This window comes from Poecilia mexicana, unplaced genomic scaffold (genome assembly GCF_051168715.1).
Source record: "Poecilia mexicana isolate PSO_F unplaced genomic scaffold, ASM5116871v1 scaffold_23, whole genome shotgun sequence".
In the NCBI taxonomy this organism is placed as follows: Eukaryota; Metazoa; Chordata; class Actinopteri; order Cyprinodontiformes; family Poeciliidae; genus Poecilia; species Poecilia mexicana.
This window is the reverse complement of record NW_028263392.1, coordinates 11,786,913-11,921,016: the sequence shown is the minus strand read 5'-3', so window position 1 is coordinate 11,921,016 and position 134,104 is coordinate 11,786,913. Positions and strand designations below refer to the sequence as shown.

Here is a 134,104-nt window from a genome sequence, read left to right as displayed (position 1 = left end):
AGCAGGAATTTAGAGCCAGAGCCAGAATTTAAAGCCAGAGCAGGAATTTAAAGCCAGAGCCAGAATTTAGAGCCAGAGCCAGAATTTAAAGCCAGAGCAGAAATTTAAAGCCAGAGCCAGAGCTTAAAAGCCAGAGCTTAAAAGCCAGAGCCAGAGCTTAAAAGCCACAGCTTAAAAGCCAGAGTCAGAGCTTAAAAGCCACAGCTTAAAAGCCAGAGTCAGAGCTTAAAAGCCAGAGCTTAAAAGCCAGAGATTAAAAGCCAGAACCAGAGCTTAAAAGCCAGAGCTTAAAAGCCAGAACCAGAGCTTAAAAGCCAGAGCTTAAAAGCCAGGGCCAGAGCTTAAAAGCCAGAGCTTAAAAGCCAGAGCCAGAGCTTAAAAGCCAGAGCCAGAGCTTAAAAGCCAGAGCCAGAGCTTAAAAGCCAGAGCTCAAAAGCCAGAGCTCAAAAGCCAGAGCTCAAAAGCCAGAGCTTAAAAGCCAGAGCTTAAAAGCCAGAGCTTAAAAGCCAGAGCCAGAGCTTAAAAGCCAGAGCCAGAGCTTAAAAGCCAGAGCCAGAGCTTAAAAGCCAGAGCTCAAAAGCCAGAGCTCAAAAGCCAGAGCTCAAAAGCCAGAGCTTAAAAGCCAGAGCTTAAAAGCCAGAGCTTAAAAGCCAGAGCTTAAAAGCCAGAACCAGAGCTTAAAAGCCAGAGCTTAAAAGCCAGAACCAGAGCTTAAAAGCCAGAGCTTAAAAGCCAGGGCCAGAGCTTAAAAGCCAGAGCTTAAAAGCCAGAGCCAGAGCTTAAAAGCCAGAGCCAGAGCTTAAAAGCCAGAGCCAGAGCTTAAAAGCCAGAGCTCAAAAGCCAGAGCTCAAAAGCCAGAGCTCAAAAGCCAGAGCTTAAAAGCCAGAGCTTAAAAGCCAGAGCTTAAAAGCCAGAGCTTAAAAGCCAGAGCCAGAGCTTAAAAGCCAGAGCCAGAGCTTAAAAGCCAGAGCCAGAGCTTAAAAGCCAGAGCTCAAAAGCCAGAGCTCAAAAGCCAGAGCTCAAAAGCCAGAGCTTAAAAGCCAGAGCTTAAAAGCCAGAGCTTAAAAGCCAGAGCTTAAAAGCCAGAGCTTAAAAGCCTGAGCCAGAATTTAGATCCAGAGCCAGAGCCAGAATTTAAAGCCAGAGCCAGAATTTAAAGCCAGAGCCAGAGCCAGAGCTTAAAAGCCAGAGCCAGAATTTAAAGCCAGAGAAGGAATTTAAAGCCAGAGCCAGAATTTAAAGCCAGAGCCAGAGCCAGAATTTAGAGCCAGAGCTTAAAAGCCAGAGCCAGAATTTAAAGCCAGAGCAGGAATTTAAAGCCAGAGCAGGAATTTAAAGCCAGAGCCAGAATTTAAAGCCAGAGCCAGAGCCAGAATTTAGAGCCAGAATTTAAAGCCAGAGCCAGAATTTAAAGCCAGAGCCAGAATTTAAAGCCAGAGCAGGAATTTAAAGCCAGAGCCAGAATTTAAAGCCAGAGCCAGAGCCAGAATTTAGAGCCAGAATTTAAAGCAAGAGCAGGAATTTAAAGCCAGAGCAGGAATTTAGAGCCAGAGCCAGAATTTAAAGCCAGAGCAGGAATTTAAAGCCAGAGCCAGAGCCAGAATTTAGATCCAGAGCCAGAATTTAAAGCCAGAGCAGAAATTTAAAGCCAGAGCCAGAGCTTAAAAGCCAGAGCTTAAAAGCCAGAGCCAGAGCTTAAAAGCCACAGCTTAAAAGCCAGAGTCAGAGCTTAAAAGCCACAGCTTAAAAGCCAGAGTCAGAGCTTAAAAGCCAGAGCTTAAAAGCCAGAGCTTAAAAGCCAGAACCAGAGCTTAAAAGCCAGAGCTTAAAAGCCAGAACCAGAGCTTAAAAGCCAGAGCTTAAAAGCCAGAGCCAGAGCTTAAAAGCCAGAGCTTAAAAGCCAGAGCTTAAAAGCCAGAGCCAGAGCTTAAAAGCCACAGCTTAAAAGCCAGAGTCAGAGCTTAAAAGCCAGAGCTTAAAAGCCAGAGCCAGAGCTTAAAAGCCAGAGCTTAAAAGCCAGAACCAGAGCTTAAAAGCCAGAGCTTAAAAGCCAGAGCCAGAGCTTAAAAGCCAGAGCCAGAGCTTAAAAGCCAGAGCTCAAAAGCCAGAGCTCAAAAGCCAGAGCTCAAAAGCCAGAGCTTAAAAGCCAGAGCTTAAAAGCCAGAGCTTAAAAGCCAGAGCTTAAAAGCCAGAGCCAGAGCTTAAAAGCCAGAGCCAGAGCTTAAAAGCCAGAGCCAGAGCTTAAAAGCCAGAGCTCAAAAGCCAGAGCTCAAAAGCCAGAGCTCAAAAGCCAGAGCTTAAAAGCCAGAGCTTAAAAGCCAGAGCTTAAAAGCCAGAGCTTAAAAGCCAGAGCTTAAAAGCCTGAGCCAGAATTTAGATCCAGAGCCAGAGCCAGAATTTAAAGCCAGAGCCAGAATTTAAAGCCAGAGCCAGAATTTAAAGCCAGAGCCAGAGCCAGAGCTTAAAAGCCAGAGCCAGAATTTAAAGCCAGAGAAGGAATTTAAAGCCAGAGCCAGAATTTAAAGCCAGAGCCAGAGCCAGAATTTAGAGCCAGAGCTTAAAAGCCAGAGCCAGAATTTAAAGCCAGAGCAGGAATTTAAAGCCAGAGCAGGAATTTAAAGCCAGAGCCAGAATTTAAAGCCAGAGCCAGAGCCAGAATTTAGAGCCAGAGCTTAAAAGCCAGAGCCAGAATTTAAAGCCAGAGCCAGAATTTAAAGCCAGAGCCAGAATTTAAAGCCAGAGCAGGAATTTAAAGCCAGAGCCAGAATTTAAAGCCAGAGCCAGAGCCAGAATTTAGAGCCAGAATTTAAAGCAAGAGCAGGAATTTAAAGCCAGAGCAGGAATTTAGAGCCAGAGCCAGAATTTAAAGCCAGAGCAGGAATTTAAAGCCAGAGCCAGAGCCAGAATTTAGATCCAGAGCCAGAATTTAAAGCCAGAGCAGAAATTTAAAGCCAGAGCCAGAGCTTAAAAGCCAGAGCTTAAAAGCCAGAGCCAGAGCTTAAAAGCCACAGCTTAAAAGCCAGAGTCAGAGCTTAAAAGCCACAGCTTAAAAGCCAGAGCTTAAAAGCCAGGGCCAGAGCTTAAAAGCCAGAGCTTAAAAGCCAGAGCCAGAGCTTAAAAGCCAGAGCCAGAGCTTAAAAGCCAGAGCTTAAAAGCCAGAGCTTAAAAGCCAGAGCTCAAAAGCCAGAGCTCAAAAGCCAGAGCTCAAAAGCCAGAGCTCAAAAGCCAGAGCTTAAAAGCCAGAGCTTAAAAGCCAGAGCTTAAAAGCCAGAGCTTAAAAGCCAGAGCTTAAAAGCCTGAGCCAGAATTTAGATCCAGAGCCAGAGCCAGAATTTAAAGCCAGAGCCAGAATTTAAAGCCAGAGCCAGAATTTAAAGCCAGAGCCAGAGCCAGAGCTTAAAAGCCAGAGCCAGAATTTAAAGCCAGAGAAGGAATTTAAAGCCAGAGCCAGAATTTAAAGCCAGAGCCAGAGCCAGAATTTAGAGCCAGAGCTTAAAAGCCAGAGCCAGAATTTAAAGCCAGAGCAGGAATTTAAAGCCAGAGCAGGAATTTAAAGCCAGAGCCAGAATTTAAAGCCAGAGCCAGAGCCAGAATTTAGAGCCAGAGCTTAAAAGCCAGAGCCAGAATTTAGAGCCAGAGCCAGAATTTAAAGCCAGAGCCAGAATTTAAAGCCAGAGCAGGAATTTAAAGCCAGAGCCAGAATTTAAAGCCAGAGCCAGAGCCAGAATTTAGAGCCAGAATTTAAAGCAAGAGCAGGAATTTAAAGCCAGAGCAGGAATTTAGAGCCAGAGCCAGAATTTAAAGCCAGAGCAGGAATTTAAAGCCAGAGCCAGAGCCAGAATTTAGAGCCAGAGCCAGAATTTAAAGCCAGAGCAGAAATTTAAAGCCAGAGCCAGAGCTTAAAAGCCAGAGCTTAAAAGCCAGAGCCAGAGCTTAAAAGCCACAGCTTAAAAGCCAGAGTCAGAGCTTAAAAGCCACAGCTTAAAAGCCAGAGTCAGAGCTTAAAAGCCAGAGCTTAAAAGCCAGAGCTTAAAAGCCAGAACCAGAGCTTAAAAGCCAGAGCTTAAAAGCCAGAACCAGAGCTTAAAAGCCAGAGCTTAAAAGCCAGAGCCAGAGCTTAAAAGCCAGAGCTTAAAAGCCAGAGCCAGAGCTTAAAAGCCAGAGCCAGAGCTTAAAAGCCACAGCTTAAAAGCCAGAGTCAGAGCTTAAAAGCCAGAGCTTAAAAGCCAGAGCCAGAGCTTAAAAGCCAGAGCTTAAAAGCCAGAACCAGAGCTTAAAAGCCAGAGCTTAAAAGCCAGAGCCAGAGCTTAAAAGCCAGAGCCAGAGCTTAAAAGCCAGAGCTCAAAAGCCAGAGCTCAAAAGCCAGAGCTCAAAAGCCAGAGCTTAAAAGCCAGAGCTTAAAAGCCAGAGCTTAAAAGCCAGAGCTTAAAAGCCAGAGCTTAAAAGCCAGAGCCAGAGCTTAAAAGCCAGAGCCAGAGCTTAAAAGCCAGAGCCAGAGCTTAAAAGCCAGAGCTCAAAAGCCAGAGCTCAAAAGCCAGAGCTCAAAAGCCAGAGCTTAAAAGCCAGAGCTTAAAAGCCAGAGCTTAAAAGCCAGAGCTTAAAAGCCTGAGCCAGAATTTAAAGCCAGAGCCAGAATTTAAAGCCAGAGCCAGAATTTAAAGCCAGAGCCAGAGCCAGAGCTTAAAAGCCAGAGCCAGAATTTAAAGCCAGAGAAGGAATTTAAAGCCAGAGCCAGAATTTAAAGCCAGAGCCAGAGCCAGAATTTAGAGCCAGAGCTTAAAAGCCAGAGCCAGAATTTAAAGCCAGAGCAGGAATTTAAAGCCAGAGCAGGAATTTAAAGCCAGAGCCAGAATTTAAAGCCAGAGCCAGAGCCAGAATTTAGAGCCAGAGCTTAAAAGCCAGAGCCAGAATTTAAAGCCAGAGCCAGAATTTAAAGCCAGAGCCAGAATTTAAAGCCAGAGCAGGAATTTAAAGCCAGAGCCAGAATTTAAAGCCAGAGCCAGAGCCAGAATTTAGAGCCAGAATTTAAAGCAAGAGCAGGAATTTAAAGCCAGAGCAGGAATTTAGAGCCAGAGCCAGAATTTAAAGCCAGAGCAGGAATTTAAAGCCAGAGCCAGAGCCAGAATTTAGATCCAGAGCCAGAATTTAAAGCCAGAGCAGAAATTTAAAGCCAGAGCCAGAGCTTAAAAGCCAGAGCTTAAAAGCCAGAGCCAGAGCTTAAAAGCCACAGCTTAAAAGCCAGAGTCAGAGCTTAAAAGCCACAGCTTAAAAGCCAGAGCTTAAAAGCCAGGGCCAGAGCTTAAAAGCCAGAGCTTAAAAGCCAGAGCCAGAGCTTAAAAGCCAGAGCCAGAGCTTAAAAGCCAGAGCTTAAAAGCCAGAGCTTAAAAGCCAGAGCTCAAAAGCCAGAGCTCAAAAGCCAGAGCTCAAAAGCCAGAGCTTAAAAGCCAGAGCTTAAAAGCCAGAGCTTAAAAGCCTGAGCCAGAATTAAGATCCAGAGCCAGAGCCAGAATTTAAAGCCAGAGCCAGAATTTAAAGCCAGAGCCAGAATTTAAAGCCAGAGCCAGAGCCAGAGCTTAAAAGCCAGAGCCAGAATTTAAAGCCAGAGCCAGAATTTAAAGCCAGAGCCAGAATTTAAAGCCTGAGCCAGAGCCAGAATTTAAAGCCAGAGCCAGAATTTAAAGCCAGAGCCAGAGCCAGAGCTTAAAAGCCAGAGCCAGAATTTAAAGCCAGAGAAGGAATTTAAAGCCAGAGCCAGAATTTAAAGCCAGAGCCAGAGCCAGAATTTAGAGCCAGAGCTTAAAAGCCAGAGCCAGAATTTAAAGCCAGAGCAGGAATTTAAAGCCAGAGCAGGAATTTAAAGCCAGAGCCAGAATTTAAAGCCAGAGCCAGAGCCAGAATTTAGAGCCAGAGCTTAAAAGCCAGAGCCAGAATTTAAAGCCAGAGCCAGAATTTAAAGCCAGAACCAGAGCCAGAATTTAAAGCCAGAGCCAGAATTTAGAGCCAGAGCCAGAATTTAAGGCCAGAGCAGGAATTTAAAGCCAGAGCCAGAATTTAAAGCCAGAGCCAGAGCCAGAATTTAGAGCCAGAGCCAAAATTTAGAGCCAGAGCCAGAATTTAGAGCCAGAGCCAGAGCTTAAAAGCCAGAGCTTAAAAGCCAGAGCCAGAGCTTAAAAGCCAGAGCTTAAAAGCCAGAGTCAGAGCTTAAAAGCAAGAGCTTAAAAGCCAGAGTCAGAGCTTAAAAGCCAGAGCTTAAAAGCCAGAGCTTAAAAGCCAGAACCAGAGCTTAAAAGCCAGAGCTTAAAAGCCAGAACCAGAGCTTAAAAGCCAGAGCTTAAAAGCCAGGGCCAGAGCTTAAAAGCCAGAGCTTAAAAGCCAGAGCTTAAAAGCCAGAGCTTAAAAGCCAGAGCTTAAAAGCCAGAGCTTAAAAGCCAGAGCTCAAAAGCCAGAGCTCAAAAGCCAGAGCTCAAAAGCCAGAGCTCAAAAGCCAGAGCTTAAAAGCCAGAGCTTAAAAGCCAGAGCTCAAAAGCCAGAGCTTAAAAGCCAGAGCTCAAAAGCCAGAGCTTAAAAGCCTGAGCCAGAATTAAGATCCAGAGCCAGAGCCAGAGCCAGAATTTAGATCCAGAGCCAGAATTTAAACCCAGAGCCAGAATTTAAAGCCAGAGCCAGAGCTTAAAAGCCAGAGCCAGAATTTAAAGCCAGAGAAGGAATTTAAAGCCAGAGCCAGAATTTAAAGCCAGAGCCAGAGCCAGAATTTAGAGCCAGAGCTTAAAAGCCAGAGTCAGAATTTAAAGCCAGAGCAGGAATTTAAAGCCAGAGCCAGAATTTAAAGCCAGAGCCAGAATTTAAAGCCAGAGCCAGAGCCAGAATTTAAAGCCAGAGCCAGAATTTAGAGCCAGAGCAGGAATTTAAAGCCAGAGCCAGAATTTAAAGCCAGAGCCAGAATTTAAAGCCAGAGCAGGAATTTAAAGCCAGAGCCAGAATTTAAAGCCAGAGCCAGAGCCAGAATTTAGATCCAGAGCCAGAGCCAGAATTCAGAGCCAGAGCCAGAATTTAAAGCCAGAACCAGAGCCAGAATTTAAAGCAAGAGCAGGAATTTAAAGCAAGAGCAGGAATTTAAAGCCAGAGCAGGAATTTAGAGCCAGAGCCAGAATTTAAAGCCAGAGCAGGAATTTAAAGCCAGAGCCAGAGCCAGAATTTAAAGCCAGAGCAGGAATTTAAAGCCAGAGCCAGAGCTTAAAAGCCAGAGCTTAAAAGCCAGAGCCAGAGCTTAAAAGCCACAGCTTAAAAGCCAGAGTCAGAGCTTAAAAGCCACAGCTTAAAAGCCAGAGTCAGAGCTTAAAAGCCAGAGCTTAAAAGCCAGAACCAGAGCTTAAAAGCCAGAGCTTAAAAGCCAGGGCCAGAGCTTAAAAGCCAGAGCTTAAAAGCCAGAGCCAGAGCTTAAAAGCCAGAGCCAGAGCTTAAAAGCCAGAGCTTAAAAGCCAGAGCTTAAAAGCCAGAGCTCAAAAGCCAGAGCTCAAAAGCCAGAGCTTAAAAGCCAGAGCTTAAAAGCCAGAGCTTAAAAGCCTGAGCCAGAATTAAGATCCAGAGCCAGAGCCAGAATTTAGATCCAGAGCCAGAGCCAGAATTTAAAGCCAGAGCCAGAATTTAAAGCCAGAGCCAGAATTTAAAGCCAGAGCCAGAGCCAGAGCTTAAAAGCCAGAGCCAGACTTTAAAGCCAGAGCAGGAATTTAAAGCCAGAGCAGGAATTTAAAGCCAGAGCCAGAATTTAAAGCCAGAGCCAGAGCCAGAATTTAGAGCCAGAGCTTAAAAGCCAGAGCCAGAATTTAAAGCCAGAGCAGGAATTTAAAGCCAGAGCAGGAATTTAAAGCCAGAGCCAGAATTTAAAGCCAGAGCCAGAGCCAGAATTTAGAGCCAGAGCTTAAAAGCCAGAGCCAGAATTTAGAGCCAGAGCTTAAAAGCCAGAGCCAGAATTTAAAGCCAGAGCCAGAGCTTAAAAGCCAGAGCCAGAATTTAAAGCCAGAGCCAGAATTTAAAGCCAGAGCCAGAGCCAGAGCTTAAAAGCCAGAGCCAGAATTTAAAGCCAGAGAAGGAATTTAAAGCCAGAGCCAGAATTTAAAGCCAGAGCCAGAATTTAGAGCCAGAGCTTAAAAGCCAGAGCCAGAATTTAAAGCCAGAGCAGGAATTTAAAGCCAGAGCCAGAATTTAAAGCCAGAGCCAGAATTTAAAGCCAGAGCCAGAATTTAAAGCCAGAGCCAGAGCCAGAATTTAAAGCCAGAGCCAGAATTTAAAGCCAGAGCAGGAATTTAGAGCCAGAGCAGAATTTAGAGCCAGAGCTTAAAAGCCAGAGCCAGAATTTAAAGCCAGAGCAGGAATTTAAAGCCAGAGCCAGAATTTAAAGCCAGAGCCAGAATTTAGAGCCAGAGCCAGAATTTAAAGCCAGAGCCAGAATTTAAAGCCAGAGCCAGAATTTAGAGCCAGAGCCAGAATTTAAAGCCAGAGCCAGAGCCAGAATTTAAAGCCAGAGCCAGAATTTAAAGCCAGAGCAGGAATTTAAAGCCAGATCCAGAGCTTAAAAGCCAGAGCTTAAAAGCCAGAGCCAGAGCTTAAAAGCCAGAGCTTAAAAGCCAGAGCCAGAGCTTAAAAGCCAGAGCTTAAAAGCCAGAGTCAGAGCTTAAAAGCCAGAGCTTAAAAGCCAGAGCTTAAAAGCCAGAGCTTAAAAGCCAGAGCTTAAAAGCCAGAGCTTAAAAGCCAGAGTCAGAGCTTAAAAGCCAGAGCTTAAAAGCCAGAGTCAGAGCTTAAAAGCCAGAGCTTAAAAGCCAGAGCTTAAAAGCCAGAGCTTAAAAGCCAGAACCAGAGCTTAAAAGCCAGAGCTTAAAAGCCAGGGCCAGAGCTTAAAAGCCATAGCTTAAAAGCCAGAGCTTAAAAGCCAGAGCCAGAGCTTAAAAGCCAGAGCTTAAAAGCCAGAGCTTAAAAGCCAGAGCTTAAAAGCCAGAGCTTCAAAGCCAGAGCTTCAAAGCTTAAAAGCCAGAGCTTAAAAGCCAGAGCTTAAAAGCCAGAGCCAGAATTTAGATCCAGAGCCAGAGCCAGAATTTAAAGCCAGAGCCAGAGCCAGAATTTAAAGCCAGAGCCAGAGCCAGAATTTAAAGCCAGAGCCAGAGCCAGAATTTAAAGCCAGAGCCAGAGCCAGAATTTAGAGCCAGAGCCAGAATTTAAAGCCAGAGCAGGAATTTAAAGCCAGAGCCAGAATTTAGAGCCAGAGCCAGAGCCAGAATTTAAAGCCAGAGCAGGAATTTAAAGCCAGAGCAGGAATTTAAAGCCAGAGCCAGAATTTAAAGCCAGAGCCAGAGCCAGAATTTAGAGCCAGAGCCAGAATTTAAAGCCAGAGCAGGAATTTAAAGCCAGAGCCAGAATTTAGAGCCGGAGCCAGAATTTAGAGCCAGAGCCAGAGCCAGAATTTAAAGCCAGAGCAGGAATTTAAAGCCAGAGCAGGAATTTAAAGCCAGAGCCAGAATTTAGAGTCGGGCCTTCATGGTTCTGAGGGTTACTTTTGAAATCAGTGATTTCTATTGTTGGCAAATGATTGAGTGTGCCTAGGCCTGTTACTCGGTACTCGGTGCTAGCGTGGCTAACACCATAGACATCAATACTATTAATACTATACTATTAATGTCTATGGCTAACACGATTACAGTTTAGTAAAAAGCCTTTCAGGTAAAATAAAATCTTTAATGTATGTCAGATACTGTACACATTGCATATTGATCTGCTCAGCTAACATAAGACTGTGTAACAGACATCAGTGATTCTTGAGAATAGGGACTAAAAAGGTCCTATGGATAAAGCACAAAATTTGAATAAAATATACACAAAATATAATTTTTTCAAATATCTGACTAAACTAACCTGGGTCATGTGAGCACAACAATGCATATTTTCCTGGTGTTTGCTGAATATTTTTTTATTTTAAACATTGTAGTTGGTGGATGATGTCTGTAAAAGCCCTTGTCCAGGAGCAGAACTCAATACATTATAATAGTTTAAAATAATTAAAGAAATACTAAAATTATATATTGTGACAATTAAGTAAAAGTAGTCATATAAATAATTATGAAAGTATCGATGAATTGAATTAAAAAATCATTTTTATATATTTTCCAACTCCATTGAAATTTGTCCCTAGTTTTTGTCAACACCGTCAGAAATGAAAAGAATGTAAAAAAAAATCAGGCATTATTGGGGGAAACCAGAACTTCTGAGGACCCCATGACGTTGTCTTTTTTCTTCCTTTGCTAAGAGGTTCTAAGCTTAAGTTATTCTTTAGTTTTTTCTTCTGTTTTATTCCTAAGTTGCTTGTCACCACCATGATGTGTCAACACCATAACAAAACTTTGATGAAATTTTGTGAAATAAAAGCTTAATTTTGGTAAACTGTAAAGATTTCATGGACCTAATGAGCTGCAATATGATCTCCTTCAGAATAACATCATATAAATTGAGGTAGTTTGGCTTTTTTCCAACTCCGTCAGACGTCAACTCCATCAGAGTTTTTCTGACTCTTTCAGTGAAATTGTCAAATCTCACTTAAATGTGAAAATAATTCATTTTAATGTATTTTACATAAATTGCATTACTTCACATGTACCAAGTTTTTCATTTTATTCACTAGTTTGTCACCACCTTCAGTTCTGTGTCAACTCCGTCAGATGGCCTTTTTGTTGTTTTTGGTTTTAAATAATATTTCTTTTGCTTCTTGAGAAGCATTTGTCTATAAAATGAGTAAAAATATCACTAATAGGGTCATTAAAAATGATTTTTTTATTTATTTTTGTCAGATGCTGATGACAACGTTCTAGGTCAGGTCGATTAAAAATGTAATTTAAAAAAAAATGTTGCAACTGGGAGCCTGTACCTTAGCATCTTTACATTTCCTAAACATCATTTGTCATATTTGCATACATAAGGTTGAGAAATAACAACAAAAAAAAATAAAACCCATTTTGTCCCTATTCTCAAGAATTACTGACAGGCTTCAGGGTGTAGAAGTTGTATCGGTACTGCCATTATGCTGTACTTGTCTAAAAGATATTCATAATGGATGTGTTAATTATTGACTTTCTTTTGGTCATTCACTAAACACAAAGAAAGCAAAGTAATAATACTGACACCAGCACACACTCCTTTGTTCTTATTGATCCTACGACGGTTGAGTTGCAAATGCGGTCGTGCACAAGCTTTGATCCAAGCAAGGCTTTCCGTTTCAGATTTGGGAAATCTGTGAATTTTAGTTCCACAAATACGATCAGGATCCCTGACATCGCCTGTACAGATAGATTCCCCACTGACAGTGGAGAACCATTCGTTTTCGAGTCATTACGCAAAAACTTTCTGCCGGTCTGCTCGTCCACTTTAGCTTGTGTTTACTACTGTAGCTTGTGTTTGTGAGACGGTCACGCACGTGGTAGCTGCGCAGTGACGTGAAATGGCCATTAGCCAATGAAACGCGGCCCCTGTGGTAAGGTCCATAGAGAAGGACCTCGCTGCAGCAAACAGAAAGGGGCGGGGACGGACCACTGACAGTCTCGTACCTTATTTGGAAATGGGACATTGCACTCCGGAAGTGAAGGGGACGCTATTTCCTATTTTATCCGCGGTCTCCCGTTTTAATTTTCTTTCATCTTTAGGAAGGAGTTTCTCTCTCGGCATGTATTTGAACTTGTCTCTTTTATCTCTCTTTTATTTACTTCAGCGCAGCTCACAGTTTTTAACAATTTCCGTTGCTTTCTGTGTACTTCTAAATCTGCTCCTTTTTCGCATCTTTTCGGGCCTGCTATTGCCTCTAGTGGCGTGGTGGTGGTGGTAGCACAACCAATATAAATACATTACTAAATCAGAATACCAAAGTCTTTATTATTTATTATTAATTCTCGCATAACTGGAACCGCAAAAGATAAAGTCCCTCACAAAACACCATACCTTTTAATTGTCTTAAGGAAATAGAGCTAATTAAATGACATAAGACCTGAAAGTGGTTGCCGTTTCACTCATTGGCCAACCTGTTGAAACTGGCAAATTTTAAATACCTTGGATCATTCCTGGACAGTCAGCTCAATTTTGCTGAAAACACTGGCTACATTTTTAAGAAACGTCACTCTATCTTTTAAGAAGACCCAGTGATCTTGGGGTCTTGCAACTCGTGCAAAACCTAAAATTAGTTAGAGGTAACATTAGCTAACATTACCTCTAGTTAAGTAATGTTAGCCTTTTAACAATGAGTTAAAATCTTAAAACTTAAAATTTTAACTTAAGTTTTAAGTCATCTCAAGTTTTAACTGTTGAGGACTTTAGCTTTTCATCTCCTCAGCTGGTTTGGTAACATGAGCTGCAGACTAACAGACAATCTTTTAAGAATACTTGGAAAAATAGAAGGTAAATAGTGGTGAAACCAATAACAACTCTGTCTAAACCAGTGGTTTAATAAAGATTGAGGTACCGACCCCCCCAGTTGAATATGCGCATTCACCGAACCCTTCTTATTCTTCGCAGCACTGATTGGCTAAACAATGTAACGTGATCCTCTGCGGCAAGTGATGACAAAGCGGGGCGCGTAATCACGACTTTTTTTAAATAAAACTTTATTGAAAGAAGATAAATACAAACAAGAAAGGCAAATACAGCAGTATTTGTATTTCAAAGGAAACACAAGGATTGCTAAGGAGAAAAATAAAAACATATAATAATGATAATAATGAAACAACTGAAATAGCAACAAGGGGATTTATATGTTAGGATTGACATAGATTGATGGGCAATTCCATTAAAAATTCAGTCACAAATTCAAATGACCCAATACATTTAAGAGATTTCAAATATAATTGGAATTCAAATTTAAAAAAAAGTTTAAACACTGGAGATGATTTCAGCATTCTTTTTTTATGAATAAAAAATTTTGCCAAACAAAATATTATGTTACAACATACTTCCATTGTTTTGTTTTTCAATAATACACCAAAGATTACCATATCTCTCGAAATAGATTCAGGAAGTGCAATTTTTGATTTGATCCACCTTTCTAAGCAGTTCCAAAATATTTTGGTGTGACTGCAGTCACAGAAGACGTGGTCAATTGTTTCAACATCACTTTCACAAAATGAGCATCTATTGTCATCGATATTAAAGCCATTTCTTAAAAGTTCTTTTGAGGGGTAAATTGCATTTAAAATTTTAAAGTGTGTTTCTTTAGCTTTTGGTTGAATGGGAAGTTTTAAATAAAGAGTTCTCAACCTTTCAATTGATTTTTTTTTTATCAAACTTGCAAAGAATGTCATTTTTATTTATTTTCCCAGGGAATAAAGTCTCATTTAAACAGTTTCTAATTGTGTGGTTATTGAATTTTGGATCCGTGAGTGATATTCCATTAATAAATAAATTGGGTAATTGTGGGGTCATCGGATAATATGTAATTATATTTTTAAACTGATTGATAAATTGTTTTGGTAAGGCATTATATAATTTTGTAAACTCAACTTTTGGGGGAAAGAAGTGCTATTTGGCACAGAATTGTTCGTAGTTTAACATGCAACCATTAACATCCGTTAAGTGTATAATAGACCAGATATTCTTTTCCATCCAGTCTTTGTAAAATAAGGATTTATTGCGATGTAGTATGAATCTGTTATTCCATATGATAGAGCCGTGTGGCGAGTAATTATGTACGTAGAGCAATTTCCGGTACAGTAACACTTGTTTATGGAACTCTGATAGTTTTATGGGCAATTTATGGATATTGAAATAAGCTAAAAGAACAAGTTTTAGACCACCTATTTTGTTAAAAATATAATCAGGGAGAAAATACCAAAAATAATTGGGAATTTTTAATCCAGGATTTTAACCAATTAATCTCAAGAGTTCCGTTAAGACATTCAAAGTCAATTACTTTCAGTCCGCCATCTTTGATTTCTTTGATCATATGACCTTTACGTAAGTAGTGTGGCCTGTTTCTCCAAATAAACTTCATGTTCATTTGGTTAATAGTTTTAGTTAAGCTATTTGGGACAGCAGAGCTGCAGGTTGAATATATTAATCTTGATAAACTTTCCATTTTTGACAAGTAAATTCGTCCTAAAATAGAAAGGTTTCGTTGGAGCCATAAGTTAAGTTTGGATTTACATTCTTTAATCTTGTTTTCAATATTTAAGGTTTATTCTTGGTTTTTGGTTATAACAGTTCCCAAGTATTTCATATAAGATAGTATAGTATGATTTTTAAAAATTTCTGTAAAAACTTGTAGTACAAATTTTATGTCTTCCCAAAAGTCTTTGTAAAAGTTTCCTGTGAGTCCATCTGGACCTGGTGCTTTGTTTAATGATAAGCAATTAACAGCCTTATCAAGTTCTTCTATCGTAATATTGTTGTCACAAGTTTTTTTGAAATTATCTTCTATTTTAGGGATAAATGTTTAAATTTTTTTTAAAAAAAAGGTAAGAGATTTTTGTTCTGAGAATTTGGAGGTATACAAGTTGTTATGGAATTTAAAAATCTCTGATATTAAGATTGTGTTATTGGTTTCAACATTACCTACTATTAAGGTCATCATGACTTTACACAAGTGTGTTTTTACCTCCGCGGCAGAGGCTCCGCCGAACCCCTGAGACCGACTCATCGAACCCCTTGGGTTCGATCGAACCCAGGTTAAGAACCACTGGTCTAAACTGTTTAGAGCATCCATCCTTTTTTTTCGTCACTTTGAGCTCATAAAGGCGTTATTGTGTTCCTCTGGTAAATATGCGACATCTATTAGAAGTCATTCACTGACAGTGCAATAATTATTCTTAGCCAAATTAAATGATAACATTTACCTGTAGCATGCAAAGTGTTTACTTGATGCACAAATTGTTGACATTATGATTCTATTAATTAGTTTTATTTTATTGTTTTAGAGTCAAAGCAACATTTCCACCTTGAAAGACTAAATAGTTTAATCATATTTTTTCCTATATATAGGACTCTACCAACAACAGAAAAATATGGATTATTGCTTGTTTAACAATCCTGGTTATTCATCTGTGAACCTAATTAATTTGTTTGCTATTGACTTTTGCTCATTAAATTTCTTATGTATATTTTGTATTTGGTATTTTTATTGTTGTTGATAATGTTGTTTTTCATGTCTTATTTCTTTTCTTCCTCTTATAAGTGATGGAGATATATAGATGTTATTTATAATGTATAAAGTTGTTCTTTATGTCACCTAATTAGCTCTACATCCTGAAGAAAAATATGGTATTTTTGAAGACAATTTATCTTTCACGTTGCCAGAAATGGCGAAATTAATCGTAAATAATAAAGATTTTGTGATATTCTCGTTTAGTGACATAATTATATTAGTTGTGTTACCCACGCCACTAGAGGCAGTAGCAGGCCCGAAAAGATGCGACAAAGAAGCAGATTTAAAAGTACACAGAAAGCTAGGAAATTTGTTAAAAGCTGTGAGCTGCGCTAAAGTAAATAAAAAAGAGACGCTGAAATACATGCTGAGAGTGAAACTCCTTCCTACAGATGAAGCTACATCACAGATTTCAAAAGAAAATTTAAACGGGAGAACGCTGATAATATAGGAAATAGCGCCCCCTTAATTTCCGGAGTGCAATGGTCCCATTTCCAAATCAGGTAAGAGACTGACGGTGGTCTGCTTGCTGCAGCGAGGTGTAAAGGTAATAAAACGAAATAACACGGAGACATGAAGCAACACGGTCATATTTTTCTAAAAGCAGCAACTTTGAACCTGAACAGCTGAACCAGATCTCTGACACCAGAGCTGCGCTACTGTCAAGCTATGAGGCTTGTTGAGCTCCGTCAGGCTTCGGAAGTAAAAAGCCCGAACCGTAACCTCCCCGTTAGTCTGTGACACTAACGACAATAAACACACATAATATACTTGAAAATAAGATAAATACATTGTCCGTTAGAATGTTTAGATACTTAAATAGCACATTTTACAAGAACAATGTCCGAGAATATTGCCTACTAGCATAAGCTAACGTTAATGTTAGCCACAAAGTTTAAGTAAAACTCACCTTCGTGTCAGTGAATGTATAACGAGGCGAACATCTTAAAACCTTTCTCCAGCTGACTTGTTGGGGCTTCGGATCGATGTACAAACCTTGGCCAAGCCCTGCAAGCATCTAGTGTAAATGATATTTGTATTGGATCGGAAACAATCGAGCCGCTTTACCCCGAACGCAGAAGCTGAGGTGCAAAGAGCCCCTTGAAGCCAGTGGCAACACTTACAGCTACACCGGAAAACAGTGGCACTGATGGCAGGTGTCAGAGGAAGTGCCAGTACGAGGTGCCGAGGTCAGCCGAAGTCAAACGAAGGCAGTGACAACACTGACCGGTATCCCCGAAAAAAGTGGCACTAATGGCAGGTGTCAGCGGAAGTGCCAGTACGAGGTGCCGAGGTCAGCCGAAGGCAGTGACAACACTGACCGCTTGCCCCGAAAACAGTGGCGCTTGTGGCGCATAATGACACCTGCCACCGGAAGTGCCATTAGTAGGTGCGTGTCACGATTTGCGCTCGGCCCTGCTGTCAGCTGCACTTTTTATTTTTAAACTGATGCTATTTTGAATAATGACAGTTTTTTTTTTCTTATAATGTAAATATTCCCGTGCTGTAGAATTTTTGTTTTTATATTTTACATCAATGTGTATTTTTTATGAGAGCAATGTGCTTAAAAACCTGGGTACAGAGTATGGCTTTTACCTTGTAATCATCTATTCCTGGTTTAGCTCTCAGTTCATCCCTAAATGTTAAACTTCTCACAGAAAGTGAGCCAAAACAAAAAAACAAAACAAGGTGCCGCCATCTGTTTCGACCAGTTGCAGAGAGGGCACAGGAAGAAAGAAGAGAAAAACAGAGCAAACAGTATGAGGGTGAGGATAAACACAGAAATGGCTGCAGTAAGGGACACTGAGAGAACACATAGCAGCTTTGGGGAATAATTTCAGAGCAAAATTAGAAGCAAAGATCATATCTTCCCATCTAAATTTGAAGCTGGTTCTATAAGAGGCAAAAACTTGAAGGTTCTGCTTCCATTCCTGCTTTTGGGGATTTAATTCAATCTGCAGTGCTGAAATAAGATCGTACAAGAAGATCTTTGGGACTGAGTGTACTGATGTCTTTCCAGCTCCTGTCAGAAACTCTGCTGCAATATTTTTATTTTCATAGAGAGACTTACTGAAAGTAAAAAAAAAATGGCAGAAATTCTTTAACTGAAGGAATATTCTTTATAATGGTAGCATTGTGTTACGTGTACTAAATAAAGTAAATAAATGTACTTTTTTGGCATTCATCGAGACCAGATTTTATCTATTCATGGGAGGTTTTAATGATCCACATCATGAGTCATTTGTTTTTACTACAGTAGAAACCAGATATTTCCAAACTGTATAAAACTGTTGCCATTTTCAAACATTAAGTCATTAAGTTGGGGTAACCAAAATAATTTCTGTTTGCTAAATGCAACAAAAATGTGTCATTAGGGGAATGAAAACTTTACCAGACCATCTTAGGATCTTCCTAGAGCGGGATTATGACTCTGGGAACATTAAAGACAAGCACAAGGTAGAACAATTAATACAGTTTAATCCAGAATAAATTACAATCATATAACCACCAGTAAACAGTATCAATATATACCAGGATCAAGATGTGTAGAAATCTGATGCATACAAAGAAAACTAACCAGAAAAGCACCAGACACCAATTTTAATATGCACTCAATTATAAATTTTTGTACATCTCAAATGTAGCTTCCAGACTCCTTCCACATCTAAAATTAAGCAGTTATTACAGGAAGTTTAACGGTGTAAAAGTTTCAGAAAGGCCTCCTGAAAGATTGTAACTTTCACTTCAAAGTGCTCTGAACAAGAAAAAAGGTTAAAATAGGCATAAAACATGGGATTCAGAGCTGACAAAGTGGTAGAAAACATTATAAAAGCACAGCATGAATCGCAACTTCCTTATAAATTATAAATCAAGTTTTTTCCCCCCCCTGTATGAAACATTTACCTTTGATCCAAGCTCAAATGAACAAACGCTTTCCAAGTACAGATAGTCTCCCTGGCTCTGACTGGATGCAAATTTAAATGTTTTTAAATCATTAAAACTTCATGCCATTTATTTTTAATGCGCGTCAAACTGCACCAAAAGTTTCACACGTGCTGGTCGACCTGAAAAGGCAGAATAAGATTATACAAAACTGTAATGCCAGTAACTCTCTTTAACATTAAGGCAGAAGTGGAAATCAAAGGCGAAACATAATTTATACTGAAGGTAAAGTTTAGATATGAAGCAAGAAATGTTTACTTATTTATGCATGTATGAAAAATTTAAAACCATTTAATGACATGCAAGAAAAGTCAGACAGATTACTTTCACACCGAGTTACCACAAAGAAAAAGTGATCAATATTTATTATTCACAGTTAAGATGCCTGGAACATACATTTTTCATCTCCATACTGATATTTTCTCAATATGTATGTATTTTTTATTTTTTTTTAAAGATTCCTTTGTTTATTCTTCCATTTTTCTGGATAGTAGTGATTTGTTATTGTGACTGCAGTTGTCCTGTCCTCATGCCACCTTCTTCAGGATGTAGAGGATACCAATGTTGTCGATGGTGACGTATGTGGAGAAGTCAGGCGACACGTGGATCTTCTTGAGGGCGCTTCCTGTCGGGTAGAATGTCTGCAGGGATACGCCTCTCGCCACGTTCCACCACTGGATGCAACACACAGAAGAGAGAATCGCCTCATTTTTAATATTCCTAAACTTTCACGGTAAAGTACATAGAAGTGATTCCATTTTTCAGTTTTTTAGATATGGAAAACATTTGAATTCAACATACTTTTCAACACAACAGGTGACTTTGAGGCATTTCTTCCTCTATTTAATGTAACCAACAACGGCGAATCTGTTCCAACACATTTAATAATTGAAGAAAACTCCACATGAGAGCTTTAGGAGGTCTGCAAAACGGACCAGGATGGATTTCTAGCAGAAACGCACATGGAAAAGCTCACATTCCCTCCCCCGGCTTCCCTCACCGATTCGGTTTAATCTGTGTTTAAAGCCGACATTTTCCAGAGCAGCTCAGTCTCACCGGGAAAAATCAAAGGCACATCAAGTCAATCATTGATGGCTTGGGATGAGGGCGTTTGCAGACGCTTGTCTTTGACAATATTTAGCAGGATAATGTCACATCAAAGCTGGGGACTGCAACCTCTTCCAGCTACATAAAAAAAAAAACATGAGTCACATCAGTGGGTTGAAGCTTTTACTGGAGCGTTCTGGTTGTAAAGCCTGTGTGATGCCGTCTGTGTGAATCTATTTAACATGGGAGGCGAGCTCCTCCATTTCCACATACGGGAAAACGGCAACAACAGAGGAGAGGAAACGAATGCGGCTCCATCCATCGTCCAATCGAGTCCGACTGTCTTCAGTCTCGCTTCACAGAGCAGCTGCGGTAGATCTATTAAATGTACCTTGATTGAATTACACACAGGGAGCTCCGTTTACTGCTGCTACGGTTGTAAATTGAAGATATCACATTAAAGAGGCTGAACACAAATACATAACACATTTTTTATGCTTCCTAGTAAAAGAAGAAGTAAAACAACAAATTTTTGTTGGTCTATTATATGGATTTCCAAATAAAATCCTATAAAGTTTGTGTTTTACTGTGACAAAATGAGAAATAAAAATCACGTTTTAGTCCATTCAACTTAATTGCTATAAAATATTGAGCTAATTTCATATAATTTAATGTCTACCCAAATGTCTGTGAGTCAACTTTTCATCATCCATCTGTCGCTGGCTTTATATATTTTTAATGTTATTATTGCAACTTTTGTAAGCTTTATTTTTAGTGAACACCCTGGACATTTTATTCTAGAAAAACAAATACAAACTTTGCTCATTAAAAAAAAAAAACATGCATCATATAGGAGATTAAAACTCCAAATGCATTTGTGAAATGCATCATATCCAACGAGAGGGAGCAAAGGAAAACTGGTGGTATTTCACAGCCACTCCATGATGTTTACCTACCATGATGAAACTGTCAGATGTTTAGTTAAACATCAAAGCTACGCTCAAGGCTTAAAGAGCGTCTTCATGACATCTAGTTAAAATAATTTCAGATTTCTGCGTGGTTCATAAATATAGATACACACACTAAGGATGCTACCTCACATCTGTTTAGACTCTCTGATGAGAAATAATTACCAAAACCAGCAACTGCAAGCATGCAGTAGCGGCGGTGCATTTCTTCAAGCCAAAGTCAGGCATATTTATGTAAATAAATAGAACCATGCACCTAAGTTATGCTTTTAAATAAAGGTTCAAATGTGTGCATTTCGCATTTTCTGTTCTCTGGGAGAAGAATTTGAAAAAACATATATAAGTCATTCTAAAGCTGTTAAAGCTTGTGACTTTCAATAGTTAAGTGTGGATGTAAAAGGCAAGGCAACCTTATTTATATAGCACCTTTCGGCCAGAGACAATTCAAAGTGCTTGTACAAAAAAGTTAAACATTAAAAATAGGCAACTTTTCCTTATGGTCTGTAGTGTTATAAAGCAGACACGTCAACTGGAACATGGTGAAAGCAAACGCCTCCAGCGAGTTTTCATTACATTCACTGCAACAACTCATTATGCAGCAGATGAAATCTGGAGTTTCTGATGACAAGAAGACAAGAATAGACGTGTGAATGGAAGGAGAGATGAAGGAAAAGCTAACATTTGAAGATACAGTAGCATCTCCATGAGAGTTAAGATAAGAGAGCTGCCAGATGTAGCTCAAACAAAGGAACAGAGCTGAGATTCTGCAGCAAAAACACGCATGCATCTTCGCAGACATACGCCACCCGGTAATAAAAAATAAAAGCAGAGAGAGAAAACAAAAATTTTTTTTTTAAATGAGCCGAGTGGCAGGAGAGTGGAAAAGAAGAGAAGACGTGTGAAAATCTGGTTATTTTCAGAGCGGGCCTGGTTTTATTACGAGAAAAAAAAAAAATCACAGTTCAGAATAATTAACACGTCGGCGCGATGATGAGACTTCAGAAGGCGACGTGCATTTTTATAAGTTTGTATTTGAAGGACTTCTTAAAGACAAAGAAAAGTTAAAACAGAAAGTTTGAAAAAAAAAATCTAGAGCGGACAATGGTTTTTAACTCGAATTCAAATATTTGCAAAGAATCCACTGCAGCCATTTTTCAAATTTAAGGAAACTGGAAGGAAGAGCGATGGAGGGCGGGCGGCGGCTAAACGCATGAAATGGACAGACACAATGGAAAGACGGAAGGTTTTATCCAAGGTTTATACAGAGAAAAAGTTTGGGGAAGGCTCTTTTTTTTTTTTTTTTTTTTAACTACTTTTTGATTTCAAACACACTTATAATAAAGAAAGCACTTCAACTCCACGTTTTGCCAACTCTGTGGGAATCCTCACACTTTCTGGAGTCTCGCAGAAACACACAGGGGCCCTTTGTGTTTGTGTGCAACATTACCCATACCCCACAACAGATGGCTGATATCAACACAGTCTCTGCGAGGCAATTGATTTATGGGACTTAGTGATGCAAGTAGATGCTAAATGACTGCGCGGTGTGAGAACACGGTGTGCATTTTCTGAAATTTATCAAGTTTTATCGTTTGCTGAGGCAGCAGGAAGTAACCAAAGTCCTGCTTGGACAGCTTTAGCTAATTCTGCTGCTCGGATGCAATCTGGTATGACGTTTTGAAATAATTTACAATGATTACAGATAATTAATCATTAATATACTGGACAGGCACTCATTTTAAATACAAAGACAGCTTTAGACTCGGCAGACAGCTTTTTAATTAATTAAAGTAACCATGGGCATGCATGGGTGAACTTTGATTAATGTTAATAGTGCTACATCTGTAATACGGTCCACTCAACAAAAAATTACAAAGAGAAGCCTGATTTAATGCAAAGTTTAGGATTAAGCAACATCAAGTGGAAAAGTTGGAAACTGCACATGTGTTACCAAATTTTATGCCATTATATCTCGGTTTTAAATGTGTGGGTAAAATTATTTAATAGTATGTTCATCTACACTTCTAGCTTACGTTATCAATTAATCAATTAATCGCATGATACATTAAAAGAACCTCAATAATTTTCATTTGCTTGATTTATCATTTTTATTTTTTCTCTCTCATTTCACTGAATGATAAAAATATTCAGTTTGGTGCTTTGATCTCAACTATCCCTTTTAAAAAAATAATTTTATTTACAGAGACTTCATAATTAATTTTGTTTCTGTTTTCTTTATTTATTCTGGATATTTCAAATGTCTTCCACTTCCAGTGTTTAAATGTTCATTAAAATTTAAAGTTGATTGATCTGTGAAAATGTGTTCTTGCATTATCATATGCCATTACCATTGTATTATTTGAAAATGGTCTCAAAGCAACAATATTATCGTTTATCGCAATAAATCAATTTCTTGTATTTTTCCAAGTCTATTTTTCCATATGCTACATGCTGGAACTTGTACTTTATATCTAGAAATGCTTATGATTTTTCCCCACGAGCTTGTTTTTCTTTTTTAGTAAATACATTTGAGTTTTTCCTGGCAAATTAAATGGTCACAGTCATAACGCAGCATTCAGGCAAGCTGAGCAACACCAGAACCGATCCGACAGGCATTCGGCGTTGGGTGCTAAGAGCTAAATAGGGCTGCTTATTCAGGCTACATGAGGGAGAGTGAGCACAGCTTATATAAAAAAACTGCCTTGTGTGTTTGCAAAGATCAGAATAATGCTTATGTGTGAGTGAAAGCATGGTTGGGTCTTTCACAGTGTTGCAGAGAGGCAATCCATCTTCCTCTTACATAAATAGCCCAACTACATATAGTCCAAGGGGAGTAGGTACAGTTTCTATGTAAAAGAAAAAAAAGAAAAATCAATTCATAACAATGGATAAAGCCTGGAGAGGAAGATTAACGTAAGAAGAGAGCATGACCAGGCGACTTTATCGAGAAAAAGTGAAAAATTCGTAAATGTTCTTTGCGACCAGGTCAAGATTCTACAGCCGAGGGACAAAGTGGGACTCTAAGCTAAATTATTCATCCAAGGTTTCATCTGCTGAAATATTAATGGCAGTCAATCCATTGAACGTTTCTCCTCGACACGTTATGGGACTTCATTCCCTTTTTATAGGGATTTCCAGCAGAGAAGGAATGCAGGAAAATGGAGAGTAAAGAATGTAAAATTTAGAAAATTCAAAGGCCAGCACATTTTTTTTATGTGAACATTAAGAATAATAAAACCTGGAGACAGAGTAAAAAAAAAATAAAAATACTGCACTTGCAAATATCTCTAAAGTAAAACTCAGATGTTTACTTCGTGGCCCTGCGTTACCAGAAAGCGCGCTCGTCTCTTAGCAACAAATAGACAACAAATAATGTTATTGTTCAAAAAACATAAGATTTCTTCTGCTCTTTTAAAATATACTACTTACTACTTAACAAGAATTGTGCAGTTGGTGAATTTTGCAGAAAAGTTCAAATGTTTTTTGTCATTGGTGGTAAATATATGATAAAACTGATATTCTAAAGTAAAAATCTGATTTTTACCAGAAAAATTTGTTACCAGAAAAAATACACTCTTCTCTTAACACCAAATTAATAATAAGTAATATAGAGCAATAGGTCCCTTCTATGCATTGCTATGGCAGGCCCCAATGATAAGGTAGGAAGGAAGAAGTTAGGATGTGAGGAAGGAAAAGAACAAAAGAATAAAGCACAAGTTAGGAAGGAAGAAGGGAGGCAAAACCACAAAGAGGAAAAGAAAAGCATTGAAACATCTTTACTAAGGGAGACCTGAATTTTGGAGAGCACTGCTCCATTTCCAACATAAAGAGCTCAGCAATAATGTGTATTAAATTGGCTGGCCTGCAGTCAAAATCCTTCAGCTATAAAACATTTTATTTATTTGAATGGAGGGAAGTAGGAGCTTGAAATAAAAAAAGAGAAACTACACAGAATGACTGAAGTTGGGTGAGTTAATTAATCCACTCATTTAAGGAAACACACACCATCTTACTGACCCTTTTCATCTGAATAATCAGCAGCTCCATCTCCACTCTCGAGTTTTATTTTGGTGCGATTTGCTCGTCCAGAGAGACCATTTCCCCCCCCCCTTAGCAGCCAGAAAGACAATTAACCCTGGCTTAATGAGCAATGCGGGAAAAACAACTGGCAGATTAATATTTCACCAGCTTGTGTTTATTCCCCAAGATGAATGAATCCAGGCCATATTCACTCTGAGCAAAAGCCCCATCAAAGTTTTTTTTTTCTTTTGCAGAAACAAACGCCAAAGCGGAGTCAGGTCTAGCAGCAAACATCTGGGTGATGAACAGAGCGCTCGCTAAACTACGTGATATCTTGTAATAATGAAAAGCAGGAAGTTGAAATAGAAGGAAATAAGATGAAACAAGGCAGATGGGGGTTGTTTGACTCTTTAGAGAGTGTGTGTGTGTGTGTGTGTGAAGGTATTTTTAGAGGCAGGTCTGCCTCTACATTGGAGCTGCACAGCGGGATGTTCGTTTCTAGAACAGCGTGATGGAAATCAAAACTCCGACTGCTGCCTAAGCCAACACCGTGGCCCGTTAATGTCCCATTTAAATATCTGTCCTGTCAGAAGACAGCAGTCATCAAAATGTGTCACTTACGAAAGGAGGGACTGAATTGAAAGCTACAGAGTGGGCAGCTTTTTAATATCAAACACAGCTTTCATTTTGGCTCCTAAACAACTCCAAAGACTCACTGTACGCCAGTGTGACAGAGAGAAAATGAACCTCAACAATAAGCTGTCGCTATAGTCCAAGAATAACACAACGAGAAGGCGAGAAAGTGAGATGACTTCCAATCAAAGGTTTGAAGCTATTAATAAAAAGTCATGCCTGATTATATATATAGATTGTTGACAAGGCGTTATATTTTTAGGCTCTTTATTGTAGCTTGTTTGTTGTAGAGGCCTGGAGAGCAGGAGCTGTATTTGTAGTAACAGGAAGTCGGCGGTGGCTTTGTGGTGGTGCTGTTGGTGTGAAACTACAGGACCAATTTAGTCAGACGACCTGCAGCCTGTTCAGCTGGGTTTGGTATTCAGCCCACCAGGCTTAATGTGAACACATTTGTCAAAGTTAAGATCCACAAACCAATCCCAAAGGGAAAGAAGGACATGTCAACTTTGAGTGAGTGCATCAATAACCACTGAATTATCTGCTAATTTTATTATCTTAGAAAACAATTTCATCTATAGGTTTTTCACTGAAAATTGTTGGATATACCGGGAGGCCAGTGGAGTCATTTCTTATACTTTTCTATTCAAATTCTGGACTAAATCATGTGACTGCTACTCTGTGTTGAACCAGTCACAAATACGATCTCAGACAAACAAACAGGGTTACGAAAGAACAACCTGCTTTGAAAAAAGGTTGTTTCCTTCAGCTTGCAAGATGGATTAGCCTTGGCAGTACACATTAAAGGAACTGCGTTTCCCTTCTCTTTCTGCTGCTACGCAACCCTTTCCTACGTTCTGACAGATTCTTCATCCATCAGCTTTCTCTCGAGGGAAGGTCAGAACAACCTTCACTCGTTTATTTCATCTCATTTCCCTGCAACCACACGTTTCTTTGAGTCCCCCTTAGAGCGATGGGCTGTAACGCTTCAATGGCCGCCGCAGAGGTCTCATAAGGACACGGTTAATGACGGCGGCTCAGGCGGAGAGCACATAAAGAGACTCGGACCTGTACCGTAGTCCGTGTTAAAAACAGAATCACAAAAGAAACCTCAAGGCACCGACAGCCGAAAAATCCAAGAAGTCTCTAAGGTGCAGCAGGGAAAAGCAGGAAGGTCACAAAAGTCGATAAACAACGGAAATGACAGAGAAAAAAGATGAAATGAAGGTGTGAAACGGTGAGATACCTTTGGAGGAAAACGGGAAGAAAAGGTTTTGAGGGGGGGAAAAAAAACAGAATGAATGTGAGAAAAAGTATAAGAAGCCAAGATAAGGCAGTATTATGGTTTTCTCTTGCTCCTCCATCACAGGGAACTCTGACATCCGAAGTCTGTCAACAGAGATGACAGGGGAGACCAGTCACCTTAAACACAGCACTGCATCTCGGTACACACCACCTGGAAATGTGTATGCGTCGTAGACGAACTCTATATGAACCCGTTTGAGCTACACCAGCCTGGAAAACCAAACCTTTGTGGGAATCCTGCAGAGTATTGGCGAAAAGTATATCTTGGGGGGGGGGGTTTCAACATTTTATGACGCTACAAACACATCTTCATGAATTTTATGTGTACAATGTAGTGCACAATCAAATGGAAAAATGATTTACTTTTTCACATAAAGATAAAAAGAATTGCACAACAGAAGCTGGTGAATACAATGTCCATTTACCTCCTCTATTGGTAAAATCCGTCACAGTTACAAAAATGTGTGTCAAGATTGTGCTTTTGTTTTTTTTCGTTGTTGTTGCAAGATGATGGTGTGAATTATTCTGGGCTTCTGGGTAAGAGTGTGTGCCTGCAATCACGACAAGCCTTTTCACACCTGCTACCTCTTGGAAAGCGACACTGTAACGGATTGTCTCGTTGTCAGTTAGGAGAGCGTGCATGTACGCGCACGTGTGTGTGTGTGTGTGTGTGTGTGTGTGTTTGTCAAGGCCGAGTGCGAGGAAGGACCCTGGAGCAGAAAGAGGCCAGAGAACAAGTTAGGAGTCCTCTCAAAGGAGCAGACCACACAGCTACATCAGCCGTCCGTTTTACAACCAGATGGACCAAAACACCCAAGATTCTTGTTACATAAAGAGCCACACTCCCGATAAGACGCATGAAAAGAGCTTAATTAAACTCTCTACTCCGGTACCTTCTCACAACGGGGAATTAGACATGCATATACTCCCACACAATGGCCCGCTGCTTTTAATTACACCAATACAAGTCAACCAAGCATACAAACAAGGGGGGAGTCATAAAGCATACAGTGAGAACAAGCAGGGCCGAAACGAGTAAAAAAGAAAAAAATCTGCTTGAGAAATGATTAAGGCAGAAACGCCGACAGCGCCGAGTTAAAAAGCAAACAAAGAGACAAACGGACAAACAAGAACTCTCGACGCCGAGGGGATCGGCGTTGCGTCAATCCGAGCGCCGGCTCGGAGAGGCGTCACCTGCCGTCACTTCTCCGGCTTCTGTCAGACCAACAACAACCGTCGCCCTGCTCAGCGGCAGCCGCTACGCACAGAGCCGCTCCGTGGAAAACGTCTGGTGAACAGAGCCGAGATCAGAGAAGATCTGAAAGCTGAAAACTCTCCGCTGAATCTGAAAAGACGAGCAGCCTCTTCGCTTTGTCGGCATTAAAACGGAAACTCTCTTCCAGGAACAACAGTCAACAAGAGACGAGGTTCAAGTGTTAACCCTGTGGAGATGCAAAAGATCTGGATTTATATGGCTTAGCAGTTTATATCTGTGTCTTTTTGATAGTATAAACAATGTTATGGTGATGCAAAGATAATTTAGTAAACCATTGGGTGAGGAATATTATCATCAATCAAGATATTGCGTTTTAATCCTCCTGGATGAAATATCCTCACAAGGCATTCAGATCTTTCTTCCAAGATTAACAGAACAATAATTAGAAAGGAAAAATTCTTCCATGAACTGGTTTTTATACACAATTAAAACGCCTCTTTGACCACTATGACATTCAAGAAATGAAGATTTGACGTCTGGGAGACACTTTTAATCTCGTTTTACAAGTGCATTAGATAGAAGAGACATTTGTTGACTCCCATAAGAGATGCGCAGGAAGACACTCCGACAATAATCATTAAGGAAGACGGACCACTAAAGATCATCTCTGTGCTCTGCCGGCTCTATTATCCGTCATCAGAGGCAGACGGTGCATGGGGGTAATTACAGTGACAGGCAGGACTTTCTCTAGAACTCATATGGCAAAATAATCCATCATCTCGTCACGTCCAGCCAAAGACACGACGGCGACGAGCCTGAATAAATTTACGGGGATGATTGAAAGTTGCGGTTGCTTCAAGCGACATTTCTGTGTGATCTCTACTTTAGTGGGAAGGGAACAAAATCCCTGGTGTTGAATAAGTGGTAAAACATAAATTTACATTAGAAGGAATTAGTGTTCTATGTAAATTACAACATTTGAATAAATACAGTTTAATTTTTCAGTATGGGGAATAAAAACAAAAGCTTTCCAAACATCAAAATGTAGTTATAGATTCTGAAATTAAATGATAACGTGTCTATTTTACACATAAGAAGGTGAAACTAATTCTCGCCATTTGTAAATAAAGTCCGTGTGGTTAGAGTTTCATGAGTCCAGCTGTTCAGTGAAAATTGGTATTAGAATAAAGTGCTAGGGACCATAAAACGCATTAATTGATGCAAGCAGCGTCCTAAAACAACTTATTACAGTTCTGCTCATTTCCAGAGTCTCTAATCTCACCAATAGCGATCAGCTCTGGGTGGTATCACGACATGATTGGCCCAAACAGCAGCAGCATCCACTGCTATCAGCTGAAACATCAACCCACACACACAAGCACATGTCAGCTCCCACACACAGCATCAGGAGTTATCTTCAAACATAAACCCTCATCGATCAGAAGTGCTCTCCCAGGGGGATTACATCACTGCTCAGCAAATAGCCAATCAGAGGCGGGCTGAGATCGGCCGCTCCGTGACCCCCATCTGCTATAAGAGTAAAGGTGCTAGTCGCATCACAAGGTGGTACTGAGGTAATGTTTGCAATCAATCTTTAGATATAGAACTGCAAAAAGATGCACTGCTTTGTTACAGTGGCCATACAAAAGAAAAGCAGCTGAACTCAGCCTCATTTTCTTATTGTTTGGTTAAAGTGCTATTTTAAGGCCTGCTAGATTGGCAGACAGCGACTGCCTTCCTCCATCTGCTCCCTTACGCCGACTCCAGCTCCAAGTGTCAGATGTTTAGTTATTTCTCTGCCTTCCTTAGCAATAATCGTCCTTGCAATAAACGCAGGCTTATCTGTGAGCTGCTGGGAGGCTTACTGACTTGGCTGTGGCGGCCAATCGAGCTGCCAGAGTGTCTGCGAGCGTCGCCTCGAACGCAAGCCGGAAGCTCGTGTTTCAAAACGATCCAGTTGGTGTCGTATCGGCCGAATGATAAATTCAACACTTCCAAAATGTAATGGTTTTTGCTAACGTTTCATCAGATTCTCTAAAATCATGTTTTTTTTACGTCGTATTTTAGAAATATTTTGAATGTCGGCAGTATTCTGCACAAATTAGTAGGAGATACTTCCAACAACATGGATTCTTTGTCTCTCCTCTCGTCCTGCAGATTCTGTAACCTTGATTTCAAAATGAATTGCAAACTGTAATTTGAACAGATGACTTTGGACCACCGAGTTCTTTTTCTTCATATCCCAGATATGTTTGATTCTGAGTGTAGCGGCTCTTGATGAACCGATTCAAGTCTTAGTTCAGTTCTGAAGATCCCCAAAGTTCTTACACGAATTTTGCTTTAAACTCTTCAAGGCTGAATTAATCCCTGTTGCTGGTACACAATTTGCTCCCGCACTTTTTCCTTTCACTCAACCTTCTATGAACAGAGTTGAATTTAGCACTTTGGCAGCCATCTTTTGTGGCTTCCCCTCCTTGTGAAAGGTGTCAATTACCAGTTTCTGGCCATCTGTCCAGTCAGCAGTCTTCCCCATGATTGTGCATCTTACTGAGGTATACTGTGTTTAACTAAAGCCCACGTGTTTGTGTTTGCGTTAGCGTACCTTGATGTAGCCTCCGGTAGAAACGAGCACAGCGTTGTTTGGGGAGAAGTGCAGATCAGTCACCCAACCTCCATGTACAGAATCAGTGGCGTCTTTACTTTCCTGGGAACAAACCTTCAGTAAAGAGCCGTCTTTAACACTCCAGATCTGTAGCAAAAAAGGAAAAAGTCCATCATACACCTGATGAAAATCCATTATCCACTACAGGAAGACAAGCAGTTCTCTCCATTATTGGCAACATGACTAAACACTTAGCAAGTGCAAAAAACATTTCAGTCAGATCCTGAGATTCTTGTTGACTTCTCATGTTTTTTAGGAGCATAAAACATCTTTATTACATACTGAAGAATCCATTTCTTCCAGTTCCAAACACGTGGATCAGAAATATACAGATATCTAGTCATTGTTTCCCCACTTTTACTGCGCCAGAGGAATCATTTTCCAATTGTTTACAATTATGTGAGCACGCGTCGCATTTAAATAGCTCATTGATCCCAAGCTGCAGGCAAACGGAGAATTGATCCTGATGGCACTTTTCCATGACTGTATTAACAGAACATTCATCAGCAGTAACTAAACCCGACCAAAGTGCAGAGAATAAAACATCAGGATGCAGGAAGTATATAAGAATCTTAATTTTTTTTTTTAGTTGCAACTTATGAGTTTTGATGCAATATTTCCCCCAGAAAACTTGCTAAGCCCGATGGTTTGATCATTCATCCAGCCGTCCGTCGTGTTTTTGAGTTAAATTGTTTTTAAAGTTATCAGGAAATTTGAAAATATCATTTGATATGTATGCGCTATTTAAAGATTAACATGCTAAGCCTGGTGGCCCGCCAGGCTTATAATACACTGGGGGAAACCCTGTGATCATTTTAAAGAAAATTGGTTGCAGTTTTACTTTTTCCCAAACCAGTGCTCACACTTGATCCTTTTCAGACGTATAATTGTTGCAGTGTAATGTATCTGCATGCATGATGCCGTGGATAAGTCCATTCTTAATTTCAAGAACTAATTCCAACAATATCAGATGTCAGTAAATTTAAGAATTACATAACAAATCGCAAAATGTTTTCTAAGGAATCTAATCCTTTGGGTGCCTATATTCTCAATGTCAAAAGAGCATTTAAATGGTCTTTTTATGCTTTGAGCTACAAACCTCAAACTGTGTTTTAAAGAATCTTGGTCCATTTCAGAAGATCAGGCTTTGAAGAGGATATAACCAAATGCACTCCCGATTTAATTAAAAGCAAATGAAGCAGCTCTTGCAGGTAAAACCAAAAGCTACAAATCAGATTCAAACTTCAGGGTCATTAGCATGTTGTGATGTGCCACCATAGTTTGTGTAGGACACACACACTCCCCCCTAGTTGGACAGGGAAAGAAGAAAAAAAGACAACAAAAAAAAAAACAGAAAAATCTTTCAGCGCAAAACAGTTGCCGCCCTTCAGCAGGATGCCACCAAGGGTAGGAAGTCATCCTGCATTGCACATCTTTGACACAAACACATCACGTATATTCTGTATTTTGGCCACAGAAATGAGTGGAGATTTCATTGAATTTCTTGCAATTGGATTGGATTGAATGAGTCACTTTAAAACAGTGAAACTTTTAAACTCTCCACCTGCCACTGCAGCATTTTCTGCTGCAGCTCTCATTTTAGACTACTTAATTTAACTGTGTGTGATTTTTATTTATTTATTTTATTTTTTTGCACATGAACTTCAGGTCCGCAGAGCCTTAGAGATCCAATTTGCTCTCTCCGTCTCCTCCCACCAGCAATCGTCTCCTCCTCCTCAGGCTCTCTCTCAACTTCCTAGTTTACGCCTCAGCCTCCTGTCTTTCATCTCAATCCCTCCTCACATGCATGCGCTGCAGTAATCATGATGTATTAGTAAGCACTTACTCCAAATGAGTGATGACATGTAATTAGAGGATGATCTCTGGGAATAAATGTTGACGGCTCTAATTACTTTTTGTATCCTGAGCAGGAAATTAGATGGTTTGAGGCGCTGTCGTTGCATTCAGTCTGCAATGTGTGATAACCCCCCCCCCGCTGCAATCCCTTTAATTTACCACAATACAAACTGCTAAAGCCAAATGGACGGCTGGATTTCAAGAGTACGCACTCGGATCTCTCCGTTGTCGTCTCCCGTAGCGAGGCGTTTGCTGTTCCAGGAGAAACGGCAGCTTCGGACGCAGTCTAGGTGACCTCTCAGGGTGAAGACACACTGCCAGGATTTGCAGCTCCACAACTAAACATGTGGTGAAAAGCAAAATGATGCAGAAAAAAAATAACTCTTTCAGATTTGACTAACACCTAAAGCATGCATTTAGTAGAACTTAAATGAGTTACAAAGTTCTACATACTAGCAACAACCTGAACCGAGATTGAAACTCTTTTCTTTTGCAAAAATGCAAAAGAAAACAAAAGAAAGAGGATTCAGGAGGTAAACTGTGTCCCATCTGCACTGCATAAACATAAACAGCAGCGTTTGCTCGTATAGTCGCAGTCGTCATCCTGATAAATCTTCCACAACTCGCTTTATGGTGCTACAGCTCCTTTGTTTCAAATCCCTTTCCCGTCACCAGTTCTTTTTCTACCTCCTTCACCATCACATTGTGTTACATAATAAATAACTCAACCTCTAATTATGCACTTCATTTGGCAGGGATAAGTGCAAGAAAAAAAAAACCTGGGAAAAAGTGGGGTAAGGATGAGAGAAGAGCACAGCAGAGCACTGTGATGCTTCTGAAAGACTTTAAAAGGCGACACTTTCTGGTTCGACCTCGGGACAGATGGAAACCAGGGACATCGGTGGTTGTGTTGTCGTTTGTTTCCGTGAGCCAGAAAAGCCCCGACTCGGGCTGGAGAGCAAGGACTCTGTGGCTGGCTGCTGACCAGCCCGGTAAACACACACACACCTTAATTACGATCGCTGCCAAATCCGTAAAAACACACGCCTGCTGTGAGAATCCAGGCTGGCGGGTAACCAAACCCAAATTCCCACGTGAAACTTGGTAGCAGCGGCTCCTGATTGGGTTATTTAACAAAAGGTGGAAGGATCGTGTTGGATTTGGTTTTGGTGCCATAATAAAAATGGTTGAAAACAAAGATTGCATAACAGATGAAGACCCTGAAGCAGCAGCTATAATCCACTGCTGGACAGTGATTCATGAGGAGAATAAGCCACTTTTGCAGAACATGTTGTGTTACTGCAACTAGCAGTTATTTTAGTAACTGATTATTCTGATGATTAATTGGATAAAGAAATTGGCACATTTTGCTGACTTTTCATTTAACCACTCAAGAGTTTTCATGCAATATTAGAAAATCATTAGAAATGCAAATAAACAACTCAATTCCTATTTTAAAATCAGAATATGAACATTTTATTCCCTACAATGCAATAACATTCCTATAGCGTATGGATTATACAAGTCCAATGTGGGCTAATCTGTTAATAGATTAGCAGATTAATAACAGGATTTTAAAAGGTACTTAATCAGGTGAGATTAAAACTACGGCAGATCTGGGTTGAATATATTTACAGAAGACATTTTTGCTTCATCTTAAATGCAAAATTTATTTATTTTTTGTAAAGTTTTGGCTTCATTATTGCTCTGGCTGTGTTTTTTCAGCACATGGCCTTTTTTGAACCTGTATATTCTAATTAACAACTAATTACTAAATGAGATGACGATTATTTCTACAATCAATTCTTCACAATAAATCTGACTGCTTCAGCCCCGTGTTGCAGTTTAACTTTCTATAATTTGAAATGTACTGGAGATGTTTGCTTTGTAAAGTGACATGACGTTGGTTTTAATTTAACTCTATACACAAATAAACAACACTGAAATACAATTTGAAGAAAAGTGGATCTCTCCCAGCTTTTTAAGTCAAAGTCAGCCCAAAGTCGGGCAGAGTGGTGTTGCTGCACGGCAACCTGGCGAACGCTGCATCCAGAGAGGGTGGTGGGCCGGCTAACCTGCGGGGCTGCTTGGCTAGCAGGAACTTGAGTCGCATTCGGACGCAGAAGGACAGACTAACCTGCGGCTAACTCACCAGGCCTGCAGCCATCTGATGCTGTAGTCTCTAAAGTCTCCCGTCTCCTTGCATGAGAATTTTTTTTTTTACCCTCGGACTTCACTTGAAGCAACACATTAATGCAAACATCCCTTGAGAAAACAGAGGGCTTTGAGAAAAGATGCGGATGTGTAATAGGTCACGCTGTCACCCCGAGGCAGAAATGGATACGTCTCATCTCGTGTGTGTGTGTTGGTGTTGAACCTTAGTGGTCTTGTCAGCGGAGGTGGTCGCAAAGAGACATCCGTCTGGCGAGACGTGACAGGACAGAATGGCTCCCTGATGAGCCTTGATGTCCTGCAGTTTCTCTCCGCTCTCAGTGTCCCACACCTGGTAGCGAGCAGAAGGAGGACGGATTATTTATGGTCGGATGTTACGCTGCTGTTAAATGTAGTGGCAACGTGCGTTCCTGCGTGTCACTTTCACCTTCACAGTTCCATCAAAGGACCAGGAGAGCAGTCTCGAGTCATTTGCCGAGTCGGAGAGCAGAGAGAAGCATCGAACTTGCTCCCTGTGACCCTGAAGTACTTTACACTCGCCTGATTTCCACTTCCACACCTACACGGAGTAAGAAGGAGAGCGTTCAGTCAGCAGCAGCTTCCTCCTGCCTCAGATCACATCTAAATGTCTGAAATCAGGACAGATTTAGTCACTTTTGTTAAGTGATTACTAAATTTTAAAAAAAAAAGGTGTTCGATTATCACAATATTTATCAAAAAACTGAACAAACACAAAGAGGTTATTATCGTGCCTGCTTTTATTTCTAGTACTTGATGTTGCTTTTTGGCATCAACTTAGTTCTTTTTAGCTCAAAGTGAGCGGTACGAACTTGAAGCTTATCAAGATATATTGTGGTTTTATTGTCAAAAGCATAAATACTGCTTTTGACAAACATTCCCATTTGTAATGTGCTTCTTTAGGAAACCAATCACATAATTAGTGTAATTAGAATCACTAAACTGCACACAGTAACTACGTTTGATCATATTTACATATTTATTGATACCCTCACTGAACATGCCGTTTTGGACTTTAGAAACCAGTCAAACCGATGGAGATAATTCTGATTTGTTACATTTCTTTTTAATACTGAACCGTTTTCACTGTTGTGACTCTTCCAAACAAAAGTTTTCTCACGTATCGAGTGCAGATAATTAATATTTATGAAGGAGACTGAAGCATTTTTCCAACTCTAGACTTAGATTAGTATCTTAGGCCCAAAAGTCGAAAGTAAATACAAAATGCGTGTGTGGAGAGAAAACTCTGGGCCTGCAGATCCACATCTATTATGGACGCCGGCAGATAAATCAGCAGAAACTGGGAGGCTGAACTGGGAAGCCGATAGAGGCAACCATCAATCACGTCCCGCTGCACGGTGTTGCTGAAGGTTAAAATCCATCACCAAACAACATCCCTTTCATTTACATTCACTTTGCGTTTGCATTTCCATTTAAATACACGCTTCCATTTCCTCACGAGCACATGTCAGGCGGCAAGAATCTGAATATTTTCTGAATAACCGGCGGACGGGCTGAGAATAGCGATGCTGCAGGCGGCAGCCGGATGAATACAAAATGAGAGCGCCGTGTTTTAAACGGAGCGCTGCAGTGGACGGCGTCCGAGGGCAAAACTGGAGGATGGCTAGGAAAAGAAAGACGGCGGGAATGAGAGAGAAACGGCGAAAGGGAAAAATAAACAACGGAGCATGAATGGTGAGGTCAACAGAGCGGAACAGCCTCATATACACACATATATACAGCGTTCATATACAAACAGAGGCAGTTGCATGTGGTCAACAGAGGAACAAGAGGAGATAAAGAGCTGAGAGGCACAGAGGAGGAGGGATGAAGAATGGAGAGGTGAAGAGGCCAACGGAGAGTTTAACAGGTTAAAAACACCAGAGACCCAAACACTGCCGATGAATGATTCAGTGCTGCAGGTACTTTAGTCAAGGTGAGGGATCGGCGTGGAGGCGGAAAAATTAATCAATATCCCGGAAGAAAAAATGGGAAGTAGGTTAGGAGAGAAGGAGAACAAATGTCCCATAAAACTGAGAGGAAATAAAAGTGAGGGACAGGAGAGGGAAGAGACAATTAGTTGGCAAAACAAAATATAAGCGCTAGAAACAGGAGGAGGAGGGAAGCATAACCTACCCTGATGGTGGTGTCCTCAGATGAGGTGATGAGAGTTTGTCCGTTCTGGCAGAACTGGCAGTGGAGCACGGTCTTGGTGTGTCCCAGCAGAGTGGCTAAAAGCTTCCCTGAGGGCAGAGCCAGCACCTACACGGAGCAAACACGGAAACATGAGCAGCTCAAAGAATCAAAGTCACCACGCAACGCGCCGCGGTTTGGATGTGTGTTTAGCAAGGAGAGAAGGAGGTTTCATGATGGACGGCACGGCTAAAAAAAAACACACCGAAATATAAGGCTTCAATATCAGTCAATGACAATAATTATTGATGATTTTTATGTTTAAAATATCTTAAATAATGCCAAACTTTCGCACTCCTTTTCTCCTTCCACTTCAAGCCGACGTTTTCATTTTCAGGCAGTTTCAACCTGTTGCTAGGTAACCAACGAGCGAGTGAGTTAGTTGATGCCATCCACATTGCTTAGCCGGCCACGAGAGCTTGAACGGAGGTTGAGGAAAAAAAAAAAAAAAAAAAAAAAACAGCATTTAGGACGGCCTGTAAGTCAAAGGTTAAATAGCTTGAAGCGCATCATATGGTCAAAAAAGCCTCTTCAGCGGCAGAATGGTTCACTTCCAGACTCTCTGGACGTTTGCTGAATGTCCTTCCAACGACCCGTTTTCAAACAGCTCCTTCCCTTTCTAACTGTGATCATAACTTCTCAGTTTCATAACTAGTAATGAATCGCTCAAAATAACAAAAATCAAGTGTAGCACGACACCTGTGAGAAAAGCTGAGCAGCGTTGCAACATCTGGGATTTTAGCGTGTTCTAGAACAGCCAGAGCTCAGATGAGAGAGTGTTGAAACGTCTGAGCAGACAGAGCCTGAGGCCATGCCTGCCACGTTCTTAGCTGAGGATTTCTGTTGAGGTGGAAGAAGGAACTCGACCTAATAAGAAAGGGTTTCACAAACTAAATGGAAAAGCATTCATTCCGGTTTTGTCAAATTGAAAGCGAAAACTCTAGTGTGTTCTCCTGGGAGTGGGAATGAAAATCTGAAAGGTGTGGCCTGCATTTGCATTCAGCTCCATTAGTGGATACTTTGTAGGACAACATCTATCCCCAATATCTAGAAACTCAATGTTATCTCATTTAAGACTCCAGGAAATGTGTTTGTGGACAGGAAGTGGACTAGGTTTAGGGTTGGACTTTGACTGGGCCATTTTAACACATTAATATAATCTGATCCAAACTGTTGCATTGTAGCTGTGACTTTATGTTCAAGGCAATAGTCTTCCTGAGAGATCCATCACTAATTAGCTGACTTATGAAGCCAACTGATTGAACCAGAATTTTATTTACTCTCCAAAATGTGCAACTTTGGATGATCAAAGAACGACCCAATGGTGAGAACAACCCCTTTGCTATTATTAGTATTCCAAAGAAGCAAACAGTCACTTCTATTCTGTCTCTGCTGTACAATACCTGCACCCTGCCTGTGCACTGAGCTACAGCCAGCAGCACCTCCCTGCAGGAGGTCAGCAGTTGACGGATCCTGCAGCCACTCGTCCTCAGCAGCCGACTAGCTGTCAGCCCTGACACCCGCCACACAACACAAACACATGGTGTATTCCTGCGTGCCGGAGGCGCACGGGCAGACTGTTCTCTGCCCCACATTTTTCACTAAAAGGCGGTCACTTTTGTGCTTTAGCGGACATCTGACAATGTCACGAGAAGAGATTGCTAATTTTCCTTTGGGTGCACTGGGGAGAAATGCATTGCAGTGATTTGTGGCTGTGGGGCTTTATCGCAGGGCGCCACCTGGTGTCAGCAGAGGAGCAGAAGCATCTCTCCTGGTAGATGTAGGCAGGTTTGAGTGATTTTCCATGTTAGACTAGCAGAAAAGAGTAAAGTATAAAATAGAAAAGTGCTTCAGTCTCATTTTATGGAAAATGTTGAGGTTGCCAATAAGGGATATTGTTTGAAGTCTTTTTTTTTTGCACATCTTTTGATGTATGTTCTTGATTCCAAATATTGCAGTGCATCTATTTTTGCAGGTCCTAATTCCTTAATGGAACTTTAAATAAAATTCACCTCTCTTTTTTTTCTGGCTGAAAAATGGTTCTCACCCCTCCAAGTTCAAGAGATCAACCCATCTGTGCTGCTGTTTTATTAATTGCTCCATTAATTATCTCCTGGGTCAGGAGACTGGAGAAAAGGCTCAGGAAGGTCCAGAGAGGAAGAGTGATTAAAATGCTTAACTTCTCCAGGATGTCTTAAATAATTAGCGCCGCTCTCTGCTGTGGGACGCTATGCTGCAGTCCCAGGAGACTCCGCTTTTATTTGCAGAGGGAGGGAGAACTGAGGGGAAGTCCAAATGGGGAAAAACAAAAAAAGGTGACGCAAAGAACCCCGGCATATCAATCTCTGCCTACATTGTTCTCTACTAAACGTGGGGCAACAAGACGACGAAGATCTGCAGGAAGCAAAAAAGAAAATAAAGGGTATAACAGAGCAGGATCAGAAGTCAGACTTTTTCAGTGCTGTGAAAAACTAAGTTCCTTCTAAACTTAACAGAAACATCTTACATCAAGCGTTTCAGCCTGTTTGAAATAATTGTTTTCATTCATCCACATTGGGGAGGTTTTTTTATGTTTATATGAATTACCAGCTCAAGATTTAGGTCAATGCTTTGACTAGGCCACTCCAAATCTGCATTTGTTTGAACCAGAGACAGGCGGAGTTGCTGATGTGCCTTCAATCATTTTCCTGCTGCTTTGCATGATTTTATAAAGTATGATAATTTAATGCAAAGTTGGCATTTTTAATGGACTTTTAGAGCAACTTTGCATTAAAAGTGTCATTTACCAAATGACACTTCATGACAACTGTCAAACATTCATAAAGACTCCTTTATATTCATGACAGATGTTATATCATGCCAGTCTTATGCACACCCCTTCAAATAAAGTGTTACCCCGTTTTTCTTTCCCCAAGTGCAGTTTTTTTTTCTTCCATTAAAAATTTTGTTTTGTCTGTCTGGGATCAAGATGTTTTTTGACAAAATGCCTGTGCGTTCCTTTTGTGTTCAGTGATTTTTAACTCCAAACCTTCCCAAATTATAAACTCTCACCCCATCTGAGCTAAGTGAGGCCTGCTGTAGATGTTGTTCTGGGGTATTTTGTGATGAGCCGTTGATGTTTTCTTGGAGTAATTTTGGTAAACCGACACTCCCAGGAAGGTTCCCCACTTCTCCATTTTTTTTTTTTACATCTATTTAGGGACAGTAGCTCTCTCTGATTCACAAAAGCTACTTAGTAACTCTTTCTATTCTGATGTCACTGACTGTTGTTGATCTTCCTTCAATTGAGTGAAGTTTTGCTTTTCCCCTCATATAAAGGCATATTGGTCTGAATAGCTTCAATCAGTTCAAATGTCAAACATAAATTATCCGTTTTACCATTTTCATTTTCTGTTTTTAGATGAAGTGCAGAGATAATAGAAAGAATGAATAGAAAGGATGAAATTCCAGTTTTTTTACCTGCACATTTCCGTTCTCTTGTCCCAGAGCCACTGCAGACGGATTCTTGCACATGCATGTGGACCGGATTCTGCAGGGCAGCTCCTCTGACTGGAACAGCACCGATCCTGTTCTGCCGTCCCGCACCTGGGATAAAAACGCAAAACAAGGGGATAAAACTGTGCCATCGTACAGTTCGGCTTCACTTTCACTGGGAAACCAGCTTTCCTAACAACCCACCTGGAGTCTGTTGCAGTTGTCTGCAGCCGACACGATGATTTCCTCACCATTAAAGAGAACGTCCGAATCCCTCTTCAGGCAGACGGCCGAGGACGTGTGGACCTTCTCGGTCTCCCATAACTGCAACACATGACAAGCAAGACTTGTGAACCCCCACTCCGCAACAATATTTGTTCACTATATTTAAATAAAGCTGAATTGATCCAACAGGTGATAAAACTTTGCAGGGTTAGAAAGGGAAATGGTGGCAACGCCTCCATCTGTCTTCATGTCCTTGGGCCGGATTCTTCACCCGCCTTTCACTGCTAACGGTGGCAGTAGTGTATGGCGGCCTCACCTCTGGACACGAGAGCTGTAGCTACTATCCAGTAGCTCAGTACTTTAAAACGCTTTGGGTTCCTATAACTGACTTTATTATTGTATCATAAAATCAGTTATTATGCAATAACTTCCAAAGGTCAGACAGTCAAGGAAGGAAATGCAAACTCATATTCGTCATCCCCATTCGGAGTCTGGCAGAGACACACAGACTTTAACATGTTTTGCTTTCCTTAGAAGAAAAGTCCAACACCACAGAGCAGCGTGGGCTGTTTGACTTGTGAGGTTTGTTTTCTTCCTACTCCACTGGTGGGTTCACCGCTGCAGCTCTTACTCAGGGTCATCCTGACCACAAGAGGCTCAAATCCACTTTCAGGTGGTTCTGACCTGTTGCACAACCTCAATCTTTTGTCAAACCATGCGGTTTGGAAGTTGCACATTTCCCAGATTACAGCTGACAGACTTGAATAAATGTCACCACATGCTGTTCACATCAATATTCAAAACGTTTTCTTCCGTTTTTCTGTTACTAGAATCTAAAATAAACCCAGTTGGTCAAACTGTCAGATACCAGCAACTGGAGGATCGTTCGACTTCTGTAACAGCATAACATCTCATCACATGGATGAAAACTCTCACCCTGATTGTCTGGTCGTCGGAGCAGGACAGCAGCTGAGAGCCGTCTCTAGAGAACTGGACCCGCTGGACCCAGCTCAGGTGGCCGCTGCAGTCCGCCCGCTTCTTCTTTTCCTCAAGATCCCACAGCTGAAAAGAAACCACACAGAAACAAATAACAGCTTCAGCCACACTTTGAAATTAAACGATTTAAACTATATTTGAAATGTAAGAGATTTACAGCGCTCTCCACACTAACTGGCACTTGTGGGAAAAATGCGTAAAAAGGTATAAATTGGGATTGCTTAGCAACAAATGCACTCACATCTTTCAGTATGAAATCATGCTTTAATTAATTTACTTTAAGGTGTTTCTACACATCTTTACAGGTGCCACTAATTATGGAGGACACTGAAAAATATTCCCCTCCTTTCAGAAGAAATTACAGGAAACTAAGTACTAGCATAGCTAGCATAGTACCTCAATGGCATAATTTGAGAATGCTAGTGCCAGCAGGTTACTGGCAGGACAGGCGTGACAGTACTGGACTGTGCTCAGACGATTCGTCTTGATTTCCAGCAACATGTCCGACGTCTGGACGTCAAACACCTAAGAAACAGGAATTTCAAAACGTATCAGCATCTTGAGTGTCCTTAGAGCTTGTTAGGTTTAAAAAGGATGTAAAAGAGATCAAAAACGGGAAAACTTTAGGCTAATTCCTACTTAAAATTAATACATGTGCAAAGGAAGAGCAGAAAAGACACAACAGAAAGTGGCTTTTCAGTAGTTAACCGACACATTTGACGCCTTTCATCGAATAATAATCAGCATGTGGTCATCCATCCCGACTCGCATTCAAAATTTCTCATTCTCCTGCATCAACGCTCACCAAGGCAGCATTTCTGGCGGCGCATATGATACGTTTGCCGTCTGCGGTCCAGGTGCTGCACTTCACAAGAACGTCCTCATCATCGCTTTCTGACAAGAAGCTCTTCACGTCGATCGTCTTCCACTCGTTGGCTGCAGACACCTGGAACAACTGTGAGAACACAAAGCTATATCAAGCATGTCATCTGTGAACGGTGGTGAAGGTAAAATGATCACAACATGAGCAACCATAAATCAGTCCAGCTTTAAAATGTGTTCATTTAAAGATATTTCTATTTGGCACAGATTTTGTTTTACTGGATTTTAAATTTCTGCAGGGTTAGCGTTTGTTGTTAACACACCTACAAACTTTTAGGTTTTAAATAAAACAACTCAACTCATGAATGTATTCATCTAAATCTGATTGAAAGTCACCTTAATGGTGCCGTCGTTGGAGGAAGTGGATAAATAAGCATCATCAGGGGAGAAACAGCAGTGGTTCACCGGCTCAAAGTGACCAAACATGGTGTTCTGGGACGATGGCTTGTTCAGATTCCAAATCTAAAGAAGCAGAAATAATACACAATGTGACAAATACTGACAAAAAAAATATAAAACAAAATGAAAAGGAATGTAGAGGAAACCAGAGCCATTCCTCACCTTGACATTTAAGAAGTTGTCGTTGGAGCATGTGGCCAGCAGGAGGCGCTGTGACATGTTGGTGAACTCGCAGTGGTTCACCTGCTCTTCATGCTCCTCTTCAAAGATCCTCAGCAGTTTGCCTTGCTGGATGTTCCACACCTGCAGGATAAAATCAAGTCTAAATAGAAAAACGAAGCATTTTCCATCCATAAGTTACACATTTAGTTGCTCTTTTATTCATTAGCTGCTGCGGTTAGCAGCTAATGCTCACCTTGACTTTCCGGTCGCTTGAGCAGGTTGCTAGAAGATGGTCGTCAGGGGAGAAGGCGCAGCAGAGAACCTCTTCATCATGAGCCTGGATCTCCATCAGCTTCTCACCTGAGGTACTTTTAAATACCTGAGAGAAGAAATATAGGAGTTTAATGCTTAAAACAAAAAAAAAATCAAAAACATCTAATTTTAAAATCAGTGCTAGCAATTAATTAAAAAAGTGATTCAATGTACAAAAAGTAAAGGGATGTGTACAAATAGATTAACACTGAAGATTTGTAATAAAAAATTTAAAATATCTACATTTTGAGTTAAAAACATTGCATCATATAAATTGAGACAAAGGGAAAAATATATAACATTAAAAGGAAATATTATGAAATAAATAAAGAATTAAAGATAAGTAATCTAAAATGACAGAAATAACTTAATATAAATACAGTTGAAAAACAGAAAGCAGCAGAGAAAATGACTGAGAAAAATACAAAGAAAAACACATATATAAATAAAAAGCTAAGTAATATAACATGACAATATTTATAAGCAGTAGGTTTTCTTTGCCTTTCTGGTTGTAATATTGCTCCACATACCTTCAGGGTTTTGCTGGCTCCACAGGAAGCGATTCTGGTTCCATCGTGGGAGAAGCAGGTGGAGTAGATGGAGCCCAGGTGAGGGTGGATCACCAAACGGGACAGATTTTCTGCGCTGCTCTTATTTCTGTAAAGACATTCACAAATACACAGGATGAAAGTCTACGATAAGTATTTTTCAAAAATGAACAATCTCCTAAAGTCGTTATGTACACGATAATTGAAGAGCTACAAAATAATTGTTGCCACTACAGCTAGACCAAGCCAAAATTAGGATTCTGCATTAAAAATAAAACTGTTTTCATACATTAACTCAAAGTAGAGCTTCCCAGCGTTGTCCGGGTTCAGCGCCTTTTCCCGAGCCTGTTTGTAGACGGCAGAGGAGTGCGGCTGAGACAGAGCGAGCTGCACGACGTCGGGGAACGGACGCTCCTCCAGGTGGTGGCCGTTCAGCGACAGAAACTCCTGGAACTGGCTGCAAACTTCACTGTTCTGGGGGGGAACAGAGCAAAACATGCAGGAAAACTCCCAACCGCCTCAAAGACGGCAGCTAAGTTCGCCGCGTTCCACTGACCTCTTTGTCCAGAATGGGTCCGTACTCCATGTAGTCGTTGATGAGGGGCGCTGGACCCATTACCTTTGCCTTCATCTTGACCCAGTCCAGCGAGAAGATGAGCGAATACAGCTCCTACCCAGAAGGACAACAGAAGAAGACAAAGGTGAGCTCGTCTAACTGAATGGACATGCTGGAACGGAGCAGAGTTTCACCTGGAACATCTCGGCTTTGGCCAAGTGGTAGGTGAGAAATCTGATCCAATAAAGACGGCCCTCGTCTCCAAAGGTGGGAGCAGCCTCGCTGTAGTGATGGTGGTACTGGTCCACCACCTTCCTGTGAAGACTCTGAAATGTGGCAGGATGTCACTGATTATAAACCTGAAATTGTTTTCCAGTTGTATCTGTTTTAGATATTATAACGGACCAGGTAACATGGTGTCTGCTCGTTTTTTGCTAGTTATTCAGAGTTGGCATGTTAAGATACAAAAGGAAGGGGCCAAACCTGTATCTGATCTCGGTTCTGCTCCTCCAGGAAGTCCAGCTGGAGGTCGTGAAGGTAGTACAGGTTCAGTCTACTGTTGTTGTCTACAAAAAGCAGGGATTTGTTGACAAACTCTTGGAGAATGTCCTCCACCTCCTCCGGCTCCAGATCCCACAAAACACACAGAATCTACAAGAAAAGAGAGAGGAGTCATGTACGGTTTTTTTTATTATTTTTGATCTAGATCAAGCAAGTAAAGGACAGTACTGGAAGATGAAGAAAATGGCACTCTTATGAATTTTTGTCAAAGTCATAAAATTCAGTCACTGTAGAAAATTACCTATCAATTTTGAGTGTTTAGCATCATAATTAATGTATTTGATGTTTGTTCTTTGTTTTCATGATGAATTGAAAAGTGTAACAGTAATATATTGCGTAGAAAAACCTTAGCGGGGATCTTGACGTCCTTCTGGAACACAGTCAGGTCTTTGTAGCGCTCCCGATGTTCGTCCGGTAGAACCTCGATGCTTGCAGCCATGGCCTGATCCAAGGCGTCGTAGTCGTAGGACGAAGACTTCCTTATGCGCTTGAACTGCTTCTGCCGCAGCTGGCGGAGGTAGTAATCCCACCGGTTGGGTTTGTCTTTGAGCAGAGCGCCGATCAGAGACACGACCAGAGGAGAGCCTGAGAGGCAGACGACGTGCGGATTAAAGCCAAAGTTTAAGAGTGAAAACAATTCGAATTTACTGAGATGTCAGAGGCCAGTTTTTAATGTCTTTGTCATAAAATGGTGTGGTTGGTGGCGAGGAGAGACGCTCAGACCCAGGTTATGGTGGTGATGATGAGTTTAATGGAGAAAATGCTCACACAGTCCACAACAGGCGGCACGGCAGAGAACTAGCACACAGCTAAATACCGGTAACTACTGAATTACAGGACTGAAAACGAGAGCCGACACTACCAGGACTATACAGTTCCACTGGCAAGAAAACCACGTAAGACAGCGATAGACAAACTTAGACAAGGACCCGACGAAGAACACAGACAACAGGTGAGACTAAATACACACGGGGTAATCAAGGGAATGAGACACAATCAACGGGGATGACAGGACAAAGACTCACAGGGGACAGGATCACATAGAAAAACTCAAAACTAAACACAGAAACACGGATCATGACACTTTTTGCTTGTTTTTCAGTTTACAGACCTTTACATTCTTTGACGATGTCGCGAGCCTCCGCAGGAAGAGCGTTTTGACTCATTTTAGTGTACAGGGCCAGGATCTCCAGCGCCTTCCTGTCGTCCAGAACACTTTCTACCTCCACCTCATACTTGGCACCTAAAACATGAAAGGACAAGAGCACATTAATCACATAATGTGGGTAGAGCTGCTCTTCGTTTTTTTTTTTTTTTTTCTGAAAATGATGTTCATTCAAGCAGACGACATACCGCTAACAGAATCAGTGAGGCTTCTGTTTCTGGTGGTCAGAAGAATTCGACAGTGAATATCAAACACTTTGAGCACCGAGCTATCCCAGATGTCATCAAGGATTAGTAGAGATCTAAAAACAGAAACAAAAAAGATAGTTAAGGATGTGAACAAAGTATTCATAACATTTATTCACATTCAATGTATTTTATTGTAATTTCAACACAACCAATACAAAGTAGTGCATACTTCTGCAGTTTGAAGGAAAAGGAGACATAATAACAAAACAGCATAAATAAGCTTCTTAAAACAATTGGCTGCACTGGATTTTATTTTGAGGTATCAGAGTAAAGAGGGGGAATTTTAATGCAAGCCACACATTTTCTGATTTTTGAGAGAGAGAAAAAAAATCAGATATTCTTTTCCACACGTCCAGAGGAACGTCCGGCTTACCTGGGATACCTGCGCAACATCAGGAAGCGCAGGCGCTCCTTTGCTTCATCCAGAGAGGTGGGCGGCCGGTGCTGCGACTGGGAGTCCAGGTTCTGCTCCAGTCGAAAACACAACGACTGGATCTTCACCAGCAGGTCTGATTTGTCCAGCTGACCGATGGACAGCCAATGAACCCCATTGGGGAAACACTCTGCGGGCAGGAGACGGGAAGAGGTGAGAAAAAGGAACAACAACCCCTTTTTAGCAAAACCTAGAGTTCATGTTTAGTTATCCACCTTCGATGAGTCTCTGGTCTCTGACCGCCTCGGCGGCGAGCACAGACTTCCCTGACCCGGCCATGCCGAACACCGTAACCCAGCCGCCGGCATCTTTCTGGAGCAAATCAAGTTTCATCCTGACCTGATTCAGCAGCTCTGGTCTGCTGACAAACACCACAGGCCTCTGTGGGACGCCACCTTCACTCAGCATAATCTGGACTGTTGAGGAAAACAGAAAAGAGTTGATATAAAGCATGACAACTTTACGACAACCTGACAACCGGGTTCAGAATGCGGAAAACGTTCGGGTGAAACTCTGCCACTCCACAATTTCTCACTTCTCACCGTACGTTTCGGAGCTGTCAAAGGAGCCTTTTCGTCCATTGAAGGAGACACCCGGTAAGTCTTGATACAGCGATTTGGCCAGATCGTGGTACGTTTCTTTCACCAGTGCGTTATAGAAAGAAATGACGGAACAATCATCTTTCCTCAGCAGCAGGTCGATCAGTGCTGCAGCTTGGTCTTTTCTGGTGGGCTGCAGAGAGAAATCACAAACACAGAAACAAATGGAGGGTTGGAGCACAAGTAGTTTGGCTGCCTTTCGACGTCGTTTGACTTGGCTCACCTTAATCCGGACCTTCTCCTCCTCATCCACTGTGATCACGCCATCGCTGATCATGTGGTCCATGAGGTCCTGCGGCCTGATGTCCTGCTCCAGCTGGTGGCGCAAACGCAGCAGACTTCTCCGGGTCCGCTCCTGCAGCGCCATCAGTGCTCAGGTCACAGACCATTCAGATGCTAAAAAACCCCCCCAGAAAAAATAAATTCATATTTATTGAAGTAGAATACTCAAAAACAGGGATGAGAAATCAGGCCAACATAAACATAGATTCTGTACTTTACTTAATTACACCGAGGAGAGTCTTTCCCACATAATTATAGTTTGTCTCAAATCAAACGTTTACCAGACCTTTGGTTAACTTAAGGATGTACAGAGTTAATTAAAGAATAATTCATTCATATGTATCTTTTGGAATTACTGGAAATATTTGTTATTTTCTCCACTTATGATTTTGTAAGAAACAGTTATCACCAAACACGGCTGTCAAGAATAAAAACCTGATTTTTGTAAATTATTTTGTATGATGATACAAAAAATGTTCACCTTTTTTGTTTACAAACACAAACTTTTTTGGACCTTTTTAAGCTGAAAAGGTTTAAGGAATGATTTAAACAACCACATGCAACTAATACTGCTGTATATAATTTGTCCTGCGAGTTGCATAATAAAAGCATATAAATAGTTCAGTTCTATTTTGGAATTAAAAACCACTTCCTCAACCAAAAAAAACAAACAAAAAAAAAAACAACTGCAGCCAACTTCTTCTCTTATGTAAATGCAATAATACATACCTTTACGCACTATATTTATTATCTGATTTGTCCGTTTCTGTCCTTTTCTACATTATGTTCACTTTAACTTGATCTCTTCCATGTATGGGTATATGTCTGAGCGCTTGGGTTTGTTCTAACCCAGTTTTGGTTGTAAGCAAGTGGTGCACCACTAACTATGTCAATTATTCTACTGCCTTTACTTTTATTTAGTTTAGTTTATTTATGCTTTAAATGCACTTTAAAACATAAATAAACTTTGGGGAAAAAATTATACTATCCAGGAAACAATTGGTGAAATTGTGCACAAGATTAGTAAGAATAACAACATTGTTTTTGTTTTTAATTTTATGGCCTACACAATAATGCAAAAGTCTGCTGATTTGCCAGCAGTTGACACCCAACTCAGAGAAGGAAGGCCAGAAAGGTCACTGATATAAGCAGAAATAGGAGTGCACAGATCACATGCATTGCAACACTCAACCGATGCAATAATTATTACAAAAGTTCCAGCAACCAGGTATTGAGTGCAAATAATGTAAAGTGCATGGATATGATTGATGCATTAAAAATATTTTTTTGTTTTTGCTTTAATTATTATAAAATGTTTTAATTCTGGGAATCTGAATTTTACTTTTGCATGAATATGCTTGAAATGTATGCTGTGTGTTGCAATTCTATAATACACTGGCTTCTATTTTTGAACTGAATTAATGAAATAAACTAATTTCTAAATGGTTTTCAAATGTACAAATAAGAAACTGTGAGCTACCAGGTTTCAATTGTGAAAATTGTCAGTAAATAATTAAAATAGAAGTTAATTAAAATAGAAATTACTGTCAGATTAATCAATAGTAAAAATAGCATAACAGTGAGACGGACATAAAATGATGTGGACAAAGTTTCAACTCATACAGGATGAGACAAATACACCGGAAGACAAAGAGGAAGGTGAAGGTAGAGTAAGATACCATCAGATGTTACTGAAATATAAAAATATATATCCGGCTTTTTTAGGAAGACTAACTTGTAGCATTTAAAACTTATTCTTAAAAGTCGTTAAATTCCAATGGTTAACGAGAAACTAAACTATCACACTGAATAATAAACAAAACCCACAGTTTAAGTATGACGCCAATGTCGCCACAGCATATCTGATACAGTTTGACCATTTAAAGGTATGTCTGGACAAGTTCACACATTCCGAGGTAAACAGAAACAAAGAAAGTAGCAGAAAACAAGTACTCACAACTATCTTCTGTGAATAAATATTAAGCTATCTGTTGAAAGATAGTCCTGAAAGTTATGTAGCGTTTTTAAGATACCTTCAAACCACAAAATCTATCTTTATTTCTCTTTCGACATGATAACACAACGCCCAATATGAGTTTCAAGCTTCCGGGAACAGACAACAATAACAACTACTCCGGTTAGAGACAACCAATCACAGGGAGATATTTATACCACGTGAGCAATGAACTAACGAATCTGTAACTGGGCAAACTGATGCTGCGTTCAAGTAATTTCTTAACTGTCGTAAATAATCTTTTAGCTCATTTTCTTAAACATGTTTCAGGTTTGTAACACGCAGATATACCTAAATATCGTTTTAATAGAATAAAGTACAGGTCTAGCAGTGTCGTTTATTGTTTTATTGTGTGGTACACAGTTACATTTGACTTCTATAACAAATACGTAAAATATATACATTTCGATTTTGGTCTTGGAAGTAGTGTTTTTATAATTTTGTGCTGTTTATTTGACATTTACGTTACCACTTTATTCAAATTCAGTGTGATAAAAATAACAGGAAACAAGTCAGTTCTGTAAGGTGCCTTGACAGCTGTGCGAAACATACTACACCTGAAGGTAACTGGTATTGCCCGGTGACGTTTAGAGATAACAGAGGTTTATCCCAATGTAAACGTCACTGGCCTATTAAACAACGGCATATTTTCAGTATCAGAGTTAATGGCTCTCCAAGAGCTTATTGATTATGTAATTTAATATCAAAACCGCTTTAGAAGTGTGTGTGAGATCATTGTCCTCTTAAAGCACACAATACATGTTATAAAAAATGTTGATTGGAGGTAAACATTTTAAACGGCGATCTAAACAAATTAATAAGTTTATTATGATCCACTTTATGAAAGTGGATGAAAGTGGCAGAAAAACAGACCCATAGAATAATGCTGCCACTGTCATGTTTGATATTTGGTACAGTGTTTTCAGATTTAACATCTTATCCGAGCTCCTCCAAATATCATCTTAGTCACTGTGTCAGTTTTTTTGTTTCATTTAAACAAAAAGAATAAATTTGTTGGATGTATAAAAGATGTTTTGCACTTTACATTTTATTTTTTGCAATACTTTAAATTAATTGTTTCACTTGGTTTCATAGATTCAACAATTCAAGTTTTATTATATTAATTGTGGTAACAGAGAAAATCAATTTCCCACATGTTCCTGTAAACTGCTCTTCTTTGTGCATGTTAAGGTTTGCTGGAAATGTTTCAACATCAAAATCTCCTGCAAGTTCAGCACCTTTTCTTTTCTCGACTTGTTCAAACAAACAAATTTAACAAATACTGAAAAACACACAGAAGTTTGCATTTTTAAGTGTACAGACAAAAACAAAGAACAAAACTATATTCAATCACTCCACTGGTGAAAACACAACCTGTGGCCAATGATAAAGAACTCCAACACCAAGCTGCTAACACAAACTCATATTTGGTTCCAAAGTAACAAAGAAATCCAAGTTCTGACAAATAAATCTGAGCACTGAATGTGGCACTTACTCTGTACAGTACAATTTTACCAGAACTCACTCAAATATGCTTTTTTTGTATTTATATAGCAATAAACATCATGTATATGGAAGGAATCTGTAAAACTTCTCTGCTACGTCTCTTAAAATACACATCTTCTGTATTGCTTTATAACTTTTCATGCGTCACAGATACTAAGTTGTTGCCTTTACTGTCTTATTTACAGGACTGAGCATAAAGGGAGACTTGAAAGAAATGAACTATGATGTCAGAATAACGTTCAGAAAACGGAGTACTGTAACACTGAGTTTGGGTTCTGAAAGGCAGGTCAGAGTTGAGGTGGACAAATGTTTTACTGCAAGAATGTGGTGATAAATATCACAAATGGAGACAATCCAGGTGCAGCAAGCACATTTACCCATTTGTCCATTTTTTGATCTCGTATTTAAGATTTCCTTTTAGTTCCTGTTAAATCATAGACAGTTGGTCTAACGTCTTCTCATATTTCTCTATACCTGGCAGAAAAACAAAAACAAAGCCCTCTTTGTTATTCATGAGAGACATGACAGTTTGGTGCTTGTTGCTGTTGAGGGATTGGGGTTGGTGGGCTGCTGCCAAACAGCAGCTTCCTGATGATGTCCATGTAAAAAGGTCCATAGACGGCCCTGTTGTAGTTGATCAGAGAGATGAATGTTTTTCCAATGGCTACCAGCTCGGGCTTGATGGCAGTCAGGCTGGCTGATACTTCTTCAAGTTTGGTCTGGTTCTTTGGGTCAGAGAGGAGCAACCTGAAGTACTGCTGCACACGATCCTCTGCAGAAAGGAAAGGACAACAAACGGACCTTTAGGTCTGCAATCACTCGGGATAAAAATTAACAACGAATGTTTAAAAAAAAAAAAAAAAAGATATGTTTTTGAAAGTGCAGATTTTAACCTTTTTTTTCCTTTTAGTTCTTTCATGGAGTTGCACAGAATTTCCACAACACTAAAATTACTAGTAATATGTTGTTTTTTTAAGATTTATTTTTGGTTTAAGATTGGAAAATGTGTTTTTTTTCTAACATGCTTTTCCACAAACAAACATATTAGAAAATCTATCCGTCCAATGCAAAAGTTTTAGGCTAAAACCTAGAAATTGAAACAGTATGTTGGCAAGTTTCCAATAGATATCAAGTCATCTTTTTTCTAAGAATAAAAGACATATGGTTCCAAATAAGTAAAATATCTCTTAAAAAAACTCCTGCTATAGAGAACAGATTAAGAAAAATAAAATTCATAGATTTTTGTCACAAAAAACTTTTTTTTTTTCTAAAAACTCTTTTTTGACTAAAAAAGGTACAAAAACAACTTCCTGTTGTCGCTTTCCATACCAACAAGAGTGCGAATGGGGTTCTCCTTCTGGCTGATGCTGCAGATCTGTCCTGTGAGGGTCGCCTGCTGGTCTGGGGTCAGAGCAGGGCAGCTTCTCTCCTTCAGAGACTTGTTGAGCTCACTGCAAACCTGAGCACTGACGCCCTCTAGTGTTTCTTCCAGGTTAGAGTCCCTGCAAATAGAGCAAACATTTAATCCTCTTCGTAAAAGAAAACGATCGTTAGTGTGCTTGAATGTGGCGACATGAATGGGGATGGACTGACGGTTTGTGCATGCCCTCCAGCAGAACACTGATCATCCTTTTCAGGCGGTCGGAGAGCGAGGAGGCCCCCCGGATCGGCCCCCCGATTTTGCTGTGCACAATGAGCAGCACTTCGTTCACCGTCTCCCACTGACGGAGCTGCTGCTGGATCTCCTCTAGACGGTATTCATCCATCACCCAAGTCTTAAAAAAAAAAAAAAAAAAGATTGGAACGTAATCAAATTTAAATTTGTTTTTAATATTTTCTGTACAATATTAGGCAGACCTAAATAAAATAATCAGATATTTTAGGGAATAGATTACCTCAGGCACCAGAGTCTTGGAAAAGTCCCATGTGAGAAAGCGCAGGCAGGCAGCATTCAGGATTTGGATGGGACCAGGAAGTGGCGGCTGACCTTTCCCGGCGTCATCAGGTTTTTCCGGAGGGACGCTGGCCAGCAGCAGCTCCTCCAGCGCCGACTGGATCCAGGCGGTGGTGCGGTTTAAAGCAGCTGGCAAACAAACCGTGTTTTGGCTACAGCTTTCAGATGCGTTTGTTTAACAATGTTCAAAATTATCAATCCTATTTTTTATTTTTTTCAAACTCACTGGGCAGATCGTCCAGGATGGTCTGAAAAAGTTGCCTCTGGTATTCAACTCCGTTCCTCTGCAGAAGAGGCCTCAGGATTTCAATTGTACTGTTGACGTTATCTACTTTCATCAGGTCCAGAACGCGGAATATCTCCCTTATGAGCACGAGGAGAAGCAAACTGAAATTAATTGGTCACAATTTACCTCATTAAATAAAACCAGAGGGTTTTATTTACTTCAGTAGTGTAACTGTGTTATCTGTGCTTTCTCGTAGCTTCCGAATCTCTTCGTCCCTCACTGGCGCACACAGCTTCCCCATGGTGGAAATGATGTACGATGCGAGTCCCTGGATGTCCAAGGCGTCGTTTTCAGCCTGCTGACGAATGAGGTCCATGTCCAGCACCTCCATGATCTGGGTCCGCATGCGATTGGCACCTGGATTGAGGAACAGCAGTAAGATCTGTCCGGAGAAGACAAAACATTCAGTTCAAGTGTTATTTTATGCTGACAAAATGTTGTGGGGGTTTTTTAACCGTTAATGTCCAGTTTTGTACCAACCTCTCTGATGTCCTCGACTAGTTTAATGGCGTGCTGATATTCAGGCGGGTCTTCGTTCAGCTCACTCTCCAGTTTGTCCCAAAAGGCCTTGTAGAGATTCTGTCTTACTATGTTCCATAAACTGTAAAGAAAAAACAATTTACCTTACAGCATGCAGTGAATACCCTGTAATGAAGTGCACCTCCCTACACAACAGGAACATTTTTATCAAAACAATCTCTGACCATCTATTTCTGCTCATGTCTTCTTCAGTACTACACTAAAGAAAAACTATGCTTTTGATCAGTTCTTGCCAGAAACGGGTGGATTCAGTGGGCAAAGCACCTGTTCTGTGATCCTTGACTCAGTTCCGCGCGAACGTCTCCAACGACAATCTCATGTACGAGTTTGAGATTGAAAAGGTCTCGCCCGGCCTCCATGACTTCGTCTCGAGGAAGTGTTCTGGGCGGACTCGCTGCGGGGATGAAAACACAGGATTATTAAAGCTGCGTGACAACAATCAGGAAAAGGTCAGTCGCTGAAACAATTACTATCGCAAAAAGAAAACGACGTCAGCAAACGCATCTCTCGCAAAATTGAATTTTCCACACAAACTTTCAACTTTGTGGACAAAACAAAGAGAAGAACAAGAAATTAATCGAGGGGGAAACAGAGGAAACAGTCATGCATTTGCAATTAAGTATCAAAACCTCAGATAGCGAACTCACATGAGGGCGTGCAGTGTTTGCTGGAGCCGTCGCTGTTGAAGCTGTCCCGGGAGCAGTCCAGGTCGCTGGCCAGCGACGACTCCGCGTCGCTTCCTTGGTCCTCACTTCTGGAAGTGGAAGTGGGTCGCTCATTATTTAGAGGCATCCTGGCTTCCAGCTGCAAAAGGAGAAAACAAAACACATTTTGTCTCAGCACAACTACAAACCCTTTTCTCAGTGGGACAGATCAACAGATCATTTTCAACTGGGAGGAAGGAAGTGATACGTGTGCCGCAGTCGGAGGGGGGGAGGGGGGGTCGATACTTTTCGTTGTCGAGGCTACGGCTGCAACAAAAACACCAGCTACAAAACAGCTGGCAGGCTAGTTACCATGGTTACAGAGATAGATATCAGTTGCTGTGTTTCAACAGAACGCCTTATTAAACTGACAATGAATGAGGTAGTACTTTTAGGACAACAAAAAGTTGACAAAACGACCCGACCGAAGCGATCGTGTTACACCCGACCATACACCAGCTGTTCTGCACTTGCAAATACCATCACTCGAAAGAGGAAGAATTATTCTTTTAATATTAGCAAAGACATGCAGGAGTGGAAAGTCAAGGCTGCTTCTCTTCCTGGCCTCGGTTATCTGCAGCCAAAAATGACTACATGCTCCGCTCTTGCAGTTTAAAGATAGCTCAAGGGGTGAGGATGAGAGGAGGGAGGGGGTCGGGGTGCATGACTAATTTCTGCAAAATGATCAGCTAAAATTGACAGCTGGGTCTAATAAAGCAGCACATGTTTTTAAAGATAATCTAATGGGATTGAGTGGAGAGAATTGGGGATTAGGTGTCATCTGATGTTTTGTTGTGTAAGCAGTCTGAGTCCATGTAAGATATTAAATCATAATACCAAACTCCATAAAAAGGCTGAATTATTATTATTATTATTTTATATGAAGAGGTGTATTTAAAACCAGAAAATGCTCACTAACTACACATTGTTATAACAATTTATAACAACTGACACACTTAGACTAAAAAAAAGAAAAGAAAGAGACAACAATTTTTAAATGGGGTAAATATATAGAAAAACAAAAAAATATAAACTACATTTTAAAGAATGTTTCTAAATACAGATTTGTATGTGATAACTTAGACTATAATTAGTGCATAAAACAAATATTAACCATTTGTTGATCTAAATATATTCAGAATTAATTAAAAACACAAAGAAATGTGTAACTGTTTATCATTAAATTCTTTATAAATAAATAACCATAGTATGTAATTGCCGAAAGTATAATTATTATGGAAGTCGACATTTGATTGGTTAACGTGCACAGCCTGGTCTGCAGACCAATCACTTTATGCCTTATCGTGTAAGCCCCGCCTCTGACTGATGGCTAAAGCTGACAGCAGAAAATTAATTAATGATTTTCTGCAATAACGGACTATTAAATACATGAATTACTGAAATAATTTATAAAATGCATATTTTAAATATTAATATGTCGTGTTATTTACTAAACATTGCATTTTATTCCCTACTTGTTTTGATTTAGCTTAAAATAAAAATAATTCCGGCAGTTTTAGTCCTCGATTTGAAAAAAATGAGAAGAAAAAAATAATCTTTAGCTCTAAATATTACCGCAGTACAATGTAAACAAAGCCTTGGGAACGGAAGGCTGGGCTAGCTACACAGAAACGTCTGTAATTGGCTGCTGCTGCCTGTCACTCGTCCTGCCATGGAAAACCTTTGGTTGCATAGTTTTCCACATGGATAAAAAAAATACATCCATACACGCGTAAGAAATGAGTACACGTGATCCTCCTGACAAAAACAAGAACCTTGTGTACATTTGTGACAGTCTATTCGATTTTAATTCATGATATTCATATTGTGCACAGACTGAAGACATTCCGTTCAAGTCGACAAGATTAACACGAAGCGACTTGTCAAACTCAACAATCTTGTTTACATCAAACTATACGCCTCGTAGTGAAAGCACGCGAGCTTTGCTTGTAGTACAACGGCTGAAGTTTGATTATATTGTTAGCGTCGACGGGTTCGACTTTAACTCGAAATGTGTACTTTTATTTCCGCTCTAAAACAAAGCGACACTCGGTGTTAAAAGCCAACGTCGTCAAGAAAAGCAATTTAATAAGATGTAATCGCAAATTGTCGAGCACGTTTCATAATGATAGACATTTACCTGGCAGAAGTCTCTAGAAAAGAAGACTGACAGTGTCTCGGCACCGTCGAGTTCTACTCTACTTGGTATTTAAAGGTCCCAAGCTCTGAGGACAAACGGTTCAAACCATCTCACACACAAAACGGCTGTCCTGGAGCCAAGCATGCTAGTACGGAAATTGTTGTTTTTTCATTTTAAGTCACACATTTAGCCTTCAATTGATTGTGAAAATATATATTAATAATTAGGAGACACAGAAGACGGCTTAAGAAGGCTAATATTCTGAAGGTAGCGATGTTAATCAAATGGTATGACCCAGTCTGCCTTACAACCAAGGTTGTATGGCAGGCCGTTGTAGCATATAATGTAGTCTGTGGAGATTTTTTTGGACCTCTACAAATTTGACGCTAAAGTTATCAGTGTGTTTGTGAATTTTTTTTTTATCTGTTTCTTTCGTCACTTGTTAAAAACTGTGTTAGCTCATTCCCTCAAAAATATCAGCATCCCATAATCCATCCTGCAAAGATGGCATGTTTTTCTTTATCTGAAAAACCTAATAAAAATAAATGTTGATTCTTTAAAAGTAATAACACATTCCCCAATGTAGATGTTTATCAAAAATTAAGTTGTCTTTTTCCAAATTATTATGTACATTTGCATGTAAACCCGGTTTATTTAGTGGGACCTAGGGCAAAAATGGCCATCTGAATTGTAAAGAATGACCCCTGATAAAATCAAACAACCCAGTTTAATGACTTCTAAACCATAATGCCTCACACAAGAGTAATGGTCAGATAAACATTTTCTTTTTCTTTTTTGGTTTTTTATTAATTGATTCAATTTTTTATTAAAACATCAAGAGGACAGACTACTGCAATCTTGTATTCATGAAACTTTCTCCAATAAAAATGCAAAAGATGTCTTTTACTTTACTACAGAATTTGCAATAAATGTATATTATGCAATTTAGCTACTTGGTCAACACAAGTCATTAGTGCTATCTTTTGTCATAACTAGTCAGTAGTGGTTTATCATTTGCTTGGTCGTGTTTTGTAATATTTGCATTTCCTGATAGGCAAATACTTTTGCCTTTGCTTAGACAGAGGTTTTTTTTATTTATTTGCATTTTATGTAGTAAACATGAGACATGAGTGCCTCAGATGTACTTAAACTGGTGCCTCAGAAATAGAGCAGTGGACTTTATCGGATGAATTCCTCTTTTATCCTTCCATCACTGATTTGAGTCCTTCAATTTTGTCCTTGTATTAGGATTCATATTCATTGCTCATCACTCTCAGTGTATTTTTATAAAAGTGGCACAGGGCACTAATTATATTCATAAAGACCTCAGAAAATATGCTTATATATGACCAAATGTTACATCTGGGTCAGAGAGAGATGTTTCAGTGAGGGGGAGCCTCCATTACAACCTACATAAGTCCTTGTCTTTGCATCATATATTTTATCATGTTGATTTAAGAATAATTATTTTTTTAATTTCCACAAATGAAATGTTTTACTCTGTATTGACTTTATAAAAATAAGGAATAAAAAAACTCATTCAGGATGCAGCCAAAAGTAAACCCTTTTACATTACAATTTTATTTATTCTGTATAGATATTTAAAAAGTTTTATAATAAGGGTACTTTTGACCAGGAAGACTAGAGTCGCAGATGTTTGGAAAATTGGGTGTAATATTATGTGATAAAATTGCCTGCCAGACACCCAAGTAGGACGTTTTTGTTTACGGATGTGGCTTCCGCACAGTGCGTCCACGAAGGGCATAAGTTTTTCTTCTCGCCTGCTGGGGGCAGCAGTGTGCTCACTTACCGAAGAAGAAGAAAATGGTCGCATAATGGCGGTTGATTTGACTCCTCGGTTTCGAAGGTTGAACAGCCAAACAAGAAGTTTCAGAGAAAATACGCCTCATGGTAACATTTTAGTTAGCAGATACATTTAAATAAACGCATAGTTTGAACATGGTAGCAGAAATGTGTTGATCTGTATTTACAGCAGGTTGTTATTGTCCGTTTATTTATGAGTAGGTTGTCCCCTTACGCCGTGTTTTTTTTTTATTATTTTGAACACTGGTTGTTTATACAGGTTTTTCCCATCTTCTTTGACCAACTTCCTTGTCCTTCCTCAAGAAACCATAACGACAGCACAATCCTGCCACCTTCATATGCCACAGTATCAGTTTTTCTTCACTCTAACCAAATCTAAAAGTTGTATTTTAGTAACTTCATCCTTGATCAGTCTGGTGTGTTCCTTGAACTCAATGGCGCTGGGTTTTTGTTAAACCGGTGAAATTTGAAACACTTCACAGAACAACTGTATTTATAGTATTTACAAATTAAACTATACACAATTAGACTGTATTTACTAGTTAGGTGACTTGTGAAGGCAACCAGTTTCTTCATTTTGTAGGAAAATGTTTAATATGACTCTGTGACACTAAGTCCGTCAGAACATTCAACCTTGACATTCAGGCTGATTTGTGTCCTGTTCTTCCAGCAGATTTCTCGAGGCCCTTCGGCGCCACTCAGCTGTGGCAAAACATCATCCATGCCCTGCGGACTCAGGTGGAGGTGCGTCGCTGCAGGAGACACCTCCGTGTTCACGCCGACTGCTTCGCTGGCTCGGACGCCGTGGACGCGGTTCTCAGCTACCTGATGCAGAACGTGGTGTTCTGCACCAGCGAGGTGTCTCGCCTCAAGGCCGCTCGGCTCTGCCAGGCTCTGATGGAGGCCAAGGTGTTTGAGCCGGTGGGGACCAAGCTGTTTTGCACGGACAAAGAGACGACCTTCGAGGACAGCAGCGGCAGCCTTTACCGGTTTCTGGAGCAGAGGACGAGAAGCGGTCCTGCCACGAAGGAGGACGGCAGTGATGTAGAGAACATGCTGCTGGATGAACACGAGAAAAAGAGGAAAAAGACCTCAAGGTCAGAATATTATCTGCTATTCTATACTCAACACTTTGGTACTAAAAACTTCATTGATTTATGTCCCAGTTAAATGTTCAAACTTGTTTTGTTTGTGTTTAAAATACCTGAAATCACATTTTGTTATCTTTCCTCTCTTGTTGTCATGCAGGCTTCATGAGATGAGGACCATATCGAACCCTCTTGCTGTCGAACCGTCAGACAGGAGAGTTGAACGGCTCTTCAGGACCATCAACCTGCGGGCGTCGTTTTCTCCGGCTCTGAACGCAGCATCGGCAGCTTCTTGCTTCCTGTCTAAAGCTGGTAATGATAAACTAAACCTACCAGTTTTTTATTTGGCAGTATTATGGTTTTAATATTTTCCATTTTCTTGCCCTTTCCCCTCCCGCCCTCTAGTGGTGGATGAGGTTTGGAAGCAGCAGACGCTGCTGCAGCTGCTGCACATCGTGGAGCTGCCGGTGCTGGACTCCATCCTCACCTCTCCCCAAAGGGTTCGGCTCCGATCCTGCACGACTCCGCTGGCCAGTTACGACCTGGTTATCTCTAACACCTGCCTGGAAAGAGACCTCCCCGACACGCTCAGCCTGCTCCAGTCAGGACCTCATCAAACCCGTCTCAATGTGTGTTGGTTGTATTTATTTATTTAGTTTTTAACCACTTTCTCCCCCCGCCTTCAGGCTGGACTCCTGGCTGTCGGCAGCAGCAGACTGCCTAGAACTGTTTCCAGACCAGCTGATTATGGTCACAGGGGAACAACTCAGCCACCATAACGGGAACAATGCAGAGCAGACAGCCAGTCAGAAGAGACTGCTCTTCGACACGATTGCCAAGTACTACAACGGACAGGAAAAAGCGGCGCTGATATCAGGACGCTACCTGGACGTCCATGTTGCTATTCTGAATCTGCTGGGTAAGATCAGGAAACAAGACGTGCAGATGCAGCTTCGGTTGTTCTCTCTAAGGCCGTTTGTGTGTTTCCAGACGACGGGAAGACGCGGGACGCCATCAGAGCGTCTCAGCTGTGTCTGCGGCTGCTGGAGACGAGCGTGAGGGACGAACTGAGGAGACTGCTGACCTTCATGGCTACCGCAGCTCAGTCAGACGCCTGCCGGCTGCAGAAGCAGGTAACAAACATGGATTCCTTTCCTCACAGCTGCTTTTCTTCTGTAGTTGTAGATATGTAGGAGAGTTGTTTCTAAAGTAAGTTTTTATGGTGACTGACTGAGCTCTTTTTGACTCATTTTGGGGCGCTTTTCTTTCAGGTTGATAATCGGACTTTGGTCTGCCGCACTTTTCAGAGAGGGCTTGTTCAGAATCATGAACTCACTCGACACCAGAGCGAAACGCTGGTGCTGTTTCTCATGGACCATTATGCTGAACTCTTTAAGGTAATTTGCTTTCAGGGATTTCTGTTCTGTTTAAGCTGTTGGTCGTAAAATCTTTTTTTTTTATTCATTTCAGAACTTTTAAATTTCTACAGAAACTGAAAAGTTTTCTGTATTTCTAAAGAGCCCAAAGGAATTATTCATTCTCCTTGAAATTGTTTATGTTTTTACATGTTGCAGTAATTGATTTTAGTGTTTTTTTTATTAGGATTTTATGCCATGGATCAATGCAAAGAAGTTCATACATAGTTTGAAAGCTGGAGGAAAATTATATGATTTTTAAAAACATTTACAAATAGAATGTCTGGGTCTTTCAATCTTCCCATCAACCGTGGGAAGATTGGTGGCAGCATTATGATGCTCGTTTGATATAGACTGCTGGTTTTCCACAACACATAACATTATTAACCCCTTAAACAAATGTTTGCACTGGATTTCATGTAGTGACGGAGTAAAGAAGTGTTGAACACAAATGCAAAGCAGACTTTCTAGATTTTTTTTTTTTTTTTGCAATTAAGCACTGCTTTGTGTTTGGGTTTGACTAAAACCTGAATGAAGTGTTGTTTGTGATTGTAATGAAATGTGAAAAAAAAAACTTTTGTAAATGTTCTCAAGTGATTTTCTGTGTTTTTTTATACCTTGTTTTCCTGTCCTAAAAGACTCCTGCAACACTTACTGAAGCGGTGAGAAGAACGTTGAGGACTTTGCAGCAGGGGAAGGATCCAGACTCAGTGGCTTGTAAGTTAAAACCAGCCATCTAAAATAACAACTCCATTCATATGAATATGTTTTCTGATGTAAATTTATTTTTTTTTACATGTTTAACCTGCATTTGATGTTGCGAAAGGTTTTGTTTAGTAGTTAATTTGTATCTCCACTTGAGGGCGCTGTTGCTCCTAGATCAAACCAAGTTAGAACGTCTTTTGAACGTAGAGTAAGTAAATGTTTCTCTGTGTAGCAGCGTTCACGTTCTGCCAGCGGGTAACCCTTCAGGAGTACGAAGATCAGCGTGACGCCACGACTCTGGAAAGCCTCAGACAACTCCTCAGAGACATTTCATCCAACGCTAACATGGCTGCCAAGCAGAAAAGGAAGCTGCTCAAAGAGTTTGAAAAACATCACCCTGTTGTCTTCCTCCAGCATTTTTCAAGCTCTTTCTAAAACAAGCACTGCTGTGTGAGGTTCAGTAGCAATAACTGGAATGCAACCATTGAATGTCTAGCAGGAAGAAAATGAAACATTTTTCAGCTAAACATTGCAGCTTATTCAGATATTGTTAAAGTAAAGAAAATTATTTTAACATGGTCATTTTAAATGTATCAGGTTATTATAGTTGAGATTTGTTGCTGATTGAGTATATCTGAAATTAGATGCTGGATTTGGACAAAAAAATCCTAATTTTGTTTTGATTAGCGGTTCTTACTCTGCACTTCTGTACTGCCCTTCTTCATAAAGCATTTATATTTCAATCTTTTCAGTTGTTTAAAAAAAACACTGCTGTAGCTTATCTTGTTTTGATGAAAGGACTGAAGACTAATGTCACTGAAGTTTATGGTATGAATCATGTTTTACATTATATTTAAATGAACTGAAATGAAAAGGTAGATTACTGTTAGCATTGATGTAGCTCAGGGTAACATTTCAGGTTTTAATTGTAGGCGTTTTGAGGATACGAAGTGCTACTTACTCAAATTTTTATTTATTTAAACTTTTAAACACTTGATTTAATACAAAGGATATTGTGTGTTATGACTTGGCATAATTGTTGAATACTAATTTAACTTTGAAATGTGAGAAGTTGGTAATAATTTTTTTAAACCATGTTGATAGAATCATTATTTACTCTCGTTTTTTTAGTTTTGCCATTTGCCAACACTAAAATCAGGACAGGATGCACTTTATGATGTTGAAACATGTACCAGAACATGCAATAAAAGCTGTTTTCTCAAATAAGTTTGTTTTTTAAAATTTTTATTGTACTTACCTTTGTTTAGTTGTGAGTCGGTTAATGTCTTGCAAAACTATTCATATCCATTTGTAACTCTACCGCATTCAGTTACATTATCTCTACATACTACATTGTATCTTATATGGAGTCCTCCATAATTTTAGAGTGGTTTTATGTAACAAAATGAAAAGTATGTAAAATAACTTTTTCTTCAAGTGCATGCCACACTTTTCAGTTTTTGTTTTGAAAATTTATTCACATGTTCAATTCAACTCAAAAATACTTTATTTAACCCACAGGGAAATTAAACTTTATCAACGAGTCTTGGCTTGTTATTCTGTGGACAATTAATTATTAGAGGAAATAATTGTATAAACTTGGCTCGTGGCTGTTAAAACTTTTGTTCAAAATTCACATTATTAACATTTACTTGTTACATTTTATGCCAGTGAAAACTTAGGTAAAATTTTCCTGAAACAATTCGATACTTTTTTTTTTATTTCTTTTTTTGGAAAAATGTTGACGTATGCTCACCTGACGCCTCTGAAAATTCCCGGAAGTAAGCTCTGTCGTTTACCTAGCATGCTAAGCTAACTCATTTCGTCTGCTGCTGGAAGAAGACATGGGGGCTGTGTTTCACAGCCATTACTGATAGTAGCGCCGCATGAAATCCATTTAGAACCAGACTGAAACCCGAGAGTCTCTTTTGTATTACGGTAAGTAGCTTGGGGGGTTTAAAGTGACACATTTTGGGTGAAAATGGCTGTTTCTTGGTTATAACGCCGCTGTTTACTTGCGCACAGCTGGCGGCTAGTTTGTTAGCTTGGGTATATCTTAGTAAAATACTTTATATTTGTTGACAGCATTTCGTAAGGATAATGTCAGTTGAAGGGTTTTGTCACAAATCAGAGGAAGTATTCAAATGACACATTTACGATAGTTTTGATGTCTCTGCTGGGCTGGAGTGGATGTTTGCGTTTAGGCTATACAAGACAGCTAACTTGGCTAACCCCAAGGTATTTCACAATCAGACCTGTCTGATAAAGAGAAAAAATAACGCTTACTAATTCTAACTAATCACTTAAACGTGGCTTAACCTATCAGCAGTAACAAGTTGTGTAGCTAAGCCATGTTTTTAACCTACTTTGGTAATATTTGACGTGTCTTGCAGGAAGTGTCTTCAGGTGGTTAAAGGGGAACTCAGTCATTGCCTTTAAAACGGACATCACTAGTCCATGTAGCAGCTTTACACTTAACGTCTACCCGAACAAACATGTGATTAAAAATTATTTTCTGGGGCTTTTTTTGGCCCCTGTAACTCTTTTCAAACCCCAAATAATTTAAACCCTAGCTTTCATGCTAGGGGAAAGCTGGTTTATAGTGCACTGCCCATTTTACCTGGATTACAGAAACCATCTTGGGTTTGTAATAAATCTATACCGTGAATGCTGATGAATATAATAGTTATTTTTGAGCACTTCACGGCTTAAATTATAGTACTGCAACCTCCTTAGGAGACTGTCGAAACAGAAAAGTGCTTCGGCGCAAACAGGAATGTTTTGCTTGACCCTGCTTTGGTTTATAAAGAGAGCCTTAATGCTGGTGGGCTCTTTGATGTGCAAATGTTCATGCAGGTGCTTCAGGGTTCCTGTTTCAGCTTCTCTCTGACAAAAGCAGTACAGCTGTCTCTTTCAGTAATTGCAAAAACTATTATTTCCCCTCTGTCTGCACGTTGTTGTTTAAACTGCTTATCTGTCCTCTGTGTTCACCACTGATCTGTTGCCTCAGCTGCTGGATTAAGCCTGAACATGGAGTCGATGTTGAACAAACTGAAAAGCACCGTCACTAAAGTGACGGCAGATGTCACCAGCGCCGTCATGGGCAACCCGGTGACGCGGGAATTTGAGGTTGGCCGACATATCGCAAGCGGAGGTCCTGGCCTTTGCTGGAGGATCTACAATGGGACCAAGAAGTCTACCAAACAGGTGTGTGTGTGTGTGTGTTCACACCCTCCTGAGCGCTCAGTCTCTTTGTCAATGATTAATTAATGTTTGGAAATCCTGAAACAGAAAGATCTCCACAGCTGGACACTTCTAATGTCTTTGTTTCGCTCAGGAAGTAGCAGTGTTTGTGTTTGATAAGAAGATGATCGACAAGTACCAGAAGTTTGACAAGGACCAAATCATCGATTCCCTGAAGAGAGGGGTGCAGCAGCTGACCAGACTGCGTCACCCGCGCCTCCTGACCGTGCAGCATCCGCTGGAAGAGTCACGGTGAGACGAGCGTCGATGCGTTCACGCAGCGGCGTTATCAAGGACAAACAAAAATGAGTCACGGCGATGAAAATAACGCAGAACAAACGGTTTTGTCTGCCTGAGCTGTTGTTGTATGTGAACAAAGGCTCAATCAATATTCAAAGGATGATAGATGAAGCTGTTCTTTTTTTTTTTTAAATCCGGCCTCCAGGGACTGCTTGGCATTCTGCACAGAGCCAGTGTTCGCCAGTCTGTCCAACGTGCTGGGCCAGTGGGACAACCTGCCCAGCCCCGTGCCCAAAGACATCAAAGAATACAAACTCTATGATGTGGAGACCAAATATGGCTTACTACAGGTGAGACTGGATGCATTGAAGCTGATTGTAATATTTGTGGTCATGATTGATTAGTTCAGCATTTGCTTTAGACATTTGTTTGGTCTATTAAATGTCAGGCTGGCAGCAGGTCTTCCACCCAGTCGAATGGATTGTTTTAGGGTTCCAAGCAGCTGTTGAGCAGGTTTCAGAACCCCGTATTCTTCTCCCGTGGACCTGACATGCATTCAAATGCCGTTTTGTCTAAAAGCCAGTAAAACCAGATCAATTGCAAGCCTCGCCTTTTTCCTGTCAATACTGCGACGATGTCTGGCTGGCTGGAATGCCAGCTCATTTCCTCACAAGTTATCCTCTCAGTTTAACTTACATTTTTGCTTTATTTCATTAAAACTATTAGGCTGTTCCTTCATCTATTTAGCTTGTATTATTCAATGTAGACATACTATTATATTTCTTTAGGGGTTAGGGATGTGCACAGAAAGAGAACCTGACGTTTTTCCTTTGGACAAAAAAAAAAAAAGGTGTCTTTGTGAAATCATTTTTTGTGTGTTCATCTCTGGATTTAAAAGAATCCCCAGTTAAGAGTGGATATCAAGCTTTTGTAATGTGTTGCTCAAAATCCAGCTCACTTGCTTTGTATTTACTTGTTTTTGTTTGTTCTGTCCCTTCAGATCTCGGAGGGTTTATCGTTTCTTCACAGCGGGGTTAAGATGGTCCACGGCAACTTGTGTCCAGATAATATCATCCTCAATAAGAGCGGAGCCTGGAAGATCATGGGCTTTGACTTCAGCATATCCTCAACTAACCCTTCGGACGCTGAGGTAGTTGCGGTACAGATTAGAAGTTTCACTGAGCGTCTTTTTATTTTCCTCCTCGTTCACATTCCCACCCCCGTTTTCTCTTGGATTCAGCCAAAGTACACATGTAAAGAGTGGGAGCCCAACCTTCCGCCGCTCTGCCTCCCCAACCCGGAGTACCTGGCCCCTGAATACATCCTGTCCGTCAGCTGCGACTCGGCCTCCGACATGTACTCTCTCGGAGTCATAATGCACGCCGTTTTCAACGAAGGCAAGCCTGTAATCCAAGTCAACAAGCACGATATTTTTAAGAGTTTCAGCAGGCAGCTGGATCAGGTGAGTCCAGATCCAAATTGGAACGCGTGCAAAGTGAGGGTGTCGATTTTTATTCAGTTATTCATTCATTTTCTTTCAACGTTTGTATTAAATTTGTAGCTGAGCAGCATGAATCCGGCACTGCTGAGTAAGATCCCAGAGGATGTGCGAGAGCACGTCAAGATGTTACTCAGCGTGTCGCCGACGGTCCGACCGGATGCAGACCAGATGACTAAGGTTTGCTCTTCTAGTCCGTCAGTAAACGTACAAAAGAAACAGACCGATTACGATGTTCACGTCTGACATGTTACACATCTTTATGTCAAATGCAAGATCCCATTTTTCGATGATGTCGGGGCAGTAACGTTGCAGTACTTTGACACGCTCTTCCAACGGGACAACCTGCAGAAATCTCAGTTCTACAAAGGTTTACCAAAAGTGCTGCCAAAGCTACCAAAGGTAAACTTAAAACCATACTTTTACAATCCAAAGTGTGATTCTTTTGCTTCCCTTCAGCCCATGCTTGAATGCCTTATTCCTTCTCCGCCCAGAGAGTTGTGGTGTACCGCATATTGCCGGCGTTGACCTCGGAGTTCGTCAACCCAGACATGGTTCCGTTTGTGCTGCCGAATGTGCTGCTTATTGCCGAAGAGTGCACCAAGGAGGAGTACGTTCGCCTCATCCTGCCCGACCTCACGCCTGTTTTCAAACAGCAGGAGCCTCTCCAGGTAGAACCAAGGGACAGACTTGTGCTGGAGACACCTGATTCTTTAAGATATTTAAACAGAATTCCTGTTTTGAAGAATTAGATTTAAGTATTGTCCAGGTGTGGATAAGTATGGGAAAAGAAGATAAAGAATGGAAAAAATCTCCGACTTTTTTCATACTTTATTCACTATCCTGTTGTCTAAAATACCCGTCCATCCACGAAAAACCTTTTGAAACTCTTACCACTCCATCTGCCGAGATTTTAAGGTGACGTTTTGAGTTTGGAAAATTCTGAAAGTTTGACATAAAAAAAAGTAAAATTTGTCAAATGTATCTGATTTGTCTCAAGAAGCTCAAGAGATGACATGCATGTTTAAAACTGTAAATTTAACCTGACTAAAATGCTGTTTGGGGTTTACTGCATCCGTTTTAAGTCTTTTCTCTGTATTTCTCTCCACGCCTCTTCAGGCTAGTAACATGGTGAGTGGTCTTTGTTGTAGTGAACGTGTCACACCTCAGCTAGAAGCTTGACTTGTGTTGTGTCTAGCAATAACATTTGCACTAAACTCACTCAGATCATATTCACTGATCACACCTAACTTGCCCTCATGCTGTTCTAGAGACAGGCTGCCATGCCGCTGAGTTTCACCCTAACTGAGTGTTTGTTGTTCAGATCCTGCTAATATTCCTGCAAAAGATGGACCTTCTGCTGACAAAGACGCCGCCAGATGACATCAAGAACAGTGTGCTTCCCATGGTCTACAGGGCTGTGGAGGCTTCCTCAGTTCAGATCCAGGTACAGATGGAAAACTGTTCACTCGGTTTATTTTTACAGGTGGATCTCAGTGAGAATGTCATTGATCATTTTTTATTTATTTCAGTAATTAAATTCAAAAACAAGAATGTAGATTCATTGGATATTTGTACATTTTGTTGCAATATGTCTTACAGCTAAGAAATAAGTTTCCAAACGTCTTCCTTCCACTAAATTTTCCATTAAGATGCGTGATTGCAGTATTTTGTAAAAAGCCAGTTTCTTCTGCAGTGACATGTTGTGGCTTATCTTTCTTGCTTAATTTGTAAGTGCCTGTATGTCATCGTTTTTCCCTTCTGTACCAATGCATTTCTGTTTTAGAAAATTATTAAAAAAAAATGTATTGTCCTTATGTAATATTTTATTGCACTTGGAAACATAATTCTGGGTTTTCATAAGCTGTAAGCCATTCACACCCAAGTTAACAGATAAACAATTCAGTCTATATAATATGATTTTCAGTTTTTGATTTTGAGTTCCAGAAGTAAAAAAAAAAAAATCAGAAAATGATAATATTTTGACACTGTTATAAAAATGCTTTCAGCTGCTTTTCTTTTCGCTTTAGACATCCGTTTTTCCCAGACTAGCTGCCTATCCCTAAAGCATTGTTGTGCATATTTCAAGCATTCTGCAGCAAAATCTTGGAGCCTTCCTTTACATTTCTGAATCACCTCCTTATCTCCAGAGGACAGGGAGTGCAGATGCCGCACTTGGCATCATAAAACTGTCACATTCTGTAACATCTTCTTCTTGGCTGAGCAGGAGCTGTGCCTGAACATCATCCCGACGTTTGCCAACCTGATTGACTATCCTTCCATGAAGAATTCTCTCATCCCGCGCATCAAGTCAGCCTGCCTGCAGACGTCCTCTCTCGCTGTGAGTCTTCCATCAGTCGCTCCCGCTCAGCTCTCGTTTGTCTACTTGTTTATTTCTTATTTAAGTTAATTAATCTGCATCTCGTGTTCTGGTGCAGGTGCGAGTGAACTCCCTGGTGTGTCTGGGGAAGATTCTGGAATATCTGGATAAATGGTATGTCATCGATGAAATCCTTCCCTTCCTTCAGCAGATCCCCTCCAGAGAGCCAGCTGTCCTGATGGGGATTTTGGGTAAACAAACAACGGCTGCAATAACTTTCTGACACTTTAAAAAAAAAACATTAAATGCTCATTTGAATTGGTCGCTGCTCATTTTAGGAATCTATAAATGCACCTTTACCCACAAGAAGCTTGGCATCCCCAAAGAGCATCTCGCCACAAAGAGTTTGCCCCACCTCGTCTCTCTTAGTATCGACAACAACCTAAATCTAAATCAGGTACACCACTGGTTAGTGGATGTGATTTATATAAAGTGTATTTTTTCTCATAACTTGAGCTAATGTGCGTTTCCTTGTAGTTTAATTCCTTTATGATGGTAATCCGGGACATGCTGAACCGCATGGAAGCTGAACACAAAACCAAACTGGAGCAGCTGCATATCATGCAGGAGCAGCAGAGGTTTTTATTGAACAATCGACCATAATAATGAGACTGTTTAATGGATATGATGTTGAATGTTTTTTTCCTGTTCTGTATAACAGGAGTCTAAACATCACAAATCCAGGGAATTCCACAGAAGAAATTAAAAGCCCACCAAGCTCTGGAACCCAGGTAGTAACTTTGACTCTACATTTAAAACAGTGAAATATAAAGAAATTGCAAACGTATGGGTTTCTGTTGATCGCCGATTGTTTGCTTTCAGATTGACGACATATTTGGCAGCGCGGGTGTTAATGGGAAAGAAAATGGATCTGCTGCAACACCGTCGCAGCCTAACAGGGTAAACACACACACACACACACACACACACACACACACCTTCTTTCAAATGATCTCATTGCAGCTTCCTCCATGTTTACCCACACCAAATATAAATACAAAACTGTGATTTTATTGAACACTTTTATTTATTTCAAGTGTTGACCTAACTCCTTGTGTTCTCTTGACCTCTGTCCTCCTAATACTCATATATTCAGGAAGACAAATGTTGCATATGACTAATTGAGGGTTCCTAGGCACACTGATTAAAGCTAGTTCAATTTTAGTTTCATGGTAGTAACACATAGTAACACTGGATATCGTCATCTTAATATGAACGCGTGTAGTATCACTGCTCACACACTGACGCAATATTGGTAAGATTTGATAGAAGGTCTTTCATAAATATGGAGGGTTCTGGCTGTGATCCAGTCGCGTTCTTGTTGCTCTGCAGGTTTCTCTGACTCTGGAAGAGAAACAAAGGTTAGCCAAGGAACAGGAACAGGCAGCTAAGCTGAGGAGCCAGCAGCCGTTGGCACCTCAGGCCATCAAACCTTCGTCCTCCAGCAACTCACAGGTGAAGCCAGAAACGTTCTCCCAAACAAAAACGCACAACTGGACTAAAATGTGTTGGGTTTTAACTCACCTCTGTGTTGCAGACTAAAGACCTGACCAGCAGCCTGCTGAACAGCATGGCGTCTCTAAACACCCTGTCCTTGGCGAGCTCAGCGCGGGCCCCCCCAGTACAAGGCGCCACCATGTCCGCCTTCCCCTCGTCCGGTCCGATGGTGCCGGTCTCTAACGGTTTCAACCCCAGCATGGGTTTCCAATCTGGGGGCGTTGGGATGGGCATGCGGCCCTCGGGCCCCGGCCTCTACGGAGGAATCGCCTCCACCACCAGCACCCCCAACTTCGGGGCTCTGACGCAGAATCAAGGAGCGTCTGGGCTGACGAACAGACCGCCCAACATGTCGGCCTTGGACAACCTGTTTACGCCCAACAAGCCCAAAGTCTCTCTCAACCAAATAGGTCCGCAGGCCGCACCTGGAGGCGCTTCCCCCTGGGCCAATCAGTTCGGATCGGCCCAGAACACTCAGACTCCGATGGCGGTGGGGATGGGAGGGATGCCCAGCGGGTTTGGGATGCAGGCAAACCCTTTCTTCAGCCCACAGAACTTTTCTCAGCCGGGTTCTGCCCCGAGCATGAACCCAGGCGGAGTGAAACCGAGCGCGTCCGCGAACAATGACCTGCAGGACTTATTCGGCTGAAACGAAACGGGGGAAAGGAAAAAAAAGAAACGAAAACGACCCCCTGATGAAGTATATTCTTTTAAAGACTGTAGAGATGAGAGCTTTGAGTTATCACAGATGATTGTCGAGCACTTTCACAGGTGTTTTTGTACTTTTAATCTCGTCTAATTTAACGTCTCGTGTTGACGGTCTGCTGGAAAATGAAACCCGCTCCAACGTTCCGGTGTGGGTTTCACTTCTTTTACGCTTCAGTCTTTCAATGCTGGGGGTTTCCTACTGTTTTTGTACTTTCCCAGACAAATATGTTGATTGGGTCGAGATGAATTTGAGTTTGGTTCATTGTCCAAATGGAAGGAGAGTATTTTGCTTAAAAGAACAAGATTTTTTTCATTTTCATACTTAGGAAATGTTGCAAACCTGCTGTGCTCACTTCACATCTGCTCACTTTCAGGCTTCTGTACTTCCACTGCCTTTCCAGAACATTTTGAGGTTCAGGTTAAGGAACATGGTGTGCGACTTTATTGGGAGGCAGGCTTGCTTTTGAAAACCGCTTTTTTGCAGTTTCACATGTTATATATGTTTCTCTAAAGATAAACTGGACAATCCTTCTGGGCTTCATTCCACATTTACCTCCATTCCTTGCACATTGGCCTCCATTTGCTTTCATCAGCTTTGCAGGTGAATATCCTGGTTTCTGTTGCAGAGTCTTTCTCCTTCCTGGTTCTGGTCATAGCGGAGTGGCTGTTACTGCTGTGCTCAACGCTAAAGGCGTTGTGGAAAGTATGCACTTCTTTTGTTCTTGTGCCTTACAAGGGTACATGTCTAAAACTAAGCAGCACTCAATTGTTACACAAGTAGGCATGGGTCAGGATAAAATATTACTATATTATATTGAGGATCATACCGTGGTGTTAGACTATGAACACACACAAAAAATAAAAATTATGTTATTCTTTGTTAAAACAGGAAAACTAATAATGATTCCTAATGCTGCAAAAGTAAGTTGTTAGTTGTAATATTACCTTTCTGGATCTGAGATTTCAAAAAAGTTGCCAACATTTCCAATTCTCCAACATGTTATAAGATAAAACTGTAATTTTGCTTTACTTGTTGAGCTCTATTTCTTCTAAGTTTTGCCCCATCTAGTTGACATAACTTCTAGGAATCACTAAAATGTTGTAAAAATGCAATTCTTTGTTCTTCCTCAAAATTATTAGTTACTACCTCAGCCTGGAAGCAGTGAGATGAGTTTCCGGACAGGATTTCCTCTCAGCAACTGATTTCTCAGTGGACTTTTGCAACATTTATTTATTATTTGAATTTTAATACATAGGCTTAAGCAAAACTATTAAACACCTGCTAAATTTAGTTGTAGCTTTGTCACAACTTTTCTATTCTTTTTACATTCTACTTAAACTAGCTGATGTTAGCCAGGCTATCTGCTCAAGTAGCTGTGTCAGATTCTCAGTTTTTATGCTGTAGTTTTAAAACATGTTTTGCCTTAAAGATAGGGGTGGATGGCGCTCCTTTAGTTGCCATTTTTAAAGTGAAGACAGCTACGGATGGAAATATTTCCACGTGGGAAAAACTAAGATAGATTTGGGAACGACGGACCGGAAAACGTTTGCAGTTATTGAAGTTTTTTTTTTCCTTGATAAGAGTAACTGACCCATGCCTACACAAAATTGTTCCAATGGATGTGACTTGCTTGGTTGCGTTTCACTGACCAGATCAATTTTAAAACTGTTTTTCTTATTATCAACTAATATTACAGATTTTTTTTTTTTGTCATGTGACCAACCATATCACAATCCCCATACTTTATGTGCATTAATATGAAATGTAACTGTGTGGTTATTTCAACATGGAGCGCTCCAAGAGGCCCCTGGCATCTTTTTGTTTTGGTGATTCTGGGTTAAGAGGCCTTAGATGAGTCGAGTGCAATAATCCTTTTCGGTTCTTGAGGGTGAAAATAGTTTGTCGGAACCAGCTCTCGTTGTGTGACCTGCAGTTAACTTCACTGTTCTGTCGGATTTTATTAATGACTAGATATTAATGTGAATTCACTCTGAATTAAACATTTTGGGTCTTTTAGATTCACCTCGCTCACATTGATTCTGCTGATGATTGTCTTTTATTTAATGTTTTAAGATAAACTTTGCTCTTCAGGTTCTGTTCATTTCCACTCTGTTAACGCTTTGCTTTGATTAACTCGATTGGTTTACTGGAGTGTCGTTTCACATATTGTAGCAGAACCCCAAAGCTAACTGAAACTCGGTCTTTGATTAGGCCGTTTGTAAACTACTGCTGTTCTGTGTGTGAAGTGTGAGCCTCGTTTTGTGTCCAGGTGCTGGTTTCTGAAGTGGTTCCATGAAGATCTGTACATATATAAAAGCATACAATCCAATATTCTCAAAATATGGTCACTGTTGGTTTGATTATTATTATTTTTTTTGTGATCACTTTTATTTGAAGAGGAAACAATTGTATTAAACATTTCTAGATACATTAGAACAGGCAAAACAAAAGCTTAAGACATCTTAATAAAAGTGAAAAACAAATACGAAGTTCTTTGGTTGTGGCAGATTTTATGAACATTTAAAGGTGCATCATGGCCCAAAATATTGCAAAAAGAACCTATAATGTAACCTATAACCTAAATGTCTTTGCATTTATTACATCCTAAACCACTGTGACGTTAAATGTTTAATCCAAAATGCCACTTAGTTTCATTACATAATGCTAACTAACATAAAGTAAACCATTTTACAAACCGGTCCAGTGCATGCAGTACGGTTCTTGAAACACGAAGCAGAGTTCCCACACAGTCAGACATTTTTAAGTATTTTCCATATTTGTATCTGCAGACTTTCTTACATTCACATTCAGATATTTTTGCAGCTTCTAGACTTAAAGCTTGACATCACTATCTGCCTTAACTTCACTTGTATTTATACTTGAAAAGCAGGTTGGGAAGTACAGACAATTTTGGGATTTTGACATGAAAAGCTGTAGGAGCCCAGAATGATGTACGAGAACATACTTTAGATAAGAGATATTCTGTATCTTGTCAGAAAGTAAACCCAAATTTTAACTCTAAAGTGGACTGAAAACCTATGAGCATCTCAGCCTCATTCAGGTCAACAGTACTGTAAACACCAATCAAGATAGAAACAAGATGGCTTATGAGGAAAACGGCCAAATATCTCTCCTCCCTCTGAACAATCCGTCCCAATCACTGGAGAAGTCGTCTCACCGACCTGGTGGTATTTGTGGACAGGTTCCTCTGAGTCATGGCTGCAAGCAGACGGGGTACATTAACTTTTTCCACATGCAAAAATTTCACAATATCATCTGCATAACGTATGAGTACAGCTGTATTTGCATCGCCTGAACTACATAGTTGCTCACTTTCACCTCTCTTTCTGCTGCTCACCTGAGAAGTTGAGCTCGTAGCTGAACCTGCTGGCGGTAAATGTCATAATGCCTGACTGGTTCAGCTGGTACTGGAGTTCAATGTCAGGACTGGAGACGCTGCATTGACGATAACTCTGCACGACACCATAAACAAGGTACAGTTTGGCTGCTTATTAGCAAGTCTACTAACATCGCTGTTCTCATATTAATAAAAGGAGATACTCAGTCTTACTTTGGAATAATCTTTCCAAATCCCATCGATATCTTGGAACTGCCAACGGACATTTGTACCTGAGCTGAGGAAGATAAGACAGAAATAGATTAAGGGGATTAATAGAGCATAAGTGGAAACATCATATAGATACAGTTATATTTGTTCATGTAAGGCCTAAGTTACTCCAAAGGAACTTGGTCATAAACTTTTCAAATTAAAAGACATGTCTAAAAAGATTTACCTGTTGTTTTTCTGAGGTCCGTAGTCCGGACTCCGCCTCACGCTTCGTCTTGTCCCAATATTATTATTAATTTGACACATTCCTGCAATCAATAATGGTTTTCAGAGGCTTCTTGAATTAAATAGTGGATTATTGAGAATGAATTGTGGTTATTACTTGCAAAATCCAGCTTGTATGAGAAGTTTGTGATATTGAAGAGGATCTGGCCCTGTGGGTTCAGCTGGTATTGCTTCTCAATGGCAGCGCTGTCAAGCGAACATATCTGCAAACAAATAGGCATCATCACAAATAAATGTCGCTACATTTAGCTTGGATAATGTCATGGTGCTTCTTATTTCATAATCTGCAAGTAAAAAGTTTATGGCACAACTTCAAAGCAACTAAGACAACGTAGACAAGGCAACAAAGGAAAAGCATTGATCAAAGAAGCACTGTTAATTACTCTGAATCTACGGTGGTGGCAGCATCATGCTATGGAAGAAGCCAAGCTCTTTATTCAATATGTATTCTGCGTCAAAACTTAAAATTTTATGTTCACAGAATATCTCAAATAAATCTGTCTGAACTTTAATCGTGTTAGAAGGACAAACGGGAACATTTTTCAGTCTTCGTTCCTGAAATTTCAGGAAAACGTGTTTCTACAAAAGATTGTTTCTTCAAAGGCTGAATACAATCACAGGCTTCCATCTTGAAAGATTTTTATTTGTAGGAAAAAAAACCTAAACTATTTTGTGTTGCTCTATCCAGTAAAAATCTCAATAACATACACTGAAACGTAAATATGACATGTGACAAAATAACCACCAGATGTCACTGTTGAGTCTCCCCAATCATTGCAGAAGGGTTAATACGACACTCAAAAGTTAAGGATGAAATGAATGCATGTTCAAAGGTTACAATTTTGGAAGTTGGAGAATAAAGTTGGTGTATAAGAAGCTGTACTTACATGTGCTTGGTATTCTGTCCACTGCCCTTCATCTCCCATAAACTCCCACTTGAAGCTGGGATTGTGTAACTGGGATTGTGAAGCCAGAGGGAGGGATGAAGCATAGCTAATGCTGCAGGGACATAAAGTGAAGTATTTTTTTTTATTATTGTTATTCTGAGAGAGGCTAGAATGTTTCACTTCATTTACATGGGCATGACTGAACCAAGGTTGAAAAATCTCACCTTGCAGGGCTTGAGGTGAATTTCGGTCTCCTGCGCATGTTTCTGCGCAAGCCTGTAGCGACGTTGGTTTGGGTCATGGCTGCAAATTTAAACGCCTTCAGTTACATCTAACTGCATACATACAATGTGTACCTGATTGTAGAAATAGCTCCCAGAAACTCATCAAAGCCACATACTGGAAAAATCCAGTGAGTATCCGGTCGAGCCAACGCTGAACTGAATGACTCCCTGAGGGTTCTGAGTGAATTGAGTCTCGATGTCTTTGCTGGTGATGGACGACGATGACATGTTGGAGCTCTGAGGGGGTGAGGAGGATGAAAAATGTTCAGCGTTTGTTCACAATAACACCCTCCCAAGAACAAAAACACCAGGAAATTTCATACTCCACAAGAACTCAAGATCACAGCTACCGGAAAGCCTCATAAGCCGTTTCTACTGCTGCATTTGTTTATAATAGTTCATGATACAAGAAAGACATTAGCTCAGACAAAGTGTCAGGACCCTGAGGGAGAGAACACATTTCTTCACCTGTGATCCATATTCACACCACAGGCTGTCGTCTCTGAAGTACCATCCGATGTCCTCTTCTTGACCCTGAGGGACAAAGCTCAGTCTCTGCACCCTCAGTGCTGGGTTATCAGTCTTCAGCTCATCGAAGTCTATAAAAACTACCCTGTGGATTGACAAAAACATGCACCATGGTATTTTTCATATGGTTTCTGTAGATACATGGCCAAACCTATTTTACGCAGAGCGTAGAAATACAAACCCGAGGCTTGTGTTGATGCTGATCCCCTTTGCTCCAGGCTGGCAGTAGTGAGTCTCGATCACATGATCGTTGTCGATTTTCAGCCACTGATTGCCGTTCAGCAGTTGCCACTGATAATGATCGTCACTCACTGACAAACACAGAGATTTGGACTTTATTACATATCACTGTGATCTTTCTAAACCCAGCTGTAGGGAAAGAAGTGAAATCATCCTGCTTTGTAGCTCCTGTAGATCATAACAGCCAAACACCAACTTCCTCGTTCTCAGACTGATTCAGACTCCACATAAGCTGAGACAAATAAACTACACTAAAACGGCAAGATTTGGAAAGTTTACGCACAAAAGTGACTTAACATGACATTTCCAAAACGAACACATGAATCAACCCACTTACTTGCGCTAAAATCCTTCTGCTACGCTGTCATTTCACAGACATAAATAGTTTCACTTTCATTTCTTTGAGATGGGAGAGGGAGGGGAAACTCCAGGTGCTTTTTACAAGTTTTTACAAGTTAACTCTGTCAATGTGACTATGGACTCTTTGGTCTTCAGCCATATGGATGTAGCTACATGTGCTAACAAATGGTTCAAAGGCAACTGTCAACTATAACGTATACTAACTTCAGAAATAAGTCAGAGTAAATTTTCCCATTAGATTTGTCAGATTAAAAGTAATTTTTGAAAATAATCTTTAAGCAGATAATTATTAAGTTCACAGTAGCTGTGAACATCAAACCATAATAACTAACAGAAATAAAGGCTTCAAAACATGGGTTTGTTTGTGATTTATATATGTAACGTGTTTTACTTAGTCGTGGAGTTTCTGGAATAAATAAAGTTTCCAATAACATTTAAATTTATTGAATAAAACTCCTTTGTTTTTCTGCTTGAATCTACTACAGGTGACCCAAATGCAAAAAGAAGCTTAGAAAATGTCTTTTGTGTGTTTTCACATGTAGAATAAAGGTTTTGTAAATCAGAGATCAAATGCAGCCCATGACTACAAATAAATAAAATGCTCTGTGGATTATTCTGATTATATCTTACAAAGTTTACACTCATGTCACTGTGGATAGGATGCTGCCATATTTGGTGTTTTCCTTTCCATTTTATAGCAACAAAATCTGTTGAAATGTGACCGAAAGTTATATTTTTAAACAAACATCCCAGATTTCCTTTAAAAATAAAGTCATTAAATTAAATGAGTTATCAGACCTTAACTGGTACTGAAGGTGTCTCATTTGATCAATAGAGGATTTACAAAAATCGGAGGATAAATTCCTCATTCTTAAAATAAACAAAAGTCCACACAAATTTGAAACTTTAATTTATTTCTGTTTCTGCTAAAAGAGATTATGATCTTCACCAGAGGCTTTTCTCAGATCAGCACCAGAAGACGGGAAAAGGAGACAAGCACCATGCAAAGAAGAGTAAATGACAAAGATTGCATGTAAAGCATAAGGCACAACTGAGCAACATCTGCTGTACAACAGAATTGATCCACTTTAATGTTAATATTTTTATTGCATCAAGGGAATCTGTCTGCGTATCTCCCATAGGCAGATTCTAAAATCACATTCCATGTCCTCTAATTTAACCAAGATTTTTTTGGTTTTCTGAAAAACCTTCGGTTGGTTTCGGTACTCTGCAAAAAACCATAGAGAAGCGCCCCTGAGACTCTAAGATCAAAAATTCAAACATCAACTCTGCAAATTACAAGTTGGATTGTTTTAGTGCAGGATTCTCAGGCAGGATTCATGTATTCACTTGTAAACCTCACTGATATTTCATAGTATCAGGTCATAATGTCTGTAAACATCATTAAATGTTTTATTAGGGAGCTATCCCTGGTGTAACTGGAAAACACACAGCCTAAATCAATGCACTAGCACAATATTGCACAATTGTTTGCTTTCTGAAAAGTAGCTCCGTCTTTACTCCTCACACCAGCACTCGTCTGATCTTGCGTTTACGGTTGTTTGTCTGGTTGATCTGAATCATCGCTGGAATGGAAAAAAAAAAAAGTTTAAAGGTATTATTTAATTGCTTTGATTGACAAGATGAACTTATCCTCTAATTATGGTAACTGTCTTATGATGCTGAATTGTCAACAATCCTGACCTCCAAAATCCAGCTTGTAGGGCTGTCCGTTTATTTTGAACTTCATGGTGTCGGAGGGGTTAAGCCGGTACTTGCTCTCGATGTCGTCACTGGTTATGGAGCAGTCAGACGAAGTGCCCGGCTGTTGAAACAAACTAACATGTTGCAGTTAAACTGGAAAGCAAAGTCTCCGAGATCAAACTGAACCACATACTCTGCTGACCCTGCGTTTGAAGGTGTGCCAGTTTCCACCGTTTCCTTCGAATTGCCACTGCGGTTTGGTGCCCACAGAAAGCGTCTGGAACGATCCGGCTAGAAGAGCGGCTCTGAAAAATTAAAATCAAAGTTTTGGACTTGCAGCTTTTAAAAGACATGTTTATGGCTCCATGGTGCTAGCATAGTGTTAGCGGAGCATAAAGACAAAAAAACAAAAGGAATTAGGACAACCTAAAACATTCTGCGCATATTTGAACATGAATTTCTGACGAAATACGAAAAATTTCAATAAAATGTTTCAAAATAAATTGGTGAGTAATTTACAATGTCTAAAATTACACATTGGTATATTATAGGACGTGCACACCATAACAATGACGTTCTTCTGCATTTTCGAAGCGCATTTCCCCATTTAAACATCTAACATTTTCTGTCTGAGGCTTTTGGACAGAAAGATTTTTGTTCCAATTGGTGTTAAAGTCAATCTACCTATCACCAGAAAGACATGCTGATGTTTCGCTTTAAGATTCCTAAAACTTTGCTCATCAGTTGAAAGACTGATTGGTGGAACTTATTCCCAAAGTAGATGCTGTTTTCAGACTTTATGTCCACAGACAATAACAGTTGTAGGGAAGTAATTATATCCCATACTATAACCTATTTTAGTAATTACACAATAAAGTGATGTCCATTAACAGTGCTGTGCTGTGGATACAATATTTGTGTGGTTTTGTAGATTTTGAGCATGACACTCAGAAAAAAATCAAACACTCGAACACAACCAAATCCAAACTTACCCTGCTCTCGCTTGTTGTTGTCTGAACACAGGTCGTCGTGTGACCTTCCTATTTTTCTTTTTTCCCACTTGTCGCATTTCTATCAAAAGTCAAAATCGAGTCAGTGAAGTCAAGTAAATCGCTAGGAAAGTGCTGCATCTAGTTGGAGAAGAGAGTGCAAGTCACCTGGAAACTTAATTTGAAAAGTCTCCACACCAGCCGTGAAAGTAAAGGAGCTTTTCGGGTCGCTCTGGAACTTCCTCTCTATGTCGGAGCTTTTTACCGGACCTGGATTACCCTTCGAGTCCTGCCCACAGCACAGCAAACACCACAAGTCGTCACTCCAACCTACCGTACGAGGTTCAAACGAGAATAAAGATGCAGAAGCCATCTACCTTGTCTCCATACTTCCTCCACTTCCGTCCTAAGGTGCAGTACCAGTTCCACACGGTGTTGCCGTCATCCAGGCGCCTCACCTTCAGGTTCTTCCCATAGACTCTTATTTTGATGAAGTCTATAGACACCGCCCTGCAGGACAGCAACCTCACTCTTACCTTGCTGATATGTATTTTCACTTTGTAACAATTGAATACAGTTTTACAATTTGAATAAAGGAAGATAAATATATATGATTAAACGTTTACCCATATGGTGTGTTGTATATTTTGATGCTTTTCGTGTGGGGCAGCGAATACTGGGCCTCGATAATGTGATCATTTTCAACATCCTTCCAGCCCTTTCCACCATTTATCTGCCACTGGTACGGTCGACCATCAGTAAGTTGGGGGTCTGGTTGAAAAACAAACATAAATTTCATTTGAATGCGGTAAGCAACTAATGTTAAACAAAAATAAATAACATTTATTTAAAGACAATTGGTGACATAGACCACTGGAGCTACCTGAACAGCATGATTAAATAACAAGAATAAATCAAAGTTAATAGCTTCTTACTGCTGGCTGCTGATTGGTCTTCGGCGCTGGCACACGCCCCAGATGACCTCCTCCTTCCACCCAAACTGTGACTGAGTTTACAGCTTGACCCGTAGCGGCAGCTTCCTGTTAGAAAATACTTGCACACATGCAGGTAAGAGCAGCTGGCCCCGTCCTTACAGCCGCCACGGTTGTAATATCTGCAGGGTTGCTTTGTGTAAATCTGAAAAAGGAAAAGAGGGTTTAGATTAGTTATTTCCTGGGTTTATGTGTGGTTGTGTTTGGAAACTGACCTGACTGTCATCCTCTGAATCCGACTCCTGCTCACTCTCCGACTCAAAGTATGACTCATCTTCTGATTCGCTTTCAGAAAAAGTTTCCTCATCAGACTCTGAAAAATATTTCACTCAAGTATCAGGTCAAGGCAGGACAAGCCATCCTTTATACAGTCGTCATCATCATATGGTTAACTTTGGGAAACAAAGCATTTCAAAAATGTTATTAGAAGTTTACGTCACAACAAAAAGTAGGGCGAAGTGAAAGAAAAGAGAAAGTTTATGTCAAAATTACATACAAATTAAAAGTGTTACATGCATTGTATTCCATCTTCTTCACGCTGATGCACCAAAAATAAAATATAATACTACCAGCTTCCTTTAGAGGTCCCCCTAGTAACTGAACCTCTACAGTTTATTTTTGTGGTCATTTAATAAGTAAACAAACAAAGCATTCATATATTTTGTCACCAGAACACGTGATCTCATCTAAGCCTTCTGCCCCCTGCTGGCGAACTCGTGGAGTCATTTTAGTTTCATTTCATTGCTGGGTCGCAAACCAAAGTCAAGATTTATTTAGTCTTAATAATGTATGTTAAATCAGAGATTAAAGGTAAGCGCATATTTCACAACCATTTGTGAAACTGTAAGTAGAAGAACTTTATAGATGTTCTGTATGTTGGCTGAGGAAGAAACGAAACTCGAAACTCCAAGTTGTCAAACTGCAAGAACGTCAGTATCTGACTACGGTACAATACGTGACTGAGATTTAAAATGTATTTTGTATCTAATACTTACTTATTCGTGACATCTAACACAATTTTGTTGTTTTTATTTGAGTATGTATTTTTTTTTTAAACAATGGCATTATTTTACAGTAACTATCGGCGCTAAATAAAGAAAGAAAAAAACGGAATATAAATATACAGCATATATAAGAGAGAGTGTTGCACTTTATTATTATTATTATTATTAATTTTAAAATCATAAATACATCCATAGAGGTCAGAGAGAAAGCCAGCTTACCGTGAGCAGACGCCATCACCGGGTTATATTAAACTACTTTCGTTTTACCCATGAACGCAATGCTGGGCCTACACTGCAATAAACAAATACCACTCCCACCCCTATCAATCTTAATCATTTCTATTTCTAAATATTTGGGTGTTTGCAACAGCTATTTCAGTTTGATATATCTAATAACTGATGGACACAGTAATATTTCAGTATTGAAATGAGGTTTATTGGACTAACAGAAAATATGCAATATGCATCAAAACAAACTTTGACAGGTGCAAAAATTTGGGTACCCTTGTCATTTTTATTGATTTGAATACTCCTAACTACTTTTCACTGTCTTACTGAAGCACAAAATTGGTTTGGTAACCTCATTAAGCTTTGAACTTCATAGCCAGGCGTTGCCAATCATGAGAAAAGGTATTTAATGTGGCCAAATGCAAGTTGTTCTCCCATTTGAATCTCCTCTGCAGAGTGGCAACATGGGCACCTCGAAACAGCTCTCAAATTATCTGAAAATGAAGACTGTTCAACATAGTTGTTTAGGGGAAGGATACAAAAAGTTGTCTCAGAGATTTCAGCTGTCAGTTTCCACTGTGAGGAACATAGTAAGGAAATGGAAGACCACTGGGACAGTTCTTGTTAAGCCCAGAAGTGGCAGGCCAAGAAAAATATCAGAGAGGCAGAGAAGAAGAATGGTGAGAACAGTCAAAGGACAACCCACAGACCACCTCCAAAGACCTGCAGCATCACCTTGCTGCAGATGATGTGCATCGTTCAACAATTCAGCACTTTGCACAAGGAGCAGCTGTATGGGAGAGTGATACGAAAGAAGCCGTTTCTGCAAGCACGCCACAAACGGAGCCGCTTGAGGTATGCAAAAGCACATTTGGACAAGCCAGCTTCATTTTGGAATAGGGTCCTGTGGACCGATGAAACAAAGATTGAGTTGTTTGGTCATAAAAAAAGGTATTATGCATGGCGGAAAAAAAAACACAGCATTCCAAGAAAAACACTTGATACCCACTGTAAAATTTGGTGGAGGCTCCATCATGCTTTGGGGCTGTGTGGCCAGTGCCGGCACTGGGAATCTTGTTAAACTCAACAGATTCTTGAGAATAATGTTCAAGAATCAGTGACAAAGTTGAAGTTGCGCTGGGGATGGATATTTCAGCAAGACAATGATCCAAAACACCGCTCCAAATCTACTCAGGCATTCATGCAGAGGAACAATTACAATGTTCCAGAACATTCATTCCAGAACATTCATTCCATTCCAGAACAATGTTCTGGAATGGCCATCCCAGTCCCCAGACCTGAATATCATTGAACATCTGTGGGATGATTTGAAGCGGGCTGTTCATGCTCGGCAACCATCAAACTTAACTGAACTGGAATTGTTTTGTAAAGAGGAATGGTCAAAAATACCTTAATCCAGGATCCAGGAACTCATTAAAAGCTATAGGAAGCGACTCGAGGCTGTTATTTTTGCAAAAGGAGGATCTACTAAATATTAATGTAACTTTTCTGTTGAGGTGCCCATACTTTTGCACCTGTCAAATTTTGTGTTAATGTGTACTGCACATTGGTATGTGAGTAACGATCAGTGTAGTACATAGTTGTACTCAAGTAAGAATAGCTGCAGTATGTTTTTTACTCAAGCAGAAGTAGATAGTTAGACTAAAAAGTAGTGTAGCCTCAAGTAACTAATCATAACATCTGATTTAATTTGTGAATGTGGTAATAAGACAGTTAGGGTACAGTTCAAAATATTAATTCTGGGATTTTTAAGATAAAATAAAAATGAGTATCAATAAATAACTTCGTTGCCAAATAACACATTTCAGGCATTTTAAAATTGGATTTGCTCACTACGTACAGCCTTTGAAACAATTACTTATCATTGTGTGTGTGTAATGATCATCTCATTAGAACAATGAAATGTTACTCCATTGACAATATACTCTTTACTGAATATTCATTTGACCTGCAAATTACACGGGATGCTCAGCAGATAGAACAGCTTGTTAACAAAGTGCTGTTGCTGTGAGTTGCTGCTATTTAAAAGCACTGAATTGAGTTAAATATGGTATAAAAATGCATTATTGACTAATTATGTTATTTAACATGTTTGAGTTCCATGTCAAATTTATTTTGCCAATGTTTGCTACTATATTAGGTATCTTTTTGACACCTAAAATGGCATTACATGAAATAATGCTTTTTGTCACCTGTGTAACAACCTCGACGGTAGATGGCGACAGAGAGATGGTTCTGCTGGCTTTTTAAACTCACGAAGAAGAAAGTAGGGACCTTCAGAAGTAGGAACACTGTTAACCACTACGAAGGACGCTTTGTTGGTAAATGTTTACAGGAAGCAGAATGGACATGACTGCACAGCCAGATCACGCCTACACCAACACCATGTGTGATGGGATTATCCCGACGGAGTTCACTTATAAAAGTAAGTGACGACGGTTTAACGAAGCTAACTATACTGGGCAGAGTTAGCTTAGGAGCAACCTAGCAAGGCAACTACATAGTGAAGTATTAACATCAGGCTTGAGTATTTATTAAAGCGACTGCAACGTATTTCAAACATTTTAGTCTGGTGTTTAGCGATATGCTAATGAGCAAAGTCTTTATGAACAAAAGTAATATTAAAAGAATTTATGCTAACTTTAGATAGTAAATTGTAAATATTAAGGCGAAGATTCGTGTCAATAGTCATCAGTACAAGTTTCCTACGTAGAGAAAACTCTGGAATTTGATTGATGAAGACAAAATGGATTTTATATAAGCATTTCTCTTGCCATGCTTTCTTACACAGATTAAAAGTTGTATCCACCCACCCACGTTTTTCCATATATTTATCCATTCATCCACCCATCTTAAATTCAAATTGAACTTTAATTCTTGCATTTTGACTCTTCGTTTTGCACTGAAAAACGTGTAGGAACCCTGTCAGTGTCTAACCCTTGTTATCCTGTTTTTTTATTTTTTCAGTGAGCAACAAAGAAATTGAAAACTTTGTGAAGTTGCGGGCCTCAAACAGTTACCTCTTCTCTGGATTGAGAAATAGTTCCAAGTGGGCATGGAGGTATGTATGCCACGCAGTTTTACCAAAAGCAACGTTTCAAAATCATCCATAACACCCAGTTCTACAATCAATGCATAAAATTTACTTTCAACAAAGGTATTTTAGAATATTTTAGATGAAACTACAATTGAAAGTGAATTAAACTTGATCAACTAACTTTTCAGCTGCTTCTTTTTTTGTACACTTATTAAACCAACTATCCTGTTGGTAATCCAGTGAAATAATATCATTTTCAGGGCCATCCTGAAACATATGGGCTTGCATCACAGGATGACCCATCGTCAAGCCTCTAAAAAATTTGAAAACCTGAAGAAGAGATACAAGGTACAGATTTGGTTGCTTTAGTTGAGTTAAAAGTTTGACCATTTTACTCTTTTTACCATTTGTTGCTTCCGCTCCTCCTCAGGAGTTGAAGAATCCCCCACCAGGAGTCAAAGTGGTGCCTCAGTCATGGCCTTTCTTCTCCCTGATGGATGATGCCATGGAGGGTCGACTGCAGAGCTCAGCCCCCATCCTCAAGGCCCTTCCTAATAACAGCAACGTTAGCGATTTTTTAATAGCACCCACACGCAAAAGGAGAAAGGTTTCCAACACGGGGGTGTCTTCTGCTGTAGATGAGGCAGCGGCTATTGCAGAGATTGACGTTCAGGTGTATGGAGATGAGGTTGAGACTGCTGCAACAGAGTTTGCAGAAAGTGAGGAGGTAAACGGTTCCATTCAAGACGTGGACATCAGCACGAACTGCGAGCCCCAAGAGAGAAAGAGTGAACAGCTGCTTATGCAAAGAGAGAAACCGTATCAGGACGTTGCGGCTCTGGACCGAGAGCGGGCGCTGCTGGACAGGGAGAGGGCGGCGACGGAGAGGGAAAGGGCCGTGATGGAAAGAGAGAGAGCGGTGATGGAGAGGGAGCGGGCCGTGATGGAGAGGGAGAAGCTGATGCTGGAGAAGGACAGAGACGCTCTGCGCAGCGAGAGGCTGACTCTGGAAAAGGAAAAAGCAAAGTGGCTGAGACTTATGGTGCAAAAAGAAAGAACGGAGGAGGTCACAGAAGATGGCAGCAAGGTGATGAACTCTGATGCAGTGGATAAAAGGGAGCGAGTTCTGTCTTTGTTGGAAAAATTGGCAGAGAACATTTAAAAATATAAAATAAAATCAATACAATGACTGTTTGCACTACCTTAACCTTTGGAGGAGAAATTACAGTGCCTTGCAGATGTGTTTATACCTGTTGAATTATTTTTCCATCCATTTTTTGTACACCCTTGTCCCTACTGGGGTCAGAAGGGTTGCTGGTGCCTATCGCCAGTGAACGTTTCGGGTGAGAGGCGGGGTCACCCTGGACAGGTCACCAGTCAGTCGCAGGGCAACACATAGACAGACGGGACACACAACCATACACACACCTACACCTACCTTGGGAGGATTTAGAGAGACCATGTTTTTAGACTGTGGGAGGAAGCCGGAGTACCCAGAGAGAACCCACACATGCACAGGGAAAACATGCAAACTGGGCCGGGAATCGAACCCAGGACCTTCTTGCTGCAAGGCAACAGTGATACCACTGTGCAGCCCTGCATTATTTTTCATTTTGTCAATTTAAAACTAAAATCTTCATAGCATTTCTATGGTAACTTTATGTAACAGACCAACACAAAATAGTGGATAGTTGTGAAGTGTCGTCTGTCTCCCAGTCGAGAGTTTTTTCAGATTTTTATTAGTAAAACATTTTAAAAAACAATGTATCATTTACCATGTATAGATTCAGTACTTTATGTTGGTTTGTCACATAAAACCCCAGTGAAACATGTTGAATTTGGTTTTTAGAGTAAAATTCAAGGCAGGTGAATAAAATTGCGCAGCACGATTGTATTCGATTCCTCAAGTGGATGTTTGCGATCCAGCATATTGTTCCAAATGTGGATGTTTTGCAACGAATGCAGACATATTTATGGTTATATGTTTCTTTTCTATTTTATGTTGTCACAGAAGTTAAAATCTACCAACAATCTTTTTTAAGTTTTCAATAAAAAACAAAAAAAAACAAAAACATTGAGCCACCTCTAGATTGGAGAAGTCTTTGAAACGACTTTATTCTCTTGTGGTTATTCCATACAGGGCACACAATGGCAGTATTCTAAACCCGGTCCACAACCAAAAGAAACAAAAACAAAACAAAACAAACCCACCCACCACCACCTCCATAACCTAACAATAGTCTTTAATTAATCGACTCTAGACATTAGAGTTCTTGATTTAAACTATTGTGCACAGTTGAAACAGGACCTTTTCAATCAAATATAAAAAATTATGTCAGTTTGTGTAAAGAAACAAAATCTAAATATATTTATTTTATATTACAGTACAAACTTTACAACCAGAAGTTGTGTTTAAATGCGTTTGGTTTATTACGTTGCATCAATTCTCATCCAGCTCCACCTTCATTAAAGTCTTTGCTTGCATACATTGCCAAAGAAGTGTTAGTCATTAATCTTAAAATTAATATTTATTTATTTTTTACAAAGTGAACCTTTAAACAACACATTACTGGTTGGCTTTGGGAAGAGACACTGAACAGAAAAATAAACATCCGGTGAGGCTCTTTGAACAATACAGATTTGTACTTAAGTATTGACAAAATAAAAAGTTTGTGTGCTTGTGCATGTGTATTTGAGTAAAACTTTATACAATTTATATTGTGTTGGCATGAAAAATACTGAGGAACAGGAAGAAGGTAGTGTATATGTGCTTGATTGTTGGAATATCAGTCGTACTTGCTCGTTGGGCGATGCCGAACATTTCCGCGCAGATTGCACGCAGTTTTACAGATTGGCTCCATCTGTCAGCAGCATGTAGGAAACACACCTTCGGAAATGACTGGTAGTTTGAACAATGAATATAGCTTAACTCTGCATGTCAGTATGTACAAAGGAGTTTGCAGGAGTCTAAGTTAGATGAGATTCCCGATGGGTATACGGGGCAGGCAGATGTAAGCCTGCGGGGTCTTGCTGAGGTTGATGGGGTTTCCGTCCAGACGGATGTCCTCCAACGCGTTTCGGATGTAGTTGAAGTCGTTCAGGTTGCAGAACGTGTCCTCGTGCATCATCTGAATGTTGTTGCGCTGCAGCAGAACAGGCAAAAAAAAGGTTTTTCAGTCATTTAGTCTCTTGAAAATTCTGGTTGATTTAGTTCTGAAGTCTGGCAATGAACAAGGAGAGAGCTGTGCGATTTAATGATGGTTGTTCTGTTTGGAAAGACGTTTAATTCAAAGAATGCAACACCGTGCACTGAAAAATATACACCCCTCCATTAGTGAGCAGTCAGCAACAAGATATGAAGCCAGATTTGGTGTACCTGTAAGTGTAGAGAGCGTAGGCTGTCTGGTAGAGGCACTGGAATATAATCGACTTCGTTATCGGTGAGGTAAAGGTACAGCAGGCTAGTCATGTCCTGTAATCCAGAGAAGAGCAAAGATATTACTTGTTTTAACATTTCATTTGCACAACAAAACATTTTTATTTTCCATTGTAACTATCCGTATGTTATTTATAGAATAATATATAATGCTCATCATTGATTCTGCATTTATCTCATTTCAGGGCGGAACTATTGCTGCCATTGAACTTTGTGTCCTCTTCGTTTGTCTTTCAGAGAAAGTATTCATGGTTCTCTTTTTACATTTCGCTGTGTGTTTTTACCAATGGAAATAATTAACCCTTTTTTTGTGTTTCTTTCTGACAGAAAGATCAGAGGTAGTCAAGCCATTTGTTTGATTCAGCTTTGATGGAGAAGGGATGTATCTAAAATGTACAGGCTAGTAGCTGTTGAGGACTTTACTTTTCCACCCCTGTTCTAGACCGAGTCATTTACAAAATTGTTGCTGCTATTGCTTTTGCATATGCTTTGTTCTTCTTCCCTATATAAAATACAACTAGCTCTGTCTTTTCTTGGACAAAGTGGTTGCCATTAACTTGTATGATCTGCTTCTGTCGCAAAGTAATTCTGTTCACTTTTAAAACCTTTCGATGACGGATTCCCCGTTTGTTTAGAGTCAGTATTGGGAGTCTGGCTTAAAATGAGATCATGCAATGCAAAATGGGCGAGTTTGCCTCAAATTTTCTGTCAGCTCTGCAACCATACTCATTGGAAGAAATCTACTGAAGAAGGTGTACGTACTTTAAACGCCTCTTTATGAATCCCCTTTGAGCCAATGTTGTTGTGGCTGGCATCAATCAGAGTCATGGTCTCGGGAAGGGCTGGCAGCTGTGAGATGTGATTTTCTCTGATTATCACCTCCTCCAGCTCAGGCAGGCCCATAAACGTCCTGTCCTCAATAGAGGTTATTTTATTAGCAGTCAGGTCGATCTTCTTCAGCTTGTCTGGAAGGCAATAAAACACCATCCTCAGATACTCGTGCTGTGTGCTCACCGACCGCTCACACCTACTCTGGAGTTGTAAACAGTGAAAAAGGTTAGCTTCGCTTCTGGACATACCTGCTCTAATACCCAAACATTTTCATTCACACGGGACACATACTCATGTTGGCGAAGTCGGACTTGCTGATCTTCGTGATTCTGTTGTAGCGGGCGTAGAAGTGAGTAGTGTCTTTGGGCAGAGGTGGAACCCTGTTGAGCTTCAAGTCGTCACAGTAGACCGAACCGCCGAGGCATGTGCACAGCAAGCAAACGGGCAATCCTGGAAAACATCGAGAGGGAAAAGGCATGGAGGAATAGAAACAGAATTCAAATATAAATCATACAGGGCTGAAGATATTTCTTAATGTATCCCAAAAGCCCCCGTGCAGGATTGAGGCTGTTCAGAATGGTATAAACCCTCACCTCTTAACCTGAAATGACCCGTAGCCCAACATTTACACAGACGTAAGCATTTACAAATACTACAGTAAAACCATACTTTATGTGTTGAACATCTCCAGTCACAATATATTTGATGTTTTTCACTTTTTCCTTTATGCTTCATTGGTTCAACTGCCTGTTATGACTTTGATCTGTTAAAACTCCCAGTCAGGATTTTGCTCTGAATAGTACTAACCTTCATCAATAACTTCGGGCTCATCTGGCTCCTCTGGCAATGGGAAGCCAGAGGGCCCTTCTTCTACACTTGTTGTTTTCCCCTCCTCAGGGGATTTAGTTGTGGTTGGAAAAGGCTCCTCCTCTTGTTAGAGACAAGATTAGGTGTTAAAAACAGAGGTTAGATTGAGGTGGACACGGGACAGGAAGCGGCGAAGCAGTTTAGCAGTGTTAAACAAGTGTTTATGCATTTTTCTGGATTAGGATTACATGAACATCATTTTTTTTTCGGTTAATGACATGAAATGTGATTGCCAACAAGGTTAGAGAAAATACTTGAGACAAAAACCACATAAAACAAGTTAGGAGGGTGTCTAAGATCCAATCTTCCATTTTCCTTTGTCTTCAATCTTAGATACTGACCTGGTCGAATTGTCACAAGGATCACAACGTCTCCTGAGCCAGAGACACTAGGAAGTCCAGAGGTTCCAGAGACCTCTGGGTCTACAGAGCCACCAATGTCTCCCGAGGGCATCCCAGTAGCACTCAGTACCTCCTCGGGGATTTTATCCGCAGAAGGGAGAAACTCCTCCTCTTGTTAGAGCCGAGGGTTGGTGTTAGGAGTTAGAGGTTAAGAGGGACAATCAATCACACTCGCATTTAGAATGAAACAAGATGTTAGAAACTCATGATTGTGGTGGAAAAAGTTGAATACAATCATAATGTGCTGCACAAATAATTAAGGTCAACATTTAACTACATTATTGAGGAGAGCAGTTAAATGGAACAATAGTTAATTAGCACGAATCACACGCTCAGTCAAGGTACTAACCTCCAGATATCAAAGTTATCCCTGAATATCCTGACACAATAGAGTCCTCAGAGTCCCCAGAGGTTCCAGAGGCCCCAGAACTCAAAAGATCTCCAGAGAACCCAGAGCCAGACTGGTCCCCAGATACTCCGGTTTCAGAGGGGAGTTCAGTGACAACTTCAGGAAGAGAGTCTCCCGAGGCTCCAGAAAAAGCAGACCCGATGGCTGCTCCAGATCCTGAGACGTCCCCAGATATCAAGGACTCCCCAGATCCACTGGGTATAACGAACTCTTCTGGAACCCCATCTGTCAAGACCTCCCCAGATCCACTGACCACTCCACTGGCGTTAAAGAATTCTTCTGGATCCCCAGATATCAGAATAATGTCCCCAGAAAGATCCCCGGAGGCACTGGAGGCCAGTATGTCTCCTGAGACGGCAGACCCAGAGGCCCCGGAAGCTGCTGAGGTTTCTCCAGACCCCACAGAGCCTCCAAAATCCCCGGAAACATGAAGAGTATCGACCGTTGCCTGACGCAGCTCCACCTCTTGTTAGAGACAAAACGAGGTACTGATAAACAGACAGACAGGACTGAAACAGATCATTGATCAGATTTGGAGAACAATGATGATTGGGTTAAAAACATGAGAAACAGACACAGTCAACACAACACATTTAACCACTGACTGCCAGTTAAATGGGTAACATGCAAATGGGAAACAGGACTGCCGGGGTGGGTTGAGATGAAGGATGAATGGAATACCCAGTTATTCCAATAACACAATAAGAAAGGGAAATTCTAGAGCCCTCTATTAAATTGCGTGCACCCCTACGTTTAGTGGTAATATAGTTAAGATCTAAATGTATGTGCTTCTTCAGACCTTTCTCTGTGTCTGGACCCATGAGGACACCAGATCCACCAGAACCCTGAGGGACAGCTTGGGGTTTTAGAGGCGATTCTTCTTCCTCTTCCTCCTCCTTTTCTTCTGCTACTACTTCTGGTTCAGGATAGTTATAATCCGATCGATCCGGTTTCTCATTCTCTGGCTGAAAGAAAAACGCTAGCAGTGAGTCAAGACATAAAGCGTCCCGTTTCAGTCGTATTCCTAGCACTCAACTTCTTTTACCAACAAATTCTGGTTGGTTCTCATGGATTATTTTTGGTTCTCTCATAAAATGTCATTTTAAAACCGTCTTCTAACAGGGAACAGACAATATTTGCAAGAAGAATACATTCTGAGAGCCCAAACATATTTTTGAGAAAGAGTGTACTCATTGTGGGGAAAATCGTTACTCATGTTTGAGTGCCAGTCACACGCTGGTGGTGGTAAACTATTATACTGAACAGGACAAACTCCTATTACCATTGTTGCCATTCAGTTATTATTGAATAATTTTAAGTCGTGAATTTACATAAACTTTATTAGGTTCCTTTTTGATCTTCAAACCTGTTGGTGTTTGTTCCCCTTTAAGGTGCTTCCTGCTGCTTTTTGTATATTCTTCACACCTGCTCCTCATTTGTTAATCATCACACCTGTCCTGTTTCACGTTGTTTACTCCCTCAGAGTATATATAGTATCTTGATGGACGGGTTCTGTTTTCTTGCCATCCCCATTTCGTTTAGTTTTTTTAAAGAAATTTGGGAACTTTAAAGTGATTTTCTTCCCCTGACTGCCCCAGATTGTGAATTGCATGTGAAATCCTGCTTTTTCAATCACTTAAAAACCAAAGCACGTACCGTTTCCTTAATTCATGGTAGTTTTCTGGGTGACGTTCCATCAGCTACATCTAATTTTAGGTGAAATTGTGGTGTAATTTGAACTGAATACTTAATAGAATTTATCATAGAAGCCTGACCAGATTGCACATTAAAAATCTAATCTAACAAAACTGGGCACAAAATAAACTCAATGCAGGCTACTCAAAACTTTAGGAATTTTAACAACCATATTACAGAACTTTTATCACCTGCACAAAGGTCAGGAATCCAAGATGAACGTCTTATCTTTCACCACTAGATGGAAGCAAACTGTCAAAAAATGGCCTCAGATCAGATGCATTTACATCTAAAGTAAAAAATATACCTCCACTGTTAGTAATTAATACTTTCACTTGGAAATTTATATATTCTGATTCTATAAGTGTACAAAGATGTTCTCTATCAATACAAATTATTGTGCAAAATGCAAAAAACAAACAAACATACCTTACTGTTTACTACACAACTGGTTAAATATCCCAATTTTAAATGTTAGAGCTTCATGCAAACCAACAGCAAGTGAGTAGCCATTAAATTTATATTTCTTGAGACAAAAAAGTAAACATTTAAAGATAATAACCGAAATCTCTCCTCTATTCTTAACATTGCAAATCCCATCATAAGTAAAATTCTCTGCACTCATGTTTACAAAGCCAACCAGCATTAGGTTTAATGTTGGGAAACAAACAGGAAACCATGCAAAACTTTATAAATTGCAGCTTTTGAGACTTAAAAGCTCTGTGGTGTCGTAGCTGCAGTTTTTTCTTCTTTGCAGTTGCCCTTTGGTGTCCTACTGTTTGATGGAACCTGCAGTTCTATCTTTTTTCCAAATGAGGGTAATGAAATCCCACACACAGGTAGTACCTGACGCTCCAGATGACCCAACCCACTAAAATCCGTAATGGTCCTTGTGGAACCAAGACACACATGGTAGCTGCAAAGATCTGAATCTGAATCTGTGCAAGTGAGCCAACCCGAATGTCATCAGATATCAACGAGCCAAGATTTGTCATTGGAAACGAGTCCAGGGAATAGATGCTTAGTAGAACATGTAGTACCAAGAAAGCAAGCAGGAGAAATACTAGAATAGAGATATTCAGCTCTGAATGTCATGTTCTAAAGTTAGCTTACACACAGTTTGGCATACAACAAGGTAAGTCTTTGAAAAGTCATGTACAGCGTTGGTTCACTGCAGCGCTCCCCTTCATTTCCCCTTTCTCCAAAGCAAACATACATACACCTATGGGAAAAGAAGAGGTTAAAGGCTAGCGACCAAAAAATAAACAGATAAATAAAAGAAGAGCTCTGAAAGCAGCATGGGAAAATAAAATAAAACCTTGCATTAAGATGTTCAGAATGTGGAAGCAGGAACCAGAAGACTGCAGAGCTTCTGTCAATCGTTTCTGCTTGAACTGATATGAGACTGAAGGTGACCAACAAGAACCTCACTCTTACTGCCATGCATCATCATTCACACCGGACACAATGTTAAAAACAAAGAAAAATAATTAAAAATCCATGTTTGGAGGGCATTCTCTCTCTCTTGAAAACGTTTAATGGAACTTTCTATATTTAAGGATTATCATTTGAAAACGTGTAGTAAAGAGAAACTCCTTGTCAGGATGAAACAGTTTGGCGCAGCTTAAAAGTGTGCATCATTTACTTTTTAAGTACCGAAATCATTAAGTATGCTAGTTAGCCCGAGCTAACTAGCAATATCCAGCACCAGGTGGGGATGGAGCGTCATCTTTTTTTACTGTATGTTTCAAACAACAAAAGAGCAATGGTCCTTCCGAAACTTTGTACTGCACAAAACAGTATGACGCCGAATGTTTGCAGTTTTAAAGCCTTACCTGCATTTTGCAGTTTCTGAATACCTTGATATGTTTTGACTTTGTTAGACGGATCGTGCTCACCTTCCCCTTTGGCTAACCTTGGCTAGCTAGCAAACATTCTCACATTACGGGATTATTAAAAATCCTGTAGCCAAAGAAGGGTTATTTTGTCATTTGTTTTCTGGAATGGATAATATTTAAAAAATTTTTGATTTTAAGTTTTTTGTATGAGTTAAACAGACTAACGGAGTTTTAAAAATGTCCTGGGTTTGAACCCTGGTTTTGGGTCTTTTCCTGTGAACATGCAAACTCCAGGTACTTCAGCTTCTTCCCACTCCATAAACTCCATAAACATAAATCTTAGGTTATGAACGTAGGATTTTTAAAGTTGTTAGATACACGTCCCTAATTTGTGGGGTAATTATGTTCCTTTTATTGAATTTATTCAGCCAAGTCTTCTCTCAGGAAGCAAAAATTTATATATTTGTTTTGAAATGCCATTGTACTCTTTCAAGTTTGTCCACAAGTTAATGCAGCTATTCCTAGATCAAGCCCGTCTGTTCTTCAAATCAAATCATTTGACAATATGGCCATCCGTTTTGTGATCATATTAACATCTGAATATTGATCTTAGACATATTACACAAAAAACTTGATCAATATTTTCAACATTCTCAGGGGGAAACAGAACTTAGAGTAAATTGTTACTCAACTTTCCAAACAGATGCACATGGAAAGTCCTTGAGTGTTTTAGATCAGGACTGAATGCACCCATGTTAGAGAAATGTTGCTACAGTGCAAAAATATAGAAATCTGAAATTGCTTCCTGCTTCATCTCTGAGAGTGAAGAACATTGGCAAACAAAATGCATGAATGAGTCCAAAGATGGTGATTAAAGCATTCGTATGCAGCAGACTGAGGATGATTTGCTTGGATAACAATGTAGATGAGGCTTATAGTCAACTGAAAGAGACAAAACCCAGAGGGAAGGAAGGTTAATGCCAAAGTAGAGTTGGCCATGAAAAGCAAAGACTCAGCATTCCAGGGATGGAGCTCATCACCGCCTCATTTCTCCCCTGAGGTTCTATGTTTGTATATGAAAGACATTTGTTCTTCAACCCTCTGAAAGTCTGCCCTTCACATTTCTCTGCGTTATCAAGAAAGCTAAACGAGATCCTTGGTGATTTCCCCGCACTACAATTACGTGTCAAACCTTTGAGTTTATGCTACGTGGAAAGCATAGAAATTAATGTAGCCTTTGTGTTTGAAGCCAGGAGAAGTAAAATTACAATAAACCCCACAGAGCCTGAAGCAACACGCTGTATTATTCTGTTTTGCTAATTGTTATCAAATGATTTCCAAGCAAAACAGCAGTTTTCCCAACACTCGGTAATTGTGAAGTAATTCAGCCGTGCAATTTCACACTACACCACTCAGTCATGCTGATTAAAGCCTTAAAATGGCTGCGGTTACATTTCTTAGTCATTGTTTGGGGAGAAATAGAGTGGTTTTGGCTTGAAAAGGCATAAAGTCACAGTAAACGTGCCTTACAAAACAACTAAAATTGGTTTAGATTATGTTTAAGCTGGTTGTTCGATGGCGAGCCACGTGAAAAGTTTATGTAGAGGGTTTGTTTTATTGAGGAAGCCTGGCCAGTTTCCTTGGTCGGTGATGCTGGTTAAACGCAGCATTGCCACATCAGAATCAACTTAAACATGACTTAGCTTAAGCTGCTGGGAGCCATTTTTAATTTGCTCTTGTCATTAGCACATCTCAACTGCAACCCGTTCTTGTGGTAACAATAGGCCTATAGCAATTTAACAGTGAATCTACAAAAGCAGCAGTATAGCATGTTGTATTTTTTAAAGTCAACATACTAACATGTTGCCGTGGCAACATTAGAAAAGTCACAGCTTAAAATAGCTTTTTTTTTTACTTTTCCATTTTGTGAAAAAGCTAGTGTACTGCAGCACAACTTTAACTGCTTTGAGATTGGTTTATTTTAACTGATTGTTATTTTCTGACCACTCCTTGTATTTTTTTTATAATGGCTCTGTTAAAGCCTTTTGAAGAGAGTATTCACTCTCTGGCTACTTTTGTCGGGCGCTAGTGCCAAATCGGACTCCCTTTTGCCTTCAGGACAAGTTGTTTGAATGATTCCTCAGGTTTTATTCCATACTGACATTTGCCAGGTGAACATCCATGATGTTTCACTACTTCCCAAAGGTGACCTATCGTATTGAAATGTAATCCAGCACCTTTGTATTCCATTGTGGAATAATGAACTCACTGAGAAGAAAGTTGTTTGGGATTAATTGAGCTTTGCCATTTGGTGCACTTTTCTGTTAGAAAACGGATGAACTATGATCATAACAGGATAGTTAGAGTTAGTTTGTGGTATTTATATAGTATTCAATAATTAGATTTACCATTCTGATAAGTCATTTCCATTGAATGGCTACTCACTGGATGCTTTCTCTCTCTTTTTTTGGGACATTCTTGGCAAACACAATGGTTTTTCTAAAAAAATCTGTATTTTCTGAACCTGTCTGGCAACAACAACCTTCAAAGTCACTTATATCCACTCTTTCCGATTCCAATGCTCATTTTGAACTCCAGCTAGTCCCCATGTCTAGATGCCTAAATGCATTGTGATTAGCTGATTTGGTATTTTATAAGCAATTTAAGTAAGTTTATATTATAACCATTGGGTGCAAGGGATGCTTTTTTTTGTCTTAGCTGTACCTTTCTACTTTACATTTATTTTAAAATAGAAGTGTGCTTATTTGCAAGAGTAACTAAAATCCCAGCCTTCAACAAAAACTCAAGTCTAGGGGCAAAGAAGAATGAGGCTCTTATCGGGGCCAACTCATTTATTTTCCAGCTGAAACGGCTCCAGGTGCATGCAGGATTCTGGGGCATTGACCCTCTAACGGTGGCTGGCCAAAGTATAAACTGAGGAATGTTTGGCTCAATTGTACAGAAATAAATCTGTCAATGCTCCAAATCACTCCAGTTGCCATCTGCAGCATTCCAGTCTGCTCAAAGAACCCCATGACCTCAGCCCACAACCACACGTTCAACAAAAACGCCGCTTTAATTGAAAAATTAACCATCGTTTGTTGGTTTTGTTACAACCTTTGTTGTAACAAATGAGATGTCCAAAAATGGCAGCATCTCATGCACTGATTCATCAAATGTAAACTGATGGTGAAGGAATAAAATACTTTAATTTTCAAACGTTAAATAAAAGCTAAGGCGTTTGTGCAGATTGTGAAAGCTTGTGCACAGCTAGAACCTCTTACCTCCCCATACTCATAGTTATCTTCAACATTGTTTTCTCTTTCATCATAGTCGTACGAGTCAAAGTCCACCTGCCGGGAAAATCTGGGGCTGGCCGCCACCGCTTTGAGGACGAAGAGTCCGAACACGAGCCACAAAAAGATCCTCATGGTCCACCTGTACAACAACAGAGTAGCAGAATTAAACAGAGGTTTCTTCACTTTATTGGTTGCTTAACAAGTACAGTTTTTATGTTGCACGCGAGTATTTTTGTGGCGTAAATTTTTTACGAGAATATAAAGTGAATACAACTGGAATTGAAAGCCTGTTACAGTGACAAAGACTGAGGTTTTGACCTCGTTCCCTGACCACTAAGGTCACTGATCTTATTATGGAGGCGCAGACAGATACGGGACCAAAGGGCAAGGCGTTCTATTTCTGGTTAAACCAGTTTCATAATTTCATCGAGGAGCTCTTACGCCTCAGTTCACCTCTCCTTTTTATGGGAGACAGAGTGAAAGTCACTGTTTGACTTGTCGGGTTCTTTCTCCTAAACCAAAACACATTTATATCATCGTCAACTAAGACATTCATAATCTATTTCATAAAAAAAAATAAAATAAAAAAAAAAGCAATCTATATCCACTATTTTCTGGTACCTGATGGTTTCATGTTTTACTAAATGGTAATTACTTGACCACAGCTGAAACCATGGCAACAGAAATGTGAGGAATTGTTTGTTTGATGGCACACATAATGATCCGTTTGTGATCAGAGGAGATGATTTAATATGCGACAGATTAAGTTATTGTAATTGTTTTGCACCATTTTCTGGTTGGACTCAGACACGGTAAATATTTATCCCAGCATTGCTTTAGTGTGGTTCGAAACAATCAGTGTGTTCATTTCTCATCAAGGTAAATGTTGAATTTTACACTTCCAGCATTATGTCTTTGGCACTTTTGTACTTTAACAACAAATGTCTAATAACTACAACTTTTACCCAACCAAAGTACTGCATTATTGTGAAGTAGAAGGAAGTGATTCAAATGTTTCTTTAAAATTCATACAAATAAGAACCTGTAAAGTTGGGCAGACATTTGTGTTCAGCCCGATGCTGCTTGTCTTTGCCTTCTCCGTAGCTCCATGTGGACATTTGGACTCATTTAAAGGCTTCCCTCGTACCGTTACCTTTCACAGAGTCCTATTTATTCTCCACTTCTTGAAGAAAAACACCCCAAAGCCTGACACCGCCACTACCATGCGTCACAGTGTGACATTTTCACACAAAAGGTCAAAAGTTTTCGGTTTTACTTCATCGTGCCAACAGACTTTCTTCCTAATGGTTGCTGTATTTAATGCATGACTGGTAGATACGAAAATGAATGACAAAATTTCAGATTTACAAAGCGCAACACTTATTTCAGTCTCCCAAGCATCTCTTCATATTCTCCAGAATTTCCGAGTCTTTAAACTGCTCCTCTGATTGATATGCTTGTTGTCTGACCTGTCTGTCTACTTGGATGGCTTTATATTACGATATGCGGGATTTCTAAAAAAAAAAAAAAGAAGTTTGTTTATCAGAGGAAAGTGGGTTGAATCCCAATGCATGCCACACTTTGTGACTGGTCTTGCATAAATTCCTAATAAAAACACTGGAGTTTGTGGTAAGGTCTTTGGAAGGCTCTGTAAAGTGTTTATTCCAAATTTGCTGAAGGAATAGCAAACAGATTCTGTTCAGTTATGTGAATAAATTATCAAGAAAACATATTTCCACTCTGCATAAACAATGGTGAAAACACAGGCAACCTGGAAAATGGCTTTCATAACACTGGCACCAAAAAATGTTTGGACTGTCCTAAATTATGTAAGCCTTTCTGCAGTTGAATATAAATGGCCTTTGTTGTCCCACAGAGGGGAAATTTAGTTGTAATAAAATAAGCACACAGCTTTGAAATGTCTGGGATTTTACCCATAAAGTTTTTAAGAATTTTTCCCAATCAGACAAAAATATTTTACCTGCAGCTACAAAAATCTCAACAGAGACATTTTTAAAATAAACATGAATCATTTTCAACACGGCTGTCCCCTTTGCATGTCCTGACCTAGAGAGCAACTGCTCATGATCCTGTTATTTCCTCTGGAGCCGTTAAGTTCATGAATTACTCCAAAGCGGAAAGCACTAATAAGATTAGCATATGTTAATTACTGCCTAATAAGGTTAACTCCTTACAGACCTGGGATTTAGGATTAAAAGACTGAAAACATTTCAATGTGTCGGCACTCAAGACCCAGTGATGGCACTGTGGGAGCTGAGAGAGGGAGTCCTCCAGGCCAGGGCAGAGAAACGGTGAGCAAGGAGAGGGAGAAGAAGAAAAGAGGAGCGCCATGGAGAGGGAAACACAGACAAGATGTTGGCCCTCAGGGTTAGATGGAGAAAGTGCAGTTAAAAAAAAAAAAGTTGAGTCCGGGCGAGTAAGTGAGAAAAAAGGAGAGGTGAGAGAGGTTTCTGCGCTAACCCGACCCCTCGGCCTTCACAGAGAGCCTTTATGGAGGCCTGCTAGTCTCAGCACTCAAACTCCAAATTCCACCGAGGTTTGTGGACAGGATGGCAGCAACCTGCTGCAGCTCATGAGGAAAAGCTCCATTCAGCAGAGACGGGGCTTAGGCACACACACACACACACGCACGCACGCACGCACGCACGCACGCACGCACGCACGCACACACACACACGCAGATGCACACACACTTATTCATGCATGCAGTTGGAAAGATGCAACCCTCACACATCTATCTTTCAGTGGCAGAAAACCAATAAACTGCAGCTATTTTGGAACGAGGGCACACAAAAACAATCATGAAATGCTTATCCAGTTTATTTTTTGCACATCACCACAATAAAACACGGATTATAATATCGGTCCCTTCTCTGACTTCACCATGAACTTGATGCACTTTGCTGAAGGGAGTCGACTGGTTGGCATTGCTACAGAAATGGACCGATCAGGAGAAATCCAGCACAGCTAGACTGAAAGAAGGACTTTTCTAAAGACAACACAGAGCTTGGCTTTTATACAGGCCATCACAGCGTACAGTGTGTGGAAGCTGTGTTTGTGTCTTTCCTCTAGACTGCCTCCTTGTTATGTTTGGCCACACGTTGGGCATGCCTGATATCCAGCGATTCTACCTTTTCTCCCTCAGAAGCCTCAAGCAGACCCAGTGATATTCCCTCTGATGGAGAGCATAAACGGCCACACTCACACTAACATCATGGTTTTGTGAGTGTAAAGGTTTTTTTTTTTTGTTAAAAGCCCGAAAAATCATTCGTGCAAATAATTTGCAACAACATTCCAAAGATCTTTGCTGCAGAACCACCTGTGCCTGGGAGGACTTGTGCATAGAAGAACTGCAATTTAGCAGCTTCAAGTTTGAGCGTGCAATTTCTGAAATTATGAGCCCCATTCCCCCTACAACCCATTCTTGACGTTTCGCGTAAGTGAATGAAATTACCAGTAAGATAAAAAGACGTGAACGCGAGGCATCTAACCCAAGCCGGTTGGTGTTGCGGCACCTGTTTAAAACCTGACTACCACTGTTTTTAAAAGGGTTAACCATGCACCTCAGCCTGCCTAATCCCCGCTACCAGCATGAACACAGCAGTAAGAATGCTTACCTCTGTCTCCTGCTTTCCCAAATGGTCCCTTCAGCCGTGATGGAGATGCTGAGGGCTCCGAGACTTGGCCAATGGTGAGAGGTCACACAGGTAGCCTTGAAGAAGAGGGGAGTGTAGGTGATGGTGGGGTGAGGGGGAAAAGATGGCTGCAGATGTGACAAGTGTCTAAGTGTAAGTGTGTGTGTGTGTATGTGTAGGTCTGTGTGGACCCGAGTGCCCTGCCGCTTATGTGTGAAGGTAGGCACTGAGACTGATTGGACAGGAGCAATTGCTTTTGGTCACTCTGAGTGCAGCCCCCCCGGCCTCACCCCCCTCGTGCCGTACACCCGCTTGCACAATCGCCTCAAACGGGACACACACACTTCAGACACAAAGGGAAATGGAGAGCAACCAGGAAGTGGTGGCTTATCCCTTACAAGCGTACCTTCTATTTTTTTTTTTTTTTTTTTTGTCGAATCAAACTGAAATATTTGTCCTTCTTTTCCTGAGGTGAAACTCTGGCATGTGTTGCTTTCATGTGCGAGGGATCCATGAGGCCCTTCTGCACAATGGGACCTCTGTGAGGAGCTATGTTAGCATGGTGCTGAGAGGAAGTCCCAGCTCAGAGGACGCTCTCTGCCCTCCCTCCTTTATAGGTGAGGCAGATTTCTCTTTGCGTCGTCGCTTGCTCAGATCAACGGAAACCCAAGATAAATTCTTTTTATTTTCCTTTTCCAGCAAGAAGGCGCAGCAGCAATCACAAACGGTTATCAGACACTTTGTCCGCCTGTTCACTTCAGCCGACCTTGAGCCTGACTCTTTAATTCAGTTACAATAAACCACTAATTTAACTCTTTCAACATAGTAATTGTTCTATGATCTTTTTGTTGTACTATGTTGCTTATGTTTAGGTCACTGTTAATAATCTGCTGCTGCACAACATTTCTTTAAGTTCATATTTGGAAATATAATACATTTTTCATTTCATTCTTCTTTCTGTAGTTGCACCAAAATCCATTTCTGATTGGCTGCTTGGTGCCTTGCGGCGACAACACTGCACTGAAACAGACACAAGAGAACCCGGTGAGAAACCATGCACAGCCCAAAGCCAGGACTGATCACTATGTAGTGATTCAGTGGAAGCAATTGTTTTTGTCCACATAATACTCAATGGTGTGTTCCATCGTGATGGACTGGAGATTTCCCAGGATCTATTGCCTCTGGATCACTGACTGATGGAGACAGGCGCCATGACATGTAACAGTATGCACCGAAAAACCAATCCTGTCCCAATAAGAGAATTGAACAACAGATATAGTTGGGCAAAAGACTGACACCTTGTACCATATCTGGTGTTTTTTGATACGAAATGTCCTGAAGGCTCCAAAATTTGGCCCTCTCTTGTTTCAATCCTCATTCCACAAAGTAATACTCCAATTTCCTCCAGTTGTGGGGGGAAGGGGGGGAGGAGAAATATGCCCTCCTTCTATTAAATAATAATTCAGGGGAGAAGTAGAATAATTAAAATTTTCGATAGTTTTCAAAGATTACAAGATTGGTTTGCTTTACTCACATTGATGTAAGTGAAGTAGGTTTTCATGATCTTTTTTTAGTCCTTTTTTAACGTGTAAAGAGAACACACACACGTATATTTCCCCAGAGTTTTGTCTCAACATGCTGCCTCTTCCACTCATCCCACAGTAACTCTAAACCTTCTGATGAGTGAGAGACAAAGGGCGGAGTGGGAAAGCTGGAAATCTGTCTGCACCTGCTATATGAGCTAAGATTTCTATCCAGAAGCTTTTCTTTTCCATTTTAAGTTTCTAAATGAGGAAGAGGATCAAATGAAATCTTCAAAGTACCATCTCTTGAGAGGGCGATGGATAGATTGCATGACAGAGTAACTTGTGTGACACATGAAATGCTCCAAGTTGATCTCGTTTGTTAAACTGTTCATTATGGCTCTGTTTAATTTCAGTTGCCCAGCAGTAAAAGTATACTGCTAGCCTGACTCAAATGGCTTATGATGCCTAATCCTGGCGAAATCTCTTGAGATTTTTTTGGGAAAAGGACCAGCTAAGTGTTTTTGAAGTTTTCCACTGTAAACAGTTATTGCACAATTTGAGGTTCAAGCAGCGGCAGAACTAGAATATTATGGTGTGTAAAACAACTTTTCTTTTGTTGCCACAGTAAAACATTCTGTTTAGTAACATTTCTGGCTAGAAAAACTCTAGCTGTATCTGTGTTAAGCTGCTGACCACAGGCAGATTACATAGCCTGACTAGCTAGCCAGCTAGTGTGGCTGTATTGTGTAGTAAACTCTTGAAAACTAGTATTGAATTTATCTGGTGTTCCTTCTACATTTATATATATTTACTTCACCTAAAGCACCCATGGTTCTGTGACACAACCAGTGACAGCCTTTAATGAACTTCCCTGCTGCTGTCAGTGTTTCAAGTGTTATGCTAACACTAGCATGCTAATGCTATTGCTCAAAATCGATTTCAGTATTGTGTGTGGACTTTGCAGACAAAATTATGCAATGTTTTTTTGTAGAACTGGTGAAACTGACAGACAATTGGACAGAACAATAACAGATATAAGTATATAAAGGTACGCTAACAGGTACACAAAATTTGGTAGATATTTAATCTTCATGTAAGTGTTGCGAAAACAAAAAAATAACAAAAAACACAATTGCATGATCACATGTTCATTCTAAGTTTTATTGAAGATAATTTAAGATGAAAACCCTTGCACAATGTATTCAGAAAAAATGACCAGAATGTTAAAAATAAGTTGGCAAATATTCACATTTTTGTGTACAAAACAAGAAGTAATGTTGGCCATGAGCATTCACAGGATTCAAATTCTTAGCCAATATTAAATAAAAATAAATTACCAACAGTATATATATTTCTGCACACTTGACAGATCGTCTTTTAAAAACCAAATAAAAACACCAAATCTACAAATATAAAGTGTAAAAAAAACAAAACAAAAAACTGAGAATATGGATATTGCAACTTTTTGAAATTCAGTCCCAAATCTCACCATATCCCATTCTGTATTTATTTACACACAAGTTCAGGGGTCTACTGACTGGTATCTTCACTGACATAAGGCACAGCTAATGGTCAGCAAATATTATATCAAAAACATCTATTGATCAGTGTGCTTTTTTCCAGATTTTATTTCTTTTTATTACTTGAAAGACTTTCCAAGATGAAACAATGGAAAGCTTAATGTCAGTGGATGACTTTTCAAGTTTCATTGACTGGAACAACATCCACTTCATTTCAATAATTGTGCAGAAAGTCATTTAGCTTACAACACATTATTGGTTTTCTGTTTAGATAACAATAGACCTCAGGAGGCGAAAGCACAAGACGACATCCCTGGGAATCGGTGGACTGATCTCATTGCCATCCAGTCGGAGGTAGCGAAGTCTTGGCACGCCGTCGTTCGTCGAGTCGTCCAGAGAATCAACAGAAACGGGACACACGCTAGAGCCATTCACATCTGGAAAAGAGTAAGTGGAAGTGCAACAAGACATTTAGATTCACGTACTACAAATCAAGATTCCCAAAACACCTTTTATTTTCTTCATCTAACACTTACTTGCAATCTTGTTGTGGTCAAGGTAGAGGTGTTCAAGGCCTGAGGGAATGACTGGAACCTCGGTCAGCTGATTGTGAGACAACTGCAGGTCCAGCATGCTGGAGATATTAAAAATGTCTTTTGGAATCCCAGTGCTGCCGAGCTTGTTGTGGTTGAGCCTCAGAAATGCCATTTTGGGCAAACTTTTGAAGTAGTCAGCAGGAATCTTTTCAATGTTGTTACCGTCGAGAAAAAGCTGGGTGGTGGTAGGCGGCAGTCCAAGGGGCATGCTACTCAGCTGGTTCTTGGCTAAATTGATCTGGACCAGGCTGGTGAGGCCCTTTAGGCTCACTTCAGTGACGCCGTCATCCATCAGCTTGTTCCCCTGGAGGTCCAGCAAGTTTAGCTTGTCCAGGCCAACAAACACACCGGCTGGAATCTTGGAGATGCGATTGCGAGAGAGGCGTAGATGCTCCAGGCTGACTGGCAGTGGTGAAGGAACAGTGGACAGGAGGTTGTCATCCATGTACAAGTGGGCCAGATGTTTCATCCCACCTAGGACACCTTCGCCTACTTTGTCACTTGTAATTTTGTTGCGGTTTAGGTTTATCCAGCGCAGCTGTGTTGCATTCTGCAGCGCATCTAACGGCATCGTTTCAATCAGATTGTTCTGCAGGTAGAGATACCAGGTGTAAGGGGGGATCTTGGGGATGCTCTTCAGCCCTTTGTTGTCACAGTAAACGGCTCGAGGGAAGTTTTGGGGGCAGTTGCACTCCCTGGGGCAGGCTTGTATTTGGGCAAGGAGTTCCTCGTAAGGCATGTCCTGGCTGATGGCTCGTGTTACCAGGCACAAAATAACCAAAATCTTCTGGAGACCAGCCATGTTGACCTATGTTTGAAAGAGAAAATATAACACATAAGTCAAATAGGAAACCAAAATTTCATTAATTTAGTTGCTGTTGAGCAATCAAATCTTCTGTAGGGACTTTGCTGACGAGAGGACTTTAGATACAGCATCGGCTTCAAAAGAAGAGGTTAAAAGACTGGGTCAACATTAATTGCTTTTGACGAGTCAGTAGAAAGATGCTGCTTGTTCAGTTGTAATTGGAAAAAAAACCTTACTACAAAGCTCACTACACAGCTTTTTTAGCTGACGTATTGAGACATACAAAAAAAGAAATATGCAATTTGTAGGGATTAGAGTTCAGTGACTCACCGTGAACATGCTAATAAAGAAGCATTACAAGCAAAAATCACAAGAAGAATGAACAAGGGCTAGCAGAGGTCTCGTCGGCTCCTGTCAGTCCTCCCCTTTAAACTTTCGCTTGATTTGTCTCAGCTACCATCTGTTGCTTGTTTAAATTCTTGATGCGCTCCATGTTTGTCTGGAACTCATTTTGCATAGGGCATACTTTTCCCTGGATGAGCTCACTTCAAAGACAAAGCTGAATCACCCCTTTTTCAGAGCTGTGCCTGTGGTCAGAAAGACCAAAGCTTTTGACTTTAGTTTGTACACAAGGTGTCGTGCAAATGTCATTCCACCGAGCATCAATGGGAACTGCTAGACAAAACAATCAACGACAAATGGAATACAAAATCGTTTCTATCACAGAATCGTGAGTTTCATTCTAATAAACATCTCCACCTATAATCACAGGGAAGCATGACTGATCTCTCTTCTTCTCAGAAGCTCATCTTACCTTTAGTTCTCTAAAGTTTTCTTTGCAATGTCCTTCCTCAGTAAGTGATCAAGCGTGGTCTGAAATGACAGGGATGCTCGTCTTAGTCCCCTGTATTTGTACCAGAGCCTGCTTCATTCAACATGTGCCAACCTGTCACTCAGGATGACCTTAAAGCCCTTCTTAGCCAATCAGATGACCCAAACAAAGGAGGTCATAATCCCCTAGAGTTGTACGGGTTGTTAAGTGTTTTTAATGCTCAGTGACATGGCCCACTTTGCTTAGATGTACTTGTTCTTGGATTGCTAATGTCCACATGGACAGGCCTTTGTCCTCATGCAGGAATGACCGATCTTAAATAAATCCAGTGCCCCTTATCAACTTCTAAGCTAAATTTGTGGGTAATTTATTGAGAGGGCAATCAGGATCAATTACTCTGCAAGTTGCATAGTTTATCTGCTTACAGACAACAGCGAACGTAGTGTCTAAACACAAAGTCAGTGTAATGGGTAGAGACGTCTGTATCCCAACATGGAAATTAACTAAACAGAGTTTAAAAGTTATCCAACAAGACAGCCTGTCTGCCAGGACGGTGAAAACAGGACACCATGGTCAATGCTGGAGGACAAACTTCGGAAAAATAAAGCACATATAACTGATATTATTACAACTGATATATTCACAACAAATTAAACCCTGATTTCACTTGTCAGGAATTCCTGTGTGTTAATTTTTCACACTGCTGATTTCACCTGCTTCTCTCCATTTCTTTTTGCAATGGCTGCCTATAAAGTTTTTTTCCCAGATAAACATGATCTAGTGACTGTCTTTCCTATTCAGTCATTAATGAATATCTTGCTTTTATTAATTATTTTTTTGTTTGGTGTAAGTTCTCCAACTAATGATTTTGTGTTTAGCTATGTCTGTTTCCATTAACCGTTACACTCCTGGTCTAGTGATACTGTAACCTGAGTGAATGTTGAAGCTATTGCTGAAATCATCAATCTGTAATTTGGTTAGTACAACTGGTTCAATGATGCTGTGGTTCCCTTTTCCTGAATGGAGTAATTGAAGGCAGAGTTGTTGCCAAAAACTGCATATTCTTTGTTTTTCCTTTTCCCAAAGTGTTCCTGACCCAGTGTTTCTTTCACGAATTAAGCAATAGGCTGAACTATTACTGCACTTTACTCTTGCAGTAGTCACGGACCAATACTTGAAAATGCTTCCTATCCTTTTGACTCCCAGTCGGTTTCAGCAAACGGCTCGTCATACTGAGCCCGGTTCTGCTGGAGGTTTCTTCCTGTTTAAATGGACTGGATCCCGTCTGCTGCGAAGCTAGAGTCAGTTGGGATCCCGATGTTGTGTAACATTTTACCAGTTGGCATGCAGTGATTTAAATTGAACTGGAATGTTCATGTAACTGGATCTAAATTGACCTAAATAGAACCGAATTTGTTAAAATGTGCCGGATTGATTTGACTAAATTCTATATAATTGATATCATTTTGAACAGTTTGTCTTGTGAAGTGAATTCAATTTGATATTTGATATTAATTTTTCAAGGATTTCAGGTTTTCTGGGGTTGGGATGTGTTATCTTGCCCAGATGAGCTAATATAACATCAAGCACGGAAATGAAAAAAAGTCCAAGTTGAACACATTAGCTGCTGGCGCAAGAGGTAACGGTTTTACTGGACTGACGTCATAATTAAGTTTACGAGATTTTGCTTCGGGCATAAAATGCAAATTCTTTTGCAGAGCTGAGTTTACATCAAGCTTAATGGCCTTTTAACATGCAGGCGTGAGACTGTGCTAATTTCTGACGATGACGGCAAAGGATCAAATGCGAGATAATCCCTGCCAACCTGTGAGGATAGGAGCAACACTTATCCTTGATCAGCAGTGCAAGCCCATTAGAGTTTCTCCACTTCGCCCCAGGGTGTATTTGTGTGCATTGGTAATTGATCTACACAAATTTGGAAGATTGCATAATGGATAAATAATCTAAAACTGGATTTTTTGGAAGAAACACAACACATTTTATACTGTAAACAACTCTACAGGGATTCTTCTCACTCTACAGGAGTGAAAAGAAGAGTCTTACTAAGAAGATTTTTGATATATTCTTGAACAACAGCTCTTCTAATTAATCTATCTACTTTATAAAGCATCACTGCTAAACGTTAGCTTGATGCAACTCCTCCGTCCTGTAAGTTTTAAGCTCAGCAGGATGTCAGGAATGTGCAAAAACGACCAAGAACTGATGCCATGTCTGAGAAAAAAGTAAAATGCATTTTAAAAAGTAACCTTGTGTGCAAGATTTGCTGCTGAACAGTGAGTCACAGCTTTACTATGTCTGTAAAATGAAACGCATATTTACTGAAAACAAATACTTGCAACATCGTGCCTGAGAGAACTAAAGAGAAACACATGCTGAGGATTCTCATAGTACTAATTTCCTGCCAGGATCTTTTACACTGAGCCAGCTATTATAATTACACAGCAGCCTTCATGTGCACAGTATGAGTTTGCAGAACTGCATCCAGTTTTCCTGTGTTTTAAAACTGTGGGAGTTTGTCAGCAGGATCGTTACATCTAGAGTTGAGAGAAGTTAACCCAGTTCATGGGTAATTATTGCATAGGGGTGGATTTCACTGACGCATGCTGTTTGGAAATAAAATCACAATAGTAGGTTTAAAAAGTGGAGCTAAGTTCAATGTTACAACAACAAAACACCTAAGATTTAGTTTTCAAAACTAGTCAAGAGATTTTATTTTAGAGTTTTGGCATGAAAGGTCAGACGATAAAAGCCAAAACAAAAATTTACATTAGTTCCACCATTATACAAATTTAACCACAACAGCTCACAAGACTTATCACAAAATAAGAAAACTAACATTATTACCTACTTTTCCAGGCAGGTGAGGTTTGGCTAACGCACCTCTCCAGAATCTCACAGTGATGATTGTCCTCTCTCACAGCAGACACTGATTGGACCTCAGTTACTGTTAGATCTTCATGCAACACCTTGCACACCGGTTGAACCGAGTGGTTAGAGCAAGTCTCGTCGGTGGGAGGACGACTGCGAGCTGGGATGTCCCTTCAGAAATTGTCACTTAACATTTTCTGCCAGCCCAGCAGTTTTTCTCCCACCTCTTTCAACTTTTTATTCTAAAATCTTCAGCTGGCTTCAGAGCCATAAAGTGCTGGAACCCCACCCAACTAAACCATTTTTTTTTTAATGGAGGATTTGCTTTTGACTCATAACTGGGAATGGGTACAAGACCAGTTTATGGCTCGGTTTTAGTGAACAGGCCTTGGGGTGTAATACTAAGCTGACAGGTGAGGTTGCAGAGGAGTTACCTGCCCTTCTTTTGCTACAACCCAAGGCTAATATTTCTACCCCCAAATCCTCAAGTAGAAAGCATTTTTGTCAAAAACATTGTTCAGACAGGACTCTTCTTCCCTTGCAGAAACTTTAAATGACTTTAGTTGTTCTTAATGGAAGCTAAAACTTTGAGGTTTTGGCAACTTTTGCATCAGCTTAGAACAAGATGTCTTGTTAAGAGACTTTTGTTAACTTGATAAATGCTTTGTTTTATTTCAAAAACATAGACGAACCGTTTCAACTTTTTTCAAAATTCAGTTATACCCTGTAAAATTCAAACAAAAAGGAATAGATTTGTGTGGGAAATCTAAGAAAATACAATGATCTGGTCATTTAATCTTTAATTTAATGTAACAAAATATTGAAGTAAAAAAAACAAAAGAAGTAAATGTTTCAGAAAACATTACAAGACGACAGAAGAAAAAAGTGAAAGTTACCCTAACCCGAAATCTGAAAAAGGAGATGGAGAACAGATGAGGGAGATGATGGATGGATGCAGAAAACGAGTGCAAACAGGGAGACCAGCTGGAGATGGTCTGGACTGGAGGATAAACTTCGGCGGCCGGCGAACGGCAAAAGCTGATTGTGCGTTCACTCACCGTCTGAAGTGGGAAGATTTGAGGCTTACCGCTTCATGAAGGACTTTAATGTCTAGACACAGACAGCAGGAGCTTTCCTCCTGGATTTTAAATAAGAGCAACAGCAGAGCGTGAAGGAGGAAATTGTCCTAGATTTAGAATCAGTGAAAATGACTGTATGAAAACGTGAAATATAGAAGCAGTTGTTGGAGCAAACTTGTAACATGACGTAAGATGGTTATGGGAGTGTGGAGAACGCACATTTTTTATTTTTATCTTTTCTACTCTTCTGAGAGGTATTAGGGTTACAGCAGAAATAGTTAATGCAGATTCATTTCATAAGAAAGTGGTGTAAGCGCTTCAGTTCATAGCGGCTAAATTTCATTTTAAGTGAGTTGGGATGAGATCTTTGGCTCCGCCTAGGGATAGTTTCTTGTTGTTCAACCGTTTAGTATTGTTAAAATCCATTTAGCATAAAGGGGAGCCTTTACCTCAAGCCAAGCAAATAGGGATCATATCCTAAGTGGAAACTAAAGATGAAATAAATTTTCACTCTATATGAAGAGATGCAAATCAGACTTTTCCTAGTTTGACATTAAATCAGACTAAAACTGTTCCTGTTTTATGTCAAATTAACTTGGAAAATTAACTTTTGCAAGTTAATTTTATAACTTGCAAAATTATTTGTATTTACTAAATGTCATTATAATGAGAGACTTTCACTTTCTTTAAAGTCTGAAACCTATTTGCACTGAGATTGCGATCTGTTTGAACAGTTTGGTGGAACCCAGGTCATGATGCCTTTCTAAGCCTTTGAATGGCTAATTTACATTTGTGGATGAATTAAGTCAAAGCCTCAAACATTTTATGACATCATGGTTATCAAGAAGATATTTTTGCATCCTTAGAATTATTTCCAAGATACCGTTTGATATTTTTTGGCTGAAGACAGGCCCCGTAACTTTGGGAGTTTCAAAATAATTGTGTAACTTTTTGAGAATTAGGAATGTTTAAATTTGGATTTTTTTTTTTTATTTGAAACACTTTTTCCAATTTTCACAGCACAAATCTTGTTGCATGTGTTTTATTGTATTTTGATGTTTTTATCTTCTGATAACAGTACTCGGTTATCTTATTGTTTTAATCTACATGCAGGATCAGGCACAACATAAAAACCCCTGGAAATATCCTAATTTTACCACATAAATATAATACTGACGTAACTGCATTTATTGTGGCTAAAAACTGCAAAAGCTGTGAAAGTACACTAATCAGTGTGGTACATAATAACATGCACTGAATGCAAAAAATGACTCCAGATATGTTATTGAACTTTTATTTCCTATTACAAGAATACAAAGTATGAAACTTTAAGCACAATAGCAATGCATATTACTTATTGCTTGCTTCAAAAAGTTATTTTCTTGTACAGAAGGCATTTCGTTTATCAAAACAAAACAATTGTGGGTCTTTTACGCTGTTAATATGAAGAGAAAAAAAAAGTCAAATTTAAAGGAGGCAGTTGTGAGTTCACAACTCCGGTGTTTTTTCCTTTTTGTCCACTTTGATACATTCAAGATGCTAAAATATGGCTGCTATGAATCAGCTCAGCTATTTCACATTTGCTTACATTACACTCTGAAATCTGAGGACGTCTATCTGGATTGTGCTACATATCATTAACATACAAACATGGAACATACAAGACAGATTACAAAATTACTTTATAGCTAAATTATGATATTCAAGGAAGTAAGACATTCCAATGGGTTTTATAATTGGCACATTTATATACAAAGCTGGAATGTTTAATTTGTCTCCTGCTTTACTGTGTTTCCAATGAAATCACACATTTTCTTCTGCGAATGTGTGTTTTGAAAGAAAAGTAAAATTGTGACAGCAGACGAATGGAGATGAGAGCAATATTTCATATTTGCTAAATGCTTGCAATGAGTGCACAGACGTATGAGGGATCTTGATCCACGAGGGCTTTGGGTTGACGTTGTCATGGCAGCAGATGGTGGACTCTTGGACCGGACGGGGGGCGGCGTGGAGGCTCTCATTCAAACATGATGTCCGAAGCTTGACGCAGGCAGTTTGCGGACTCGGGGGGCATGTCGGTGTGCGTGACGTTGTTGGCGTCCAGACGCAGATGTCTGAGACGTGAATAGTTCAGCGGTCCTGTAAACTTGCAGAAACTCGCCAGATCGAACTCTGTGGGTAACAGAAAACAGGTGGTGAAGGTTAGAGTCCTCCCAAGCTTTACATTTGAATCTCGCCTTCCACTGCATCCTTTAAATGATGTTATGACCTAAAGTAAATATTTGAATATTTACTTTAAATATTCGACCATCTTAAATCTCAGATTAATTGAGATTTCCTTTTTGACTTTGGGTTAATTCCCCCCCCTTTGTCGATTTGGACCACTATTTGGTACATAAGTAGATTAATTTTGTCCCAGCATACCTACATTTCTGACCTGTAATCAACATATTTGCATCCATAATCTTAATCATGATATATGTATTTATTTAATATTTTGATGAATTATTGTCTCACATACAGAATAATTGAATTACATATACTTTTATGAATGTTTTATATTCTTTCCTATTTCTGTCGATTCTGATTTTGATCATTACTTGGGACAGTTGACTCCTGGAAATATGAAAGATTAAGACTTGTGATCATGCTGATCCCACATTTTCATTTTCTTACAGTTAATTCCAGTGATGGGTTCTGATTGATGGAGAGTTGGAGCAACATATTGTTTTCATGTGTGAAAAAGTTGGTTATGAAACAAGTGATGCTGCAGAAGTATGATACGGCAAAAGGTCAAAGTGACCAACGCCGATCCGTTCTGTCAAGTTCTTGTCATTTCCATTTTACTCAAATACTACACATGACTGTCCTAATAACCAACAGAAACAAAAACTTTTTTATTTTGGGGGGAATGGGGGAGATCTCAAAAGGTGTTTTTTTTAACTCTTTGCAGGAAAATAAAATGACTAAATAATCTGGTGTAAGATGGCAGCTCACATTCAGACAGGCTCTGCTGGAGCTCAGACTAATTGACTAACATCTAAAATGAAGTTTATTAAGATGTCTCGTCATATCTTCATATGCAGAGCATAAACTTACTGTTGATCTCATTGGCCTGAAGGTAGAGCTGCTCCAGCTGCTCGTTGATCTCAGGGATCGACTGAAGTTTGTTGAACGACAGATCCAGCTCCAAGAGCGAAGTCACATTGAACACCCCGGCAGGAATCCCAGAGTCGAGGAGCTTGTTGTGGGAGACCCTCAGGTACCGCAGGGTGGGCAGCTTCTTCAGGTACCCTGCTCCGATTTTATCGATCTCGTTAAAATCAGCGTAGAGAATTTCCAGCGAGCTCGGGACTCCGGCCGGCAGCTTCTTCAGCTTGTTGTGGCTCAAGTCCAACGACAGCAGCTTCTTGGGGCCTTTGAACGCGTCTGCGATGCCTTCAGAGGTCAGCTCGTTGTGCTGGAGGCTGATGGAGGTCAAATTCTCCTTGTCGTTCAAGAGTCCGGACGGGAACTTGGACAACTTGTTGTTCGTCATCTTCAGCTCTTCGAGGGACTTCGAGGGAGGAATGACCGCCTCTGTGATCTGGTTGAAGCTGAAGAATAGCTTCTCCAGGGCCGTCAGTTTATCAATCGTGCCTTTCTCTATCTTGGCGTTGGTGATCTGGTTGTTGTCGAGCACCAGCCAGCGCAGGGTGTCGGTGACGTTATCAAAAACTCCTGCCTTGATCTCTTCAATCAAGTTGTTCTGGAGGTACAGGTACTTGATCCCAGTGGGAACTATAGGGACGAACTTTAGCTTGCGGCTATCGCAATACATTGCACTTGGGAAATTGATTGGGCAATCACATTCTTTGTTGCAGTTTGGCCCTGACGGCCCGAGCATGGAATATGGCTGGTAGTCATAGTCGTAATCCTGGCACCGAGCGATGTTGGCCAGTAGTACCAAGAGGGTGACATGGAGAGGAAACATGGCTTCTGTGGACAGGGAAAGAAAAAGAGAAGCTGGCAAAAAAAAACACAATAAGGTTACACAAGTTAAAAACAGGAAAAGTGAAAGATAAATAACGTTCATTGAAACATCTTTTCTACAGATGAATAACAATTTTAAGGAAACAAAAAAAATGGCATTCAGTTTGGTGTATGATGCTAATAATCGTTACACAGTTACATATTCCAAGCATTAATTAAAAATAAACTTATGAGAAAAGTGATTTTTTTTATTTTTACATTTGTTTTGCCTAAATCACCTATTGGCAAAAAAAAAAAAAAAAAAAAAACCTAGGCCATCATTTTTGCACAATCTTAGCATTATGTAATATTCTAATATAAAAAAAACCCCTTAATTTTGGGTTTTCGTTAGCTTTTAGCTAATTAAAAGTAACAACAAAACATTACTGAGTAATGATACTCAATATTTCACCTTAATTCAATTATTGAGACACTTTTTTTCATGTTCTAATTCGATAAACATCTGTAGAAGGAAGTAAAGCAGGAAAAATATTATTTTTTTAAATAAAGTACCTTTGTTTTTTTTTAGAACTCATGTGTTAATAATGAAAGTTAAAATACAACGAGGAAATAAAGACGTAAACACTTTGTAGGTGATGAAAAAAGCTGTGAAGCCTGCACAACATACGCGGTGGGCCACACCCACTTCAATGTATTTTGACATATGACTCCATGTAAAGAGGGAGTCGTAGTCTTCGAACACCGTTATAAAGTAATTGCATCTAAAGCCCAAATAAAACCAGACAAATCCAGAATGTTCCAGAAATGAACAAACTGCAAATGGGTAACTTTTCTTTGCTACTCTGAAAACAGTACTGGGGCTCAACGTTAAAGGCTGTCAGCAACAACAAAAAAGCGTTTTATTACATGGCAGATGTACAGAATCAGGTTTGCAGATCATGTATTTCTAGGCTGATTAATTTCAGACCCAGTGGAAATGCAGAAGAGACTCTGGATCCAAGGATGAGGAATTACTCTTCAAAGCCAAACAAAAGCATTGTGAAAACATAGAAACATGTTCATTTCACACTGAGCTGTCAAAATGCAAAACCATCAAACTTTCAAGAGTCATTTTTCATGCAGAAATGATTTTTGCCTTCTGTGTTGCAGCCTGTGCCCTGCAGCCCCAGCACTTCCATCCGGAAAACGGATATAAAATGGAATATTCAAAGAGGAAATCTCAAATCCATGCAAGCTTACCTGTGCTTCTCTTTTTTTTTTTTTTTTTTTATTTGAGCGGAGGGCCGGGAGGAAAGAACAATGTGGTGTTCAAAAACTGAAAGTCTCTGGAGAAAATCAGAGAGAAAGAAGGAGAAGGGGAGGAGTGACGGGTATTGATGGAGAGACAGAAGGAGAAAGAGGAGGGGAAGATGGGAGGCTCAACGAACGGGAGTCAGGGCGTGATCAGTGGGAACGTAAAGGGGATCATCATCAAAAAACACTAAACTCAAACAATCGGGCTTAGGTGTAGCAGTAGATATTGAATAGTTTAAAAGAAAAAAGTTTCTTTTTCCTTTCGCCTAGAAGTTTTCTAAAACAGTTTGAGTCTACCTGCGAGTTCACAAACGGTTATTAGTTCTGCTTGGAAATCAAAAACCAAGTTTGCGGGGCTGTTTATGGAAAAATCTTCGACATGGAGACGAAGCTTTATGGAAAAATGTGAAAATCATCTTTGGCAGCTCTGCAGCCCAGACGCTGCTCCTCAATATGAATAAATTAATCCGCAGCCTGCGAGCCAGGCTTCGGAAATTCTGACGGAGAACGGACATAAAAACGGCAGAGGCAGACTTGCAGAAAACTGGAGGCAAACATTTCTTCTTCCTGTCAGTTTTTTTTTTTTTTTTGACAAGTAAAAATATTCACCATCGGGTTTTTAAGCAAGTCCAATTGATCCCATATGTGTGAGCCTTCTGAATGGTGATTCTGACCACTGAGCCTTTATTCTTGTTCTAACTTGCTAAATCTCTGGAAGAGTTTTTGGAAAAGAGGGATAATTACTTAAAAAAAAAAAAAGTAATGAAAGTGCGGTGGACGAAAACCTCTGTCTGTTTTTGTGGGTGGATTTTCAGCACATCATTACGCTAAGAACCGACACCTGGATCTAATTGGTCTCAGTTCTCTGGTCCTCCACTTGCATAACATTCTCCTTTTCTGTGGAAAACTTTCTCTCCTCTGATTCTTGCTTGGCATACCGTGACTTTGCAAAAACTAATCATGTCATTTGAACTTTCTCCCCATTTTGTCACATTAAAACCGCAGACTTCAGCACATTTATTTGGGGTTTTTACGAGCAAGACCAACAGCGGAAGGCAAGTGAGATGGGGATGTTTTTGCAAACGAGATTACGAGAAGCGGGGTTTGCACTTGCATTCCATTGCCTTGACTCTGATACCCGTAAATAAAATCTGGCGCCACCAAGTGCCTCCAGACGTCATCTAATTAGTAAATAATGTAGCTGCGTATGAAAAAAAGCTTAGTTTGTAAAAAATCTACGTTCTGCAAGGCCACAAAAGTTTATTAGAGAATGTAGCGAACAAACAAAGCAAGATCTCAAGCTCTGAACTTTACACTTCAACCGAACATCTAAGATGCGTTCATGAGAAACTCATTCAGTTGCATTTGCAACAGTTGCGAATTGGCAGAACCCTCATTAAGCTTTGAAACACACCAGAGGGAAAAAAAAAAAAGTTCTGTAAATAAGATTAATATAATGCTAGGTTGATAACTTGTTTTCCTGCTTTCACTGGGTTCGAAAAGAATTTCTTGAATTTTACTTGCTTTACTTACATCGACTCGTTATGGTCCACTTCTTGCACGTCTCGTCTGAGAAGTGGAACTGAAATGGAAGAGCTTCTCTGTTCCACGAGAGCTGTAGACAAAAAAGTTGTATTTCAAGGTGACAATCAGCTCGGCATTCTTGGTGCTTAATTAATAAAATATTCTGTCAAACTGGACAGAAGAAAAGGTCTTTTTCCTCAAGTGGAAAACCTTGCAATGAAACCTTTTCATTACATTTTTATTTGGATAAATATCTAACAATAGGACAGATGTGTTATATAATCTCAAAGTTGCTGGTAATCTGGTCCAGATTTCTACAAAGCTGAATTACAACCTGAACTTCAGACAAACCATGCATTCAATGCACGACGATTCTTTTTACATCTCACATTTAATCAGTCGATATCGAACTTCTGATTGGACGTAAGGTATAAAACTCCCGTAGCTGCAGAAAGTGACAAATAACTACTCCTTCCAGTTTGCTTTGGAAGGGAACTGTTTGTTTCTCGGTCAGGTTACAGTTTATGCTTCTGTCACTTTAAATATTTAAATAGGCAAATATTTATTGCCTTGAGGTTGCCGTGTTTCTACCTCCGTCGCTGGTAGCGTTTAGTGCGAAAACACTCATAAATCGTTCCAGATTTTTTTATTTGTTCTGTTGTTGTTTTTCTCTGTCATTTCCATGTCACACTGTTTCTGTTTGAGTGTCTTTATGTTTGACTCTTGCTCTCTAATTCTCTCTTGGAGTAGATTTCAGACACTTGCTTCCAGGAGTGTTTTCTTAGTACTCGGGTTACTGCTTGATTACTAACCCCACTGAACATCTGTGGAGACGTTTTGGGTGTTTGGTTCAGGCTGGTTGAGGAGTGGGACGCCACAGCAGTGTGTAACCGAGGCATCGACCTGCTGTGGCTGCAGATGATTCTTCCATGACCCTATTTGTTAAATGAATAATGAATTAAATTGTCTGTATACTTTGTTTCTTCAGACTATGCAAAGTAAGAGTCACGTGCAGAACCAAGTTTTTATTAATTGCAAGGATTTGGTGTGCGAAAGCATTTATGTCACAGTTTTAACACAGTTTGAATAAAAAAAGAACATCCATCTATCGGGTGCGACAATTTATCACCCTCGGTCAGGTCACCTGTCTGTCATGGAGCAACTTAAAACTAATTGCTAAGAACAATTTAGAGAAACCAGTTACTGCAACATTTTTTTTAATGTACAACGTGCATCAAAAAAACATTATGACAAAAAAAATTGACCAAACACACATTTATTTCTTTTATCACATATGTGTTTGAGTTTTTTGAGCAGCCATGCAGACGATTAAAGAATATCCAATAGGGATTTTAAACCAGAGACCAAAAAACCCCAAAAGAAATCGGCACATGGACCAGTCGGGTTTGGCTGCCAGATGAATACAGTTCTTTTGCTTTCTGCATTTTTGACTAATCGGATCACCAATCAGATTAGATCTGAGAAAGGGAAAACATAAAGGGAAAGCTTTTTTCTCTTTTGAAAGATTCAAATTCAATTCAGTTTATTTACATATAGTGTCAATTCACAGCGAGCGTCACAGCAAGGCACTTTATAAAAAAGATCATTTCAGTGCAGCCATACACATTTCAACTGATCCCAGTTATCAAACAGTACAGTAGAAAAAAATTACATCTCTTCAGAATGCATAGACTCCTGGATTTATTCAAATGTTCCACTGGGAGGTAAATTTAAAGTAATTTGACAGGTTTTGCTTCAGATCTTCCACAATGTCATGAATCTGTGGATGCCAACAAAGATATTATCAAGCTTTACCAAAAATACAACTAAGTTTTATGTAAGACATGTCTCTAAATCATGTTCAGTCTCATTTTTTTTCAAAGTAAAGAAGGTAAACTTCGTTAGGTACACCTGTCCAGTTTGTTGCTGACGCATGCCAGGGTCATGGCAGCAGCTCAATCTTTGGGACGTGAAGGAACGAAAAAAATCTCAGGATGTGAAACTGGCGAATCTTCAACAACTGCAACCAACATCTCAGATTTTTTTATTTATTTTAAAGACACCTTATTGAATCTACATCACAGAGAAATAAAGAAGTTCGTGAGGCAAAAACCGAGGGCGACGTAGAACTCATGAAGCCATGATTGTACAGAAAGTGAGTTAAAGATGAAATGTGTGCCTTTAAGAGGCCGACAATGTATCAGCTAATTACTGTGCTAAATGTTTGTGTTGCGCTGGTCAAACTATGCTGTGAATCCCAACGAGCAAAGCCACATAATAAAAAACTTATAAAATGTTGCTAACAATTCTTTAAAGGGTACTATTACTAATTAACCACACTAAATGTTTTTGCTTAGCTTTATACATTACAATCCATGTGACTCTAGAAAAAGCATATATAAAATTATTAGAACTATAATGTATGTATGATTATTTTTGTATTATTGTTTCTCTATTTTAAATAAAAATAGACAAAACTTAGCATACGGATTCTTTAAAGGGCATCTAGAGATTGTTTCCCCCTCTTTAACAGCATCTCTCTCCAACTTGAGCCTAATTAGCTAATCAAAAATATTTATTAAGTAAAGAAAAAAAAAGACCCACAAGAAGTAAGAGTACAAACTTTATGCGTTTGCTGTGAATGCAACGCCAATACATATTTCCAGCACATGTTGAAAAACGGGGGGAAAAATACAGCTGGAGCCCACATGGCCATGCTTTGTCAAAGGCTACACACATATGGAGATCCAAGCAAGCACATTAGCAAACAGGATATTCTCAGGCTTCTTGGCGCAGACACACAGGAGCTTCTAATAAAACCTCAGACGGCACCCAGACACCACCTTCTGTTCCTGCAGCCCGCCTTAACCCGGGACTCATGCCCTGCGCAGGCGGGCAGGCCGGGCCGTTCTCTCACCTGGAGTCTCATGGGCTCACATGTGAGCCCAGGGGCGACGGAATCCAAGGCGGAGATCTTCTTAAAGCACATGACGTCCGCTCGTGTTTGTCCGAGTCGTCTTGCATCACAGAACCGACCTGATTTTTTATTTAAAAAAAAAATAATAATAAAATCTCCAAATTATAAAATGCAACGTATCTTGAACCACCTAAGAGGTCATTATTGTTTTTGTTTGATATATATATATATAAAAAGTTATGCATGCAGCTAAGTTTAACACACATTGCTAGGGTTTCAGAATCAGAGTTAAAAAGCACACTAAAATTAATCGTGATGTTTTTTTTTGTGTTGGACAGATTGAAAACAAACGCTTTTCTTCTTCTTCTTCTTTCAGGATCTTTCTCTCTTATCTGTTTTGACAAGGTTAAAGAGCTCAGGCTACTTTGGTTGCATAAGCGCCAGTAAAAAAAAAACCCCACACACATATACACACCTACAAACACATGTGAAAACACACACTTTAAACAAGTGTGCGCAAATGTGATTTTAGTGAACAGTCAAACACAACGTTGGCTTCTCCGCCTGCCAGCGACTGCACATGAGCCAAAGCTGTCCGACACGCATGTCTAAACACACAGGAATATTTGCAGTAAGCCTCAAGCTATACGTGCCTATAGGGTCCAGGAGATAAATGTCTCTGCAGATCCTCGATTTGGACCACGCTCAGGGGGAGCGATTCATGGAAAGAGGCGGACAGGGTGCTGGTCCGGAAATCGCCACTTGGGGGCAACAGATTGAAGTGCAGAGCTGAACTCGCTCTGAAAGTTTTAGGATGAGCCCCAGGACTCAAACACTGACGCTTTGTCCCGTTGCAAAGACGCAGAAGTTCAAAATCACGTGGAGAGAGCAGCAAGGATGCCTTTTTTCATCTGCGTGTTTGTTGTTAAAGTATCCGTTCATCAGGAAACCAACACCTTTTACTTTGTTTAGCCATAAATTGAGCGGAATGCAATGATTCAGAAAATTACTACTCACTCACTTTTTGTCTTGACATCTGGTCTTAGTTTATGCAGGTGCATCCCAGTAATTATTGAAAAGATTTCTGTAACTCAATTCAGTAAGTGAAACACATTGTATTTACAAACAAACATGTTTTAAGTCATCATTTCTGATAATTATGTTGATTTTTTTTGGCTTTCTTCTATTGAAAAAATGGACCTTAATAGAAGTATGTTTGATACCTTCTTAAAGGTTGTTTTACAATTTAAAAAAAAAATATATTTACTGTATTATTATTGGTCACCTCTTAGAGTAGCTACAGCGTAGGGTTGTCTTTGCCCTGTTTTCAGTCAAACAATACTCTTAACCTTTCTAAAATTATGAGTATTTGGCAAATGCAATTAAAGATTTATTACACTGTACTCACAAGACAAGAAAAATGACATTGGTAGGGTAATAAATTTAAGATGTCACCATTTCAAAGCCATTCTAGTTTCCTTCAACAAACTCGAGTCTGTGTTGACGAACATGGATAGAATCCGTCTGCCTCATTAGCCACGAAGCACCAAGCCAACGAATCAGGGGTTTTGAAGACACACGTCACCTTTTGAGAAACTAATTCAAAGCTGCTAAAGTAATTCACACAGAAAGCCGGAGTCATTGGTTTTAAACAGAGCCTTTGTGCAATGACTTGACTTGAGTCACAAATGTTACAAACAGCTGCAATAATCATTGTGGGGACTGATTCAAGTAGTTTAGGTGCCAGATTGTTAGCTGCAGGAAAAAGACATTGCAGCAATGAGTCTTTATACACACACACACACACACACACACACACACACACACACACACACACACACCCCCACACACACACACACACACACACACACACACACATATATATATATATATATATATACACACACCTGTCATCATGGAAGAATAGTAATAAAATCATTTATATTGCTATTTTCATCCTGTGGTTTGTACTATAAAGTACCTATTTTTTACTTAGCTTAACAAATTCTGATTATTTTTTCTTCAAAATCGCTGCATTTTCCCATTCAGATGCTCAGAAGCGAAGCCGGTGAGGCAGGAGCGAGCTGAGCCTCACCTGGGATTGCGCAACCTCTCGCTAACTGCACTGGCTGCCATTCTATGGGAGCATGTTCGTCCTGTCTGTACGACAGGACGAACCTGCAATGAAATTCGTCCTGCAATGAAATGGCTAAAAAAACATTTAATATATGGACTGATTTTCCATAGTTTAGCTTATGTATGTAATGTACAGTGTTTTTTTTTTGTCACCAATTGTGTGTCCGTAGTGGAGCGATCAGAAACGGCAGAAAGCAGACTAGAGGTGAGGCAGGCAGTTCTCTTGCCTCATGGCAGGGGGCGCTCATGATCCCAGATATTGTGACTCCACAACTGCAGAGTAAGACACAGTGAGCTAGCCATGGAGCTAGCCATACAGTAAATAAGTAAAATACAGCGATATATTTGTTTTCTCATCTCTTCCGATGAAAGACTACACTTTAACAGTTTTCTAAAGTGGATTTTCAATTGAAGCAGGAGATAATAACTAAAGGAAGACCAACACCGGAGCTGAAAGTTTTGCTTCGAGACGGTTTGATGATTCTTAAACGGAGTAGAAAAGACATGCCGAGGATAGACTTGGCTTTGGATGAACGGATATTTTTGTGCAGAATTAGCGGTGAATGGATTTCATTGATAAGTAAAGGTAAGACAGCAATTAGATGTTTTTGCCTAGTTTTTTTTAATGAAATGTGCGTTTTGTGGCCTACAGTTTGTATGTCTAAATAATTCAGTAAAGTAGAAGCGGTAGCCAATCTACCACAGCAATTATTTATTAATAAAATATTAAGCCTAAAATGTACTACAACAACATACTGAATATTCTGTTCTGTGTGCAAATTTCTTTAATGTTTTTTACGAAGCTGAAGTTGGTTTCCAATTCCAGCTTCCAATCGCTAAAGGGCGATTCCACTTAATTTTTCACTACTTTCCGCATCTTTAATCAACTCTAGTTTAAAAACTACTACACCTGGACTCTTCAAACCTGGACTAGATTATTCTCCTCTTCAAGCAGAATATTTAGAACCATGTTTGGGATTTGTGAAACTTTTTTTCTGATTTGTGAAATGTCAAAAAAGGGCAATTTTGCCCTATTTTTCAGTCTTGATCATACAGGAGCTGCTCTAATTCCAAAACTACAAGACCTAGACTCTTCAAACTTGAACTAAATTATTCTGCTCAAATAGTAGAATATTTAGAATCATGTTTGTGATTTGTGAAACTTTTATCCAATTTGTGAAACTTCAACAAATTTTGATTTTACCACTTTTTAAAATTTGGATCACACTAGATCTGCTCTAATTCCAAAACTACAACACCTAGACACTTCAAACCTGGACTAGATTATTCTGCTATAATAGCAGAATATTTATAACCATGTTTGGGATTTGTGAAACCTTTTTCTGATATGTGAAACTTCAATAAATGTTGATTTTACCACTTTTTTGCATCTGGATCACACTAGAACTGGTCTAATTCCAAATCTACAACACCTAGACACTTCAAACCTGGATCACATTATTTTTAATTAATAGCAGAATATGTAAAACCATGTTCGGGATTTGTGAAGCTTTTTTCTGATTTGTGAAACTTCAATAAAGGCTGATTTCTGACATTTTTTGGATATTGGTCACTCCAGCTCCAAAACTGCAACACCTAGACTCTTCAAACCTGAACTATATTGTTGTGCTCTAATAGCAGAATATTTTAATCCATGTTTGGAATTTGTGAAACCTTTATGTGATTTGTGAAACTTCACTAAAGATCAGATCACTATTCATAAATGTTCAATGCAGTTTTTTTCAAATTCAACTCTAATTCAAAACCACTTTATTAATCCCAATGGGAAATAAAATGTTGGTGTGACTGATTAATTTTTCAGAGTTATTGTAGATGGTGATGGCTGTTGGAAGGACATATCTTTTGCAGGGGTCTGTTAAGTGAAATTTCACAAACATGATTCTAAATATTCTTCTATTAGAGCAGAATAATTTAGTCCAAGTTTGAAGAGTCTATTTCTTGTAAATTTGGAATTACAGCAGTTCTCGTGTAACCCAGATAAAAATAAAGTGGTGATATCGCACTTTTTGGAAGTTTCAAAAATCCAAAACATGGTTTTACATATTCTGCTATTAACTGAAAATAATGTGATCCAGGTTTGAAGTGTCTAGGTGTTGTAGATTTGGAATTAGACCAGTTCTAATGTGATCCAGATGCAAAAAAGTGGTAAAATCAACATTTATTGAAGTTTCACCAATCAGAAAAAGGTTTCACAAATCCCAAACATGGTTTTAAATATTCTGCTATTAGATCAGAATAATCTAGTCCAGGTTTGAAGTGTAGTAGTTTTTTAATTAGAGCAGATCAATGGTGATCCAAGTGAAAAGAAAATGGTGAAATTCGAATTTTACTGAGTTTTCACAAATCAGAAAAAGGTTTCACAAATCCCAAACATGGTTATAAATATTCTGCTTGAAGAGGAGAATAGTCTAATCCAGGTTTGAAGAGTCTAGGAGTTGTAGTTTTTTAATTAGAGCAGTTCTAGTAATGAAAGAGGTGCCAAAAATGGTGATTATCGAAGTTTATTGAGTTTTCACAAATCAGATAAAAGTTTCACAAATCCCAAACATGGTTATAAATATCCAGCTTGAAGAGGAGAATAATCTAGTCCAGGTTTGAAGAGTCCAGGTGTAGTAGTTTTTAAACTAGAGTTGATTAAAGATGCGGAAAGTAGTGAAAAATTAAGTGGAATCGCCCTTTAGCTACTGGAAGCTGGAATTGGAAACCAACTTCAGCTTCATAATGTTTTTTTTGGTGTTAAATCCTAAAACATGAAGTGGCATTGTTGTCGGTTGCTATGGCAACGAGTCCAATAACATGCATGGTGGATATATATATAGATAGATTCTATAATTACAAGAAATAACTCTAAACAAGAACAATTTTAACATAAACTTGGACCAAAAAAAATAAAAAATCTATTTTTTATCATATCAATTTGAGAACATAAATTCCTGCCCCCCCCATGATTACAGGTCAGAACAATTTACTGCATGAAAACATATCCTATATTCGTACTTTTGTGGTAAGCCAAAAAAGAGAAGTAATTGAATAAGAAATAAAAATTGTGGTTTTGTGCTATGGCTGCACTGCCAACCACATTTAGATGTCTGATAAGAAAAATGGCACTACGAGGCACTAAATCATCTATACGACACATTGGTCTTAAAAATGTGCTTTTTTTTAACTTCAAATCACAACTAGTAAATGTCATATGGACCAAATTTATTTGTGCTTAGTGTAAATATTCATACTAAAGTATCTTAAATGGCTGGAGGATAATAAATCTGCAGCGGAGCGTGAAATGGTTTCTTGTGCAAACATATATGTTTTCAGACTTCAGAGAGCTGATCTATGACAGCGTAACTTTAACTTTACATCCGCCACCCTTCTGATTTTACTCATTTTGTGCTGTAAAGTCGAGGTAAATTTGTTTATTTGGTGGAAAGTTAAGGCTTGAAGCGCTGAGGTGTTAAATCAAATGTGTTGCTCTGCACGTTTGCTCTCACTCTGGGTGATCTCCCCTGGGAAAGCTGGTTTCCTCCCGCAAACCAAAGGCACGGCGGACTGAACGCTCCCCGCTGAAAGTGTTTGCTGTCCGTATGTATATGCTTATATTTAGATGCATATAATATCCAGAGAGTTCCCAGAGTGTTGGGAACTTTTGAAACACGGATGGAAATACATTTTATTATCGTGCTGTATATGGCAACGCTGGTGCAGCTTTTCACTCTTGCTCAAAGCTGCTCTTTTAATTAAAACCAACGCAAAAGGAAACTTAAAGCCCCAGCAATTACCGCAGCTTCGTTCACGTCTCATTGTGCGGCACACGAAGGACTGACTCCACTGTGTAAGCGTTTGGAGGGAGGATCTGACCCATATTTACTCTGACAGGATGACAGCTTCTGTGGTGTGAAGACACATCTGCAGGGTGACTTATTGTTTCCAGATGGCAAGAAACCAGCCCTTTGTTCAAAGGAAGGATGTGATGGACTGTAGGTTGGACAACTTTGAAGTTCCCATCGGGGTGAAATATGTCGAAAGCTGAACTTCAGTTTAGTTTATTTATATACGTCTGGTCAGACCCCCTTTTTCTGAATAGAGACATCTGTTTGGGTGTTTTGTTTTACGTTAACATTTTGACTTAAGGTATTTTTGCAACCCGGTATAAAGCATTAGCTATATGTTAAACGCTGATTACACAACCCACAATCAATTGAAGGCAAACTACTTACCAACGAGTCGGTAGTTTACCCGACGAACATCCTTCTGGCTGTTTGGTGTCTTGTGTGCTTGCTAGTCATTTTGTTTTTCAGGCAATTCCCACATTTACACTGACGAAAATTCAGAAAATTTCAAACATGAACAGAAATGCTACTTTTTTATTAGTACTTTTATTTTGTTTAGGACACCTTAGCTGGAGCCCGCGCCCCGGGGGGGAAAAAAAAGAGAAACACCTTTCCTGCTGATATATTAAGTCTGAGCTAAGGTAAGTGCCTTGTGCCTTTAAGCATTGAGAGGTTTTTATACAACATTTATATACAGCGTCTATACATACAACATTCACACCAACACGGGCGCTTTGGACGCACCCTCCAAACTTTTCATGACGGTTGAAGAGAGAAAGGACAAATAGGAAAAAGAAAAAAAAAAAAAAAAGGAAAAGGGAAACACATAAGCGCATTAACAAATGACTTCAAAAAGCACTTGGTTCAAGTCGAAAGGTAAAAACGAAGAGCATGCATATAATCTTTGGAAGTGACATCATCTGTTCAAGACATATGTCGTTTATTCTAACTTTCTGAAGGCATTTTCCACTCGTGTCGAGGAGAGCGCTGGCGAGAGAGACGGCGGGCGGAGTATGATGAAGAACACGTAGAAACTACACGGCTGCAAAGCAAAAGAAATCACAATGTGGAACAGGACACGGTTGCTTTTATCTCTATTTTTAAGTAAATACAATACAAATGGAGAGCTGGGTTCTGTGCAGTTTGTTGACGTTACACTCTGGAAGCTGTTCATGTTACACAGGCATTAGCTAGTACATACCAAAATAATAATAATAATAATAATAATAAAAAAACAATCAGCTGTTATTGGTCGTTTAAAACACAGGTTGCTCTTGCGGCCTGCTCTGCAGGCCAGCTGTATTGGTAATGGAGGAAGACAAAGTTGAACTGAGTGGGATTTGTGACGTTGCTCCGCCTGAGCGAGGCGTCTTTTTGGTCTGGGTTCGTCTCTGTGTCGATCCGCTGAATTAATGAACGTATGCAAATTAATGCGCTAAAACACGTATGCAAACAAAACAAAAAAACAACCAAAACGTAAAAACAAAGAAATGAATCGCTTAACTAGTTCCACGAATGATATGTTGTGTGTGAGTCCCACCGAGATGTGCGAGTGTTTTATATGAGCCGTGCGTATAACCGCTCCACAAACCCTTGAAGCTAAATATTGAGAGAGGAATGTTGTGTTTAAAGGTCCAATGTCTGCTAGAGCGCTGGAAAGCAGAGTGTCGATTAATACGTCATAATTTGCACGCTGGCAGTGGTGGAAAGGAGAAGTGGTGGGAGTCAGTGTTGTGGGGTTATGGTCTAACACACACTTGCAAAACGTTCACGCTCTCATCTATAAACACATTCTTGCTCGCGGAGGAGCTCGGCTCTACTTCTTCCTGTAGTTTCCGAGCTGAATGGCGGAGCGGTCGAAGACGCAGCGGAAGGTGATTGGCTGGACTTCCCAGTAGGGTACCGGGTTGCTGAACAGGCTGATACCCGAGTACATGGCCTTCTTGGTGTTGAAGCCAGGGGGGCAGAAGTCCTCCGTTCCCACAGCGCCAATCTTGTTGGCGTGGAGGTAGACCACCTGGAGACGGGATTGAAATAATTACAACATGTGGTTAGTAAATGAGACGGGCACAGCTGTAATTTAGGTTTCTGAAGAAAAGGTAAATAAAAATGATGATATGTCTCTCGATGAATTGCTCAGATAAGTCAAACATTCAGAATCCTTCACATATGCTGCCCATGCATCACTAGGCTGTCAGTATGAGTATGAGTAAAACTCCAAATTTACATAAATATATTTATGCATCTAAGATAAAGATCAAGGTGTTACCAAATCAACTGTGGGATTAAACTCTGCACTTGGGTGCGGTGCATCAATCACACGTCGATTGGCACATTCAACATAAATATGATGCACTGCAGTGAGAAAAGATTTACTATATTCCTGCCTTGGATAGTTTTGATCAGAAACATTTAGGATTTTCACTAGAACAACAAGCAACAAGCTAAACAACAAAGTGTGAATAGTCATTAATTATCCAGTAATACTGCATTTCCTCCTACTGATGTAAACATTTTGAGTTATGCTAGTCTTAATTGTGAGGATTTATTCGTGTTTCTTCAAACTCCCTGTGATGTAACACCCCTTGTAGGTTGGAGCTTTGCCCTGTTTAAGCCTCAGACATTTACTTTGGTGTGTTGAGTTGAGAGTAAACACGTCGATTTCAAAAGAGCTGGCGGAGGCTTTCGATAAGCTGACATCACAGCTTATTGAAGTCTGGTGAGGAACATAAAGCGATAAACCCTTTGACTTTAAAGAACAAAGTCTTCTTATAAAGAAGTTCATGAACTCTGTGGCCATGTCCAGGTTTGGCCGTCCAAGCAGGTCCACCCTGAATGCAGACTGCAAGACGCTAACGCACGTCTCTAAAAATCATGAAATGTCATCAAAGTAATTCCAGCTTTAATAAAAGTGCATGCTTAGATAATCGGAGAATGTCGCTTTCAGGGCCCGTAAGAAAACCGCAAATCCAGGGTAAAGTTTGCCAGAGAGCACGTAGACAAAAACCAGGACTTTGGGAGAAGCAGCTCTGGCCAAATGAATCTTCGTTCGTCTCATTTGGAAACCAGAACAGAAGGCGTGTTTAGCATTAACCAAAAACAACATTAGTGGAAAAGAAACTCATAAAAACAGAGGCTCCATGTGAATCATGCAGCTGGAAGTATCATGGTTTGTTGCATCACGGTGTGGCCAGAAATCTATCGGAAAATTAACTTGGACATCTGCTGTGTATCAGAAGGCACCTGACAAGTAAACCAGCTCAGTTTCCAAATATATATATATATATAAAAAAAAGAATCTAATATCTAATCGTTTCTTGAGTGCAAATAAACTCTCCTCGGAGCGCAGCGACGCCTGGATTAGTAACATGCTGGCATTCGAGACTCTGGAGCCATTGTGTACCTGGACGTATTTATGGTCAGGCAGGCCAGGAGGAACGCTGGTCAGAGCGTTGTTATCCAGGTGCAGCTCTCTCAGATGGGGCACGTTAGCCAGGCTGCCGTTTTCCACAGTGCTGATCTCATTGTAGCTCAGGCCGAGCCTGCAAGAAAAATAAGCGCAGGAATGAGTCACGTCTGGAAGAACCGAACGCGAAAGAGCACAAACCTCCAGGATTTGAAACAACGGAGCGATGCTGTAAAAGTTTTTTAGCCAATAAAGGAAGATAAAGCCACTGCAGGGAAACGAGCGTAAAGGTTTTTCACTTTACACATGCTGCTTTCAATCATCTTTCAGCTTTGCTTGTTTAGAGGCAAACAAAGCTGCGAGCGTTTACGCTTCTGAAAATGTTTACTGTTGGCATCAATGCTGGTTTACAGCAAGGCTGGGAAGAGAAGTATCATTTTTATTACTTGGCCAGATTCTTCAGGCCTTTCAGGGCGCTGGATGTCACCTTGGTGATCTTGTTTGCGTCCAAGTGAAGCTCAGACAGAGAGCTAGGCAGACCTGCAAACCCAAATGAGACAGGATTACCATCAAGGCGGAGCTGAGGAACACCACGAAATTATTTCAACTCGCTCATCAAAGCGTCTTTTTCCGGGTTACCAAATCGACTCCCCCCCCTTTCGCAGACTCTTTTCCGAGGGTAAACAGCTAAATTTCCACTGGCTCGTCATTTTTGCGGTTTTCAGCAGAAGAAATTAATTCAAAACTCTTGGAAAATACTTTGTTAATTTGTGACGCTACGGCGAATAAATCAACTGCGAGCGCATCGCCAAGCGCTGAAAGAGAAGCTGAGCCGCACATATTTGTGTTCCTCGGCTCAGAACTGGCGTTGTAACTCTTCTCAGCTGAATTAAACTTTTAAGTACCGAAGCAAAGATGAAATGTGTCGTTCCGACGTGCAAGACAGGCTCAGTCCACTGACGCATGACAGACGAATTCAGTTGTTAGCAGATGGTTTTAGACACAAGTTCAAAATGATTATTCTACATTTAAAAAAAAAAAAATCTTCAACTTGTGGGCCCTTTTAGACCATCGGTGCCTGACTGCAGATGTCATCAGTTCACAACAACACAAATGAACTAGTTTTTAATCCGCTTGACTTTTTCTGAACTGAGTTTATTTTAAAGTTTCTGGTAAAGCTTGTAATGCTCATGATGAAAATATGCAGGTTCCTGGTTCAGATCAGAACCTACTCTTATTACTAGACAATAATAAACTCGCTTAAAACACGTCATTCTCAAAACTGAGTTAAAATATGACTTCTTCACTGAACAAACTGAACAATTATTTCTACCAAGTCTTCTGTGTCAGTCATCTTTTTCACATCCAGAAATATCTTGACGGGTTAATTTTGTTCAAATGGGAAGAAAAGTGTAACAGTCCCTGCAGATTTAGTGTTTATCAGCATATAATCTGGCTAATTGAGATCTGATCACAAGCAAGATAGAAAAGATGATCCACAGACAACATTTGCAACTGCAATCATCAATCCAATCGTTAACCTCAGTGCATTCGACTCTAATTCTTCTCCGGAAAACGAGTCCTTGCCTTTAGGAATCTCTGTGATGTTGGTGTCTGCAATTCGGATGTAGGAGACCCTCTTCAGGTCAGCGAAGGCGCCGGCTTCAACTCCTGCACTCTTCAGAGGGTTGGACCCAAGTTCTGAAAATAAAATAAAAATAAAAAAAAAAACAACAAAAAAACTAGGTTATGGAAGTTTGCCTCTTCCAGGAATGTTTCGACTATTCCGGAGCGCAGAAAACTGCAACATGGTTGAAGATTTGCAAGAAAATCAAACAATACTTCGATGTCTGTTCCATGTTAGGTGGATTTCAAATATTTCTCCTCCCGTCTCATACCCATCACGATGACCTGGGACATGCCCTGGAAGGAGGCCTTTTTGATCTTGGTGATCTCATTCTCGTGGATGCGGAGCTCCTGCAGGCTCTTGGGCATGTTGGCCGGCATCTCCTTCAGCATGTTCTTGGACAGGTAGAGCCGCTGCAGCTTGGTCAGAGGGCTGAAGGCTTTAGGGTGGATGGTGGTGATCTTGTTGTTCACCAGGATGAGAGCCTACATGGAAAAAAAATACCAGTGAAATCAGAAACGGGGATTAAGTGGAGAATAAAACCACAGAACTTCCACAGAAGTTTGGCCTCCAGAGTGGATTAAACAAGAAAATTATATCGCTGGGGTTACGTTGAAAGACTCTTTAACACGTTCTCGTAAAATTCTAAAAATATTCCAGACTGTACTCAATGATATTTCTTTATTTGGAAATAAGAGTTAAGCCTACAGCTTTTCTCCTGGCAAAGAGAGAGGATGTAGTGTAGGTGTCTGGGACTTTCTGGTTAATGGAAAAGAAACATCCTTAAGTGGAGCAGCTTCTGCTCTCAGACTGAGGAATTTACAATAAATATGGCAGGAGCAAGAGTTAGAAAGTGTAACACCACCAGACCGTAGAAAAAGTCATTTATTTGCACCTGGGGAAAAAAAAAAAATCGGGTTTTTACTTGCTTTTCGGAAAACGCTCTATCTCCTCCAGTTGTAAGCTGATACCTGCTCATGCAGAGCTCCTAAAAAAATCTTAATACTACTGGGAATAACACCAATTATTTAGACACGAAAAAGAATAAACACATGTTGACGATACTTACGTGTAATCCTTTTAGGTGCTTGAAGTCGCTCTCTTTGATCTCGGTGATCTTGTTGTTCTGCAGGTCCAGCAAAGTGGCATCGTCAGGAATGTCGGCAGGAACTTCCTTCAGGCCTGACGGTGAAATTCACAAGAGAGACGACAGGTAAAGTGCTGCCGACGTCCGCTAACAGACGGCGCTAGATTAGCGTAAAGCTAAACAGATTTTACCAAAGAAAAATCAAAGTTAATCAAGGTAAAATCCTATGCAGAATGTGAGAAAGTCCAAAGATAAACCGCCTTAAAATTATAGAAAACTTTATTAATCTCGTTTGGGATTTTCCCTGAGGAGGAAGTTTTAGTTTCAGATCCAACTCCCTGAAAACCTGAGATAAAAGTTTTTTGTTTTTTTTTATCTTGTGTGTAACTTTTAATTGCCCTGTGTACGAACGGCGCTGTACAAATATTTAAACTCTAAAGAGATGGTTGACTGCTTTCAACTGCTGTTTATTCTCACATGAATATTTATCTCAATGAAAGGAAACAAAAAAAAAAAAAAAATCCCCGGGATGTTGCTTTATAGTCCTTAACGTTTTCAAAACGGTGGCTTTTCCAGGGCGACTAAATAACTATTTTTGTGCTCGGAGGCACATATGGTGGAAATCGACCCTAAAACAAATTTCCTTTGGAGTAAATAAGCAGCTGCATACCTGGACAGCAAAGTCACAAAACTGTTTTACTTGGCATTCGGTTCCAGAAAATCCCATCTGTTTTCAAAGTCCTGTAGTCTGGCGAAGTGGACAGGAGATATGTCTCGGTGCACACACAACAACTCAAAGTGGAGAGTTTTTATTTAAAACCAAGAGACATTTAATAAACTGTTTAACAAAGAATGTCTCTCCTTGAGTTTCTGGTCTGCCTAACTTTTGGCCCCAAAAACTTGTGATGACTGCAGACAAACATCAATTCTTGCAAGTTGCTTTTTTTTTTTCTTTTCCCTCCTCTGTCAACTTTTCCAACTGCACGGTGAATGATCCAGAAACCATCACAGCTGTTTGCGGTCGCTGCCTCATTTACTTTGAGAAAAGTCAGACTGGCTCATCCTTCTGCATAGCATCAACGAAACCTGAGAAATACGCCGAAATAAATTGATCGCTATGCTGCACATTATTTTTGGCTGACTTATAAGACACGAAAACATGCTTTTTAGGTATTTATTAACAATTACATAACATTAAATAATATTACACATTATATAACTATACGCCAACTATGCGCCCTGAAAGCACAACAAAAATCTGAATATCGAGCACATTTTTCTCAAAGGTTGAATTTCCAGTAGATTGATCAGTGACTGGGCAACATGGGTTGATCATCATCAAACACTTTCAGTTTTGAATGTTTTTCTTTTCAACGAATGATGATTTAAACCAAAAAAAATCACCTAAATAGAGAATAACCTGGCGACAAAAAGCTGAACAATCTCAAAAAGTAAGACATCATGACTCAATCTAAATAACAAAATAGCAACAAGTACTTATATATCAGTAAAGGGAAGGTTAGAAAGTAATTTCCAAGACTTTGGGATGCAGGTAACAGCGACGGCTATTGAAACCACGGGACCGTGTTGAACCTGCCCAGGAGTGGCTAACCGACCAAAACTATTCCAACTGATCCAGAAAGTCCCAAAAGACACCGGGACAACATCTAAAGCTTGCTTAGTTAAACTATTTTATACAGCAATAAAAA

At 40.0% G+C, this 134,104-nt stretch overlaps 11 protein-coding genes across 15 annotated transcripts in view; 3 read left to right on the top strand and 8 right to left on the bottom strand.

Moving 5' to 3' along the window:
* Positions 1-17,624: 17,624 nt before the first annotated feature.
* Positions 17,625-49,163, bottom strand: apaf1 (apoptotic peptidase activating factor 1). 2 transcript variants are annotated; one of them, XM_014989431.2, is made up of 27 exons: positions 48,994-49,163; positions 46,978-47,150; positions 46,698-46,887; positions 46,371-46,571; positions 46,096-46,285; positions 45,663-45,775; positions 45,421-45,552; positions 44,656-44,894; positions 44,232-44,399; positions 43,943-44,074; positions 43,749-43,862; positions 43,482-43,666; positions 43,175-43,301; positions 42,586-42,711; positions 42,333-42,473; positions 42,108-42,233; positions 41,695-41,844; positions 41,286-41,414; positions 40,830-40,955; positions 39,873-39,992; positions 39,654-39,779; positions 36,138-36,263; positions 34,411-34,542; positions 34,189-34,314; positions 32,024-32,149; positions 29,895-30,041; positions 17,625-18,780 (listed from the first exon to the last, which is right to left on the bottom strand). In XM_014989431.2, exons 2-27 carry the CDS (start codon positions 47,119-47,121, stop codon positions 18,634-18,636), a joined length of 3,783 nt encoding a protein of 1,260 aa, XP_014844917.2. In that variant the 5' UTR covers positions 47,122-47,150; positions 48,994-49,163; the 3' UTR covers positions 17,625-18,633. The 2 variants fall into 2 exon arrangements, with proteins under 2 accessions (XP_014844917.2, XP_087859181.1); XM_088003055.1 differs by lacking the exon at positions 32,024-32,149.
* Positions 49,164-50,137: 974 nt separating this feature from the next.
* On the bottom strand, positions 50,138-56,293 carry tcp11l2 (t-complex 11, testis-specific-like 2). The gene is made up of 10 exons (XM_014989435.2): positions 56,181-56,293; positions 53,984-54,140; positions 53,601-53,730; positions 53,277-53,397; positions 52,955-53,178; positions 52,737-52,873; positions 52,452-52,639; positions 52,150-52,331; positions 51,886-52,058; positions 50,138-51,328 (listed from the first exon to the last, which is right to left on the bottom strand). The coding sequence occupies exons 2-10, from the start codon at positions 54,126-54,128 to the stop codon at positions 51,063-51,065; spliced, it is 1,566 nt and encodes a 521-aa protein (XP_014844921.2). The 5' UTR covers positions 54,129-54,140; positions 56,181-56,293; the 3' UTR covers positions 50,138-51,062.
* A 1,626-nt stretch (positions 56,294-57,919) lies between these two features.
* depdc4 (DEP domain containing 4) lies at positions 57,920-62,439 on the top strand. 4 transcript variants are annotated; one of them, XM_088003082.1, is made up of 9 exons: positions 57,920-58,091; positions 58,678-59,101; positions 59,253-59,404; positions 59,498-59,693; positions 59,779-60,011; positions 60,083-60,225; positions 60,364-60,489; positions 61,146-61,224; positions 61,448-62,439. In XM_088003082.1, the coding sequence occupies exons 1-9, from the start codon at positions 58,016-58,018 to the stop codon at positions 61,645-61,647; spliced, it is 1,629 nt and encodes a 542-aa protein (XP_087859208.1). In that variant the 5' UTR covers positions 57,920-58,015; the 3' UTR covers positions 61,648-62,439. The 4 variants fall into 4 exon arrangements, with proteins under 4 accessions (XP_087859208.1, XP_014844927.2, XP_014844926.2 ...); XM_014989441.2 differs by having other exon boundaries at positions 57,921-58,091; positions 58,675-59,101; XM_014989440.2 differs by having other exon boundaries at positions 57,925-58,091; positions 61,445-62,439.
* A 305-nt stretch (positions 62,440-62,744) lies between these two features.
* On the top strand, positions 62,745-73,268 carry scyl2 (SCY1 like pseudokinase 2). The gene is made up of 18 exons (XM_014989438.2): positions 62,745-63,150; positions 64,223-64,419; positions 64,550-64,707; positions 64,901-65,045; positions 65,696-65,845; positions 65,936-66,157; positions 66,257-66,373; positions 66,470-66,595; positions 66,688-66,864; positions 67,518-67,640; positions 68,421-68,534; positions 68,632-68,764; positions 68,852-68,970; positions 69,051-69,151; positions 69,235-69,304; positions 69,396-69,473; positions 69,906-70,028; positions 70,111-73,268. Exons 2-18 carry the CDS (start codon positions 64,243-64,245, stop codon positions 70,717-70,719), a joined length of 2,742 nt encoding a protein of 913 aa, XP_014844924.2. The 5' UTR covers positions 62,745-63,150; positions 64,223-64,242; the 3' UTR covers positions 70,720-73,268.
* A 1-nt stretch (position 73,269) lies between these two features.
* Positions 73,270-76,982, bottom strand: LOC106919218 (uncharacterized). Its single transcript, XM_014989443.2, has 11 exons — positions 76,909-76,982; positions 76,513-76,642; positions 76,272-76,416; positions 75,920-76,040; positions 75,744-75,822; positions 75,520-75,631; positions 74,730-74,835; positions 74,574-74,655; positions 74,351-74,414; positions 74,138-74,252; positions 73,270-73,998 (listed from the first exon to the last, which is right to left on the bottom strand). Coding segments are annotated over exons 1-11 (1,017 nt in total). The 5' UTR covers positions 76,910-76,982; the 3' UTR covers positions 73,270-73,936.
* An 842-nt stretch (positions 76,983-77,824) lies between these two features.
* LOC106919217 (uncharacterized) lies at positions 77,825-81,900 on the bottom strand. The gene is made up of 10 exons (XM_014989442.2): positions 81,840-81,900; positions 80,832-80,929; positions 80,560-80,761; positions 80,251-80,395; positions 80,002-80,134; positions 79,793-79,913; positions 79,628-79,706; positions 78,838-78,940; positions 78,636-78,756; positions 77,825-78,517 (listed from the first exon to the last, which is right to left on the bottom strand). The coding sequence occupies exons 1-10, from the start codon at positions 81,853-81,855 to the stop codon at positions 78,456-78,458; spliced, it is 1,080 nt and encodes a 359-aa protein (XP_014844928.2). The 5' UTR covers positions 81,856-81,900; the 3' UTR covers positions 77,825-78,455.
* Positions 81,901-84,125: 2,225 nt separating this feature from the next.
* LOC106919219 (uncharacterized) lies at positions 84,126-86,096 on the top strand. The gene is made up of 4 exons (XM_014989444.2): positions 84,126-84,294; positions 84,837-84,930; positions 85,167-85,254; positions 85,337-86,096. Exons 1-4 carry the CDS (start codon positions 84,195-84,197, stop codon positions 86,066-86,068), a joined length of 1,014 nt encoding a protein of 337 aa, XP_014844930.2. The 5' UTR covers positions 84,126-84,194; the 3' UTR covers positions 86,069-86,096.
* Positions 86,097-86,996: 900 nt separating this feature from the next.
* epyc (epiphycan) lies at positions 86,997-102,332 on the bottom strand. The gene is made up of 10 exons (XM_014989446.2): positions 101,321-102,332; positions 97,668-97,821; positions 91,650-91,815; positions 90,791-91,315; positions 90,382-90,552; positions 89,981-90,103; positions 89,465-89,623; positions 89,105-89,307; positions 88,283-88,378; positions 86,997-88,049 (listed from the first exon to the last, which is right to left on the bottom strand). Exons 2-10 carry the CDS (start codon positions 97,812-97,814, stop codon positions 87,879-87,881), a joined length of 1,761 nt encoding a protein of 586 aa, XP_014844932.2. The 5' UTR covers positions 97,815-97,821; positions 101,321-102,332; the 3' UTR covers positions 86,997-87,878.
* Positions 102,333-104,004: 1,672 nt separating this feature from the next.
* kera (keratocan) lies at positions 104,005-106,685 on the bottom strand. Its single transcript, XM_014989448.2, has 3 exons — positions 106,600-106,685; positions 104,921-105,788; positions 104,005-104,821 (listed from the first exon to the last, which is right to left on the bottom strand). The coding sequence occupies exons 2-3, from the start codon at positions 105,780-105,782 to the stop codon at positions 104,652-104,654; spliced, it is 1,032 nt and encodes a 343-aa protein (XP_014844934.2). The 5' UTR covers positions 105,783-105,788; positions 106,600-106,685; the 3' UTR covers positions 104,005-104,651.
* Positions 106,686-111,865: 5,180 nt separating this feature from the next.
* lum (lumican) lies at positions 111,866-116,139 on the bottom strand. The gene is made up of 3 exons (XM_014989451.2): positions 115,797-116,139; positions 113,685-114,590; positions 111,866-112,757 (listed from the first exon to the last, which is right to left on the bottom strand). Exons 2-3 carry the CDS (start codon positions 114,556-114,558, stop codon positions 112,603-112,605), a joined length of 1,029 nt encoding a protein of 342 aa, XP_014844937.2. The 5' UTR covers positions 114,559-114,590; positions 115,797-116,139; the 3' UTR covers positions 111,866-112,602.
* Positions 116,140-126,802: 10,663 nt separating this feature from the next.
* The window catches only part of dcn (decorin), an 18,774-nt gene continuing 11,472 nt past the window's right edge, over positions 126,803-134,104 (bottom strand). The window contains exons 3-8 of the mRNA XM_014988928.2: positions 132,378-132,490; positions 131,580-131,793; positions 131,269-131,382; positions 130,128-130,221; positions 129,679-129,817; positions 126,803-128,292 (exon numbers count right to left, since the gene is read on the bottom strand). Of these exons, the coding sequence (XP_014844414.1) occupies positions 128,092-128,292; positions 129,679-129,817; positions 130,128-130,221; positions 131,269-131,382; positions 131,580-131,793; positions 132,378-132,490 (875 nt within the window). The 3' untranslated portion in view covers positions 126,803-128,091. The remainder of the gene's footprint in view (positions 128,293-129,678; positions 129,818-130,127; positions 130,222-131,268; positions 131,383-131,579; positions 131,794-132,377; positions 132,491-134,104) is intronic.

Excerpts from the sequence above, each read along its gene's own strand:
- apaf1 (XM_014989431.2), bottom strand. The coding sequence starts at position 47,121 with ATGGCGCTGCAGGAGCGGACCCGGAGAAGTCTGCTGCGTTTGCGCCAC. Across the intron at positions 42,712-43,174 it reads GAGCCAGCAAAACCCTGAAG|GTATTTAAAAGTACCTCAGG; the intron begins GTATGTGGAGCA and ends TTCTTCTCTCAG. Across the intron at positions 30,042-32,023 it reads ACGACAACGGAGAGATCCGA|ATCTGGAGTGTTAAAGACGG; the intron begins GTGCGTACTCTT and ends TTTTTGCTACAG.
- tcp11l2 (XM_014989435.2), bottom strand. The coding sequence starts at position 54,128 with ATGCCTCTAAATAATGAGCGACCCACTTCCACTTCCAGAAGTGAGGAC. Across the intron at positions 52,874-52,954 it reads AACACAGTTACACTACTGAA|GGAGATATTCCGCGTTCTGG; the intron begins GTAAATAAAACC and ends CGTGCTCATAAG. Across the intron at positions 52,059-52,149 it reads CTGGAGGGCATGCACAAACC|GGACTCTAACCTGGAAGAAA; the intron begins GTCAGTCCATCC and ends CTCTATTTGCAG.
- depdc4 (XM_014989439.2), top strand. The coding sequence starts at position 58,016 with ATGGCGGTTGATTTGACTCCTCGGTTTCGAAGGTTGAACAGCCAAACA. Across the intron at positions 58,092-58,674 it reads CAGAGAAAATACGCCTCATG|CAGATTTCTCGAGGCCCTTC; the intron begins GTAACATTTTAG and ends CTGTTCTTCCAG. Across the intron at positions 59,405-59,497 it reads TTGCTTCCTGTCTAAAGCTG|TGGTGGATGAGGTTTGGAAG; the intron begins GTAATGATAAAC and ends CCCGCCCTCTAG.
- scyl2 (XM_014989438.2), top strand. The coding sequence starts at position 64,243 with ATGGAGTCGATGTTGAACAAACTGAAAAGCACCGTCACTAAAGTGACG. Across the intron at positions 66,596-66,687 it reads TGCTGCCAAAGCTACCAAAG|AGAGTTGTGGTGTACCGCAT; the intron begins GTAAACTTAAAA and ends TTCTCCGCCCAG. Across the intron at positions 67,641-68,420 it reads CTTCCTCAGTTCAGATCCAG|GAGCTGTGCCTGAACATCAT; the intron begins GTACAGATGGAA and ends TTGGCTGAGCAG.
- LOC106919218 (XM_014989443.2), bottom strand. Across the intron at positions 75,632-75,743 it reads TTCACCTCAAGCCCTGCAAG|CATTAGCTATGCTTCATCCC; the intron begins GTGAGATTTTTC and ends ATGTCCCTGCAG. Across the intron at positions 74,415-74,573 it reads GGACCTCAGAAAAACAACAG|CTCAGGTACAAATGTCCGTT; the intron begins GTAAATCTTTTT and ends TATCTTCCTCAG.
- LOC106919217 (XM_014989442.2), bottom strand. Across the intron at positions 80,762-80,831 it reads ATTCAGAGGATGACAGTCAG|ATTTACACAAAGCAACCCTG; the intron begins GTCAGTTTCCAA and ends TTCCTTTTTCAG. Across the intron at positions 79,707-79,792 it reads TTTTCAAATTAAGTTTCCAG|AAATGCGACAAGTGGGAAAA; the intron begins GTGACTTGCACT and ends GACTTTTGATAG.
- LOC106919219 (XM_014989444.2), top strand. The coding sequence starts at position 84,195 with ATGTTTACAGGAAGCAGAATGGACATGACTGCACAGCCAGATCACGCC. Across the intron at positions 84,295-84,836 it reads GACGGAGTTCACTTATAAAA|TGAGCAACAAAGAAATTGAA; the intron begins GTAAGTGACGAC and ends TTATTTTTTCAG. Across the intron at positions 85,255-85,336 it reads ACCTGAAGAAGAGATACAAG|GAGTTGAAGAATCCCCCACC; the intron begins GTACAGATTTGG and ends GCTCCTCCTCAG.
- epyc (XM_014989446.2), bottom strand. The coding sequence starts at position 97,814 with ATGAGGATCTTTTTGTGGCTCGTGTTCGGACTCTTCGTCCTCAAAGCG. Across the intron at positions 91,316-91,649 it reads GGGTCCAGACACAGAGAAAG|AGGTGGAGCTGCGTCAGGCA; the intron begins GTCTGAAGAAGC and ends GTCTCTAACAAG. Across the intron at positions 88,050-88,282 it reads TACGCTCTCTACACTTACAG|CGCAACAACATTCAGATGAT; the intron begins GTACACCAAATC and ends GTTCTGCTGCAG.
- kera (XM_014989448.2), bottom strand. The coding sequence starts at position 105,782 with ATGGCTGGTCTCCAGAAGATTTTGGTTATTTTGTGCCTGGTAACACGA. Across the intron at positions 104,822-104,920 it reads TGACCACAACAAGATTGCAA|ATGTGAATGGCTCTAGCGTG; the intron begins GTAAGTGTTAGA and ends ACTCTTTTCCAG.
- lum (XM_014989451.2), bottom strand. The coding sequence starts at position 114,558 with ATGTTTCCTCTCCATGTCACCCTCTTGGTACTACTGGCCAACATCGCT. Across the intron at positions 112,758-113,684 it reads TCAGGCCAATGAGATCAACA|AGTTCGATCTGGCGAGTTTC; the intron begins GTAAGTTTATGC and ends TGTTACCCACAG.